This window comes from Stegostoma tigrinum, chromosome 18 (assembly GCF_030684315.1).
Source record: "Stegostoma tigrinum isolate sSteTig4 chromosome 18, sSteTig4.hap1, whole genome shotgun sequence".
In the NCBI taxonomy this organism is placed as follows: domain Eukaryota; kingdom Metazoa; phylum Chordata; class Chondrichthyes; order Orectolobiformes; family Stegostomatidae; genus Stegostoma; species Stegostoma tigrinum.
The window spans coordinates 9,792,115-9,918,184 of NC_081371.1; the positions used below are offsets into that span (position 1 = coordinate 9,792,115).

At 40.6% G+C, this 126,070-nt stretch overlaps 1 protein-coding gene across 2 annotated transcripts; it reads right to left on the reverse strand.

The window, feature by feature from the left end:
* Positions 1 to 52,672: 52,672 nt before the first annotated feature.
* Positions 52,673 to 120,049, reverse strand: gxylt1b (glucoside xylosyltransferase 1b). Of its 2 annotated transcripts, XM_048549626.2 has the most exons (8): positions 119,780 to 120,049; positions 96,727 to 96,819; positions 83,402 to 83,597; positions 82,816 to 82,947; positions 77,288 to 77,539; positions 68,426 to 68,549; positions 67,014 to 67,186; positions 52,673 to 55,377 (listed from the first exon to the last, which is right to left on the reverse strand). In XM_048549626.2, the coding sequence occupies exons 1-8, from the start codon at positions 119,950 to 119,952 to the stop codon at positions 55,219 to 55,221; spliced, it is 1,302 nt and encodes a 433-aa protein (XP_048405583.1). In that variant the 5' UTR covers positions 119,953 to 120,049; the 3' UTR covers positions 52,673 to 55,218. The 2 variants fall into 2 exon arrangements, with proteins under 2 accessions (XP_048405583.1, XP_048405584.1); XM_048549627.2 differs by lacking the exon at positions 96,727 to 96,819.
* Between the last annotated feature and the right edge of the window lie 6,021 nt (positions 120,050 to 126,070).

Here is a 126,070-nt window from a genome sequence, read left to right on the forward strand (position 1 = left end):
TTCCTGACAATAGGTTCTATCATAGTTCTCAAACTTTGATGCTATCTTTCACATGTTATGTGCAATAAATTGTTTATTCAAAGTCTACACATTATTTCTCTTGATTTATGTGTCTGTAATAGCTTTCATAAGTCCCATTGATATTTTTCGGAAAGATATATGTCTTTAATGTTTTAAGGCCCTCCACATTGTCCAATCTGATTTCTGAAGGGCTGATTTTAGAATTTTCAATTTCTGATTCATTTTCAACTTCCTCACTCCTTTTCCTTTTCTTCCTCCTCTCTTTCCATTTCTCTCTATGATGCTGCACTAAATGCCTTTCTTCTTCAATTGTTTAGAAAACCTCAATCCTAACCTTTCCTTGAGACGCCTAATTCAAACAGCAAACAAAACTCACTTCTACTTTAACTTTAGTGTAAACACACAATCCCTAAGCTACATTTCTAGCAGTCTCACGTTGTCTGGCACGCACCACATTGACTGATTTTCCATTTGGTGGCAGCACTGTTTCTTCCCTCTGTTCCTTTTCAACACAGTGAACTGTCAACCTGCAACCCTACTTCAAAATTGTAAACCCACATTCCGAAGCATATAAGCAAAACAAGTCTCTGCACACTTTCATACAGAAGCTCCAAACTTCAAAACTACAGAACTGAAACCTCAAAAATAGTGTGCTATGTCGTCTCAACACACAAACTGTAACTTAACCAAAAGTTATGCATTGTGCTTAACACCAGTAACACTATGCAACTTTTCAGACTATTCAAAATATACGTAAATAAAATGCCCCCAAACCTATTCTGTTTCGTTGAAATGTCATTAGGCACTTGAAGGACTCAGGCTAACAAATCATCAACAATTTCAAACGTCCAAGGTTCCCTCAGAAATCTATGTGGATTTCAAGGGGGCGGGCTCAGTCCCAATACTTTCTGATTTAAATGTAAGCAGGTCATCATTGGTCCATGGTTGAAGTTATGTAATAGGACGGGGAGACATATGAATTGAGTATGTTCAGCACAAAGCTGAGCAGAATGCTTTGATCTGTTTTGGAGTTTTCACCTGCAGCATTTTGTCCCATCTTCTTTTGCTTCTGTTATTAGTGAAGCTTTGTTTACAAATACATTTAGAAATAATCAGGAATGGGGAGCTGCCAAACGCTGTAACACAGAAGAATGCTTTTTCATTTTTTGTGTCAGCTTCATCTGCATAGATGAGGATTGGCAAAGGCAATGGGCTGCAGCCTCATCAGTTGATTGACTGATTTAATGATGAATATAGGACAAACTTTTTCATTACAATTTGTTCAATTCTGAAGGATTTCCAACGACACGACAATAACAGTTGCAGCGGTCTTACGTCCTGTTGATACTTCTTCGTAAAAGCAACTATTATGTCCACGTAGAAACTTCTATAGCCGGAGAAATACTGCTTTTGTCAAGAATTGATCAGTATAAAACAAACCATCACGCTCTCTGATGAAGGGTCTAGGCCCGAAACGTCAGCTTTTGTGCTCCTGAGATGCTGCTTGGCCTGCTGTGTTCATCCAGCTTCACACTTTGTTACTTTGTTCAAATTAAGTTATTTCAGGTTTGAGCTATATTTAACTCCAAATTCTACAGCTGAGCGACCTAAGCACATTAGTTTCATGAGTGTCTCTAAATTGATAGGTATAGTTATTCCATTTCAATAATATAGGATTTTCCAAGAATAAGAAATGTTTGGAGGGATGTGGGTCTAGCACAGGCAGGTGGGAATAGTTTAATTTGGGATTATGGTTGGCATGGACGAGTTGGACCGAAGGGTCTGTTTCCTTGCTGTATGATTCTATAATGGAATGTTTCTGGTTAAATCCTAATACTAAGTAAATACAGATTTCCATAATGGACTTGGGCCTTCTGTAATCAGAAGCCCCATAGAATATTACACTGTAGAAAATAATCTCTCAATCACAATGTCACTTATGTCTTCCTCCACGTGAGCTTTCAAGTCTAATATTTCTATCTTCCACACGCTTGTGGTACGCTGATTAGCAATTGCTACTCTTCCACCAGAAGTATTTGAAAATGATTTACATTTAATTGTGTTTTAAAAATGATTTCATGGGTTATGGATGTTACTGGCAAGGCCAACATTTGTTGCCAATCCCCAGTTACCCCTGAATTAAGTAGATTACTAGGTCATTTCAGAGGGCAGTTAAGGACCAACCACATGGATGTGGATTCAACGAGAATGACAACGGCATTTTTCCTTCCCATTTGTAAAACAGATGCATTTTTAGGGCATTTGGTGATAGCTTCATGGTCGCCATCACTGAGACTCCCCTTGAACCAATTGCCCCAGAGAATTGAGCCTGAGACTCAGGCCTGTGAAATAACCACTCCACCATCAGGCGACTGTCTGTGTGGTGTTTGCACATTCTCCCTATGTCTGTGTGGGGTGCTCCGGTTTCCACCTACTGCCCAAAGACGTGCAGGCTAGGTGGATAGGCCATGCTAAATTGCCTGTAATGTGTGGATTAGGTGGGTTATAGGTGGATCCATCTGGGTGGGATGCCCTGAGGGTCAGTGTGGACTTGTTGGGCCGAAGGGTCTGTTTTCACACTGTAGGGATTCTATTAAAAAAAAATCACTTGCCTGAGATACATTGGGCCCACAACATCAAAGTTGCAGATGAGACGATAGTTTGCTACGCCATCCTAATTTTATTCAACAACTTATTTTATACATGGACCCCCACCGCCTCCCCCCACCCTCTCAACAACTGTTTCCCATCAAAATTTGGCCATGATCACTACTTCCCGGGTGTCTTCATGTCAGGTGATTAATTTGTCGTACTTTGTTACCCAGAAGCAAAATGAGGGCAGAATTGACGTCAGCTTCCTGGTCCACTGTTACGTCACAGATAAAATTCCACCCCATGCGGTTGATTTTCAGTTTAAATGAAATCAGTTGCTCTATCTGGGAAACAGGATTATTCTGCCATACATCGTAATAACATTGGTATATTCCTGATATGGCTTGTCAATACCTCTGTAGTACGTCTGAGAATGATAAACTAGAACAACAGAATTGTTCCAGCGCACTATCTGACCATATTAAACTAGGAATTAACAAACTTCACAGATTTTTCCTGTTACCCCTAGCTCTAAATAAAACCTTAAAATGCAGCACAGTTTCCTCAAAAGCATACTCAGAAGTGTGCAATAGCTTTGGTTAGCTATAACAAATATGTTTCATAAGCCCAAATATACATAGAAATGGCAATACATCCCAAATGTAACATCTTACTCTGGAACTCATCGTATCATTCAACATGGCTTCAATTCTGACAATTGAAAAACTTCAATATCCTTTGTCCAATTCAAGGTTCACATTTTATATATTAAAACAACAACTGAAAACATTCAGGAAACAGCCTACTCCAGGCATTTTCAGAATCCACTGTTCAATTTTATACTGTTGTAATATATTTTAAGACCAATATTATTCTCTACACTTTATTATATCTTCTGGAGTTTCCTTCTTTCAATCTGTGTTCAAGATATCATTGTCAACAACAGCAAACTGTAGGTAACCAGATGGAAAAATTAGAAAATATCAAACCTCCAAGGATTAAGTGAAAAAAAGGCACAGTACCAAGCCTTCCAAAGTAATGGGGACTGATGGATATCGCCATCTTGTGTTCAACCAGAACATAACATGTCTGAAAGAACAATTATGATGCATGAATAACCAGTAAATGACAGATCATATGGAAAAATGACCACTCTGTCCATGAGATTGACCCATGACCCTTCTGTCACTTGAACATTGACTTCAACAACCTTAGAGTATTTTTAAAATTCCTGAATGGAATATAGGCACTGTAGCTGGGATGAACATTTATTACCCATACCTAGTTGCACTTGAGAAGGTGGTCATACGCTTCCTTCTTGAAATGCTGCTATTCATTTGTAGGCCCTTAGGTACAGAATTCTAGGATTTTGACCCAACAACATGGGAGCAACAACACTATACTTCCAAATCAGAATGTGAGTGGCTTGAAGGGGAGTATGCAGATGGTGGTCTTCCCATGTATCTGCTGTCCTTGTCTTTCTCAGTTGAATTGGTTGTGGGTTTGGAAGGTACTGTCTAAGGCACTTTGGTGATTTTCTGCAGTTCACCTTGTACACACTTGGAGCTATACTCATCTGGGCTTGTATTCCATCAAATTCCTGACAAGTAACTCACAGGGATGGACAGGCTTTGGAGAATGAGGAGATGAGTTACTCGTTGCAGATTGCTTAGCCTCTGACCTGGTCTTGTAGCCACAGTATTTATTTGACTAGGTTGATTCAGTTCCTGCTCATTGGTAACCCCTGAATGTTGAGAGTGAAGGATTCAGTGATGGCAATGCGATTGAAAGTCAAGGGATATGAATACTGTCCTCCATTTTTCATTCACCCTGATTCCTTCCTTGGAAGAGTTCGCTGTCGGGGATCTGCCCTATTTTCTGCTATTTATATGTACATTGATACCTGTTCTATATCTTTTGAATATAATAAGAGCTCCATTTTTCTTTTACTCTCAGTGCCTTCAAATCTGCTCCACTTACTCCTCTTTGTCCTTTGTAAACAGCATCAACAAAATATCATTTTTCAGCTTTCTTTAGTTCCCAAGAAAAGTTACGTTCGACTTGAATCGTGAACTCTTTCTCGCTGTCTGCAGGTGTCAGGGGAGTTTCTCTAACTATTCCTGTAATTTACATCCAATCTCCAGCACCCACAGTACTGTTTTTAATAAGCCATTATTCTTGCTCTGGCATGAGATTCGCATTCAACCTCTGCGTTGCTAATGCAAAACTCCAAAGAGTTGCTGGAGCCAGAAAATTTCCTGAATGGAGGCTTTGAATTCAATTCCAATCGCTACACTACAGGAAGGATGTGGAAGCTGTGGAGAGGTGGCAGAAGAGGTTTACCAGGATGCTAAAATAATAAAATGTGAGGCTGGATGATTTTACCAGGATGCTGCCTGGATTAGAGGGTATGAGCTATAAGACGAGGATAGAAAAACTCGGGCTGTTTTCTCTGGAGCAGCAGAGGTTAAAGGGAGACTTAGTTATAGTCTAACAGGTATATTTGAAAACACAAGCTCTCAGAGCCTCTCTCCTTCTTCAGGTTAGTTGGAGAAGTAGTATCAGACACAGGATTTATGAGTTAAAGATCAAAGGATCACATCACTGATAGGACATATTAAACAAACCTGAGATGCTGTTAAATCTTTAATCAGTTAAGTTTTGATTGTTTAATATGTATAAGCCCCCAAATTCCTTTTAAGCCACTGTCCTGAAAGAACTAAAGGTTTTATCATTATAAAGAAGAGGTGACATTTTAGCTCAGACAATACATGTTAGGTGTGAGGTCTTGTTTAGAATCTGTTTGCGTTTTGGTTTGGAATCAGATTGGTTTTGCTTCTGCTTTAGGAATATATAAAACACCACATTGACTGGCTGTCCATAAATTGCATGCTTTTTGAACAACATGGAATACATCTGCAAATACAAATTCACTCCATAGATTCTTGTGTGTGTGTGTGTGTGTGTGTGTGTGTGTGTGTGTGTGTGTGTGTGTATGTTGGGGGAGCGGTGCAAAGAGAGTGTGCTTGTGTGAGAGAGAGTGTGTGCATGTGAGGGAGAGACAGACTGTATATGTGAGAGTGTATAGAGCGATGGGGACACCTGTAGTGTAACATGAATCCAAGATCCCCATTGAGGCCGTCCTCATGGGTACTGAACTTGGCTATCAGCCTCTGCTCGGTGACTCTGTTGTTGTGTATCCCAAAGTCTACCTTGGAGGACGTTTTCCCAAAGATCCAAGACTGAATGGCTTTTACCGTTGAAGTGATCCCCCACTGGAAAGCAACATCCCTGTCTGGCAATTGCTATGCGGTGATCATTCATCTGTTGTCATAGTGTCTACATGGTTTTGCCAATATATCATGCCTCGGGGCATCCTTGCCTGCAGCATCTAAGATAGACAACATTGGGAGAGTTACATGAGCATCTGCCATGCACACAGTAGTTAGTCTTCCCATGTGTGATGGGAGTGTCCATGACAATGATCTGACATGTCTTACAGAGGTTACCATTGCAGGGTTGTGTTCTGTTGTGGCCGATGTTGTCCTGAAGGCTGGGTAGCTTGCTGCGAACAATGGTCTGATTAAGGTTTGGTGATTGTTTGAAGGCAAGAAGTGGAGGCGGGGGAAGATCTTGGTGAAGATGTTCATCGTCATCAATAATGTGTTGAAGGCTGCAACGAACATGGTGTAGTTTCTCCGGTCCCGAGAAATACGGGACACGAAGGGTACCCGATCCGACATGTCACGTGTCTATCTTTTGAGGACGTCATTACAGTTTCTCACTGTGGCACATCATTCCAAGATATCAGCAGCGAGCCCAATGAGACAACCAACGAAGCGGATCAGTCAACAGAGAGATCCATGGGGAAGCGGGCAAAGAAGGAGCCATTGCCCATTGACAGGTTTACTCAAGCCATCACAGAATGCATGAATGCCAGATTCATCAGCAGCACTCATGAGGTAGTGTAAAACAACATCAAGGTGCGACACAACACCATTCGTGCTCTCAAGAGCTATCGCAACATTGTCATCAAACCAGCAGGCAAAGGTGGAGCTATCGTCATACAGAATAGAACGGACTACTGCAAGGAAGCATACCAATAGCTGAACATGCAGGAACGCTACAGATAACTACTGGCCAAACTGACCAGAGAGCACACTCGTCAGCTGAATAGACTGGTCAAGACTTTTGATCCAGTCCTTCAGAGTACCCTGTGCACTCTCATCCCACGTACCTCCCGTGTAGCAGACTTCAACTGCCTTCCAAAGATATTCAAAGTCAGCTCACGTGGATGTCCCATCGTCTCAGGCAATGGGACCCTGTGTGAGAATCTCTCTGAATATGTCGAGGCATCTTGAAATCCATTGTACAGGGAAACCCCCCACCCCATCTTCCGTCATGACACTACAGATTTCTTACAGAACCTCAGCATCCATGGGTCAGCTGAACCAGGAACATTCCTCGTCACAATGGGCGTTTCGATGGGGGGGTTTGCTTGTGTTTTCAAATAAACCTGTTGGACTATAATCTGGTGTTGTGTGGTTTCTGACCTTGTCCATCCCAGTCCAACACCAGCACCTCCACATCAAGGGGAGACTTGACAGATGTCTATAAAGTTAAGAGATGAATAGATAGGGTTGATGATCAGAATCTTTTGAAATCTCTAATACTAGAGGGGCTTGCATTTAGGGTGGGAGGGAGAAAGTTCAAAGGAGATGTGAGGAGCAAGTTATATACACAGAGAGTGGTAGGAGTCCGGAATGCCCTGCCAGGGATATTGGTGGAGGTAGACATGATAGGGACTTTTATAAAAGTGTGTGTATATGCAAAGAATGGAGGGATATGGACCAAGGGCAGGCAGAAGGGATTAGTTTCATTTTACATGTTGCGCCAAAGGGCCCATTCCTGTGCTGTGCTATTCTATGTTCTATGAGTACAAGTATGGATTACTGGAAACTACAAATCAGTAGCTGCTGCCTTGAATCAAGTGCATGTGATTAATTTTCTCAGCCATGCATGATAATACAGAAATACCTGATTGAATGTTGGAAGGTATATCAACATATAAGGATACTGCAAGCTGGTGATATTATTCAACAGACTGAATGAAAACTGTTTTGAATAGATAGGAATGCCGTTTTAAGTTTTCAATGACTCTGCTCTTTTTCATACATGTAACGTCTCAATGCAACGTCCAAAACTGATGGAAGTGAACTTGGTAAACCAAATCCTAACAGCGGTTTGGTTTGGTTTGCTCTGATCCTTACTGTTCACATGTTCACATACTCATGATGCCAGCCCTAACTGAATGATCAGTTCATGCAACATTAACACTACAGCCTTGAAATTGTGCAATCCATAATCCCAGCAGGCTCGTTGAAATAATTAATCCATACATTGATTGTTAACATTGTTTGCCTAAAGGATCCATACAAGCTGAAATCTGATATAAATGGCTTTAACAGTAATTAAATAAGGGAGTCCCATGTCCTTATCACAATACATTACAATTCCCAGTCTGTAAAGTGCCAGTGTCTCATTTTAATGGTGGTTTCTTAGCAGCTCACAGATTCACAGATAATACCACAAACGTATATCAGACAGGATTTCTATCAGCTGTACTGTATATTGCTGAAAAGAAAGACGTGTAGGCAGAGCCATTTATCTTGCAGCCGTCAGGACAAATGTAAGAATGCTATATTTTGAATTATTACAATTTGTATAGGAGACATACGGGAGAAACAGGTTGCGACTGATTTACAAGCTGACTGTGGTCATTTGCATTGTCATGAAGAAAGCAATAGGAAACTATAGGCTTCCACGTACTAATGTAATTCAACAATAGCAGTAGACTTGAAACATGTGCCTTTTGTTAATAGAGAATGGATTTCCTGTGTACAAATATTCCTTGTTTCCAGAAAGTGCAAAGGAGGAACCTTATGAGCCTGAATAATTATCATAATCTTGATTGTTAGTGTGGCTATCATCACACTCAGGATTATTCAGCAAGTACTGTCCAATCACAGAATCACATCTAACAGTAGACTTACCTCACTTACACTTGAGGAGGATTATACATCATTACATAGGGACCTGTTCTCCTGCTGGAGTCCCAAACAGCTGATCTCTCATCAGACAGAGACACTGGTGGTGAGTTGAACTGAACGTCACCAAGCCTCAGGCAACAGCAAAGGCTAAGGAAGAGAGACATTCATAGTGACATCATCTGGTGCAGGAGTCGAACACAGCCTATAGGCATCACTCTGTATTGCAAACCAGCCATCCAGCTAACTGAGCTAATCAACCACCTAGCCCATTCATGCTGAACAAGAGGAATGTGTGCACCGTTTTCCGAATTACCTGAGAACTCATAGCTCCTCATTGTTTTCTCTATGCCAGACCTTACCAGACAGAGTCGACTTTCCAACCAAACAGCATTCTTCCCTCCTTTAGTAAAAATAGCCATGACCATTTGGAATTTTGCATTCTTGTGTTCATCCCGACAGGTGGAAGATGTAAAGTTTCAGCAACGTGTGTCTCTTTTCAGTAATATTCTGTATGAACAAGTGACTGGAATCTGTATTGTGACAATTTGCAACTCTGAAAGAACGGTACAACTACCAAATAAATAAAACAATGCTCCCTGCTCAATAGTTTTTGAAATATAATTTTATGGATACAACCAATGCTGGTAAAGCAAATGTCGATTGCACATCTCTAGTGAAGCTGTGGAAATAATCTATTTTCCTGAATCACTGGCATTGGTTTTGTGTGATTGAATGATTTACTAGGCCCATTCAAAAGTCAACTAAATCCCACAGGCACATTTTGTGAGAATGTAAGCGTTTGTGTCTTTTCACAGGTGCGTATGGGATGTCTACTGATGGCCTCGGTGCTGGAGCTTGGTTGTGCAGGGACCCTGGCTTCACCTGAACCTATTTAGCAAGGACGACACTCACTGTGGGGCTCAAGCTTGCCATTTGACAGATGAGGTTTGTCACAGGGAGCTTATCCTGCCTACAGAAACCCCAGTCCCCTTCACATCCCAACTTGGAAATATATATCTCAGCTGGGCCATTAGCCTGCCATTTATTGACTGGCAACTATTTTGGGAGAGCGAGGCAGTGGTTCAGGAAGGACACTTACCATGAATCACTGCCACCCTCAGACAGCACGATGTCTCAGTGGTTAACACTGCTGCCTCACAGCGCTGTGGACCCAGGTTCGATTCCATCCTTGGGTGACTGTCTGTATGGAGTTTGCACTTTCTCCCTGAGTTTGCATGGGTTTCCTCTGGGCGCTCTTGTTTCCTCCCACAGTCCAAAGATGCACAAGCTAGGTGGATTAGCCATGCTGAATTCCCCATAGTGTCCAGGGGTGCGTAAGCTAGTTGAATTAGCCATGGTAAATACTTGGTTATAGGAAAAGATAGGGGGCTGAGTCTGGCTGGGATGCTTTTTGAAGGGTCAGTGCAGATTCAGTGGGTCAAATGGCCTGTTTCTGCCTGTAGGGATGATATGGATCAATTAAGGATGGGCAATAGATATCAGTCTCAACAGAGTTGCACACTTTAAAATAAATTCAACAGGATCCTGTTTGCAGCAGCCAGAATTAATATTTGTTTAATGCATTAAGATGGTGTCAGTTTTTTTAAAAAATGTGCGCAGTTTTCAGATCTATTCACTTTCAGCTAATTGGATTCCCCCATTACCAGAACTCACTGTGTCACTTTGCTGGAAGATGACAGAATTGCACACGTTATACATCAGTAATACACGTTACACTATATAACTCTACTGCATGCCACATCCTTTGACAAGCTGTGTCTTGGGTTGATGCAGGTTCACATCGTTATAAAACAGCTCATCTATGTAATGAACCATTATGGACTTCAAATATGCTCGCTAAATACAGCTTATAAATAGTACTTCAACAAGTGGAATTTGAGAAACACACAACTCAATTTTAAGTAGCGTCACACATGGAGCTACTCTCATAACTAAACAGAAATGGAACATCTTGTGTTTTGTTTTGATTAGGATAAAATGCATACTTTCTGCAATTTGACAAGACAGATATCTAATGGTACCATCACATCCTGATCTTGGCTGAGCCGGCTGGTTTTCAGCCTGGGTGCTGTAATTTGTCTTTGATAGCTCTGGGCTTGGAAAAGAAAACCTGAGGGGTTACTGCCCCTGAGCACAAAGCAGTGGCTCTTTTGGGAAGTGCTGGAGTGGAAGCTGGATAAGGCTGAAAAAATTCACTTCTATAGATTCACATGTAAGCAGTACCCGAGCAGCTTAAACATCAGAACGTAACTGTCTCCTGAGAACCTGTATCCAAGCTTAAACAGACAGAAGATCACTAGTGAGAAAATATAGTATATTTATTTGAAGTTTGACTGAAATCACAAATATCCGACAATAATGCTAATTATACACAACTGTAGCAATATTTCCATTTCAAACATGTTATGTGCCTATAATGTGAATCTCATCAAAGCTACAAAATACTGAAAAGCCTGGATAGAGTGGACGTGGAGATGCTTCCAGAAGTAGGAGAGACTAGAATCCAAGGGATGGGAGTGAAGGAATGGCCCTTTAGATCTGAGATGAGGAGGAATTTCTTCTGCCAGAGTGTGGTGAATCCGTGGAACTCATTACTGCAGAAGGCTGGAAAGGTCAGGTCACTGAGTATCTTTAAGACAAGCGGTAGATAGGTACTTGATTAGTCATGGAATCAAAGGTTATGGGGAGAAGGCAGAAGAATGAAGTTAGAAACACTTCATCACAGCAGAACAGACTGAATGGCCTAATTCTGCTCATATATCTTTAGCATTATGGTTTATAATTTCTGTTCCTAATTGTGTTGGAATGTGATACGAATTTTATTGCAGAACCATTTTCAGAAATTTAAGTGAAGAATTCTGGTAATTAATTCTGGTTGTGAAGATTTTAACTCACTGATAAATTATTTATGATTCATCTTAAACTCTGTAGCTCTTACTGTAATCATGTAACTACAAGGATATTCTAGAAGATTGGCACATCAATGATACAGATCCAATTTTCTTTTTCTGAAGAAGGGTCCAGACCCAAAACATCAGCTTTTCTGCTCCTCTGATGTTGACTAGCCTGCTGTGTTCACCCAGCTCCACACCTTGTTATCTCAGACTCCAGCATTGACAGTTCCTACTATCTCCAATTCAGAATGCTGTGTAATTTGGGGGAACTTGGAGGCCATTCTCTCTTATCCCTGTTGCCGACAGAAGTTGTAGGACCTGTGAGATCCAACAAGGTAAGTTTGGTGAGAATCTGTTAGAATCCTGTAGATCATAAATGCAATAACTAACAGACACTAATGTTGGAAGGGAACAGCCAAGCAGATTGCCCTGATCTACACTATGTTAAGTTTCCCAGATGTTACCATGCCTGTAATCATTCAAACGAGGAGTGAGCATTCATTTCAATCCTAATTTGTATCTTACAGATAAATGCTTCTTTTTCATTTGTTCATGTATGTTAATACAAAAGCCTTCTCCTTTAAGAAGCTGGTGGTAATGGAAACACCTTGAACTGCTGCTGACTGTGTCGTGTAGGTGTACCCACAATAATTAAAGCAATAGATTTCCGGGATTTTGACCCAGCAACAGTGGCAAAACAGTTTCAAATCAGGACAGTGTGTGTCTTGGAGGGAAGCTTGTAAGTAGTGATGTTGACATATCTCTGCTGCCCTATTCACCTGGACTAGATAATAGGTGTCACAGATTCCTGATATAGATTTCAAAGACATGGATCATATTGATATAATAAAGAATGTCTGTGTGCATTTTATCCAACCTTCAATGTTTAATGAGAACAGAAAATGAATCACCCAACCTCATTTGTTCAGGTGTTCCAAATGCAAATTAACTCATGGGAACAGTTAGGCACCAGAGGCTAAGATAATGGTAACTCTTTTAGCAAGATAAAATGAAAAAAGTCCTTACTTTAGTTTTCAGGATCTACCCTCAGTTTCAATCATTGACCAGTTCTTCATTTTGTTATTTTTTAACAATCATGGACAAACTTTGCCTCAGTTCAGTTAGAAAACGACGTTTTGTTTTTGCTAAAATTTGTGCAATTTGAAATCCCAGTTACTTAGTAAGATAATACAGCCAGAGTATGACATGGTTTTAACATAAACATAAAAAAAGTTACAATTCAAAAGTTAACAAAGTAAACAGTCAATGCTGATAGCCAATCTTAAACTCTAATATCCATAATTAACATGAGGTAAACGAGAATCGACTGAAATTATGGTTCGACACACCACAAACTGCACATTTAATGCCAGGCAAGGACCCCAAAGACAGGACCCAAGTCATTTTAGTAACCTACTCAAAAATTAGTAGGTCACAATATTCTTTAAAACTTGAACTTCCTCCTGAGTAAGTTCATTTTAAAACCAAGAAAGCAAGAAATGTCAATCCTTAGTTACTAGATAAGCATCAGTGAAATCCTGGTGCACAAATCTAATACTGTGTAAATTTAAGCGTTACAAATATTCCGAAGCACAGATATAATGGCATAACTATCGAAAGCAATTTACAGTGGAATTTAATTTCTTCTTGTTTCCAATGAATAATCCCATATGCCTGGCCTGAATCCAAAGCAATTTATATTGTTACTCCAATTGATTTTGGATACATGGAACATAGCCCAAGAAAAATAAATGTTAAAGCGTATGCGTTTTTTTAAAATCCTTTCGAAGGGAAGCATTAATTTGAGACATTTCGTTCCCAGTTGTGGAATATCAAATGTTTTGCCCCATTACTGAAGTATGAAGGTCACTTCGAATCACACCCTTCATTGCATTACATGAACAATGATGCCTTCATGTCAAACATACCCTCTGATGACATATTACTCATGTTAAACAAGAAACATTTAAAACTGCAATTTTACAAGTAAGTAAATGCCAAGGGACTCAAGACAATTTCCTTTTAGGTGTAGCACAGTGGTGCAAATTTATGGCTTCAGCATGGTAAGTTAGAAGTACTTAAATTTGGACAGATGTAAAGCTTAAAATGTGAAATCAGAAATGGTCACTTGATTAGAGTCAGCAGAAATGTCCACATGCAAAAACTGTGCTACAGAGGCATATAAGGTATCAGAGTTTATGTGTCCAATCAATAGGAAATTCAGACATATTACATTCAAATTGGCAAGGATGATGACTTGGGGTCAGTGTGTGAAGGCTGATTCCCAGCATCAGAGAACTGAATGACAGGAGAAGTGTCGGTAGATTTGAGCTATTTCAACACAGCAAGGGGATTATGAGGAGCTGTGGTAGAATTGATTAAAAAGGCAAAAGCATAGGCAAAAGTAAGTCTGGAACACCACAACATTGCTCCAAGCTAATCCATTAAAACAAGGCAAAGAGGCCCAGAGATCGAAGAAGTAAGATGTGAATTAAGAATTATCGTAAAAAATGTTCTTGCAAGCAACTGGCACACTAATGCCCTTTAGGGAAGGAAACTGCCATCCTTACCTGGTTTGGCCTACATGTGACTCCAGACCCACAGCAATGAGGTTGGCTCTTAACCACCCTTTAGGCAATTAGGAATGGGCAATTAATGCTGGCCTAACTAGCCATGCCCTCATGCTGTGAATTAATTTTTAAAAAGTCACCTTGAGATTGGATACCTGGATTTGATAATGTAACTAAAATCTTGCAAATACTGAAAATACTGTGAGAGGAGCTGCTGGGTCTTTTTGGCTGAATGACCATAAAGATACAGAATGATCTTCCTCATTCACTTATGATCTTGTGCATGCGTTAAGTTAAAGATTTCAGCACAGCACAACAGAGCTATTTCCAAATTTTGAAGTCTATGTGGTCATTTATAATTAGGCTTTGTTTCTTGCCAACAGGATTCCACAGATAGCAGACACCCACGACTAAACAACAACACTTAATTATCAGTATGATTTTTGAGAAGCAATGGTGTTAAAATACTCACTGATGCAATAGGATATTGTATTTGTGAAAACAAGCGAGTTTATAAATCCGCATTAGTGCTTTAATTGATCATTTACATAATAAAGATGTGAGAGAAGCTCTCAAGCAGTAAACACCAACAAATTTCTGCCATTCCAGCAAATTCTTCAATGTTACAGATCAGACAAGTTTTCACGCTTGCTAACCTTTGTTTTCTTCAGGCACTGATTCTGAAAGCAAGTCATACATTCTAATGATTGCCAAAGTTTGTGCCTTTCTTTCCAGCCTTCACTGAGAGTGTAACGAGTGTACGAAATGGAAGCAGAAGCAAGCCACCTGGCGCAATGAGCTGGCTCTGCCATTCAATAAGATCATGGCTGATCTGATCGTGGACTCAGCTTCATTTAACCTGCCTGTTCACCATAACCCTTAATTCCTTTACCGTTCAAAAATTGATCTTAGCCTTAAAAATAATTCATTGAGGAAGCCTCAACTGCTTCGCTGGGTGGGGAGTTACAAATTCACAACCCTTTGGGTGAAGAAGTTCCTCCTCAACTCAGTCCTAAATCTGCTCCCCCTTATTTTAAGGTTTTACCCTCTAGTTTGTGTTTCACTAGCCAGTGGAAACAACCTCTCTTCTTCTATCTTATGTATATCCTTTATAATATTATATCTTGCTATAAGACTCCCCCCCCTCACTCTTCTAAATTCCAATGGGCAGTTGTAGGTGATATTCTTGTAATTTTCTTGGAGAAAGATATGCTTGCCTGGTTTAATTGCCTTCCTACTTTTGGACTTATTTCCTTTTTTTAAGCCAAAGTTTCAATGGGGTCATCAGCTGCGCATCTAGATAGTAACTAGCTTTGTGAATTCTTGAAAGGTCTCATATTAACTGTTGTCAGTATATCAGGAAGGCAGAAAGTGAATGAACTAGATCCCAATGGCTTGGCTGTTTATTTGGATGATCTTGGTCCACGTTTTCTATTGACCTGGAAATCAAGTGAATTAGGAAATTTTAAAAGTTTGAACTATTGTAACAACTTCAGGACTATTTGCGGCCTGATTTTCATCATGCTATCACAGTGAATTGTGATGGTTCACTGAAGCTACTCAGATGCATCATTTTTAATGATCAAATTCTAAAGGATTTCTAAAGGACTGGATCTGTAGCAGGTACTGAGAGAACCAGATAGAGGGATAAACATAAGTGACTTCATCCTCACCAATCTGCCTGCCATTGATGTATATGTCCAAAACAGTATCAGTAAGAGTGATTACTGCACAGTCCTTTTGAAGACTAAGTCCCATCTTCACATTACTTTGTTTGGCACACTCACTATACTAAATAGGAAATATCGAAAAGATCTAGCAACTCAAGAATGGGCATCCCTGCGGCGCTGAGAGGCATGAGCAGCCACAGAATGAAAGATAATCTGCAACCTCATGGCCCAATATACTCCATACTCTACCATTACCATCAAGCCAGGGGTTTAACACTGGTTCAATGGAAAATGCAGGACGGCATGCCAGGCACAGCACAAGGCATACTTAAAAATGAGTTTTCAACTGGGTGAAGCTACAAAACATGATTACTTGCATGCTAAACTGCATAAGCAGCAAGTAATAGATATAGCTAAGCAATCCCACAACCAACGGATTATATCTAAAATCTGCAGCCCAGCCACATCCAGTCGTGAATGATTGTAGACAAGTAAAAAACTCCCTGGAGGTCGACGCTCCACTTATCCCCATCAATAGTGGGGAACGTAGAACATCAGTGCAAAAGTTTGGCTGACAGAAATATTGGCTCTGACAACATTCCAGCAATAATGCTGAAAATTTGGGCTCCAGAACTTGCTACAACCTTCGCTAATTTGTTCCATGTAGCTTCAACACTGTCACCTAGCTGATAATGTGAAAAATTATCTGCAATGTGCACAAAAAGCAGGACAAATTCAATTCAGCCAGTTGTCACCCCGTCAATTTATCCTCGATCATCAGTAAAGTGATGAAAATTATCTTCGACTGTGCTAGAAATCAAGTCACAAAATCCACAGAGATGCTCCGGGATGTTGCACTGCAGCACAGAAATGCCAAAACGTGTTTGACTGCATTGATGATAAGGTGGACTGTACTGCATTCATTCCAAGAGAGCACATAGGACAACAAAAGGTTGCAGATCTTTTCCAGAGCTAAATTCCTGACATTTCAAAGTGAGGTTCTGGCTTTCTGGCATTGCTGAATCGCACCAGAATGAGAAGGTTGAAGATTGTCTATATTATCAGCTGCATTTTGGAAAAGATGGGGAACATCATAAAGATGGGTACCATAGTCCCGAGCATGAATCGGGAGGCCACAGATACCTTATCCAAATGTTGGCTCTTTAGACACAGGATAGAGCAACAGGCTTTTTTACATTTAATCATTGCAGAACCAGATAAGTAAATCATAAATATAAAGATAAGCAATGGAAATGAGGGGGTGCACAGAGCAACTCTTCAGGCTTCTGTCAGAACAATAAGAGGATTTTCCTAAACCATGGCACATGCTGGGGGGTTCAACTTTGTGGAAAGTGAACTTTAGAATAGACAATTGGAGTTGGTATTTTACAAGCAATGCCCACAAGAATCAATTCATTAGTTCATTTTTCATTGCCATGTCAAATGCAATGACATGGTTTTTGAGAGCTTGAGCTTGTTGGATGGAATAATGGAGCTGGTTATAACTTCAACACCTATCAAAGTTTTCCAAAAAGATCTCATGGTAAAAAAAAAGTCACAACACCAACATTCTGTTAAAAGAGGCCAAATAAGAAAGATGTTATAGCCATTCCATGACACCTGCAAGCATTAGGTGTGGCTACCAGTATTGGCCTGATAGTCTGAGGCAAACAAATGAGAACATAGGACTGTATAGCACAGGAACAGGCCCTTTGGCCCACAACGTTGTGCTGAATATGACACCAATTTAAACTAATCTCTTCTGCCTACCCTTAATCTATTCCTTCCAAGTTCACGTTCTTATCTAAGTGTCCCTTAAATGCCTCTATTTTATCTACGATAATAAAATGTGAGGCTGGATGAACACAGCAGGCCCAGCAGCATCTCAGGAGCACAAATGCTGACGTTTCGGGCCTGGACCCTTCATCAGAGAGGGGGATGGGGTGAGGGTTCTGGAATAAATAGGGAGAGAGGGGGAGGCGGACCGAAGATGGAGAAAAAGAAGATAGGTGGAGAGGAGAGTATAGGTGGGGAGGTAGGGAGGGAATAGGTCAGTCCAGGGGAGACAGACAGGTCAAGGAGGTGGAGGTGCGGCTTGGGGTGGGAGGAAGGGATGGGTGAGAGGAAGAACAGGTTAGGGAGACAGAGACAGGTTGGACTGGTTTTGAGATGCAGTGGGTGGAGGGGAAGAGCTGGGCTGGTTGTGTGGTGCAGTGGGGGGAGGGGACAAACTGGGCTGGTTTTGGGATGCGGTGGGGGAAGGGGAGATTTTGAAGCTGGTGAAGTCCACATTGATACCATTGGGCTGCAGCGTTCCCAAGCGGAATATGAGCAGCCCAATGGTATCAATGTGGACTTCACCAGCTTGAAAATCTCCCCTTCCCCCACCGCATCCCAAAACCAGCCCAGTTCGTCCCCTCCCCCCACTGCACCACACAACCAGCTCAGCTCTTCCCATCCACCTACTGCATCCCAAAACCAGTCCAACCTGTCTCTGTCTCCCTAACCTGTTCTTCCTCCCACCCATCCCTTCCTCCCACCCCAAGCCGCACCTCCATCTCCTACCTACCAACCCCATCCCACCTCCTTGACCTGTCCGTCTTCCCTGGACTGACCTATCCCCTCCCTACCTCCCTATCTATACTGTCCTCTCCACCTATCTTCTTTTTCTCCATCTTCGGTCTGCCTCCCCCTCTCTCCCTATTTATTCCAGAACCCTCACCCCATCCCCCTCTCTGATGAAGGGTCTAGGCCCGAAACATCAGCTTTTGTGCTCCTGAGATGCTGCTGGGCCTGCTGTGTTCATCCAGCCTCACATTTCATTATCTTGGATTCTCCAGCATCTGCAGTTCCGATTATGACTCTATTATATCTACCACTGACAGCATATTCCAGACTCTTACCATTTTCTGGGCAATAAACTTGCCCCTCTCATTTTAAATGCATGACCCCTAGTTTTAGATATTTCAACCTTAGGAAAATCATTCTGACTGTCAGCCTTACTGATACATCTCACAATGTTATAGACTTCTATCAAGTCTCCCCTCGGCCTCCACTATTCCAGAGAAAACAACATGAGTTTTTCTAGCCTCTCCCTATATCTCATACCCTCTGATCCAGGCAACATCCTGGTAAAACTCTTCTGCACCATCTCTAAAGCCTCTACATCCTTCCTGCAATGTGGCAACCAGAATTGTACACAATACTCTAAATGTGGCTTAGCCAACATTTTGTAAAGCTGCAACATAACATCCTAGCTCTTATATTCAATCCCCTGACCAATAAAGGTAAGGATGCCATACAATGTCTTTTCTACCCTGTCTACTTTTGTGGCCACTTTGTGTGAGAAGTGCTGTGTTTTGCATCCACTGCAAAGTTGTCCTGAAACCCAAGGTCTTCATGAGTTATGCAATATAAAAGCGCACAGGTTCAGCTATGCAAAGGTCTACAAGAGGATGCAACCAAACAGAAAGCCTATGCAGCTTGGTGCAAGCAACAACTGGGCATGTACTAGAGACCTGCGTAATTGCACACACATAGATAAGGTTAGCAGCAAGAAAGATCACAGCAAAGATTCAACTTGGAAGAACCCAAAGCTGAAGGCAGATGGGCTTTCCACCCCGTTGAATGTGACGTATTGTGTGGACCGAGTCAAAAAGATCGAAGCTTCCACCACAACTAACACAATGTGCCCTGAAAAAGATTATCAAAACCACACCCAAAACCAAGCTGACTCCACCCAGGCCAGCAGCTCCCAGCAAGACAGGAGCAGGTCACAGGTTGACTCCCCTAGCCTGGACTCAAAAGGTAGGCTGAGACTCTAGGTCAATACTAAACCCTGAAGGAGGAGGAGTTGCACAGCATGGCGATCTCCTGAAATGGTGGCCTTGTCCCTGTGTGGAGGTATTTTTGGTCTTCAGCTTCCCAGCCAGCAGTCTCATCCAGGTGAGGTAGTCTCAGCTTGGTATGGCAATCTTCTTTGGTGGAAGCTTCCAACCAGTATTCCAGCAGCCCCGCATGGTGGCCTCGTCTCAAAATGGTGGTCTTGTCCCAGCTGTGTCTTCAGGCTAGCCTATCATTCCTTAATTGGCATCTCCTGAGCCCAGGAGCCATTAACTGAACTGTGATGAACTATATCTTAATTCTATTACTTTTTCACTTATTGTATCTGACTTCTATCATTGACATGGGTGCCACGGTAGGGCGACTTACCAAACTTTTTGCTGCATTTTTAATACAAAAGTACACATGATAATAAGTTTCTATTCCATTCTATTCTAAATTGAAGCTAGAGCAAACAAACTACCAGAAAGAATCCTGATGGTCCCTAGACCTTTGCAAGTCAATGAAACAATTAATGAGAATAAATTTAACTGCATAGGGGTGGGCCACACATTCCTTGCATTGATATAATGTTGATGAAATGAAAGTGCGGCAACATCGTATGGAAGTATTTTACTTGTAGATTCAGATGGACCAGCAAAAGCTGGAGTACTGACACCTATGTAGCTCAAAACCAAGTGCATTCTTGAGATCAGCTAGATACCAATCATAGCAGAAGAGGCCAAGAATAATCACATTGACCCAGTCCAGAGCTTACAACAAATATACCCAGATAAGAAACTTCATAAGCTGTTATGAAGACAAGGCTACAGGATGACAGAGGATTGAATCCTAAAAATTGAACAGTATAAGTCATCCATGCACTTTGTGGATGCCATAGATCGTTCGTATTGCCACTGGACTAACAATCCAGCATATCAGGTGAATAATGTTGGGAGATTAGTTCAAATTCCACCATGGAAAATGATGAAATTTGAATTGAATAAAAAACTGGTCCAATGGTGTCCATATTAATTCTTGTAAAATCCCAACTGTTTAACGAATGAGCACAGCAGACCAAGCAGCATCAGAGGAGCAGGAAACCTGACGTTTCGAGTCTGGATCCTTCTTCAGAAACCTTGAAGAAGGTTCCAGACCAGAAACGCCAGCCTTCCTGCTCCTCTGATGCTGCTTGTCCTGCTGTGTTCATCCAGCTCTACACCGTGTTACCTCAGATTCTCCAGCGTCGACAGTTCCTACTGTCTCTGTTTACTGAATGTCCTTGAGGGAAGGTAATATGCTGCCCTTACCTGGTTTAGCCCACAGCAATGTGCTTGACTTTTAATTGCCCTCTGAGCCATTACGGAAAATAAACTCTGACTTTGCCAGCCATGCCTCAATGTAAAAACAGATAACGAGAGTTTCGATAGATAACTGAAAAGGAAAAGAGCAACCAAAGTTAGTGTAATAGAGGAACTAATATTAGATAAGAAAGAAATGGAGAGTGTAATGAATTTTGTTTCTTATCTTCACTATTGAGGATACAAGTACATTCTAATGTTAACATTGTAAATCAGGAGGTTGAAGGAAGAGTGGAACTTGGTGAAACCATAATCACTAGGGAAGTGGTGCTGAGCAAAAGTGATTGGCTGACTAGTCTCCAGATCTTAATGTATTTCATCCTGGGATGTTAAAAGAGGTGACCAGTGAGGAAATAGATACTTTGGTGTTAATTTCCACAAAAGTCATTAAATTGTGGAAAGATTCTATCAGAATGGAAACAGTCAATATAATCCGTCTATTCAAGAAGGGGTGGAGGCAGAAAACAAATAAAGCTATAAGCCATGGGGAAGGTGTTAGAATTGGTCAGTGAGAAGAATACAGCTGGGAAATTGGAAAATCTTAAAACAATTGGGAAAAGGCAACATTGTGTCATTAAAGGAAATTATCATGTTTACCTAATGTATGGAATCCACTGCATACTTGGTGCTGCATGCTTAAGTGCACTTGGTGTAATTGTAATTTTGTCTTGCGTTGGAAAAACAATGCTATGTGCTCCAGTGCAGTGGATCAAATTTTAAAAATGCTATTTTAAAAATACCTTAACATAAAGTCATGATCTTAGTCATTGCCTGTGCAACCAATCCTACAATACCACAATTAAAATACTTCACTACTTTGTGCAAAACTGTGTTTCTGGTATTGTTATCAAATTAAACCAGAAAATAAACGAAGCCATAATATGATGAAATGGGTTCAAACTAATCTCAAGTGCTGTTTACCTTTTGAAATATTCTCCAATCTTTCTGTTTTGCATCTCAAATTAATATTACTATTCAAAGCACATGATCTGAAAATGTTAAGTTAATCAAAGTGTTAAGCTAATCAAAAACTATACTCGATGATTTATCTCACTGGTATTTTCTGATCAATGTCAATATGTCAACTGTATTTGCAGCATCTGTGGAAATAATCACATGTCCTTTGACAAACTGTACAGTGAGTGCAGGATCAATTCTCCGATGTCTCTCCAACAGCAAAGCAAAATTAAGACAACCAGGTGCGTAATGTTGATAAGCAGAATCCCTGTAGCTGACTAATAAACTGACAAGTGTCAATCATTGAGTTCAAAACCTGGCCAAAATGGCTTTCCTTTTCCACAGTTTGTGTTAAGAGTCAGGGGTGTGATTTATGGAACTCAACCATGTGAGTCGAATCGATGACAGGCAATTTTAATCTCAAATATGTCCGAATTAATTTTATTTCTATTTATTACATCAATATACAGTCTTACCGTACTAGCCTGATATTCATTTTTAGCAAATATAAAATGTAAGAGAAATGGTGGGGTTGCAACACTGAGCTGACATTTTTAGAGTCAAGTGTTTAACTTCTTAAATTAATAGGCCACTCCTCGCACATAGCCTGGTCACTATGTGTGTAACCATGGTCAATTCAGGCCCTAAGCTCTAAAATTCCTTCCCCAAACCGCTCCCTTCTCTTTCAAGACTCACTTTACATTTTAAGGTTGCTGTTTACCTCCTTTGCTATTTTCTGCCCAATTTAGCTCTTGAGAAGTGGCCTGTACTTCTACAGACAGGACAGGCATTATATAAATGCAAGCTATTGTTAAACACTAACAATACGATAAATTATAGCATCCCTTCCTGTTGTCTATTACAACTGACGTAAAAGTTTAGATGGTAATAGATTTGGTAAAGCTTAGTTAGCTTAGGTTAAAAATATCTAAACAGCAAACCAACAAGCCAGAGCACAATAGCAAGATGGTTTTATTACTGCTCTGCAGGATGTGATCTTTTGAAAGCAAATAGACATTTTTAAAAATATCACAACAGTTTCCTTCTGTGTTGTTGCTTTTCTACTAGATACCGATTCCCAACAAGGACAGCATGATTCATAAAATCCAATACAATGCAAAAGTGCAAAATTTACACGGAATCATTCAATAAGTTCACGTACAATGAGAAAAGGCAAACTACCTTCAAGGGCAATTTTGATTAAGGGAATCCTAAAATTTAAACCTAGTGCTGCGGGATTAAATATATCAGCTCTGATATTCAGCTTCCTAGTGCCTAGTTGTTCGTGTTACAAGTTCCATTTTGCTTCCCAACTGTAGTATGTGGTTTGTGCACATACTCCAGTAGTTAGCTGCACCATGGACCATTCTGACCAGCGCACACCAGGAGTGTCCAAATGAAGTATAGAGAATGGACAGCCTGTGATACCAAAAAGCATGGAACAGTGATTTCTTTTCCTTTATTCACTCACAGGATAAGGGTGCCACTAGCTAGGCAGCATTTGTTGCCTGTCTCTAATTGCCCAGATGACAGTTAAGAGCCAACCACATTGCTGTGTGTCTGGAATCACATATAGACCATACCAGGTAAGGATGGCAGATTCCTTCCCTAGAGGACATTAGTGAACCAGGTGAGTTTTTCTGACTATCGACAATCGACAATGGATTCATGGTCATCATTAGATTCTTAATTCCAGGTATTTATTGAATTCAAATTCCATAATCTGCTGTGGTGGAATTCAAACCTGGGTCCCCGGAACATTATCTGGGTCTCTAGATTAACAGTCCAGCAATAATACCACTAGGTCATTGCCTCCCCTATTGACACTAGTATTATTAATGTTGAATTCAGTGGTGTATTTGCCTGTCCTATAAACACAGCTGGACACACAGTCAACTGCATGACCACCAAAGGTGCTATTGAAAGACATCATCAACTACTTTCAGAAGTAATAGTTTGCATCCTTCTTAGCCAGCAGCATGATAGACAGAGTGAGCAGAGGTCACACAGAATGAAAGAAGCTCGTGGAAGAGTAAGGAGGAGGGCTCAGCAGGAGGCCATATCTACCCACAATGTTCAGGGGTCAGTTCTTCTAACTGAACCTTGAAGAGGAATATGTATAGACATCTTTGTTTCACTGAGGGTCACTATCATCTCAATCTGTCATGGGCTGCAACCTCAGAGATTAAATCTAATGAAATGCATGAGAACTGTATCAATAAGGGCTATGACGGTGACTATGGCCATGAGCGCTTTGCACCCGGTTCATTCCAGGCTGAAGCAGCAGATGATGTTTGCAACAATTCCAAGTTTTACATTCATTAAAGCCTAAAGGAATTCGATGAAGCTCTGTATTATAAAAGGGCTGAATACATTTCATTCTTTCTCATCTGAGGGAAACATGGCTGTGTCAATATGTGAGGAATGGCTGGTTTCCCAGAATGGTGTAGAGTGCCATGGATTGCATGCATGTAGCTATGTTGGTGTTACACACCAACTCTGAGCTGCTCACAATCCAATAGGATTCAACTCCTTCCCTCAACATTTAGCTGCCTTCTGATCATGTACAGTTTACCTTGTAAGCCAACACACAGTATCCTGGCAGGAATCATAATGCTTTAGTCTGCAACAGTTTACATTGTGAGTCACCATGATAAATTAGAGGCTCGTTACTGGGGACAAAGGCCATTCATGACATTTATGCCTCTGGTGTACACACATGGCGAGTGTACCGATAACAAGTGTTAAGTGTAATAACAAGTGTCAAGTGAAATGTGACACAGCAAAGCACCTGGGAGCTTAAATCATGCATCCATTGCCTGCACCAATCTGTAGGGACGCTGTGGTATTTGGCAGAAAGCTTGTCAAGATTTGTGGTGACACAGTGCAGTCTCAACATCATGTGGAAGCAGCCTTCACTATAGCTATACATTGACCAGTTGAGAAGCAAGGCTAAGGGCAAGATGACAAGGAACCACCACAACCCTTTTTGGCCAGCTTTCCATGATCAAGACACTTGATTATAACACAGCGCATCATTGAGTTCTCTTAGGCTACAGTGAATACAAAAGCAGGAAATGTTGCAAACATCATTTGCTTCAGCCTGGAATGGGCTGGTTGCAAAATATTCACGGCTATGGTCATCCTCAGAGCCTTGTTTCCATTCACCAGCAACACGGATCCTACCTTCCCTTTGGTATTGACCATCTATTTGGCCTGGAGGGCCTCCTAGAAATAGATGCCATCTCTCTCCTGCATCCAATAAGCATTGGAACATCATTGATGATTTTTTAAAATTCATTAACAGGGAGGGTATCATCGGCTATCCAGCATTTATTGCCCACCCCTAATTGCCCAGAGGGCAGTTGAGAGTCAACCACATTGCTGTGAGTCTGGAGTCACATATAGGCCAGACCGGGTAAGGATGGCAGTTTCCCTCCCTAAAGGGCATTAGTGAACCAGATTTTTCCAGGTTTTTCCGACAATTGCCAATGGATCATGGTCATCATTCCTTTGGCTTCATTCCAGATATTTTATTAAATTCAAATCCTACCATCTGCTGTGGTGGGATTTGAACCTGGGTCCCCAGAACATTAGAGATAACAAGGTATAGAGTTGGATGAACACAGCAGGCCAAGCAGCATCAGAGGAGCAGGAAAGCTGACGTGTCGAGTCGGGATCCTTCTTCAGAAACCCTTCTGAAGAAGGATCCAGCTGGAACAAACAGACCCTAGCTAGACCAAAAAGAGTTGTTACCTCTGGTTTGTAGCTAGAACAAACAGAGTTGTTCTCTCTGGTTTGTTACCCGTGCCACATGCTAGCAAGGTGAGGAATAGGGAGAGAGAGCAGTCGAACACGTGATTACAGGGTTGGTGCAGGAGGGAGGGACTCAGATACCTGGATAATTGGGACTCATTCTGAGGTAGGTGGGACCTCTACAAACAGGATGGTCTGCACCTGAACCAGAGGGGTACCAATATCCTGGGGGGAAATTTGCTAATGCTCTTCGGGAGGGTTTAAACTAATTCGGCAGGGGGGTGGGAACCTGAATTGTAGCTCCAGTGTACAAGAGGTTGAGAGTAGTGAGGTCATGAAAAATGTTTCAGGGTCACAGGAGTGTGCCAACAGGCAGGAAGGTGGTTTGACATGTGTCTACTTCAACACCAGGAGCATCTGGAATAAGGTGGGTGAACTTACAGCATGGGTTGGTACCTGGGACTTCAATGTTGTGGCCATTTCAGAGACATGGATAATGCAGGAACAGGAATGGTTGTTGCAGGTTCCAGAGATTAGATGTTTCAGTAAGATCAGGGAAGGTGGTAAAAGAGGGGGATGTGTGGCATTGTTAGTCAAGGACAGTATTACGGTGGCAGAAAGGATGTTTGATGAGGACTTGTCTACTGAGGTAGTATGGGCTGAGGTTAGAAACAGGAGAGGAGAGGTCACCCAGTTAGGAGTTTTCTTTAGGCCTCCGAAAAGTTCCAGAGATATAGAGGAAAGGATAGCAAGGATGATTCTGGATAGGAGTGAAGGTAACAGGATAGTTGTTACGGGGCACTTTTATCTTTCCAAATATTGACTGGAAATGCTAGCGTTTGAGTACTTTAGATGGGTCAGTTTCTGTCCAATGTGTGCGGGAGGGTGTCCTGACACAGTATGTAGACAGGCCAACGAGGGGTGAAGCCACATTGGACGGTGTAATGAATCAGGCCAGGTGTTAGATTTGGAGATAGGTGAACACTTTGGTGATAGTGACCCTAATTTGGTTATGTTTACTTTAGCAATGGAAAGGGGTAGGTATATACCGCAGGGCAAGAGTTATAGCAGGGGGAAAGGAAATTATGAGGTGATTAGACAAGACTTAGGAGGCATCGGATGGGGAAGGGAACTGCAGGGACTGGACACAATTGAAATGTGGAGCTTGTTCAAGAAACACTGACTGTGTGCCTTTGATAAGTATGTACCTGTCAGGTAGGGAGGAAGTGGTCGAGTGAGGGAACCATAGTTTACTAAAGAAGTTGAATCTCTTGTCAAGAGGAAAAAGGAGACTTATGTAAAGATGAGGCATGAAGGCTCAGTTAAGGTGCTTGAGAGTTACAAGTTAGCCAGGAAGGACCTAAAGAGAGAGCTAGGAAGAGCCTGGAGGGGACGTAAAAAGTCTTTGGCAGGTAGGATCAAGGAAAACCCTAAACCTTTCTATAGATATGTCAGGAATAAAAGAATGACTAGAGTAAGATTAGGGCCAGTCAAGGGCAGTAGTGGGAAGTTGTGCATGGAGTCAGAAGAGATAGGAGAGGTGCTAAATGAATATTTTTCATTATTATTCACACAGGAAAAAGACAATGTTGTCGAGGAGAATACTGAGATACAGGCTATTAGACTAGACGGGATTGAGGTTCATAAGGAGGAGGTGTTAGCAATTTTGGAAAATGTGAAAATAAGTAAGTCCCCTGGGCCGGAAGGGATCTATCCTAGGATTATCTGGGAAGCTAGGGAGGAGATGGCAGAGCCTTTGGCTTTGATCTTTACATTGTCATTATCTACAGGAATAGTGCCAGAAGACTGGACGATGGCAAATGTTGTCCCCTTGTTCAAGAAGGGGAGTAGAGACAACCCTGGTAATTATAGACCAGTAAGCCTTACTTCGGTTATGGGTAAAGTGTTGGAAAGGATTATAAGAGATAGGATTTATCATAATCTAGAAAGGAATAATTTGATTAAGGATAGTCAACACAGTTTTGTGAAGGATAGGTCATGCTTCACAAACCTTATTGAGTTCTTTGACAAGGTGACCAAACAGGTAGATGAGGGTAAAGCAGTTGATGTGGTGTATATGGATTTCAGTAAAGCATTTGATAAGGTTCCCCACGGTAGGCTAATGCAGAAAATTCAGAAGCATGGGATTGAGGGTGGTTTAGAGGTTTGAATCAGAAATTGGCTAGCTGTAAGAAGGCAGAGGGTGGTGGTTGATAGAAAATGTTCATCCTGGAGTTCAGTTACTAGTGGTGTACCGCAGGGATCTGTTTTGGGGCATTTGCTGTTTGTCATTTTTATAAATGACCTGGATGAGGGCGTAGAATGGTGGGTTAGTAAATTTGCGGATGACACTAAAGTGGGTGGAGTTGTAGATAGTGCAGAAGAATGTTGCAGGTTACAGAGGAACATGGATAAGCTGCAGAGCTGGGCTGAGAGGTGGTAAATGGAGTTTAATGCAGAAAAGTGTGAGGTAATTCACTTTGGAAGGAGTAACTGGAATACAGAGAACTGGGTTAATGGTAAGATTCTCAGTAATGTGGACGAGCAAAGGGATCTCGGTGTCCATGTGCATAGATTCCTGAAAGTTGCCACCCAGGTTGATAGGGTTGTTGAGAAGGCATACGGTGTGTTAGGTTTTACTGGTAGAGGGATTGAGTTTTGGAGCCATGAGGTCATTTTGCAGCTGTACAAAACTCTGGTACGGCCACAGTTCTGGTCGCCACATTATAGGAAAGATGTGGAAGCATTAGAAAGGGTGCAGAAGAAATTTACCAGGATGTTGCCTGGTATGGAGGGAAGGTCTTATGAGGAAAGGCTGGGGGACCTGAGGCTGTTTTCGTTAGAGAGAAGAGGTTAAGAGATGACTTAATATAGACATACAAGATGATCAGAGGATTAGAAAGAGTGGACAGTGAGAGCTTTTTTCCTCAGATGGTGATGGCTAGCATGGGGGAACATAGGTTTAAATTGAGGGGTGATAGATATAAGACAGATCTCAGAGGTAGGTTCTTTACTCAGAGAGTAGTAAGGGCATGGAATGCCCTGCTTGCAACGGTAGTAGACTTGACAACTTTAAGGGCATTTAAATGGTCGTTGGATAAACATATGGATGATAATGGAATAGTGTAGGTTGGATAGGTTTCAGATTGGTTTCACAGGTCAGCACAACATCGAGGGCCGATGAACCTGTACTGCGCTGTAATGTTCTATACTCTATGTTCCACTGATGCTGCTCGGCCTGCTCTGTTAATCCAGCTCTACACCTTGTTATCTCAGATTCTCCAGCATCGGCAGTCCCCACTACCCCAGAACATTATCTGGGACACTGGATTAACAGTCCAGCAATGCTACCACTAGGCCATCACTTCCCCTACTCAATCTGTCATTGTCATGTCAATACTATGGCATGAGAGGTATATTTCGTCCTTGGTTTTATGAAGAAATGTCAGAGGTCCCAATCAGTCTGTTTCAAAGCCCGTAAGTAAACAGTTGGTGAGTTCTTGGAATGTTTTTTTAAGTTGGAACAATTTAGGCAGCCTGAATGGGTGGGGTCAAGCTTCCACAGTTTTAGTTTTTCAGTAGCAGTTGCTGCTGGGGCCTTGAAGCTGGATGTGGAAGTTATTTTTCCTCTCTCTGTGTTGCAGATAAAAGCTGGGGATTCTCTTCCTGCTACTAGAATTGTATCGAGAATGCAACACCTGTTACTTGCCTTCAAAATAAAAAAATTCTGGTCTATGCAATCTTCTTAATATACTTTGAGGGGGTTCAGTCTGGTCCATAAAACCGTGACATAGCTTTTCGACAGCAGGATATTTGTACCTGATGAGGCAATTCTTATGTCAGCTCCTATAACATAAGAAATAGACATGGGCAACATTGTGCTGAAAGATTCATTAGACATTTATTATGCCTTGTGCTATATATGTATTTTATAGACACAGGCACTTCAGGATGTGGGCTAATACGGCTATCAATCATAAACAACAGCATGCTTTCGTTAACACAACAGGTTTCAAGAGACCCTAGTGATGATGGAGTCTGAGAGCTGCAAATGCTCAGGTCACATGCTATGCTATGGTGATGATATCGTGAGCACATCTCTTAAAGGTGTACTGACCGTGCGACACAACGCAACAGTCGAAGCTACCACTTATCATGATGTGCTACGTTTATCTTGCCCACATTAAAATCACTTTTAGAAAGACTTCTTACACCTGTGCTAATCAAAATACAGTTCTCCTTTAAGCAATGCAGGCTAGCTTGACTGCATGCTAGACTGTCACAATTCCATAACCCCAGTTGAGGTGCACAGCCACCTAACATTGTGCTAAGTGCTGGATGCAAGCAACATTATTTAAATTGAAAGGCTGTTCGAAATTTTCATCAGAAGCAGTGGGAAAAGGTTAATTGTATATCATGATCCTTGTGTCCTTTTCAGGTTTCTTTTTTAAAAAACTGTGCTGCTATTGTTATTTAAGGAGCAAGCCACATCTAAAACAGCGCCAGATAAATAAGTGATAACCTTTTATGAAGAACAAAGCACAATCCTTTTACTGTTTTATTTGGTCATAAAATAAAGAGTTCACTGAGAGCAAAACAGGCACTCAGACCGATCTTGACCTTGCAGAAACACATTGATTGCTTTGTCTTACTTAATGAAACAAACCTCCCTGAAGGATCTATTGAAAGTAAATGCTCAGCCTTTGAAATGTTGCTTGGGCACTCTGGCTGTATCAGACATTTATAGGATATTCCTAATGTGCTTGAAATTCATAAATTTAATGAGCTTCCTGTTCAGTTTCCTAGCAGTTTACAAATTCTTTTATAGATCTTGCTCACTGTAAATACACCCACAATTTCTATTTTGCATTGAAAGAGAGAGAGTTGCATTTATATCAGCTCAGTTCATTTCCTCAATAGTCTCAAAGTACGTCCAACAATGAAATAGTTTGAAGGGTAGTCACTGTAGAATATAGAAAACTTGACTGCCAATTTCAACAAAACAAAAAGTTCACAAATCAGAAATGTGTCAATTATCAGATATTCTGTTTTACTGATAAATATTATGCCTGTTCTTCGATAATGTCAAAGTTTTTTTAACCCAATTAAGAGAGTAGATGAGGCCACAGATTAACACCTCAACTTGGGAAAAGGTACCTTAGATAATACAGCATTGCCTAGCTCTACACTGATTAATTGGCCTAATGGTTCAAGTCTTGCTGGAACGTAAGTCTTTGAGCCCACTCAAAAGCAAGAGAGTTGTGGTTCAAGTCTCACATGGACTAAAGTCTTTGAGCCCACTAGAGTTGTCATTTTAGCCAGGACTCACACACATGAGCATTTTTGCATACTCCTAAAACATTTGCCAAGGCAACAAATGCAAAACACTACTGATGCTCAATCTGAAATAGAAACAGAAAATGCTAGAAATATTCAGTCTGGCAGCATCTGTGAGGAGAGAAACAGTTAATGTTTCATATCAATAACTTGTCTCAGGAGCCCAAATGTGTTATTTTCACAAAAATGTGGACAAATATAATTCGGCTAATTAAGGTCTCATCAGTCTATTCTCAATCAGAAAAGACTTCCTTGGGGCAACACTTTAATGGGTGGCATAGTGGCTCAGTGGTTAGCACTGCTGCCTCACAGTGCCAGGGACCCAGGCTCGATTCAACCCTCGGGCTGTGTGGAGTTTGTACCTTCTCCCCATGTCTATTTGGTTTCCTCCCACAGCCAAAAGATGTGTAGGTTAGGTGGATTGGCCATGCTATAGTGCCCAGGGATATTTAGTTTAGGTGTGTTGGACATGGGAAATGCAAGGTTAGCAGAATGGGCCTGCGTGGGATGCCCTTCAGAGGGGTGGTGTGGACCTGTTGGGCCAAAGGGCCTGTTTCCACACTGTAGGGATTCTATGATTCCACTCAGACGTGGTGCATGTAGGAAGGTTGATCAACTCATTTGTGAGTGATACAAAAGCTGCTGTGATGGTAAATAATGAGGAAGGCAGCCTCCAATTACAGAAGGATCCAGACAGGCTGGTCGTTGTGTAGCAGCACAAGTAACATAAAATTATTAAAAGCATAAACCCATTCTGAGTCCCCTGCCCCCAGAAGAAGGGAATGCCTATAAACAAACCCCAAACCCATCGTGCGCTAAAACTGTGGTTCACCCGGCCATTTCATTCAGGACTACCAAGAACCTAAGATTCCAACCTGGCAATAGGAAGTTTGGTAAAAGGAGCCAACAGTCAGGGTACCATCCTGACAGCAATATCTGGTGTGAAAACAGGCTATGGCTTATACATTGAGGATGACAACCCCATAATGGAAATAGCTATAAAGCTTCCCAGCCACCTGAGTGCACAGGCTGCCATGAGGTAGCAGATCAGGAACAGCTCCCACCATTGATAAATATCCATTTGCACATGGGATGACAACCCACTCCTCTACACTACATTCAGCATATGGGCACATTTATTCCTTTCTTTTAAAAGGAGGGGGGCCAGGAATGGGTGATAATTGGACAACTTGACAATTTTCTAATGTCATGTAGAACACTGTCGGATGTTAGACCAAAATATTTAGAGACGTTACTCTTGTTCTTTTTATTTCGGAAGTGAAATGGCTACTCCAAGGCACTGATGTGGCCCTTCCAGACATTTATTCTTTATCAAGTATTATAACAACAAATGCAAAAATGTAGTGCGGGCACAAGGGAAAACCGATGTACCTAATACCTGTGGTACAACCCACCAGGTGCCTCAGTGAGTGTAGATGGAACCCTCTTGGGTCCATCCTGCGAAATCAGTCATATTCAGATGTAACAATCAGCTCATGGGTGTACAGGAAACACAATGGGCGATCCATGCTGTGTTATTTGAGTGTAGGAATTTCAGGCAACTGGTGGGGTTTCCCCAACAACAGGTACACGGTAGTGGGATACCAAGCACATACCCCCGACAAGGGGTCAGAGTTCAGACAGCGGTACCTCAGGGAACTGCAGCAGAGAGAATTCCTCAAGCATGAAATTAAAAACAGGTTTAAGACCAGGAACGAAGGCTCCTCCCCAGGTTTTCCCACACAAACCAGATAATCGCAATGGGCTTGTCAATAAACCCACAGGTAAAATCTCGTTTGATAACATTCTCCATGAACTAATGCCAATCGTTTCAGGAATACAATTATTGGAGTGGTGCCTTTCCCCATTAAAACAATTATATTATAACCTGACCTGCAGAATAATGGGGTGATGGAGAGGGAAATATGAGGGAAAACCCTGCCCAGCAGTTAATAGATGAAAGAGAAGGGAACTCCTTAATCATCTAGCCACAATGTAAGGAGCAGGAATGTCAATGGTCAATACCCTTGATTTGGCTAATTTGAACAATAAACTCAGGATCTTGACCCAGCAAGTCAAATGAGTCCTGGAAGGACTGAATACAGACAGTCAATGGGAAACCACAGGACAACCAGTGGAGAATCAGGCTAGCCATCACTTATTGACCATACTCGATGGTCACACCAAGACAATTAACCAGATCATGCAGATCAAAATCAGGGAAGGTGGTTAGCAGGAAAACTGCACCCTGTGCAGTATCTACTGTAAGTGGATGATTAAACAGCTAAGGGAGGACCACAGGCAGGCTAGGCAAGGGGAAGTGCTGTCCTGGATTAGTGCTGAACAGCTTGAGCATGTGTTCCAGCAGAAAACCCACCCTAGCATCTTGAGCTGTCAGTGCGGTAGCTCATCAAGGGGACAGGTTCAAGGACACTTCTGGCAAGATGCTGCACTTGGTCCTCGGGATTCCGGTTATCTCTCGCGACAGAGTTGGGTTGAGGACCTTTGAAATCAAAAATATTGGAATTCCAGAAGACAGTATTTGGATGGGTTAACATGACATCCTCCCATATGCTTCACAGAGACAGGAGACACATACTGGTACCACTGTCAGCAAATGTGAACACAGACCATACCATTGTTTGCCCCAACCTTGTATATCCTAACAAACACACTTTCTGTGGTTTTGAAACAAACTGATTTTAAACTGCACTCTGCAAACTAGAAACCCGAGGACTGGCATCACATGGGTCTCACATCGTAGGGAGGGAGAATAGTTTAACAACCACACACAATAGCTATCAATGTGGGGGTTCCACTTGTAACATCATACACATCACTTTTTGTTTCAAACCTCACATTCCTGCGCACATAGGCTTAATAGAATTAATTTAGTACACTTCAGCGATCAGTGACAATCATCAGTATTACTGATGAACTGAGAGATTCTCTCTGGAAGTTCTTTGAGAAGTATGACACAGAGATAAAACTCCCTCTGAAGAACCTGGATGAGGCCTGAACACAATTACAACACACAACAAACTTGCACTTGCAAGGTAAAGACTACAGGATGAAATAGATGAAATCAAACCTACTAATTGGTGAGACAACTCCTGAAACTGGGGCACAAATATTCAAACCATCCCTGGATCTCTCTCCACTCCAATCTGGCTGTTGTCGTGATTGCATTTATTCTAGCATATGTCACTGTCATAACTATTAGTTGGAAAAAACAGATGTCCAAGGGCTTGACAAAATCACGATGGGTGATGTGTATGCCCAGGTTGGTGGACTGTAGGACACAGGAAACTCTCAGGTTATTTTTTATGTTTTGTGTATATATGTGTAACTAATGCATTATTTCCCGTAGTGTTACTCTTTTTTAGATGCTAGATTATGTGTACCATAGAGTGACTTTTCTTATGTATACTATGCTATGGTAATGTGCTACAGTATTGCAACAACTTAATGCTGTATATAACCATGTAAATTTAATGTGGTTGCAATATGTCACACTTTGCCATTTTAGCCTGCATGCCCATTTAAGTACCTGATCTCATATCCATAACGGCTTTTGCTATGAGTCACTTTTACAGCAAATCTACCTCATAAGCACATTGAACTCATGACAGGCCCACCTCAGCTTTGTACCAATATAATGAACAATACTTGCTAATACTCTTCTTGTTCAAGAGGAGGACTGCTCAGATAACATAATATCATTAAAAGCCAGAAATACCAGCACAGCAATTGAAATAAACAGGGCACAGAGAGTGTCCAAAAAGGAAGATATGTTGGGACCACGTCAGCCAAAATACACTGACACAGAGACAATTCTGCCTGGAGGCAGGTCCTTGCAAGAGGCAAGCCCACACAATTGAAAACCAGAGAAGCACCTGAACACCTCAGCAGAGATAATAAGAACTGCCGATAAGGCCTGGTGAATATGATGAAAATCCTTTACTCTCCTCTCCCCATGTGTTTTACCTTCACTATCCTGATGTGGTTAGATCATTTCTTTCTCTTGACATCTGCTGCGGAGGCAGAGATAACACAGTGCAGAGCTGGAAGAATAGCAGGCCAGGCAGCATGAGAGGACAGGAAAGTTGACGCTTCTTTAGATTAGCAACTATGAAAGGGACAGTTCAACATTTCCTGACAAACAAAACAACACCAGATGCATGGGGCAGATGTACATCAGTAAAATAAAACACCAGGTGTATTTTCTGGGCCAAAGTACAGACTTCCAGTGCCCAATGCCAACACAAAGTTGTTGACTGTGCCATCGAGAGCAATCAACAACATTTCAAGGTGATAAATCCAATTGATTTGATGCCTCTGATTAAGTCATTGGAAAATTCGAGAAAATAGCCAGGAAAGTTATAAGAACTCCAGCCCTGGCAGGAGTCAGGGAAACTTTCACTTTCCAGCCAACATAGAGACATGTCCAGACATTGCACAGAGCACAGCAGCTCGGCCTTTGAACTGACAAAGACTGAAATCATGCAGAATTTTCAACATTAGGCTGATTATGCACAGCGCATAAACCAGGCCATGAATGGGACTACATCAAATGCACAATGGGTTGGTAAGAAGATAAATAGGAGAGAAAGCACTCAAGGGTTGGGTGATAACAACTCTTTCAAGCCTGGCCTGGTGAATATGATGAAAATCCCTTACTCTCCTCTCCCCATGTGTTTTACCTTCACTATCCTGATGTGGTTAGATCATTTCTTTCTCTTGACATCTGCTGAAAGGGATATGGGAAAATGAAGATATGCTGATCAGTAAAAATATAGGACATGTGAATTCCCCCAAATACCTAAATGCAAGTGTAAGAACAAAACTAGATGAGCAGCACTGAAGATAAGTGCAAATCAACTAATGGAAAGATTAAGTGAAGCAGCTCATTATCGTTCAGTACAGCTCACCCATTTTCTCCTACTCTTTGGTCTTATTATTACTTATTCAGCTTATCTTCTGTGCAGGGCCACTATCCATAATCTCCTTATTTATAGAACATAAAACATAGAACAGTACAGCACAGTACAGCCCTTCGGCCCATGATGTTGCACCAAAGTTTTACCCTAAACCTAGGGCCTATCTAACATCCACCTCTACCTTATACTATCATATGCCTATCTAATGGCCACTTAAATGCCCCTAATGAGGCCGAATCCACTACCCTCACCAGCAATGCATTCCACACCCCTACCACTCTCTGAGTAAAGAACCTACCTCTGAGGTCTCCCCTGTATCTACCTCCACTCACTTTAAATCTATGCCCCCTCGTAATAGCTACCTCCACCCTAGGAAAAAGTCTTTGGCTGTCTACTCTGTCTATACCTCTGATCATTTTGCACATCTCTATCAAGTCACCTCTCGTCCTTCGTCATTCTAAAGAGAAAAGCCCCAGCTCGCTCAACCTTTCCTCATAAGACCTTCCATCCATTCCAGGCAACATCCTGGTAAATCTCCTCTGCACCTTTTCCGATGCTTCCACGTCTTTCCTATAATGAGGCGATCAGAACTGGACACAATACTCCAGATGTGGCCGAACCAAACTTTTGTATAGCTGGAGCATAACTTGACGGCTCTTGAACTCAATCCCTCTATTAATGAAAGCTAACACACCATACTCCTTCTTAACAACTCTACCTACATCGGTGGCAGTTTTCAGGGAACTGTGGACGTGAACCCGAAGATCCCTCTGCTCCTCCACACTGCCAAGAATCTTTCCGTTAACCCTGTATTCTGCTTTCAAGATTGTCCTTCCAGAATGAATCACCTCACACTTTTCAGGCTTAAACTCCATCTGCCACTTTTCAACCCATCTCCACACCCTATCAATATCCCTTTGTAACCTAGAACAGCCCTCCGCACTGTCCACAGCTCGACCCACCTTCGTATTGTCATATATCCATATATGCCTTAGCCTTTATCTACCCGTTTCATACTTCTATCTCTCTCCCTTTGGCCTGCACCTCCACCTATCCACCCACCTATCTCTTTCACACTTTCCCAACTTCAGCTTCAGCATAAATACCATCTTTTTCCTGTCTGCAAATTGTTCTGGACTTGAAATGTTAACTCTGCTTTCTTTCCACCCGCTGAGTTTCTCCAACAATTTCTGTTTTTGTCTGAGATCACTAGAGTCCACAGATCATTGTCTTATTAAAGGAGAAGCAGGGATTAGTTGCAAAGGAATTGGCCAAATTAATGCACATTTCAAGGTGTTAATTAAATACATTGCTTTAAATTAAATGTACTAATAGAACATTTGAATAGATGCCCAGAGCACTGTACACAATATAGCACAATGCAGAAAGGCCTGGGACTTTGAGAGACCTTAGATGGTAGCCAAATATGTGACAAAACAGATAGGAAAACTGTTTGAACCATAAGTCATGAAAGAAAACATATAGACAAAATTGATGAGATTAGTTTTTGTAGATACTCAATGGGCAAAAACAGTCTGTTTCTTTCTGCCACAGAGACAAATGATAAAGCAACATACATTTATTAAATAAGTCATAGAGACGGATAAAGCAGCAACCATATAATGACAAAAACTGTGTTGAGTTTACAACTATAAGCTGAGACAAAGAATGTGAAGAAATTATATTGCCCTGCAAGTATAGTTTTCTTTCAATCTGTTCAACTGAATATCCTTTTCCAAGGTTAATTTAAACATTGTAAAAATTTGAAGTAGCATAGTCATGTTATAACTAACTTTGATAGTCTGTGATACACAGGCTGAGGTTGTCATGAAAGACTCTCCTTCTCAACCTCAGCCCTCACCCAAGGTGTGGTGATCCTCAGATTAAAGCACTACCAATCATCTCTGTCTATTGAGTAAGATGCCCTATGGTTTATGATACAGTTTTCATTACTATAATGTAATTCATAAGTGTAAAAAGGTTTCATTGTATTTTTGTTTATTCATGGGACATGGGCATCATTGGCTGGCCAGCATTCATTTCCTCTCCGTAGTAGTCCTTGAGAAAGTGATGTTGAGCTGCTTTTGTGAACCACTGCAGTCCATATTATTGTATGTTGACCCACAATGCTCTTAGGAAGGGAATTCCAGATTTTGACCCAGTAACAATGAAAGAACGGCAATATATTTCCAAGTCAGGGTGGTTAGTGGCTTGGAGGGGAACTTTAAGTTCGCGGTGTTCCTGAATCTGCTGCCCGCATCCTAATTCCTCATGAGCCCACATTTTATCAACAAAGTCCTACAATTCTGAATTAGAATGCTAAGCACTGTGTTGTTTCTGCTATAATAAAGCTGTAAACGCATTCTATTGAGATAGCTTGAAACTGTTGGAAAGGGCATTTCATTGTAGGATGTAGTCTATAGGTGGTAAAGATTACCATGTTGCTTCAACAATCTGAAATTTCTTTTAGTTGAGGTTTTATGTTGGCAATAAATTTACTTATTTTTAACCTGCCTGAAGTAAAGTCGGTTGAGCCATTAACATGTACAACTCTAAAATTAAAGGATCTCACGCACTAATATTCTTAATATGCTTCATGTAGAATTTCTTGCCCATATTTAGTTGTAAAATTCCAGCTCTTAAACCAGACTCAGAAGGGCTTAATGTTGAATTCAACAAAGGTTTCAGATTAAGTGGCAGTCCACTTCCTGATTTGCTTGCCTTAGTATTTTGAGACTCAGTTTCTGCATGCTACAATATGATGGGAATTGTGGAATCCCAGTTAGGAACCTTATAAATGCAAAGTGAGCTTTCTTTTCAAATCATGTTTAGTATTAATGAGCACATCATTCAGAAACATTAGTGTGAGTCGGTTCCCAACAACACCATATATAAAAGTTGACAGGCTGTTTCCAATGGCATGTAGAAATTACAACTTATTTTTCACTGTGTCATTATTAACGCTGAAGTTGTTTTAACCCAAGTAAATAAACGTGAAGCTAGTTGTCAACATAATGAAGTTGGAAAGTTTCACCTTTTATTCTAAACAAAGTAAGCAGCGTGAGAGTTTTTAATCCCCAGGGTGAGACCAAGTCCCTGATTAGGCCATTTTTCATTCCAATCCATTTCTCCAGCTGGCTTCAGGTCATGCACATTTTCCAATCATTAATCCAGAGTTGGATCCATTGACAGTTTACAAAGTACAGTTACCAAATTGGCCCCAAGAGGTGCACCTCGCTTGTGCTAGGAAGTCATGAGTATACAAATTTGTCAAGTTTACATTAATTTTAAAATGAACCTGATGGTTGTAGACATGGTGCCTGCTCCATCCTCTGACTGACAATATAAAAGGAACACTGTCCAAGTTGACTGTGCAATGGCTGTAGTCTGGCAACTGGTTTGTCACCACTTTCTAATACTGCAAAATAGGCATTTGCACTGCATCAAGTATCACACAAGAATATTTGCTTTGTTCACTAAATCAAAGTAAGCAACTGAAACTCAAGCAAGATTTTCAGGAAGCTCTTACTAATTTTTATCTGTTCCTGCGCACAAACAGCCCACCTTCATTAAATTTATGAAAACTTGTAAAACAAAACAAAATGCTACAATTGCATGAAGTGAAAGGGAGCACTGCAGCCACATTAACATGGTTGACTCTTAATTGCCCTCTGAAGAGCTCTGGCAAGCCATTCACTTGAATCAAATTGCTGGAAAATTAATCTAACACCATCTCAAGGGAACTTGGTACGAACAATAAATGCTGGCCTTACAAGCAATGTTTGATTTCGGAGAATGAATAATAAAAAGGCTAGGCTAAAGGGCCATTATATTCCATAGCAGTTTCCATAACATTTGGCCCTGGGCCTCTCTGAAACCTCATCTTGATTCAACCCAGGTTATTGTCAGGCAGTTTTTTTTTAACTTCTAAACCAATTTTCCGAAACATATGCAAATTTCATTCTTTTCTATGCGAAGCGCTTCGTGGGCCTGTTTTGAAGAGGTTTTGTACAAACTACAGACTTGACAATCAAGCATCAAAAACAAAATGTTGCTACAGATGCGTTCAGATTTCCAGTGATACCAAACCAGGATGAAGGTACGAATCTTGTATTTTCACAATATGTCCATGACATCACTTACAAAACAGAAGCAAGACTAAAATGCAGGTTGGACATAAAGTATTTGACTGCTTGAACAAATCGCAGCTATGCTGATTTGGGATCTGCATTGTAAAAGGATACAGTGACCTCCATTACACAGTTTAACCACCAGTTGTAAATTTATTTGACGCATCATCCATAAACAGCCAGACAATATATGAACTGGGAGGTAACAGGTTTTGTTCAAATTTATCACTGACTGTAAAACAAGATCAATTATTCAAAACAGGCTTATGGCCACTGAACTACTCTGAAAATCTTACCGTTAGGTGATATTAATATTTAACATGCGGTTAAAAATGTTCCATTCACAACATCACATCCTTTACTTTTTGTGGAAAAACTATTACCAGTTACAATAAAACTATATAAGTAATAGTGCAAATGTAAAATAGTTAAAATTTACAGTTTTGAAATCAAGTGGACGCTGCTTGTCTAAAACAATTGACAGTGATATTTTTGTATACTACTGCAACTTAAAATAGATGGCAAAAACTTTAAGTTTCAGTGAGAGTATTGTGAAATTTTTAAAAAATTCTGATTGGATCAAGATTAATTTCAAATTACTAAAGTTTGTCCAAATTTTGCTGTTAGTGACTACCTTTATTGTGTACGATATAATGTCTTAAGACAACAGTGTATATTGTCTGCATTCATGCTGGATATTATGAATCTGAATTGGAAATGTTATAAAGAGGCACAATAAATGAAGATTTAGTTGTAGCTAGTTCGACTTAGTGTAGACATGTTTATAACAGATAATTGCATCTATTGACAGCATCCTGAAATTCAAAAATCAGTTCCTGTTGAGTTAGCAGTCTTAAATGGAGTTTGAAGTTATTGTGTGGCTAACAATTGCTTCAGATTTCTCTTAAACCTATTCAATGTAAAGTGCCCTTTTGGCCTTTCATTGAGTGTTACTTTAAGTATTGGTTTGACCTGTCTTACATGCTGTTGTAAAATAAAGAGCCTTTAAGATGCAGTCAGGATTTAGTTTTGTATACCTTTGTTTTTCACCAACATTTTACATGCTTCTGTACAGCACTAGCTACTTAACATACCAGCTGTTGTCAGATTCAATACTCTTTCCACTCACTGAGACAGGCACATATGTGCTCTGAGGTTCTATAATGATAAGATCATAAGACCATAAGACGTAGGAGTGGAAGCAAGGCCATTCGGCCCATCAAGTCCGCTCCGCCATTTAAATCATGGCTGATGGGCATTTCAACTCCACTTCCCTGCACAATCCCCGTAGCCCTTGATTCCTTTTGAGATCAAGAATTTGTCAATCTCTGCCTTGAAGGCATCCAAAGTCCTGGCCTCCAGTGCACTCTGCGGCAATGAATTCCACAAGCCCACCACTCTCTGGCTGAAGAAATGTCGTCTCATTTCAGTTTTAAATTTACCCCCTCTAATTTTAAGGCTGTGCCCACAGGTCCTAGTCTCCCTGCCTAACGGAGACAACTTCCTAGCGTCCACCCCTTCTAAACCATACATTATCTTGTAAGTTTCTATTAGATCTCCCCTCAACCTTCTAAACTCGAATGAGTACAATCTCAGGATCCTTAGCCGTTCATCATACATTAAACCTACCATTCCAGGGATCATCCTTGTGAATCTCTGCTGGACATGCTCCAGGGCTAGTATGTCCTTCCTGAGGTGTGGGGCCCAAAATTGGACACAGTATTATAAATGGGGCCTACGTAGAGCTTTATAAAGCCTCAGAAGCACATCGCTGCTTTTATATTCCAACCCTTTTGAGATAAACGACATTACATTCGCTTTCTTAATTCCGGACTCTACCTGCAAGTTAACCTTTAGGGTATCCTGGACCAACACTCCCAGATCCCTTTGCACTTCTGATTTGCGAATTTTCTCACTGTTTAAAAAATAGTCCATGCCTGTATTCTCCTTTCCAAAGTGCAAAACCTCACATTTACTCACATTGAATTTCATCAGCCATTTCCTGGACCACTCTCCTAAACTGTCTAAATCTTTCTGCAGCTTCCCCACCTCCTCAGTACTACCTGCCTGTCCACTTATTTTCGATTCATCGGCAAACTTCACCAGAATGTCCCCAGTCCCTTCATCCAGATCATTAATATACAAGGTGAACAGCTGTGGCCCCAACACTGAACCCTGCGGGACACCACTCGTCACCGATTGCCATTCCAAAAAAGAGCCTTTTATCCCAACTCTCTGCCTTCTGTCGGACAGCCAATCCTCAATCCAAGCCAGTAGCTCACCTCGAACACCATAGGCCCTCACCTTGCTCAGCAGCCTCCCGTGAGGCACTGTATCAAAGGCCTTTTGGAAGTCTAGACAGATAACATCTACTGGGTTTCCCTGGTCTAACATACTTGTTACCTCTTCAAAGAATTCTGACAGGTTTGTCAGGCACAACCTCCCCTTACTAAATCCATGCTGACTTATTCTAATCTGACCCTGCACTTCCAGGAATTTAGAAATCTCATCCTTGACAATGGATTCTAGAATTTTACCAACTACCGAGGTTAAGCTAATCAGCCTATAATTTTCCATCTTTTGCCTTGATCCTTTCTTAAACAAGGGAGTTACAACTGCAATTTTCCAATCGTCTGGGACTTTCCCTGACTCCAGTGACTTTTGAAAGATCATGACCAAAGCCTCCGCTATTTCCGCAGCCACCTCCCTCAGAACTCTAGGATGTAGCCCATCGGGGCCAGGAGATTTATCAATTTTTAGACCCTTTAGCTTTTCTAGCGCTTTCTCTTTTGTAATGCCTACCGTACTCAACTCTGCCCCCTGGCTCTCCCTAATTGTTGGCATACTACTCATGTCTTCCACTGTGAAGACTGATGCAAAGTACTTATTAAGTTCTTCAGCTATTTCCTTATCTCCCATCACTAGCCTTCCAGCATCAATTTGGAGTGGCCCAATATCTACTTTTGCCTCTCGTTTGTTTCTAAAGTATTGAAAGAAGCTTTTACTATCATTTCTAATATTACTAGCTAGCCTACCTTCATATTTGATCCTCTCCTTCCTTATTGGTCTCTTTGTTATCCTCTGTCTGTTTTTGTAGCCTTCCCAATCTTCTGATTTCCCAGTGCTCTTGGCCACTTTATAGGCTGTCTCTTTTTCTTTGATCTTTAGTTTTCACTGTGGCGACAGTTATTTCGATTTTAGAACTAACAGAAATGGCTGTTTAATGGTTAGTGGTGGTGCATTATTTAAAGTGAAACAGTATTCAAGGGATTACAAGACATAACAAAGACCTTGTGGCTCGTATTCAAAGATCCCAAGAGAAATGAAAGAAAAAGAAATCAGACGCGCTGGTGATAATCTTGAAAATTTTGGAAGGAAACTTGTGCCAGGGCTCTGGATAGTGGCAAACATGAGCCAGTTCTTCAGAAACGCAGGGGGACAGAGGTGAATTAGCTGGATGAGTGGATAAAGCAAAATGTAACATTAGGAAAAGAAATTTATTTGATAAGAGAAAAAACCTTAAGTAGAGAAAGAAGTGGTGTCTTGGTGTGAATTCAAAACTTGTTAAGGATGATGATTCAAGTAAAGACATACTTAGTTTTCTAGAGGCATATAACGTGGAAGTAGGGCGTTATTCTAGAGATCTTAGTTTGCCTCCAAATTGTGTGCTGACCACCATACGCTGTGGAAAAAGTTAGTGTAGACTGAATTAATATTACCAAGTTTGATGAACTACAGTTACAAACCAAACAGTAGTTCAGTCTCAGCCAAGAGTGTTAAATTTGAATTAGAGAAATTATGAAAATATGAGGCAGAAGTTGGCTGAAGTGGAGTGAGAAAACACATAAAAAAGCAAGACTGTATATGGGCAATGGCTAGTCTTTAAAGAACTATTATATGGCTTACAGCAACTATCTATTTCTTCAGTGAGAAAACTCAGTACAAACCATCAGTCAACTATTACTGACAAAGGAAATTAAGGATTCTATAAAAGAAAAGGCTCGAAGTTGCCAGAAATTGTAAATGTGAGGACTGGAAAGTATTTAAAAATAATCTATTAATTGAATGGAGGTGCACGATTTAGCAAAATAAAACCTCAAAACAAATGGACTGTGAAAGCTTGTATTGCGATGTTAAATAGAAACCTTTGGTTAAGATGAACATGGCCCCATTACAGCAGACAAATGAGAATTTACAATGGGAAATAGAGAAAAGGCACAGAAGCCACACAATTATGTGTGTCTGTTTTTATTTTGCAAAATATTAAAAAGTCTGCTAGAATCAGAGATCCAATTGGTTAAGAGAATGAGGAGCTTGTGACAATACCATGGCTTTGAGAGGTGTATTTTGACCTGATATAACAAGGTGTAGAGCTGGAATAACACAGCAGGCCAAGCAGCATCAGAGGAGCAGGAAAGCTGACGTTTCAAGCTGAGACACTTCTTTGTTTGAAGAGATGTTTTAAGACAGAGCTGCAAAGCTTTCCTTTCAAGCCAATAAACAGCTTGAGGCACCTTGTGGCTTTTTTTAAAAAATTGGAACAATAGAATTAGCATAAATGGGTGGAGCCAGGCTCGCATTGAACGAGGGTTTTAGTGTAGTTTTCAGTGGTTGTTGGGGTTTTGAAGTTGGCTGTGGAAACTGCCTGTCTCTCTTTCCCTGCTACAGCTAAAAGCTCCAGATTCTCTCTCTGCCATGATTCTCTCTTGGTGTTCATTTCTCCTGGACTGGAGAAATACCTCATATGAAACAATCTCTTTTACTGAATTTGTTTTGCCAAGGTTGTGCTTATGTTACTATTTTGGAACAATTGCTGTTTAGTAGTTCAATAATTAGATTAGATTCCCTACAGTGTGGAAACAGGCCCTTTGGCCCGACAAGTCCACACTGCCCCTTGAAGCATCCCACCCATTTGCTCTGTTAAGTTTTCCTTTTCTCCCAGTTTGTTATTGACCAGACCAAACCCCCTTTAAACATATCAAACCCTAGACTCTAAGTTTCATCTTATTTGAAGGAAAGTGCAAGGTGCTGTGTTCCAGATGTAATTTGATTGGTTACACCACTCAGTTTTAAGCAAAACACACTAAGTTTCCCTACAGTTAAAATATGAACACAAGAAAGAGGAATTGGTGTAAATTTAATACAATTTGAAAATGTAACAGAATAATATGTTATTAACTACTTAGCAGTAATTGTTCCAATATAGTAACACCCCACAAACACACCATTGGCAAAGGCCAATTCAGTAAAATAGATTGTCTCACATGCAGTGTTCCTCCAGTCTGGGAAGAATAAACACCAAAGGAAAATTATGGCAGACAAAGAACTTTTAGCTGTAGCAGGGAGGGAGAGACAGCTTCCACAACTAACTTCAAAATGCCAGCAACTAATGAAAGCCAAGTTAAAATCCTGGGCCTGTAGGAACCTGACTCCACCCATTCATGCTCTTTCTATCATTCCAACTTTTTAAAAAAACCTAAGGCCTCACAAGCTGTTTACTTTCTTGGCTTTGAAAGGATAGCTCTGTACCTCTGTCTTAAAACATTTCTTCAACAAACATGCCTCTTAAAGCCATAGCACCATCACAAGTTGAAGAAAATTAATACATGTAAGAAGTTTGTGCTGCAGACATTAACAGGGCAGCTACACAGATGACTGATGCATTAATCACTTTCAAGTATCCTGAAGAGTATGGAATGATCGCTGCAGTTTGGAAACTAGCAAACATCACTCCTTTATTTAAGGAGGGCGGGAGAGAAAAAAAACTAAGAACCTCGAGACCTCTTAGACTTACATTAGTTTAAGGAAACATTACAGGTTTTATTTTAAATGTGCTGAATAGACACTTGGACAATAATGATCTGTTTGTATATAGTCAGCATGGATTTGTGAATGGGAAATAATGTTAGGACGAATATAGAAGATTTTTTGAGGATATATTACTAACAAAATTCATAAAAGGGGTCAATGGATGCAGTATATTTTGATTTTCATCAGATTTATTTTTATTTAGATTTCCCATAGAAGGCAATGTCTGCTCACAGATTAAGGATTGGCTATCCAACAGTCCAACTGTAATATTTACACACTTGCAGATGATTAAAGCTAAGCTGGAACGTATGTCACGAGGAGAACATAAAGCAGCTTCAGGAGAATTTGGAGAGGACAGAACATGGCAGGTGAAATATAATATGGAAATATTAAGTAATCCGCTTTGATAAGAAGAACATATGTGCCTGGTATTTCTTAAATGGCAAGAAATTCGAAAGTTTAGAGAAAACTAAAGGACCTCCTAGGTATTTTTGTCTATAAATTACTGAAGGCTAACAATGTAAGTTCAACAAGCTATTAGAAAGGCTAATGACATATTAGCCTTCAGCACAAGAGGATTTGTGAGTAGAGGTAGACCAGTTTTGTTTTCAAATTGTGTAGAAACTTGGTCACACTACATCTAGGATACTATGTGGAGTTTTGGTCTCCATATCTCAGGAAGGATATTATTGCCAGAGAGAGACTAACCAAGGTTCACCAACTTTGATTGTGTTCAAAATATAGGTTGATGGATTTCTTGTTGCCAATAGCATAAAGGGCTATGGGGATGGTGTGGATAAAAGGCATTGAAGAGTTGAATAGCCATGATTGTATTAAAAGGAGGAGCAGAGTTGACAGGCTAAATGGCCTACTCTTATTTCTGTGTTCCCACGTTAAACATGGAAATATGTAATAGGATAGTTTTCTTTGGGACTTCTCTTCATACCTTCTAGTCATGACAGGACAATTAGTGCGTCATCTTTAAGGGGGCAGTGGAAAAATTCTCTATACTGCTATTAGCTATCACTTAAAATTTGCAAGACTTCAAATAATAAGCATTTTGGAAAGTAAGTATTTGCCTCAAAGGATTATTAAAGATTACAGGGAACGAATAGTTGAATTAAGTTCTAACATTCTGGGCATAAAAACTGTCAGAGTTCCAACCAACTCATACTGTCCCATTAAAGTTGGTGGCACAAGCTTCATACTAAATTGCAGTTAGTAACACTGACACTGTTTAGACAATGGTGTGTTCCTGCCTTATTTCCTTCTCTTAGCCCATCTCAACTTTTACAGTGTTATCTATGAAGTGAAAGACGTAGTCTGCATGATACAAACTTTGCTCTTTCCATCCCATCTTCCTTTGTCCTCACAAACCTTCTGCTTTGAGCTACCAAGAACTGCCTAGTCAGTCAGTGGCTTCTCACAAGAAGGGCAACAGCTGCTAGAAACCAGAGGATGGAACATTTGACATTCACAGGCTCAAGCTCATTTTAGATGGTAATAGAATTGCACATATACGGTGAGTCATCAAGCATAAATTGCCTGCAGCGAGAAAAGAGGGATGATTAGCTTATTGCTGATTCCCTGAGAGTCACACACAACCTGTTAAAGAGGCCTAAGATGAAGACGTCAATGGAACAGCCTAGAGGAGAATGCTGATCAGCATGCATGTGTTGTACATTGACAAGATGATCAAACAGACTCCTACCACTACCAAGAAGCAGGAGAGATATCCGCTCTAACACAGTACAGGATATCATGCTGAGTTTACAGCATATCTTTGGAGGTGAAGTGGTGGTCAAATCTATATCAGTAGATCGAACAGGGCTACAACATTTGCAGCTGCTGTCTTCTGGACAAAGGATGCTTCCACAGAGGCTGTTGTCATTTTTCACATCATTCAAATATCATAACTGTGTAAATATCACCAAGGGTCAATATGCAGGGACATCAGACAAGTACGGTCCTATCCAGTTGGAGGAAGATGGTGTGGTCATCTGTGCGTCAAAGGCTATAGCTGGGTTAACCAATATAGGAAGGACATTTTCATAAACTGCTGACTTTGCCAAAATAAATCTATTTCAAAACTGTGGCTCATACAAAAGCTAGTACAATGGTTGAACCTCCAATCTCAACTTCCCCAAACATGAAGCTCTGGAAAAGATCAGCATAAATTTGAGAAACGATAGCAGAACAGTTTTGAGAAGGATGATATGGCAGATTTGAAAGGAAAGCACTGTACCTCAGGAGAGAACCATCAACAATATCAGATAACATAGAACTCTGAAAGAAAAATAATGTGGGCTGTATGTTCGTGCAGGTAAAGTCAAGGACAGTTCAGCAGGTCCAAGAGCATTTAGATGAGAAACCAGAGAAAGCTGAAATTTAGGGCTAGGGCAGAAGATGTTGTAGGTTGCCAAAGAGCCTGAGATGAGCTTCTAAGTAAAATCTTTAAGGCTGCCTCTCTTCACCATTCCATATACCTCAAAATCAACTTTCTCACCAAGTTTTTGGTATATTTTGTATGAAAAGGGTGAAGGTCACATCATGCATATTAGGTGATTGAGCAGTAAATACAGTATTCTATGTTTTAAAAAAACAGCAAGAAGCAATAAGTCTTGTATACTTTGCACTTAGTACAGGGGACCAATTCTTCCCCTTTCACACCTTAATTTACGCCCATTTAACATATTTTTCTTCTCCATTTGGGTGGCACAGTGGTTAGCACTGCTACCTCACAGCATTAGAGACTCAAGTTCAATTCCAGCCTTGGGCAACTGTCTGTGTGGAGTATGCACATTCTCCCTGTGTCAATGTAGATTTCCTCCATGTGCTCCATTTTTTCCCCCACAGTCCAAAGATGGGCAGGTGAGATAGATTGGCTATGCTAAATTGCCCATAGTTTCCAGGGATGTGGAGGTTAGGGGGTTAGCTACAGGAAATGTAGGGTTACAAAAATGGGGCAAGTCTGGATGGGATGCTTTTCAGGGGGTCCACGTGAACTCAAAAGGCTGAATGGCATGTTTCCACACTCGAGGGATTCTGTTCTACGAAAGATAATCTGCATTAACTATCCCCTCGTCATTTTCACTGGGCATCTGGCTCTGTCAAAAATATTTAAAAGAAAATCATTTTCAAACACCTTCCATTTCTCAAGAGTCATACCAGACTCAAACATCAATTTGGTGTCTCTCTTCATAAATGCTGCCAGACCTGCTGAGTTTCTTCAGCATTGTGCCTGTCATAGAATAATGGATAGTGTCCTCTATGCTAGTATGAGGCTGTAGTTGGCTGTGATAGATTGGGGGCTATAACTTAAAAGGATTACAGTGGAAAGGCAATGGCAAATGTTCAAAGAGCATGACAACTGTCTGCTCCTTTCTGTGCAAAAGCAAAACAGGAAGGGTGGCCAAACCATGGTTTATAAGGGAAATTAGTGATAATATTAAATCCAAGGAAGAATCATGCAAGTAGCCCAGAAAAGAAAAAGCTCAACAGACCTGAAAGTGGATGGTGGTGCAGTGTTGTTTCTCTGACTGCAGTCCTGCGATCAGCAGAGTTCTGTTGGAATCAGTGATGGGTCCACTGTTTTTTGTTATTTATACAAACTATTTGGATACAAATATAGGGAGCATGATTATTAAGTTTGCAGATGACACCAACATTGGTAGCATAGTATACAGTGAGGAAGGTTATCCAAGATTACAAATGGATCTTGATCAATTGGATCAATGGGCCAAGGAGTGGCAGATGGAGTTTAATTTGGATAAATGCGAGATTTTGCATTTTCATATGGCAAACTGGGTCCTGCGTAGGGTTGTAGAACATAGAGACCTATTTAATTGCAATTTGCATCACTGGTAAAGAGTACTAAAGGAGACATTTGATACACTTCCCTTAATTGCTCAGATCATCGAGTATCAGAGTTGAGATAGTATGTTGTGGTTGTACAGGACGTTAGAGAGGCCACTTTTGGCAGGATTTGGGTCAAATGAAGGCAAATGTGGTTAGTTTGGTTTGGAAACCTTGGTCGGCGTGGATGAGTTTGACCGCAAGGTCTGTTTCTGTGCTGTGTAACTCAACAACTCACAAAGTGCTTCCCAAAACGTCAGGTGAATTTTGTTCCTGGTTTCTGGGCAGGGCCGCAACGTATCAGGAAGGCTGCTTAAAATGCAGATAGGTTTTTCAGGTAATCATTATTCTCACAACACAAAGGAAAAGACTTAAGACAATGGCTGCCAGACATCTTTCAGTTAGATAATCATAACTGCATATTGACGACCACCCTAGCTCTAAACTATTTTATGGACAATGGGATGCACCAAAGCTTGCCATCACATAAATAAGAGTAGCTGGCAGGTGGCTGAGCTCTTAATAGTCAACAAGGGAAGCCACAAGTCAGCCTGGCAATCAAGAGGACAAAGGGGTTCATCCCTTTGTCAAAGAGAGCATATCACTGCCTGACCATCCAATTAACTTGGAGGTTGAGTGCAGGAAAGAGAGAGAATACAAGATGCTGATTTGTCTTCATCAAATAAGAACTGTAAGAACTTTCCCATAATTTCACCTGAACATCCAGAAACATTAACCTTCTATTCGCTCAAAGAACCACAAGAAAACACCCATTCAGGTCTGCAATGTTTACATCTTAAAGGGTTCAAAATTGGACACATTGCCTACAACTTGTAATTCTGAAAATAATGTAACTTTCCTTTGTCTCGAAAATTCATCTTTATTTGTATCTATGTTCCACTTCAGGGTGTTGCATGAAATATCACCTTCTGTTTTAAGCTTCTGAAAAACTGCTTTGGCTTTATTATTTAAAGTCACAACATTTGAACAAGTCGTCACTCTCTTTATGAGGTGCTACACCTCCATTCAAGGAACCAAAAAAAAACCCCTCACATCAGACAGAGCTTCACTTGCACATCCACCAATGTGGTCTACTGCATCCGCTGCTCCCGATATGAACAGACTAAGCAGAGGCTCAGAGACCGCTTTGTAGAGTGCCTGTGCGTGACAAATGACAACTCTTTCTGGTCGCAAAGCATTTAATCTCCCCCTCCCACTCCCTAGACAGCATGCCCATCCTGAGCCTCCTCCAGTGTCACAAAGATGCCACCGGAAACTGGAGGAGCAGCACCTCATTCTGCCTTGGGAGCCTACAACCCAAATAGTTACATGTGGACTTTACCAGTTTCAAAACCAACCCTGTCTCCTTGACTGGACCCAACCTGTCCATCTTCTCTCCCACCTATCCGCTCCTCATGCCTCACTGACCAATCCCTACCACTGCCCATCTGCACTCACCTATCACTATCTCACCTACCTTCCCAGCCCCACCCCTCCTCTCTATCTATTTCAGAGCTCGCTTCCCTATTTCTGAGGAACAGTGCCGACCCAAAATGTCAACTTTCCTGCTCCTTTGCTGCCTGGCCTGCTGTGCTCTTCCAAGTCCAAACTTATCTCTTTAAAACATATCTTGTTGCAGAAAACAAAAATCCATGGAAAAGGGGATAAGCTCTCCCATCATCTCTCACCCTGCCCACAAGTCTCATTTTGTATCATAATTGTTTTTCCTGCGAAGCATGAAAGATTTTACAATGCTTAGTGCCAATTAAATGCAAAGTATTGTTATATCAGAGAGCTTGTAGATCCCAGTGCCACTTTAGTAACATATGCACAATCTAGAATGATTCCTTAGAATGTGTCACATTCAGAGGTGTGTTGATTAAATGAGAAGTTAAACCCAGGCCCTTCTCGCTTCTCAAATGGATGCAAAACATCCCAAATAATTTGAAAGATGAAGAGTTCCCATGTCATGCCTAAAGTTGAAGGTTTTCCCCTAAACATGTTATCAATTAGAGCAGCTAGAATTTGATTATATCCCCTGTTCTTGATTTGTTTAGCTGAGGAAGGAGTTATTACCATAATAATGTCTTTTACTATTTAAACAGTTGTATATGATCAACTCTCAAATGCAAGTCAAATGATCATACTTATTAAAATAACTGTACATTTGTCCCATTACTATTGGTTCAAGGTATTCAAGCACTTCTGTCAAGCATGCTGGCTGGCTGCTATAATGTTGACAACTTCTCATCTTCATCTATGATACTCAGCTTCTTCTCTGAAAACGTTGGGGAGGGTCACATAATTTCCATCTTTAGTTAAAGTTTAACTAACCATTTTCCATGTTAGCTGTCTACTGTGCTGTCTTTTTCTAGAGTTTCACTTAAAATATTCATCTACTAATCAGTCTAACTTACGGTCACTGTTACAACACTTTTGTACAGATCTAATACTGCAAAATTCTGAAAGTTTTGCCACACATTGCAGTATTAAAATGTAAGCAATATTTTGGAGATGATCAACAACAGGATTCTTCCAGGAATTACTAGTGCTGCTCATAGTTATTTTCACACTGCTGGTCAGATTCCAGGAAAGCAGTGCTCAATATCAAAGGAACATGTTAGTGCCTGCATCTAATCTTTGAAGGACTGAGTCTAAAGTGTCCCCTCTTGGGGGACAGATCTTTGGGTTCTAGATCCCAAAAGATGCAACTCTCAACTCTTTCATATTGCTATGTGCTGGTGGTGGAAAGAGTGACAGTACACCATTGAAGACAAAAAAAATGGGTGTGATGTACACTGCGTTGTGATCTGTTATTTCATCCGTCAATCAGGCAAAATAGCAACATATGAACACAACTTATTCTCAGGGCAATAACAGTTCACTTTAGATTTCATATTCAACTTTATTTGAATAAAAAAAGCACATAAAATTGCTTATAAATGTTTAACATTACAATTGTTTACACATATATAATCTATTATTAAAAAGAATCTAGATGTAAAAATCTGTTTACAAATAGCTTGCCCTAATTTGTAAAACCATGTTACACCAGAGATTTCAACCTGAAAGCAGTAAAATTATAAACACTAACGGAATAGTGGTTACATTCTTAATTTACCACCAAATATGAGACAAATATCCAAGTATTAAGAAAGAAACTGAAAAGCATTTATTCAACTTATTTTGTTTTCAAGAAGTGCATTTAACAGCTTATGTTCAACTCCTGTGATTAACAAGGCACTTCAAATAATTCAAACGCTCACCAAAGTTGCTTTCGACATACTGCCAGTTCAGACAATATTAGCACAAGATTTCTTTACTCTGGTAAAGTTTAGCACATTTCCAGTTAGCAACATACGGGAAGACTACAGTATTAGCAATGAAGACAAACAAGTATTTTTCAATACAAAAATACACAGAGGTTAGCTGAATTCCAGAGTAAGAAGCCAGATGTAAACAATATTCTGTTCTGTTGCAACTCAACTCAGCTAATTCAAATGAAGTTGAATTCAGAGTTAGAGTCCTATAATTGTTGCAATTTCCAAGCCTGCAGTTCTAACATTGGTAATATCTACTTGGGCAATAAACACTACAATACAGTGACAAAAAGCATGTTTCCAATAAGTATATACACATTCAGTTTAGGGGAAGGTAAAAGGGAAGAAATAATCAATACGATTAATGGGCTATTCTCTGTAAAGAGATCATGGCAAGATTCAAAATAGCACAGTATTCAACAAATCCACGTGTTTTCACATTATCACTCATGTTATGCCTACAATAGTAAAAATGAATAACTTCTGGAATTCCCACTGAAATTAAGTAAATTGCTCATGCCGAACTGTTGCCCCCTTACCTACGAAGTCACTGCATTTCAACAGCAGTACATGAATCTGATATTACTAAGTGAGGCAAACAATATAAATCCTAAGTACTTATTCACAATTCTAAACTACTTTTATTCCAACTTTATGCTACTAGTCAGAATATTTAGTTTACAAAAACTGAGAATTCCCAGAAAGATTTCAAACAGTATTGGGCTGGTGGCAAGACTGGTTCCTGCTAAACTCTTTCATGTCCGTTAATTAACTGTCAAGTGGCTAGTTAGGAGGTGCATTCAAGGTGGTTTCTTTTCCTACCATATCAGCTACAAAATTTCGCTCAACTGATTTGCACTAAATTAGATAGGAAGTTCTTTACTGAGTTTTGCATCTTTACATTTCATGTGCAAGTTCATCTATGTAAACTGTGCAAACTTAGATTCAATGCATAAAGTAATTTGATTCTAGCTATGCAAATCTGAAAAAGGGTTAATGAAAGAATAAATGATGTGAAGGTGCTGGTGTTGGACTGGGGTGGACAAGGTCAGAAATCACACAACACCAGATTATAATCCAACATGTTTATTTGAAAATACAAGCTTTTGGAGCTTTGCTCCTTGTTGAAGTGTTAGTGAGAAAGGTAGTAGTGACACTGAATTTATAAGTAAAAGATCAAAGGGTCTCACCACTGATGAGGATGTATTAAACCAACCTAAGATGCTATTAAATCTTTCATCAGTTATAAGTTTTTAAATTGATTAACATGTATTTTAATCCCCAAATTCCTTTCAAGTCACTGTCCTGGGAGAGGACGAAAAGTTTTATCAGAGTAAAGAAGAGGTGACATTTTAGGTCAGACAATGCATGTTCGGTGTGAGGCCTTGTCTAGAATCTGTTTGTGTTTTGGTTTGGAGTCAGACTGGTTTTATTTCTGAAGTAGGGATTTATAAAATGCCACATTGACTGACGGTCCATAAGTTATGCTTTTTGAACGAAATATAAATGTATCTGCAAATGGTATGTTGACTAATATATATTTACAGTTAGAAATACTGCAATTGAAGTTAACTTGCTCAGCTTCTACCAATCGTCAGACAAGCAATCTATTCAGAACACTAATTTTGCACTTTATTAAGTTGCCAAAATGTGACCTTAACAGATCCTTACACTGGAGGCAAAAAGTACCCAATGCAGTGCACTCTTCAAGACCTGATTGTCATAAACATATAAAACACTTCGGCCTTTACTTTGCAATACATAAGAGATTAATTGCCATAACTTCATAATGAAAAGCACATCATGCAGATTGTCGACAATTCTAGTAAATCTTCACATGATGGAATAACATCCTTTTCTCTGTAAACAATGTCTTCCACTAAATAAATTCTTCAATTTAGGTTAATTAGTGCTCAAGTATGAGACGAAGATTACATTCATAAGTCATTCTTGAGGTTTCAATATAGACAGTACTTGTTGTGAACTCTTTCACTTATCTCATTTCAATATTTTAAGACCGTTCAGTCATTTATTTAGGTCTTGCGAAAACTCAGGTCCCTGCCGTAAATGAAACACTGGGAGAAAATAAAGCCTTTAGTCATTTACCAAAATCACGTTCTTGAAATTTTGTCTTGTATAGTTCTTAGACTTTTCAGCAGCTGCCGTGTAAAGACCTGGTAGATCCTTCCACAATATGTATTTGTAGTTTTCTGCAATTCTTTTTCAAGTGGATGTAGGAGTGAACGGATGGGATCATTCCCAAAAGGATACTGCAGATGGAAAGACAAAAGATGAATGAATTCCTCACATTGAAAGTTTAAAAAAAAAACAGACATTACAATTGGCTTGAAAATTGAAGCCTAATTCTGCTTTCAAATACCAGCTTTGAACATTGAATGCTAGACTGAATGCCACCTTTCAGTATCTCAGATTTAGAGGAATTAAGACACAGGAACCGAAGGAGAACCTTTAAATCATCATGTGCAGTTTATTATCTCCCAACAACTTCCAGTTCATGATCTTGTATATTATTTCATAAAATGTGGCAATGAGCTGGTACAAAGTACTGGTCTGGACCCCATATCTTTCTTTCTACAAGTTGATTTGTTGTACAAAGTGATAAAAGATCTTTGTAAAGCTGACATACACCACAATCAACTACATTAACTTCATCAACCCACTTTTTAACCTCATCAGAAAACAACAAAGCTTTTCAAGCACTTTGGTTTTAACAAAAAAGTGTACCAGCTCCATTAAATAATCCATTGCTGTTTTTCTAGGTGGTAGAGGTTGTGGGCTTGGAAAAGTGCTGTTGAAGGAGCACAGGTGAGTTAAAGCAGTGCATCCTACAGATAACAGACACTACTGCCACTGATTATAAAAAAAGCTGCTGCTGATCTCAGTACAGAAACTGGGTGTAAAGGGAAACACGTCAGAAAAACAACAAAGAGAGGGGGCTTCTAGGTATTCAGACCTGGCACTGAGGTTAACTCCATGAGACTGCCAGGAGGTGAGAGGCCATTTCTCCACAGGATCCAAGATAAGGTTCTCAACAAGCACCTTCAGAAAAGCACAGGAAACTATGGTCACTAATTCCAGTGTGCAAGAGGTTAAATGACCTCTACTAGTGGTCAATGTCAGTAAATGCCTCTCCAGGTGCCATCTCCCACTCATCGTCTTCATACGCTTCTGAATGCACCACACATCCATCACAAATCAGTCTTTAGTCCCAAGCGGAGGCTTGGGGACCGTTTTGCAGAACACCTCCGCTCGGTTCGCAATAAACAACTGCACCTCCCAGTCGCAAACCATTTCCACTCCCCCTCCCATTCTTTAGATGACATGTCCATCGTGGGCCTCCTGCAGTGCCACAATGATGCCACCCGAAGGTTGCAGGAACAGCAACTCATATTCCGCCTGGGAACCCTGCAGCCCAATGGTATCAATGTGGACTTCACCAGCTTCAAAATCTCCCCTTCCCCCACCGCATCCCAAAACCAGCCCAGTTCGTCCCCTCCCCCCACTGCACCACACAACCAGCCCAGCTCTTCCCCTCCACCCACTGCATCCCAAAACCAGTCCAACCAGTCTCTGCCTCCCTAACCTGTTCTTCCTCTCACCCATCCCTTCCTCCCACCCCAAGCCGCACCTCCATCTCCTACCTACTAACCTCATCCCACCTCCTTGACCTGTCAGTCTTCCCTGGACTGACCTATCCTCTCCCTACCTATACTCTCCTCCCCACCTATCTTCTTTTCTCTCCATCTTCGGTCCGCCTCCCCCTCTCTCCCTATTTATTCCAGAACCCTCACCCCATCCCCCTCCCTGAAGAAGGGTCTAGGCCCGAAATGTCAGCTTTTGTGCTCCTGAAATGCTGCTGGGCCTGCTGTGTTCATCGAGCCTCACATTTTATTATCAGTCAGGATTCAGCCTTTACAATAAGATGCTTCCCCATACCCACTGATGCCAGTCTCAATGCTTCCACTATCTTCTATTACATAGTTGTGGCAAGTAGATCACCCAAACCTCAAGTGCTTTAATATGCTTCTCTCTGCTGATCAAATAAAGGAGCAGAGGAAAATGAGAAGGGAAACACATCTGCCTGAACTCTTACACTTGCTGTCAGAAGCCACTGAGACCCTTTAGATAGTGGTATGTTCCTGTCTTATTTCCTTCTCACATCCCATCTCAACCTCTATCCAGTTATCTGTGAAGTGAAAACTGCAGTTTGCATGGCCATAAACCTTGGTGTTTCCATCTCAACCAAAATTTGCACCCACAAACATTTCGTTCTGAAATACTAAAGTCAGTCAACGGTTGCAAGATCCTCAATCCTTCACAGTCACTGGATAAATATCTTGGAACTCCCTTCATAAGAAAACTGTGGGTATTCCTACAACCTGAGGATTGTACAAGTTGAAGAAGGGAGCTCACCATCCTCTCCAGTGCAATGAGGAATGGAAAATAATTGCTGACCTTGCTAGAGATAAATAAATCTCATGGGCAACATAAAAACATCACGACTGGAGTTGCTAGATGAATGACACCCATGAAATCATACTCCAGCAACAGGGATTCACGTTCAGACTTTTGGGAGTGGGTTGCACATTAAAATATTGATAAAGCTTAAAGTTTAGATTAAAACAGATTAAGGGATTCAAGGCTGTTCCACCCAACTTATTGATACAGCTTTGTTTTGCATTTATGGGTAATGGCATATCAGAATATGTTGGAGGTTCATGCCCGAGACAAATTAGAAATTACAAACATGCCTTCAGGCTGATGAATTCAATTTGGATAAATGCGAGGTATTACATTTTGGTAAAGTGAATAAAGGCAGGACTTGTACATTTAAGGGTAGATCCTAGATAGTGTTGTCAAACAGACAGACCTTGGGGTTCTCACACAATTCTTTTAAAGTTGCATCCCAGGGAGCTCGGGTGTTTAAGAAGGCATTTAGCACAATTGCCTTCATTGCTAAAACTACTGAAAATAGGAGTCAGGTCATCATCTTGAAGGTGTACAAAATGTTGGTGATGCCACTTCTGCAGTCCTATATATAGTTCTAGCTGCACTACTATAGGGAGAATACTATTAAGCTGCTGAGGGCTTAGAAAAGATTTACCAGAATGTCACTGGGACTGGAGGATTTGTGTTATAAATGAGAAGATAGATAGGCTGGGACTCTTTTCACTGGAGTGTAGGAGGTTGAGGGGTGACCTTATTGAAGTTTATAAAATCACAAGGGGCATAGATAAGGTGAACAGCAAAGGAGTTTTCCCTAGGGTGGGCGAGTTTAAAACAATGGGCATATTTTTAAGGTGAGAGGAGAAAGATTTAAAAGAAACCTACCACAGCAACTTTTTCACAACATTGGTGATTCATGTGGGCATTGAGCTGCCAGAGAAAGTGGAACATGCAGATACAGTTAGAACATTTAAAAGACATTTGGTCAGGTCTACGAATAGGAAAGATTTAGAGGGCTATGGGCTAAATGCAGGCAAGTGGGATCAGTTTAGTTGGGAAACTTGATTGCCTTGAATGAGTCGGACCAAAGGGTCTGTTTCCATGCTGTATGACAATGACATCATTTCAATAAGTTATGAGTGAACAAAGTGGAATAATTTTTTGGGCTTCACTGCCAATTTTGAATTTTTAAACAAGATCAAATTGTACTTCTAAAGGTAAAATTCTGGTTTATCTTCACTTTGTCAAATATGATCTCAATAACTTGAACAATAGAAACATAACTGATTAGTTGAATGAACCAATTTCCTCCAAGTTTATAATAGTTGTATCAGACATTTCTTTGTAATGAGTAAACAATGGCCTTCAAATTAGATCATACGAGCATTAGCTTACAAGTGGAATACATACAAAGTTGCTTTTTGAAAACAAAGTCTATTTATTTTGAACAGGTAAGTGTACCCCTTAAAATAGTTCACAAAAAAATTCTGAAGCAAAATCTCCACAAATATTTGAACAGCATTTGAACTAATAGATGAAGCAAAATTTCTCTAGCTTCATACTATTTCCATTACACTTCAAATATATAAATTATTTAGAGTGTATTTCTGTACTATATGCAAAGTATTAAGAAAGAAGGTAAGACTAGCATTTTACAAAACAAATGGAAAAATTAGATTCAAGCCAAATGCAGCTCCTCAATTAACCCTACCACAACAAACCTAGAGTTTATGCTCTCAATTCAAATTATTCCTTGGACAATATCAACTAGTTTTTTTTGCCACAAACTTTAGAATCTTAAGAGGGACACACTCTACATGTAGAATACAGTAGAATAATATATTGTGCTTTAGATGGTGCAATATTCCTGTCTCTCTAAAGCAGCATGAATGAAGATAACCATTAGTGATTTGTATTTTATAAGTTATATTTTGTTAATATATACCCTAAAATTCACTCTGGACTCTCCAGATTATGTGAGAATTTATTTAATCTTGTAGTGTGAAAACCACCAGAGTCTTTTCAAAAGAATATTTAGAAGCTCTTTAAGAATAAGGGCTTTTATGTTTTATGTTTCTTAAGTATCGACCTTAATATTCACATTCACAGAATACAAAACAAGACCATCAAGGAAATTGCACTGAGTGATAAAAGCACTTGGCATATACTGATTTTATTATACTCACAGGACAAAGCCTGCAATCGAAGTTTTATAGGAATACACTTCTGCTGTGATCAATACCGTCTCAACTCTTGAGCGGAACATACTTTAATTTCTGGATGGAAGTCTAGCTTTTTAATATTGATTTTGCAAATAATAATTTTTAAACTGAGCTTTAGGCATTCCCCCACTCAAAAATCCAAAAGACACTAAGTATCCATGTGGAAAAAATGCAAGCAATTTCACACATTCAATAATAAACGTTTACTCAGCATCATCAAAACAAATTATCAGGAGGGATGTGCATGCTCATGTGTGGAAAGCTGAAACATTTGACATTTTTATGCTGCATAACAAGTTTTTGAACCTACAGTTGCAATTAAAAGGAGTGCTTAGCATGATCCTTAATGCCAGTCATACAGATATCACCGGTGGCTACACAGAGTACTTCAAACCCTTCCTTCAGGCACTATGAGGCACTGTGACCAGCAAGAGAAACTACAGTAGGATTAGGGTATACAACCCCTAAAGCCAGCTCCATCAACTGATTAAATCTTCCAGATTAAGTCTACTTTGCTGCCCAAGGACTTTTAGTACCAGAAAATCTGACTAAAATATACTCAACGACTGAGCACTAACAACACAATGCAGTATAGATTTTTCAGGCTTCACAATCCTCTGAAGAAACTTTTTGTCATCTCAGTTTTAAGTGGTGACCCCTTTATCAAGAGGCTATTAGCTGAATTTTACCAGCTCCTAATGCAGTCCCACAAAGGGGAGTATTTCCCAGCAGCAGCTTAGGTAACATAATATCAGTCACAATTCTGAGGTGAGCAGCTGATTTATGTAAACCAAATTCCCTATTATTGGTAATTTCTCAGGGTTTTTGTTACTTAGAGAATGGTCGTGTCACATACTGTCACATGGGAAGGCCATCAGCTTCATGGGAGAGACCTCCCTGTATCAGCCCATGGAGTGAAAATCTGAGCTGGAGGCTATAATTCCTAATGAGGACAGCTGAGGAAGCAAAGTTGGTCACACAGCGTCAATAGGAATTTACAGCAGCTTTCTTTTCGATCTGAGGAGCCTGTATGCTTGCCTACAGATCAATATTTTATTTGTTACTGCTTTTTGATCAGCAATCCCCACTTCTTCCAGTGGAACAGAGAATGCTTCAGGGTTACTGGATCTTTGATGACTCTGGTATCATCAGGAGCCTGCTCGCCACCTAGACAGAGTCACAAGTAAAATCGTCAATGTGTTCTGTATTGACAATTGCGCATTTGGGTATTAAATTGGTCCTAACATTGCTGTCCCAAATCCATGGTTAACGGTAGGTTATGAATCTTAGACTGTCTAACCAGGGGAGATAACCTCTCAGCCCTGTCAAGCCCTCTAAGAACTTTATACATTATAATAGAATTACTTTTCATCCCAGCAATGAAACCATGCATGTCCCTTGCGTCTTATTAAGTGTATCCTTCCTTAGGCTAAGAAGCCAAACATGTGCAAATTGTATTAACTCACCAAAGGTCGGCACATTTTCAACATGGGCTCTATCAATGCTATGGAGACCTGGCACCATTTTGCAAGGACATATTGTGCCCTGGGTGCAGGAAGCTTACTCTGAGCACTAAACTGGTGTCCGACAACCCAAATTGGTCGTTGTGGTGTCAGGATATTTAATCAGGAACACACAGGTGCGACAACTAACTTGTAAGCTACATTACAAACAGCAAGCAGTCAACTACAAAATAAACCTAGTGTTTGTTTTGCAGAAAAATGCCACTTAAGTTGCAGATAATAATTAATTAATAATAATAATAATGATGAAGAATAAAATCGCAAATTGTCTGCAAGTACTGTGGAGTGCAAGTCGAAGTATTAGGGATCGTTCCTTGATTTTTGAGGGAGCGTGAACATAAAACAACAGAAGAATAGTTGACAAGATCTTCAGAAGGTTGGTACAGCTAGGTTGCTGTCAAGAAAGCAAGATCTGGATGACATCCTCGCCAAAATAACAGAACAATCAGGTGCCAAATCAAACATCCTAACTCAAAATTGGATGCAGCTCATTTGTATCTGGATGACTTACTGCATTGTTGCCTACTTTATACTGATCTCCATGTAAGCGGCATTGCCAAGTCATTGGGCTACATCTATAGCCGCTGCTCTTTTTCTAGCTTCCTCTCTCTGATTAGTTAATAGGAAATTAGGAATGGAAAACTGATGTGGGAAAAGCAAGTATCCTGTGGTCACACACTGGCAGTCGATTCATCTGCATGTGTTTTAGGATTTTAGAAGGGGAGTAAGGCAGGAACCATAATCAATATTCTTGGTGACACTGGACGCCACAAGTTCTGTCACAGTCAGTACAAAGATGCAGAGAGTATTTCTCTTTATTGGGCTCAGAAGAAGCAAGCATTCTCATCATCTGCCAGTTCTTTACTGTTTTCTCCTGTTGTGTGCCATCTTGCCCTACAAGAGAGATGTCAGGCTGTCAGTGATTGTGGAATGCTGTGGTTGAGTAATGTGCAAGGTGTAGTAGAATAGATGTGGAGGTGGAGAGGTGGGTAGATGGCAGCATTAAGGATCTGAGCAAGAGGTAGACTGACTATCTGAATGTTATATTTTAGTAATTGGACTGTGGTGTATTAAACAGTACGTAAGATTAGTGCTGTGGGCGGATGTCATCATGGGAAGATAACTCCAGTGACGTGCTGTCATATGCTCAAAAGGTTATGAGATAGCTTTTGACTTTTCTGACAAGCTGTTAGGTCCAGGTTCTCAAGAATTGATCTTCCCAGCCAGCTGAAGATCTTCTTTAGCCTGTCTCCTCTTGTCTACCTTCATCATTAATTTGTTTAGTACAACAGCGATCACCTGGAAATATCTCTACTCTGGAACTCCATTTACAGATTTCGTATTGCAGCAACATAACTCTGTCCTTGTAGAGGGATAATCTGCTTTCAAGATTACTGGTTTGGCTGCATCATATGCTAGAGATTATTAGAGTTTTTTTATGAAGTACGTTCAGAAACCAATACACTTTGGAACAGCTTCTAATTTCTTCATACAGTGCTTGTTACTCCATTCAAAATATCGTCTGTTCTCCAAACTGACTTTTATTTATAATTACCTCGACACTTGTAAAACACAGATGAAATGTAATTATACGCTTTCAAGTTATTTTTTAATCATCACATGTTCAAGTTTATGCCACATCTCTGAAGCAAGTGGAGCATGAACCAACCTGAAATATGATCAGTGTTCCAAAAGACCCTTTCAAAGATTTTTTTTGAAAAAAGTAAAAGGAGATGTTCTAGATATTTTTAATCAAAAAACTATACAGACACGCTATGACGCATCTGGAAAGGTGGGACTTTAACCTGAATCTCCTGGTTCACAGGTAGCGACACTATCACTACACAAGAAATATACATTTTAATACAATTAAATAACTAATCCCCACGCCTGTATGCACAGTTATCGTTAACTCGTAGGTACTTAGTTTTTTTTATTAACAGAATTAAATATTAACATCAAGTATGGTGAACCCAGAGTAACGCAGCAGCTAGGAAGGATGTCCAGCCTCATGTTGCAATAATGGCAATAATATGGGAGCACCAAACCTGTGCTACCCATCTTCAACAATCCAAGTGCAAGCAAGACGCCAATTACAACTCCCACACTAAAACAAGGGTCAAATTTGGAGCTCTCTATTTCATGCTTTAACCCTCTTGTAATAAAGGTGAACAAAATATTTACATTCCTAACTAACTAATGGGTTGCTCCACCTGATGTTAACAAAGTGATTTGTGTACAAGGACACACAAAATTCCTGTATATTCCAATATGTGCTCATATTTTTAGAAAACATTCTTCCTGCCAAAGTGGATAATTTTGACACTTATCTGCACTTTGCTCCATTTACCACTTTAACAATTCTATAACAGCTGACTAATAGCACTCTTCTGTCTTGAAAATGACCGTGCTTTTATCCACTTAAGAATTGGTTAACAATCTACACAAATATATCACCTGCTAATCCACAACCACTAATCTTGTGTTTCCTTCTTTTTCACAGGGAAAGAGACGGTTGCTCTGAAATCAATCTAATACATATCATGAATATATAGCAGTATTGTTTAGATTTGAAAAGTAAGCTAACACAATAGCGATGTATTTATTGAGGCACTTTTTAAAAGTTATACAAATCCATTACTCTGGTTGGATGTCAGAGTTGGAACAGTAATGAGCCAACATCTTATGTGCACAAGAATTTAGTTTGAATTTTCAAAATGGTTGCCCAACGTCACTGTGTCACAAATGGGCATATATGCTACAGCCTTAAACCACAACTAAATTAGAAACTACATTTGATTTCTGGAATTGCAAGACATAACATTTAAAGCCTGGAACTGCAGACTGAAGTTGTTTCAAAATGTGATATGGGATGCTTCTGGAAGCGAAAATACATTTATAACAACCCTAACCTGTCCTTCCACCTATCCCCTCCTCACACCTCAAGTCCCACCCCCATCTCCTACCTACTAACTTCATCCCACTCCCTCGATCTGTCCATCCTCCCTGGACTGACCTATCTCCTCCCCACCTACAGTCACCTTTATTGGCTCCATCCCCACCTCGTTGACCGGTCTGTCTCCTCTATCCTTCTTCTATCCAGCTCCGCCTCCCCCTCTCCCATTTCTGAAGGAAGGTCTAGGCCCGAAACGTCAGCTTTCTCACTCCTATGTTGTTGCTTGGCCTGCTGTGTTCATCCAGCTCTACACCTTGCTATCTGAAGATTGCAGGAACAGCAACTCATATTCCGTTTGAGAACCCTGCAGCCTAATGGTATCAATGTGGACTTCACAAGCTTCAAAATCTCCCCTCCGGGCAATGCATCCCAAAACCAGCCCAGCTTGTCCCCACCCCCTCAACCTGTCCTTCCACCTATCCACTCCTCCCACCTTATCTCCTACCTGCTAACCTCATCTCACCCCCTTGACCTGTCCGTCCTCCTTGAACTGACCTATATCCTCCCTACCTACACTCACTTTTATTGACTCCATCCCCACCTCTTTGACCGGTCTGTCTCCTCTCCACCTATTTTCTCCTCTTTCCATCTTCTATCCACCTCCGCCTTGCCCCTCTCTCCCTATTTATTTCAGAACCTCCTTCCCCTCCCCCATTTCTGAAGACGGGTCTAGGCCCTAAACGTCAGCTTTCCCGCTCCTATGATGCTGCTTGGCCTGCTGTGTTCATCCAACTCTACACCTTGCTATCTCAGATTCTCCAACATCTGCAGTTCCTATCATCTCTGGGAACTCAAAAGTATTTTGTTACAAAAAACAGTATGCAAATAAAATTAAGCAAGTGCAGCCCCAAGAAACATGTCCTCTTATTAGAACAAATCTATTGAAGAATAATTTTTATATATTTTTGAAAGTGATGGCCTTTCTTGGTTTCGGCTAATTATAATTGTGGGAATTGTGGGAATTGTGGAGTGAGCATGCGTGGTGAAAATAAATGAAAATTAATTTTGGCTACAAATTAATTAAAAGGCGACGACAATTTGGCATGAGTGCCATGTGGTTATCTTCCATATTTGGAGATGTAGAAAGATTACTGTACAGGATAAGGATTCTTAGCCCATCACAGCCATGTGAGCTCTCTGCAAGATCAGTTCAGCCAGTCCCACTCCACCACCTGTCCCTGTGGAGCAAAATTTCTCTTCAGACATTTATCTACATCCCTTTGGTAAGCTGAACTTAGTTTCTTGTCATTCACCCTACGTCAACGTTGTCAGATTCTCAGACCTTCCTGAATTATAAATTTTAAAACAGACAGAGTGAAGGAAAGAAATTATGAAAAGCCAATTTCAAAGCAGCTAACTTTGGCAGTAAAAACTATCATGCACTGAAGTATCAACATGTGCCACCATGAAGGAGCTCCGAGAATCTGAGTAACATTACCATGGGAAACCAATGCAGTGAAGATCCACCAGATAACAAATGATAAAGGATTTGCAGAATTACTGCACAGCTGGTTACTACTGTGTGTCCTGGACCAATACTCCCCAAACTGCTTCCAACTGTGATGCCATTTTCAAGTCTTGATCATTTGGGCAGGTGGGGTAGGAGGACTTTACACAGCAGGGACCTATCACAGCAGGAATATAGCAGTTACAAGTTAACTGGAGCAGTAATTATTGTCTCAGATCCCAGGATCCCAAAATTTAGCTTGCATCCCAAAGTGGAATCCTGGCCTACTTTGGGAAGCCCTGCCCTAAATGAATACCAAAATTAGGAGTTTAGGGTCATGTAACCATTCAGGCAAGCATTGAGTACGTCAAGGGGTAGTAAAGGTGGTAAACCTATTTATTTTTATCTCCATCATATTCATTGATTAGAAAAAGCTGCCATTATATGTCCTCTCTGTAGTCTAGTTTGATTAGCAAGAAGCTAACCCTGAGGTTAACCATTTTCAAACAAACCAATAATCTGGTGAAGTATCAGTTGTTGAATAACTGCAGCACTCAAAAGGCAGATTCCACGACCTTGTGGAAAAGTTTGGTTTTCTTCCTACAACCTAGATATGGAAGCAATCATACTACCTGAAGAGTTATTTTAAAAAATATTTTTATTCCTCACAGAAACCAACGGGGAGAAATGTTCATGGCAATAAAAAGAAAGCAGAACATGGCTTCATTTAAAATTGAAACATGTTAACATGCATTAGCATAAAAGAGAAACACTGATGATTTGCATCTTGTAACTTATGGCAGCAAGCACCTTATGATCCATCAAGGGCATTGTGCATACAAAAAACTTACTACTGCAGCACATGTGACTAGGATGGAGGGTGGCCCAAATACTCAAGAGCTCATTAACTGTCAGAGTGCTGTTCTTAATTGATGCAACTTTGCTGTAGCATCAAGAAAAAAAAACCCACTCCTACGCAGAATGGCCTAATTACAAGAGCTGTTAACTATTGACTTTTAGTGAAAAATAAGTACTGCTCCCTCATATTTCAAGATAGGAAACTATTGCTTGAAAATTCCTGTCTTAAAACGCACGCAACAGTAGCCAACACCCAAGAACAGAAAAGTAACTTCAGACCCAGGGGCAGCTTGTTACATAGATGTCAAGAAAATACTTTTCTCAACAGTAATAGATTGTTTCTCTTTATGGTACATTAATGAATCATTTCTCATGAAGGGAATAAAGACTTTGAATTATTTTGCAGCTATATTTCTGGGACTGTAGTACTTACACTTTTTATTGCTTCATACACAGCCCTGAAAGCTGGCTGCTTTCCATCATGGTAGACGCCACGATTTCCGTGAAGAACAAATATTCCTTCATCCTCTGCTGCTTTGCAGTTGCTGCCATACATACAGTGGTCAGGTCGATAATTCCACTGACATGGAAAAATAAACAGGCTTTCTGTAATCGAGAAAAAGTATTAAATATATAACAAGGTTCAGTATTAATCATAATTTCCTAAACTAGACTTTAAATTCAACATAAATGGAGCTTTAAAAGCTTCGAAACCTTAAACAAAATTCCATGACAATTTCTCAGTCAAGAAGTCTATTTCTTAAACAAGAAACCTTCTCTGTTCTCTATAAAGCTACTCTCACTGGGAGAGATTTCAGATGTTAACTAACCACATAGAATAATGTCAGTGTACATCAAGGATGATATGTAACTTTGAGACCAGTAGTGTTGCCACATACCGCTTCCTTTCCCCATCATGCTGGCAGAAGTCCTGAATGTGGGAGGCGTAAAGACACTTGCTGCAATACATTTTTGTAGGTGGCGCACGTTGCAGACAAATACTGGAATTAACGCTTACATTGGGGCAGGTAGTATTTGCTAATAAATTGGACTTTGTTCCGGATATTGTCAAGCTTCTTGATGATTATTGGAGCTACAATTATCCAGGCACTTAAACATATTTAATCACGTTCTTGCCTTGTAGATGATGGAAATGCATTGAAAAGTCAGATGATGAGATGTTTGTTGCAAAATAGTCAACTTCTGATTTGGTGTTGTAGCCACAACATTCTTGCAGCCTAACATGTTTAAAACACATTTCCATGCAAATCATCCCAGATATTGATATTAATCAATGATGATAATGCTATTGAATGTCAAGGGTAAGCAGTTTGATCTTGTGTCGAAGATGATTGTTGCTTGCCAGCAACATTGACTTGCCATTTATCAACCCACGGAAGTAATTAACTCCATCGAAGAAAAGCAATGAATACACAGAACAGCAGAGGATGCAGGGGTTCAGAATGGATTATTGCAACATACATGCAGGAACAGTTAGACCTCTAACAAGTGGGATTTAAAAATGAAAAAAGAAAGACATAAGGAACTTTTAAATAATTATGACTCAAGGTAGGTGAGGAGCAGGGGAGAAGAGAGAAGTGAGAAGAGGGCAACGTTATCACACTGGAGGCCAAAAAGAGTGAAGTGCAACAGTGTCACATAAAAAGACAGGATGACATGCATATGGAGAAGCAATGCCAAGTGCGCAGAGATGAGGTGGGGGAATGCCACCAAGCCGAGAGGGATGAAGTGAGGCAGCCAGTGTAAACAAAGAAACAAAAAAGAAGAAAAAGTGTTAAATAAAATGGCAAGAAAGCAAGTGAAAAAGAAGCAATAAAATTGTACCTGGGTTCTGATGGAAAATAATATTGAGTAAATCTTGGTCTCCCCAAGTAATGTTGAGCTTGTATTTCTTGAAGAGAGGCAAAAGTAAATCTTCCCATTTCAGTCGGGCATTTGTCATATCATTCTATAGGATACAAAAATTGTGAACATGAAATTCACTTCAGTAATTTGATGGATGAGCAATTGACAGATCAATTAATATTTTTAATGAGCAACAGTAATGAAAGCTGATTTTTTAAAAATAAAATGGCCAGGCTCTTAACAACAATTCATCACACTCAAAATATCCAAATCCAAACAGGACTTGACTGTTACCAATTTGCCAAATGAAAACTTACTTGCAACTACCTATTAGTTTGGGCTGAAGAATAATTGCAGGCTTCAAGTACCAGATCTCACTACATTTCATCATGAATTGGTTGAAACACATTCCATAATCAAGTAGAGAGTACACCAGACACAAAAACGGCAACACAGGAAGTCTTCATTTAGCACTGTTAGGTTTTAATGTCAGTTCATTTATTGGAACTGAAACTTCAGATTTTGATTGCGTTGAAGATGATTGTTGCTTGCCGGCAACATTGACTTGCCATTTATCAGCCCACGGAAGTAAATAACTCCATTGAAAAAAAGCAATAAATACACAGAACAGCAGAGGATGCAGGGATTCAAAATGGATTATTGCATCATACATGCAAAAAGTTAGACATCTAACAAGTGGGACTTAAAATGAAAAAAGACATAAGAAACTTTTAAATAATTATCACTCAAGGTAGGTGAGGAGCAGGGGAAGAGAAGTGAGAAGAGGGCAACGATATCACATCGGAGGCCAGGGCAGATTAGTTTTCACACTGATTGCTGTGCTTGACCTGAATGACACTTTCTTGGCACAACCACCCCCAATGCTAAGTCACTGTCCGAGGTGCACAGCAGGGAGCTCCTTCTCAGCTGCTCAGAGATTACACAGTCGTTCTGCTGCTCCCAAAGCCTCCTGGCTGAATGGCAATGAACAGTAAGACCTCACAGCCAGCCAAGAGCAGCCACCTCACTGAGCAATAGTGAGTTTTCCCAAAATAATGCCACCAGGCAGTGGCCATAACATGGCCAGGAGCAGGTGAAAGCCTCAGCGTGCAGCCCAGAGAAAGATAAGCAAATGCACTTGGACACAGACCCTAGAAAGCAGCACCCCTGGTTTCACTCTTCGAGAATCCACTACAGGAGGTACAAAGTTAAACCTAATATAAAACAAAATTTGTTTTAGTTCTTTCATTTATCAATATAGGAATTTAACCAAAATACTGCATTATATCTGTACTCTTGTCAGTTGTAATGATTTAATCATTGTTTTTCTGCTGAGGAACACCCTGCAAGACCCAACTTCAGCGTTAACATTGATGGGTAGAGAAATCAATGCTTCACTGAAGGTCATTTCACTTAAAAGTTGATTTTTTAGGAATACAAGACAACTTGAAGTGATAACATCCTGTCTAATTCTGTTAAAATGATTCAGAATGTCTGTTCAGCATTACGCAATGTGCACAATCAAAGAAAATCACATGTTGAGAGAAAACAACCATACGGAGAGACTAAAGAGACATACCGAGAGGAGAAAAATGAGGACTGGCATTAAATGTTGCAAAAAGGAGATGAGGTAACCATATTTATGAGGGAGATAGGATATTAGTCGTAGAAAAACAGGAACGCACATCAGACAAGAATAGCTTGCATGTGGGTATAAATAGAGGACAATAAGGGATCAACCACACTTCTGGGTGTGGTCTACAGGCCCCACTCCCCCTTCCAATCATGAGAAGTGAAAGAAGCAACTTGCTGATGAAAGAGAGAACATAGAAGTGAAAAACATACAGGAATCTCAAATATATTGATATAATTTGAGAAGAGATAGGCAAAGGAAAGAAAGAGAATGGAGTTTCTACATGTACTAAGTGCTTTATAAACTGATTAATGTACAAAGTGATTCATATTTATATAAACATGGAACTAATGAACACAATTTAAAGATACAGTTCAGTATAATGTTTAAACATTGCTATCCTGCTATATTGCTGTTCTGCTCTTGCTGCATCTGAGTGTCACATTCATGCTCAAGTGTTAGGGTCATAAAATGAGGTCACACTGAAAAATACTTTGATAAGTAATACATTGCTGAGACTCCATGAATGAGTAAGGAAACAACTGAAGAGTTATGACATAGCCATGCATTACTTGCAAGATTGTGTTTAATTATGCTATGACACTCTCGAAACACTTTCTGCACATGCGCAGCTGGATCAGGGCCAATGATGCCATTGACAGCAATAACCCAGGCAGCTGCCTGCATTAAATGAGTAAGTCGGTTTTACAATAGCGTATTTGGAAAGTATGCGGCTGCATCACTGCTGGGCTTTATGAATTTTGTTTTCCTCTGTGGTGATGTTAGGAACAGTATAAGCGGCTAGGTAGATTCCAGGGGGCAAATGTTAAAATAGTACACACTAAGCTGAAATAAGGAAGGCAAAGAAGAACTAAGAAATTAAGCCATCAATGAATGTAAAACAAAATAGTAAGATATTTTACAAGCACATCAATAAACAGGCTGGGTCTGATAAGAATAGGTCTATTAATGGACAGACTTAATACCATAGATAACACTAAAGAGTTGGCAGAATAGTTTTTCTCCAGTCTTTACTAAAGAACTAGAATTGATGGATAAGAGTTGAGAAATAGTTAAATGTATTTACAATAAAAACAAGTGAGCATATTGTGCACTTTGAACCTTTTATGACTTTTCAGGAGTCACAAAAAGCACTACACAAATGAAGTCTTTTCAAAAAAAATTATGCAGTAGTAACAGTTTATGTGGATTTACAACTTTTTTGATCAGCTGCACCAAAATAAACTGATTGATAAAAAGTCAGAGAATATGGTATCAGAAACAAACACTAGAAGGCACTGCCAGCTGGCTAACAGAATGACTATAGATCGTGAATATAAAATAATTATTCACATAGACAGAAAGTGGGACACATAAGGATCAATACTGGGACAACTGCTCACAATTCATAAAAACAATTTGGACTTTGAAATTAAAAACAGATTAGCCTAGAAATTCCAAAAGAAGAGATAGTGTTTCAGCAGTGCAGATTTGAATTTTGCATTCAGATTGTGTGGAAGTATCAATACAGCTGACTGTAAGAAAAGTGCCTGGTAATTTCAAATTTCTTTGGAGCAAAGAGCTGCTGTGACTGTCTGGAACTCTCCGAAGGGGTCCCCAACTCTGGGGATAGAGACGGAGATTTCCAGAAAAGCTCAACTGTTAATCAGGAAAAGTATGAGAGGCTTAGAATCTGAACCAACACTTGGGCAGCGTAAGAAACTGAACCCCCAATTCACAACCGAACCCCATCCAACTACACCAACCCCCTCAATACCTACAATTCCTGCTGGACCAATCGAACGCTTCTCAATCTTGTCCAACCACAAATCTTTCACCCAGCATCCCCCCTACCCATTTGTTACCCTGCTCTCCCAACCGATCATCCATCTGCCATCTTGCCCACCTCCCAATTATCTTCACTCAATAGTTTTTGAAGTGGCTACACAACATTTAAACCTCAACATACAGCACTTACTGCTGATGAGGAGAGGAGTGTGCGTCAATTCCGTGCCAAGTCTCTCCGTTGTTAGCTCCCAGCATTACTGGATTAGTTTCTGCAGTTTTGTAAAAGAACCACATTGGCTAGGAAAATCAATGACAAAGCAGATCAAAATATACCTTTTCATTCTAATCAGAACTGGAAGCAAGTTTTCCAGTTCAGTGGGCGACTATCCAAATTTGTGGATGATACCAGACTTGTAGGCAGGGAAGGGGGTGGTGGAGGGACACATTAATACACTTGCCAGATGGGTAAATAAATTACAAATGAGGTTCAACACAGATAAGTGTGAGGCTACACATTTAGATGCAACACTAGGGTGAGGGGATCACTTATTACTAGAAAGGTGATCATTTAGGTGGAGTACAAGAACAAACCAAAATTGGTGGTATGATAGACAGTGAAGGAGATCACCGAAGATTATAAAGCGATCTCGACCCATAGATCAATGGACTGAGGACTGGCAGATAGAATTTAATTTGAATAAATGAGAGGTATTGCATTTTGGCAAAACAAACAAGAACAGGACTTATTCAACTAAAAGCAGGGCTTTGGGTAGCGCTGTAGAACAGAGACCTAGGGATTCAAGTACACAATACTTTAAAGTTTGCATGACAGGTAGACAGGGTGGTTAAGAAAGTGTTTAGCACACTTGTCTTCATTGCTCAGATCTGGGAGTTTAGTGTTGGAATGTCACGTTGAGGTTATACGTAATGTTGGTGAGTGGTCTTCTAGAGTATTGTGTGCAGTACCTTTCGCTTAGTTATGGGAAGGATACTGTTAAGCTGGAGTGTGTTCAGGAAAGATTTACCAGGATGATGCTGGGAGTGGAGCGTCTGACTTACAAGGAGAGGCTGGATAGGCTGGGACATTTTTCACTGGAGTATAACAGGTTCAGGGTTAACTTCATAGAGGCTTAGAAAAGGTGGAATTCCCAACCTTAGGGAAAAGACAAGATTAGGGGTCATATTTTCAAAGGTCAGAGGAGAAGGATTTTAAAAATAAGGACATAAGGAGCAACTTTGGTTGGTGTGTGGAATGAATTTCCAGAGAAAGTGGTGGTTATGTGTACAGTTGCAGTATTTAGAAGACATTAGATAATTATACGAATAGGAAATGTTTGGAGGGAAATGGGCTAAGCGCAGGCAGGTGGATTAGTTTAGTTTAGTTTAACATTATGGTTGGCATGGACTGGTTGGACCAAAGGATCGGTTTCCATGCTGTAAGAGTCTATGGCTCTAAGTGGCCTCAGAGTACAGATGCATCAATCATTGAAAGCTGCACAAATTAGATTTGACATAGAACTGTTGGTGCCAAAAATGAAACCAAGCACTAACGTTTTATTACTAAAGAAATGGAAGTAGAGGAAAGTACTCTGTGCTAAACAGATGTAGAAGCTTTGTTCTACTCAAGAACAACATGCAGTTCTGGCTGATATATTGTGAAAAGTACATAGCGGCACCGGATAACATGCAGAGTAGATTTAAAAGACTGATAACATAGATCTGATGAATTTCTGTAAGAAAGAAATGAAAGTGTAGGTCACATTTCTCTTGGAGAAAATTGTGTATTTGAAAATTAATGTTTTGTGAAAAGAATGGATATTGGGAAAAATGTTTCCTCTTGCGGGCAAAAGAACAAGAAGCCATCCTTACAAGATAGACCCTACATAATCAAACAGGAGATTAGGTAGAAATTTCTTTACTCAAAGAATGTTAAGAACATGAAACTCACTTCCACTGGTTGATGCAGTTTAAGTGGATGTATGAGTTTGCTGAATGGAACAATGCCACCTGGGTTATCAAGTCTACGTGAACTCTCTGTCACACAACCCAGAAATTGAAGGGTATAGACAATTGCAATTATACAGTTAGAAAGGACAGCACAGTGGCTCAGCAAGTTAGCACTACTGCCTCACAGTATGAGCGACCCAGGTGCTACTCCACCCTTGGGCAACTGTCTGTGCGGAGGTTGCAGTCTCCTTGTGTCTACATGGGTTTCCACTGGACACGCTGGGTCCTTCCCAAATCCCGAACGGTCTGCAGGTTACGTGGATGCGTCATGCTGGCGTGGCTGCAGTGCCCATGGGGGGGGGGGGGGGGGGGGGGGTGTGTGTGTGTGTGTGTGTGTGTGTGTGTGTGTGTGTGTGTGTGTGTGTGTGTGTGTGTGTGTGTGTGTGTGTGTGTGTGTGTGTGTGTGTGTGTGTGTGTGTGTGTGTGTGTGTGTGTGCTTAGTAATGTGACATCTAAATTACAGGGAATAAGATTAAGGGGAACAGGTCTGGGCAGAATGCTCCGAGAGTCGCTACAGCCCGATAGCTGAACAGCCTGCTTCCACAATACTAGGATTTTATGATGACAGGAGGCTTGAGTGGTTAGTGTGGCAAAGTTGGGTAGCGTATTCGATGTTTGTAAAATAATGGTTTGTCGGGGGGGGGGGGGGGGGCAAGTGTGCATAGTCCCTTTAAAAGATGATGTACTTTTTTTCAAGGCTTGGAGATTGAAAAAAATTCTGCAGGCAGCAGATGCACAGAGGGCTCTTGAAATTGAAACACTGTATCAAAACATTATACTGTTAGCTGACATTTTACCAAGACAACAGGTATTTGAATTTAGCCAATTATTTAAACCAGGACCTAGATATCAAAACCCAATTAAATTTAAATCTGATTATTTTGACAACCTAGGACCAGTCCTGTTGTAAGGAATTGACAGGTCATCAAGTCTATAAAAGAAGAGGTTATTTAAAATTGGGGTGAGAACAAACTGCCACATGAACAGAAACTCACTAGCTATCACCGAAATCTCTCAGCTCTTCGAGTAAGCAGCAACATCTAAATAAAATGTACCATGGCACTCTTAGGCAAGACTCCCAGCACAAGAATTCAAAGGAAGGCATTCCTGACAAGAGGACAACGGAGAAAGCAAAGGACATTCGAGAAGACATATCCTGGCTGTAATTTTTTTAAAAAATGATTTTTTAAATTTACTTCATTTATATTAGTGGTACTTAAATCAATTGGAACAGCATACTATTAGAATTTTGCTTTATTTGAGAATAGTTAATAGTAAAGGGGGAATTGTTCAGTTTGTTAGTAGTTGTTAATTTGTTAGCTGCTACAGTCAGGTAAAAAAATTGTTAATTGTTGATTATAAAATGACTGTCAGAGTTCATTTCATTTCACCTCCCCTTTATAACAGATTAGGTGGTGACAGGAAGGTGAGACCACTTTTCACACTTCTTTTAGCAGATAGGGCAAAGCAAACTTTTTTGGGTGTTTCAGTTTTAATTGTCAGTGAGATGTCAACCTCTGTTTCATAACATTAGCATTTGCACTAGAAAATCAGGCCAAACAACCAGATTATACTAATCCACAATCCCTCCAGCCAGGGTAACTTTATTGAGCTCTCTATCTTCCACTGTCCTTTTTCTCCAAAAACGCCTTCACACTCTACCAGCAAACATTATCAGCGCACCTGTCTCTTGATTTTCATTCACCAACATAGAGCAGTTAAGGTTCAAAGCAACACCACTGAATAAAGCTCAAAAATGTACCATTTTTTTGGGGTGGGGAAAGGCAGGGTAAAATGTCACAACAGCACTTGGGCAGCCCCCTCGTACTCTCAGAAGTTGAAATGTTTTCCATCTGCTGGAGTTGAGAAAATGTACATGTAACATTTTAATGAAATAAAAAAGGTTCTAAGTATTTTTAGCCACTTGTCATTGCTTTTCATTGAACAAATGTGATCAAAACAGCTGACAGTCAAAGCCTACACATTGTCATACATTGATTCAGGTGGTGAGAATTAACTTGGTAAATGTAATTGTATGTATAAATCAAAGCATATAAAGTGCACTCAGACTAGCATCCAGGCTCTATCCTTCACTGCTTGCCTCTTTGGGCACAGAACTAAAGCAAACGTAGGTCAGTGAGCACAGGGATAACAGAAGAGTAGGACTTCATGCAAGACAGAAGTTTTCAAATGAGCTGAAGTTTACAAAGGGTGGATTATGGGAGATCAGCATGGGAAGAGTTACGAACGGACACAAGATCAGTCCAGGGGTAAACTCAATGCAGAAGCTCAAAACAGTGGCCAGTATGAGTGATTGAATTCTTGAACAGATGAAGATCTGCAAAGGATAAGTAGTTGGAAACTTGAAAGTGTTATTTTAAATAATTCAGCATCTGTGGAAATAAAACTAATATATCCAGGATAAAAATCCAATGAAAGCTGTAGTTAGTTTCACCATCTTAATAAGCAACCAATTTGTCTCCAAGTGTTTCAGTTGGAAAACAAAAATTTAAAACTATGCAATGTAACATATGAAGAATCATTTAAGGAGTTTAGCTCTGTGTTTGAAATTGCCCATCTTCCATAATGTTTTAGTGACGCCAAAGATTGTCTAATAGCACCACCAGCTGGTCAAAGTAACTACTACTATTCAATCCTCCAGAATACAAACTTCGGAAATCTTTGTAATTAAGTTATAAGTAGAAATTGTCGTCATTAACTAAAATATCTGCTACAACAGGATTCTTTAATTTTATCATTAAATTAGAGATTATTCTGCTCTAAACTATTAATATTAACTGGTGCTTGTTTAACAGGTCTGCTGTTTAATGACTGAAACCATTTCCACAGTTGCTTTCAACACTCGAATAAAGCGAGAAATAGCAGGGATGGTAATAACGTAGGTGCCCCATTTTGGGTCAGTTAAGAAATGTGAAAACATGGACAGGAACAGGACCATTGTCCTTGTAAGGTCAAATAAATCCCTCCTCCACCATCAACACTCTACCACATTCATTCACCTTTTTCATTTAAAAATACCCTTTAACAACACAACAGGCACTTGTTCCACAAAGCTTTACAATATTAGTTAGCAGCTTCAAAAGAAAGAATTAATATGAGTTCAGACTAAACACTCATAGTAAGATTAGAAATATATATTTCCAGTTACATTTGGTATGGCAATTGGATTGGCATTTTATTATTCTCTTATATAATTAAAGATTTATTAAATCTAAATTAAAAACCATTTTATTTAATAGTGGATTAATTAACAGTAATTAACTGAAGGAATTTTAAGTTAATGCACTTTCCATCTTTTCAGAGTGCATTACAAGAGATCAAACAAACCATGATGTACATATACTTTTACCACAGTTAAATACATGGGCAAAAAAATTCCAGACCACACTTACCTTAAAGTATTTTTTTCGAATACGGGTCATGTTCATCAACATAACGCCAGAATTGATTCCAGTCTTTCCGTAGAATGGATGTCTGGCAAAACGGTTGTACCAGCCAATTCGTGGCTCCTCATGTTCTGGTGCCATTCCAGCAATCTGGGTATGATTGAAATCCTCAAGAAATGCCCATATATCGTCCACAGGACGCAAAAAAAGAATGTCTGTGTCTACGTAGAGCAAAGAATCCACTTCCTTGAGGATCAACTAAAATGAAACAATAGGCATCAGGAAGAATACAAAGTACATACTGCTCAATTAGCTTAGTGCAGATGTGTGCTGAATACAGACTGCTCAAAATACCTCTGTTTGCTAATAGTTCCATTCAGCACAAATCACAGCCCTGATTCAGGGTTTTCTACCCTATAGAAAGCATTTTGAAGTTAAAGTGAATGTATAGCAATAACAGTCCCATGACAGATAAGCAATAATACAGAAAGCCAGTTTCCCTGGCATGTAGCTTGTTTTGGACCTCTTCATTCTGAAAGATTTTCATCCTCTGGCACTCATTGTTTGTCAGTGTGTCCACTAGATGGGGATGTCGGTTTATTAGTTTTGCTAAGAAACAAATCAAGGCTTAGCTCTGGTGCAATGTCACACCCTTTCAATTAATTGGCGTAAATCACCAAATTTTCCCAATTAGCATAATAAAAAATGCATTTTTTTAATGTCCCTCAGTCCTCCATTTGTTCCTTCAGTCCGCATTTGAAGTTGGTGGTTTCAGACAGCCACACAGCTATCTTTTTGTAGATATCTTCTACTGGAGATATTTTGTTTCTTTTAAATGCATAAAAATATTTGGCAGCATGTGCATCAATACCAGCACATTATTTCAGTGTTGTCTAAGCAACACAGTATGAGGCTAAGATTATCTTTTGTGAAAATATCCAACATTACATGTAGTTTTAACAAATTGACCAACATTTGGCACATTTTCACAAATCCTGAAGCTATCAGTTTTGGTTGGCACAATCAGAGGTTCCCTCACAGCAAAACATGCTAATGAGGGTTGACTCTCCATATATGAGTGATGTCACTCAATACAATGCAAGTGGTGTTGACTGGATTGGCCAGTCTTGCAAATACTGTTCAGTTGTCAGCAGATAGAACAGACATCACAGCTTTCAGCAACACTATTTGGAAAGTCTTTTATCACGTAAGTGTCACTGAGCAATGTCAACCAGTTGACTCAACCTATTACAATGGAATATCCTTTATTTCAGTGATTCATCAATTTGGCAATCTGTGCTGTCTTCTACCCAGAAGTTGATTAATGCTAAACTGACTCTTGAACATGACAGGTCAAGTCATTGATCTGTGTTTTACCTTACTAAGCTCACAGTGTTCAGCATTGGCTGATGCACAAGTGCTAGTGACAGAATCCTCTATTGGTCAAATTTGTGTTTGTTTTATTTAATTTCATTCTTGTTGTGAAGTTCTAAATTCTGCACAGCAGTCAAGTCCCAGACAAGTGGGTGAAGAATGCAAGTTAAATATGGGAAACATAATACTGACAAGTTCCATTGTGCAGACTTTTTCTGCCTTTATAATATTTGTTGTTTTTTGGAGTGGGGATGATGAGGAGAAAAGATGGGCAGAGGACGAGGTGGGTGCTGCACATGGTGAGAATCACATGTAGGCAGATGGAAAGCCTCAACAAGACTTCAGTAGTTGTCTTCACAATATAGACATCTACCAGGCTAACAACAATAGTTAAGGTTTCCTGGCTCTCAGAGATGTCTTTCTGTATGAGAGGACAATTTTTTAATTTCTACAAACACAAACTATGACAGATAATATTAGTAATGAGGGAAATAAGAAAACAACTGGCATTATTAAAACATATTTCACAGAATATGGGTTCTACTGTTCAGGCAGGTATAGGAGTTGTGGGTTTGGAAGGTGTTGTTGAAAAGAAATTGGCAAGTTGCTGCAATGCATCTTGTAGCGATGGCATAAACTGTTCCCATTGAGTACCAATGTTGAAACCATCACAGAAGCCAACCTTCCAACCCTGGACTCCATTTACATGGCTCACTGCCAGGGAAGGGCTACCAACATTATCAAAGACACCATTATCAAAGGCACCCCAGTAACGATCTCCCACAAGCTCTCCTGCCAGGCAGAAGATACAGATGCCTGAACACAGGCATCAGCTCGTTCAGAAGCAGCTCTTCCCAGGCCATTATTAGACAGATGAATGGACTCTCTAGCCTTAAATAAAGCGGATCTTGCTAATGTTGATCTAGTCTTGTGCAGGCCTTGTATAATGTAACCTGTGTGCCTCTTAGTCTTTTTGATCTGTACATCCTTGCTTACTATGATTTATTCATATTGCTCATAAACAAAGATTTTCACTGTACTTTGGTACACATGACAATATATCAATCAATTGATCAAAGAGAATGAATGGTGAAGACAATGGATGGGGGTAGCTAATCAGGTGAGCTGTTTTGTCCTGGAATGTGTTCATCTTCGAGTGTTTTTGGAATTGCAACCATCTGGAGAGTCAGAGGTATTTCAATTACACTCCTGATTTTGCCTTGTAGCCAGTGGACAGGCTTTGACAAATCAGGAGGAAATTAATTATTGCAGAATTCTCAGTCTCTGACATACTCTCACAGGCACAGTATTGAGATGGTTAGTCCACTCAGGTTTTGGCCAATGATAGCTTCAGAATGCTCACAGAACTGCATAAAACGTTCACTGTCGAAAATGTGCCACTGCACTTACTAAGAAAGAATACCAAGGATGATTAAAATAATATTTGATTTGAAGAAAGAGAATTTTAATAGGAAGCTTGTGGTGTTTACAGAACTGGTTCAGGGCAGCAGGATCAAAACACTTGAGGCTTAACTGTTGATGGTGGAATGGAGGGAGGTGGTTGCATAGGTGTAACAAATGAGGGTAGGAATTTGCTAGTAATTGAGCCCCAGTACTCCAAGTTGTAACAAAAGTATCAATCTATTATTTAATCATCAAAATAACCTCCAAGAATAAGTTTGTTCATAAAAGAGATAAAAGCCCTAAGGAACCAAACAATTCTTAAAATCTTGAACAAACACATAAAATGCTAACCACATCAATGCAACTCTGCAAGTTTTTTTTAAGAAAGCATAGGAAAAGTGTGATATGAACAAAAAAAGTTTTAAAAAAGGGAGACACCTCACAATCCAGTCACTTAGTGTTGTTGAGACTGCAATGCAGTCGCAGTTGTAGAATTGATGACGTCTTCAAAATCATATTTCAGTTCAGATAAGTTCCATTACAAGTAACAGTTCAGCTCTCAAGACTTTAAGAGGAAGTTAAAGATAAAGATGCAGATTACGAGGATATTCTCAGGTTTCCAGTAGAAACCTTACTGACACAGATCTGCGGAGCAGGGTAATTTTCCTTTTTATAGGCTGAAACAGACAGACCAAAGGGATGACATGACGAGGTGTACCCTGAAAAACAGCAACTTTAGTTCAGAGATTGGTAATTGGATAGCCTCCACAAAAGGTCCTCTCTCTTCCAAACAATATCTGTGAATCACTTGAAAGACAATTCCTAGAAATCATACATCCCCTCAAAATCCTTTCAATCCAGAATATACATAAACAGTTAACTTTCCAGTTTAATATCACCCTTGGGTATAATAGTATATTCCAAACACCATTACCATGATTTAACAGGTAGAGTTGCTTGAGATTAAGGCAGTAATTAAGAAGGTGGTAAGGAATTTGACTTTTTTAAAACTGTTATTGCCACTTGATTGTAATTATTATAATACTGGACTGCAGAATACTTGAGTAAAAACAAGCCAAAAACTATATTTCTCTAATAACCATTGTGTTCTGAAGGGATCATATTTTAATATTTTGAGGATTCAGGTTTGAAGAATTGCAACAAAAGGAATTATTTTAAGTTCTGTGGAAATACCTTGAATATTTTTAAAATGGTTGACTGATGGCCACTTTGTCATTAGAACTATTTTTAATAAAGGATTTCTTGGAAACCAGATGATTTAATCTAATTCCTGAGGATCACTTCTTGGAAAACCCATGAATGACTTAATGACTGGAAGAGGGCTAGTTTTGCTTAGAAACTGTGCAGCTTTCAGTTGGGTAAAAACGTGCTAAGTAATGGCTACCCAGCTCATCTGTCAGTCCTCTTCGAGAGTCACTCGATTTCTCCTAAGCAAGCTGCATCTGCCAAGGCTCAGGCACTTGTCTAGTGCGAAATCTCTATGCGTCATGATGCCATATTGACAGCTCTCTGAACATTTCAGACTTTATCCCTTTTTTCCCCTTCAATAACTAATTATTGACCAAAAGTCCTTTATCCTTATATAAAATTAAGTCTCTGTTGAAAGAAAAATAAGTTTTTTTAAAATTTGCACTACTGCTGTGTGCCTACATTATAAAATGTCAAGTAGCTTTGTATCTGTGTTGATGGAAGATACAAGTTATTCAATGGCATTTATTACCAGGAGGAGGAGCAGGAAGGAGACAGAAATAACAAGGCGGCGGGGGAGGAGAGAGAGACAGGCAGAAACAAAGAGAGAATCAGGCAGAGAGAGAAAAAAATTTGAAGGAGCTTCAAACTTTTCTTTAAATATTGGCACCCTCTTTCAGTGTGGGAATGGAAAGGTATCAGAGATATTCATGCAACCCAAAATAATGTACTCTTTGTAAAAATACACAAGGAGAGATGGTTTGATACGTAATTTGCAGTTAAGCTGTCATTTCAAATTTAGTACTGTGCGCTGATATCAGTACTGATGTTGAATGAAAACAATGAATAATGTCAACAAAACGTAACTTCAGCAATAATAGGATTAGTGTTAAAGCAAGAGGTTTGTCAGCAAGAAGTTGTTTTGGCAAGGAGTGTGAACAGATAACTATTTTTCTGAAGTCAATCATAACCAACATTTAACAGAGTACTTCACCATGTTCGTAAATGAATTGCTGACCAAAGCCACCCTACCTTTAATACTACAATTATTGAATTCAGAATCAGGAACCAGTTGGAATTATATTTATACACAACCTATAGTGAAACAGGTTCCTGTAGTCTTGGTTATTTGAATGGGAAGCCAAACTGCATGTGATACCTAAACAAATAGCCTAGCTTCAAGAGTTTAAAAATAAAGATGTCTTTTTAGCATTTTGAAAAATTGCCTTAACATATGCATAATTATTTCTGACTGGCCAATTTCAGGAAAAAAGTTCCCCATTGACATAGCTTTTTAAACAAATAAACACTGTAGTCTCAAGTTATTTTTAAAAATCAACCTGGTCAAACATATTATGTATGCTGCTCCTTCAGGGCAGGTGCAACTTAAAAGTCAGACCTTCTGATCTAGAAGTAGGGACATTACTGCTGTATCACAAAGCATTTTTGAAGGTTTCTTTCTGATCAATTTGTTTGCAGAGCAGCTGTAACACAGTGAAATGGCATAACTATAACAAATATCAATATAAGAGAAAAATAAATCTTACAGGTAGAAAGAGTCGCTGGGAAGCACAAGGCTTGAACAACTTCTTCCATAACCCTGCAGTTTCATCAGGAAATGTTATTGGGTAGATACTGTGTCTAAACTGCTGATGAAAAGCTTTCTTCCAGATTTCCAGCTGTGGGCCAAAAACAGAGACATTACTGACAGGACATTCCATCAAAATTCAATGGCAGAAAAATACTACTTCAAAATAAAACAAAACAATCATTGGATAATTCAAAGAATTTTCCTCAAACAATTGGTTTTGCAATTGAAATCTCCAAGTTGCATTGAAGTAGGTTTTATTCAATTGCGGGTAAGCAAATAACTAAGTGGTGTTACAATAGGGTCACTGTCATCTTCTAATTAACTAAACAGTAGCAGGTGCCAAACAGGAGACCATCTTCAATAGAAAAGATAGTTAACCAGGCAAAATGGGGACAGAGAGAAAAACGGTGCAGTAATGGTATTAAATACAAACATTTTAAAAACTTTCTTTAAAACAATCTAATTCAATATAGGCAGAGGCGTATTTCTTTGTAAAACTCGTTTAAATAAAATAAGTGTGAACTATCAATACAGGTACATACCATATTATTGAACTTCTTATGAAGCTCATCCTCTGCAAAAATGTGAAAATGAAGTGGTTTCTGACTAAATAAAATGGCAGACTTCAGCATTGTTAAAGTTTCTTCCAATCTCTGTCCACAAGTTACCACGGCGAGATGCATCCTCCGTGAAGGTTCTTTCGATGAGCTTGCAGGGCTCAGAGTTTTTGCTTCATGTCTGCCAAATTAAAATTGTGTTATAGATCACAAACCTCCATGCTGCAAATAAAAAAATCACGACACCTGCATATCTTTTCAAAAGTGACGCTTTGCAGAAAAGTATTACAAGTGTTCAGGATATTTAGAGTGTCATAGAGCACTGAAACAGACCCTTTGGTCCAACTTGTTTCCCAAACTAAGCTAGTCCCACTTGCCTGTGTTTGGTCCATATCCTTCTAAATCTTTCCTATCCATGTACCTAAAACTTTATTAAAAAAAGGTTGTTACTGAACCTGCATCTACCACTTCCTCTAGCATTTTGTTCCACATGCAGCCTCCCTGTGTGAAAAAGTTGCTCCTTGGGTCCCTTTGAAAGTTTTCTCCTCTCACCTTAAAAATATGCTACCCAGTTTTGAACTCCCATATCCTGGGGAAAAGACCTTTGCTATTCACCTTATCTGCACACCTCATGATTTTATAAACCTCTAAAGATCACCCCTCAACCTCATATGCTCCAGTTAAAGAAGTCCCAGCCTATCCATATAACTCAAACACTATTCCCAGTGAAATCCTGGTAAATCTTTTGTGAACCCTCTCCAATTTAATAATATCCTTTCTAACAGCAGGGTAACTCGACCTGTAGACCGTACCCCAAAAAGTGGCCTCAGCAACATCCTGTACAACCTCAGCATTACACCACCAACTCCTTTACTCAATGGTCTGAGCAATGAAAGCAAGTCCAGTTACTAAGTCACCGAAGAAATACAAATGTCACATGTCTCAGTAGTGACATCCTCATGCATGTGAGCAATAAATCAAATGCTGCTCGCACACAATGAATAGTAGTAAATAAATTAGTTTGGCTGTGGCATGCAAATCTTTGGCCTGTTTCATCTGTATTTCCATAAAAGATTAAAATAGAGCTGAGCTGTGAACCTGGGACAATCATAGATGTTTTCCAACAGGTCAATGGGTCAGCAAACTATCCATTAAATCTCGACAATGCTAATTATGAAATGTTACGATTGGACCAGAGGTGGGATTCATCGATTTGTTACAATTCTAAACAAACCTGTTTCCAGGTGATGGGGTGGGGGAGAGGGAGACGAAGTGGTTGCGCTTCTAAATTCAACCACTCCCTTAGTTAGTAGCAACAAGGTTATTTTAAAAAGCATCACTTCCTCATGATACCTTTTCCGAGCACTTGAATTTTAAAAGGAAGCCAAATTAACCAGACTCAAGTTCAAGGAAGAGAGAGTTTATAAGCTATTAAACACAAAAAAGTACTGGGACATCCACAAAGGGAATGTAAATAGGGTTAAAAGAACAGCAATTGAAAAATACAAATCAAATAAAATCAGTCAGTCTGTCTCTGGGCTCCCAAAAGGGAAATTTTGGGAGTTGACCACTAAATTAGACTGAAAGTACCAATGCTGAAGTTGGAAGACAAGCAATTGACTCTGAAGTTTATTGACTGGCTTTTGAATCACTTCCTTTTCAAACATTGGAGTGGAGCCTTTCTTCATCTTCTTAAACAGTGACCTTCACAGCATACTAATCCAGTCTAGCACATCAGCCCCCTACAAATAGACCATAGATTGGAGTTGGTTTGGGAAAAGTAAAAAAAAACTTGCAACTGGGACAATTCACAGGAGATTAAACATAGAAACGAGGAACTGAAGCAGGCCATTGGGCTCTTCGAGTCTGCTCTGCCATTTAATATCATCATGGCTGATCTGCTACCTCAGTGAGATTATGTCATTTTCTCCCTGTACCCCTGGTGCCTTTAAAATCTAAAACTTTAAAAAATTATCTTTCTTCAATACTGACTTAGCCTCCGAGCCTCCTGTTGTAGCAAATTCCACAGATTCACTACAGTTTGAATGAAAACAAGCTTATCTCAGTCCTAAATAGTCTACCCTGTAACTTAAATCTGTGTTTCCTGGTTTTGACTTTCCAAACATGGGGGAAAAAAATCCTCCCAGCATCTGGTTTGTCTAGCCCTGTTGGAATTTTCCATAGTTCAATCAGATCCATTCTCACCTAGAAAACTCAAACTCTAGTGAATATAAGCCTAGGCAAACCAATCTTCTCATAGGACAATCCTGACATCCCGAGTAATAGTCCTGTGAGCCTCCACTGCATTTCCTGTAGGGCAAGTATAAGCTTTCTTGGGAGGGATGCCAAAACTGCGCAAAATACTCTAGATGTGATGTCACCACATCCCTGCACTACTGCAATAAGAAATCCCTACTTCTGAATGCCAGTCCTCTTTCGATGAAACCAATACACTATTTGCCTTTCCAACTGCTTGCTGCATCTGCCTGTTAATTTTCATTGAACTAGAGTGAAAGGACATCTAGACTAATATAATCAATAACATTAAGAACTATGGATGCTGAAGATCTGAAACAAACAAAAACAAATTGCTAGAACAACTCAGCAGGTCACAGCATCTATGAAGAAAACAGTTAAACATTTTGAGTCCAGTGACCCTTCTTCAGAACATCTGGACTCCTTTGTACGTCCACAGTTCCCTAAATAACACAATTTAAATAATACTCTTCCTTTCTGCTTTTCATACCAAAGACATAACTTCACATTTAGTCATGCTGTATGAGAGCCCACTCATTCAACTTGTCTAAATCATCTTGAAGCCTCCTTTATATTCTCCTTACAACCCCGTACAGTTTTATGTATCAGTCAGCAAACTTGGAAATGTTGCATTTGGTTTCCTTATCCAGATCATTTATGTATATCATGACTAGCTGGGTCCCAACAGTATTCCATTAGTCATTGCCAACCACTTGGCAAAAGACATTTATTCCCACTCTGTTTCTTGACTAAAATAATAAGGTGTAGAGCTAGATGAACACAGCAGGCCAAGCAACAGAGGAGCAGGAAGGCTGACGTTTCAGGCCTAGATCCTTCTGTCAACCAATTCTCAACCTATGCCAACATATTATCTTATCCCATGTGCTTTAAATGTGCCTCCTAATCTCTGAAGGGACCTTACCAGAAGCCTTCCAAAAAATCCAAATATATCAGATCCACTAGTCCCCCCCTTACCTACTTCACCAGTTATATCCTCAAAAATCAACTGTGGATTTGTCCAGCATGATTTGTCATTTATAAACCAATGCTGGCTTTGTCCAGTAAATTAATGTGATAATATCTGAAAAACATCTTCTATAAATAGACTCTAGCATTTTCCCCACTTGGGCTAAATGGCCTGTAATTCTCTTTCATCCTTTTAAATAGTGGAGTGGATTTGCCATCCTCTACTCTGTAGAAACTACTCCTGGCTCTATAGAATTTTGGAAGGTTGCCACCAATGCATCCAAGGTTTTCAAAGCCAAGTCCTCCACTCTGGGATATAGATTATCACTCCTTATGATTTGCCAGCCTTTAACCACATTAATTTCCTAGCACTATTTTCTTAGTAAGATGGCCTTCCTTCAATTCATCCCTTTCACTAGACCCTTTGTTCCATAACACTGGACAGATTTCTTGCACCCTCTTTTTTGAAGGCAGAACCAAGGTGTCTGTTCAATGCTTCTGTCATTTCTTTGTTCCCCATTATAATTTTCTCAGCTTTCTGGCTGTAAGGAAATTACATTCATCTTCAAAAAATATGTGAAGAGAAAAAAAACTAAAGTTTTACAGACAGTTTTTGTGTTACCTAGAATTTTGCACTTATACTTTATTTTCCGCCTCTTGTTAAAAATGCAATATGCTTTTCTGAATTCTAAAATGCTGCCATTCCTCAAGCTTTTTCCTAGGGCAGGGAAATCCAGACTAGAGGGCATAGGTTTAAGGCGCGAGGTAAAACATTTAGAAAGGACACAAGGGGTACCTTATTCATGGAGAGGGTGGTGCACGTATGGAACGATCTGTCAGAGGAAATGAAGGAGGCAAGTACAATTATAGCATTTAAGAGGTAATTGAACAAGAAGTGAATAGGACGGGTTTAGAGGCATATAGGCCAAATGCTGGCAAATGGAACAAGGTCTGATTGGGACGTCTTGTTGGCATGAACAAGTTGGACTAAAGGGTCTATTTCTGTGTTGTATGACTAAATCTGGTAAACACATTTCTGATTTTGGGCAACTGAAATTGATGATATCAAAAAGTATGTTAATGTTAACTGGTGGAAATATACATAAAATAGGTAACAGACATATAGTCTGAATCACTGACACCACAGTTTATGGACTCTACTAAAGTAGATCAGCCATATGGAATCACAACAAAAACAGTTTTAATCATTGCCTGGATCTCCTGATTAGGATTGGAAACTTTATTTCTGAGCCTGAACAGGCAAAACATATACACATATTTACCTTCTTCAGATGTTTCAAAGTGAACTTCTATTGGAGAATGTTTTAGATCTGATTCAGTGCAGCAAATGCCAAAGAAAGCAAACAGAGAATCCATGTTCCTTTCTGTGACACTAGCAGTTATATCCCCAGTGTCCTTCTCACAGATATCAATTTAGTGATATCTTGGAACCAACAATCCAGAGACCGAGACAGTTGGGAATGACTAAATTTTTGTCAATTGGATTATACGAGGATTATACGAATATGAATCAATTGTATTTAGGATCTAAAATCCTGCAGATGCTGGAAACCTGAAACAAACACAGAATGCGAGAAAAACTCATCAGATCAGCAGCATCTGTGGAGAGATAAACAGAGTTAATATTGAAACTGGTATGGCTTTTTTGTCAGAACTCTGAACAGAACTCTGAACAGACATGCTCAGTCTCTCCAGGATTTTGTACCTGTTTTGTATTTACGATTTGGTTACTTTACAAACACAAAGTGAAAGCAAGAAATACTCTCCAATTGTTGTGCATTCGCACGTTTCAATGCAAGTTATTCACTATTTTTGACAAAACTGAAATTCTTCGGCACTAACAATGTTTATAACTGAGGTCTTACACACATTTGAGAGAAATGACATCCTTTTAAAAAGGTATCATTTGAAACACGTTAATACTACAACAAATGGCACTACATGCCTAAAATAGAAAAAGATGAACTCAACTCATGGTAAACAACTAGCTGACATTAAAGACAGTAAGCTATGATTTAAATCCTGCACAGTTAAATTTTTGATTAAAAGAAGCTAGATGCTTCAACAGCCATAAATTAGCAAAGGCAAAAATGTAGAATACAGTGTTTCAAGGATTTTGAACTCGGAACCAACATCTGCTCGAAAGCTCCGAGACTAAAGAGGTAATCCTCAAATCTCTTTACCTTTATCATAAATGATTAAGAGTTAGGTGCCACTTCTCTAGGCTGGAAGCGAACTTCTTTTTTGTAAGTAAAGGGGAAATAACTTCAGGTGTATTAACTTGAATTAACAGACAGATAAATTGATCAAAGACTTAATGCGAGATGCACTGGAAGACCATTCAGAGAGAGAAGACTAGATCATGAACACCCAGCATGGTTTCTGGAAAAGGTAGTCCATTACAAAACAAAGACTGTCAGTTCACTTTTGTGCTTTTTTTAAAAAAAAAATTGTGAATGAGAAAGAACAGTTTTGAAACCCAAGAATTTATAAGAATGGCTGCTTCTTTTGAAAATAAGGAATCTGACACACAAACAAAAAAAAACTGTGGGTCCCATAATTGGTTTTAAATCCACAAACCAATGACAAGGTCTTCTGTCTACCAGAGTGATTGGCTGTTAATTAACCAAAAAACTTGGGCTGTTAGCAAGGCAGAGAGCAGTTCATCAGACCAGCAGAAATGCAGCAGCCAAAAACCTTCTCACACTCAGTCCTCCGTAGTAAATCACTTTAAACCGGAAGAAAATATTTCCTACAGTAGACAATGTAAGTGGTAACTTTGAATTGGATAAATATCGGAGACCTTTCATAAGGAGACACAGCTACTCAGTGGCTCTGCTGTTGTGGATTGAACTTTGGCTACAGAGAGACAATTGACAGCAAAAGGATTTTATTTAGTTATCTTTGGTGTCCTGAAGGAATAATTCAAGCTTACAAATTACAAATGGAAGTACATCCTCTTGAGCCAGTCCACCATTTGATAAAATCATGGTTGACTGGAGTGTGACTTCAAAATAACCTTTGACTGTCTTGTCAATCATAAACCTAATTAAGCCTCAAAAATATTCAACGATCCCTGTCTCCACTCTTTGAAAGAAAAGTTCAGTCGAGTGACCAAAAGGAAGAAAAATTCTCATTTTAGTCTTTATGGAGGTGAAGCCCCTCATCTTTAAACTTTGTTTCACAGACTTTCCTCACATCATCCTTACACCATCTACTCTATTAAGTGCCCTCAAGATTGGACATACTTCATGAAGATCACCTCACATTATTCTAAACAGCAATGAATACAGGCCTAATCTAGCCAACGTTTCCTTGTAAGATTATTCCCTCCACCCCGGACAATCAAGAGGACCTTCTCTGGACTTTTTCTGATGCCATTAAATCGGTTCCTGAAGCACAGCCAAAATGGTACACAATACTCCAGCTGTGGTGTCACCAAAACTCTCTACAACTAAAGCAAATCTTTCCTTTTGCATTCCTTCCTGCTTCCAATAAATGCTGTTTCCTTTCTCAATCACTTACTGCGTTTGTGATTCATGGTCCAAAACCTAATCCATACAACCTAGCAATCTTTCTTTGTTTAAATAAGATAGTGCTTTCCTGTTCTTCTAAAATGGATGTGTTCACATTTTCCCATGTCAGACTATTTTATTTCGCATCAAGAAACTGCATTAAGAACAAATCTAACAACCATATATAGCCAATTTCTTCATCCAGCTTAATTGTATAGTTGTTTTTTTAAAAGAATTGCCAAGAGTCTAGCACAAATCCTTGGGGCACTTCATTACTCAAAACTTGGCGTTAGTCAATCAATCCTCTATCAATAATAATTTATCACCCCACTGAAATCATAAGCTTGTTTTGTGCAATAATCACTGATAGCTAAAAAAGCATTTAATACAGTGCACAAGGTGCACTGCAACCAATCTGCTTCTCTGTGATATTGCACCTCAATATTTATCTCCAAGCCTACGTTCTGAACCTAGTGACTGGTGATTAACCCCATGGTGCTGTTGCTGCTTCAGGATGTACTGTGAGAATGAGTGACAAGGCTTTTGTTATTTTTATTAAAGTAACTGTAGGCAGTGATGGGGAATGATTCAGGTTTCCAACATGATATGCAATCGAACAATCAAGAAAGACATTGTACAGAATTGGGAAATGAACAGAAAGAGGGGAGTATAAAATACAACAACTGAAAAGGAGCTTGATTAGAACACACCTGTAGTACGGTGTGCGCTTTTGTTCTCCTTATCTCAGTAAAGATGTCATTGCCAGAGAGGGGGTGTCAACAAACATTCGCCAGACTTGTTTTTAGATGACAAGACTGACCTATGAATAGGGGCTTGGAAAACTGGGCCTATAACATCCAGAATTTTAAAGAATGACATGGGATTTCACTGATATCTAAAGCATACTTGAAGGAATAGGCAGGTAGATGCAGGTCAGAGGTTTCCTCTGCTTGGGGATTGTAGAACCAAGGGGCGGCATTTAGGGCCTGAGGGAAAATTCTATTTTACTCAGAGGGCAACGAATCTTTGGAACTGCCGACCCAAGAGCGCTATGGAAGGTCAGTCTCCACGTAGATTTAAAGTCGAGGTCAACAAATATTTGATTATCATTGTCATAAAGGGTTATGGGAATAGTGTGAGTCGAAGGCATTAAATGTTTTCAATCAGCAATGACTGCATTAAATGGCAGAGCATGCTCGATGGCTGAAAAGCCTACTCTGGTTGCTATGAATGGCATAAGGGTTCAAGTACCATAAAACTTGAATTCACTTAAAAAAATATGGAATTAAAAGCCTAATGGCAACCATGTAATCATTGTTGACTGTGACAAACCAGGTATGTTTTTACTAAAGTCATTTAGGAAAAAGAATCTGGCATTCTTGCCACACAACAATTCATATTTGAACGTATGCCCAATGAGTAAGCATGACTGACTTTCTTTTAATTCCCTGCTTTAGACAGAAATGGTCAAATCAGTATTTTTTTTAAAACAATAAAATTTAACCAAGCGCATAAATCTCAAACAGATGGATAATTGTTGGCCACGATACTGAAAGAAGTTCCTTACTGCTGCTGAAAAGCTCTGTTGCAGAATCTGAAGAACCAGCCAAGGCCTTTACTTCAGTTCAAAGGAGAAACCTACCCCTCAAACGATATGCGTCTCCGAACAACTTTTCGTCAAAAAAAATACTGTATTCACTTCTCAAACGTGACTATCACATCACTTTCTCTATCGATAACACTATTTCTGCTCTTGCACTTCTCAGTGAAAAGCATCTAGAAATTACTAAAATTGGATTAATCTGTTTGTAGTGATTGTAACAAGGTCAGCCACATGGACCTCAAAGTACGAGTCACCTGATTGAACCAGATTCTTAGCCCCATAGCCCCAATCAGGGAGCCATAGCTGGCAGATAAAAACAGGAGCGTCAGACATCCTGTTTACTCCGAGTGCTGGCACTTAGGAGCTGCAGTGTCAAGGACTCTCGACATGCAAGTACGTGGTGACTTGGTGATGGGATACTGGTCCCTGGGGAGTTATTTGAGTGGCGATGAGTGAAAAGCACACTCCTGATGAAATTTGCTTGTAACAGCCATCTTTAAGTTAGGATAAGCATTTCTGGCATCATGCCATTATGTTATAAGCTTGACTCCTTCAATCCTGCTAAGACCGGGCCCAGTATGTAGAAAGAATGTGTAATTTTTTTTGCTTACAGGCAATGACATCAGGGCAGATGAAAAACAACAAGGCACCACATACAAAAACCTTTGAAGAGTTGACGGATTTAGTTAAGGAATATTACGACACCAAGTGTCCTCTAATCCTGAAATATTATTTGTTTTTACTCAGAATTCAAGAACCAGGGAAATCTGTGTCAGGATTTTTGACCAGGTTAAGATGACTGGCAATGGAATGTGACTTTGGTTTAACCCTTAATGAGATGCTAACAGCCTTTTCGGTATGTGGGATTAATTATGTAACTATGCAAAAGCTTCCACTAACTGAAGCCCAACTGGCCTCAAATAGGCACTACAACTAGTTTTGTCACTGGAAAATATGGCAAGTGAAGCATACAAGTTGCAGCGTATTCTGATGGAAGTAGACACCTTTGCCAGCCCGACTGAGCTTGGGCAATACTACTCGAGTGAAGGCAATTGCAAAGCCTCCATCAGGGCAAATCCCAAACAGAGGGTCTCTAGGTCAGCCCACAGCAAACTCCAAAACAAAGCTAATACTCATCAAAAATGGTTAAAATTTTCATTTGGATCCAGGCTGGCAAGCCACTGTTGCTGCTGCCAATATGCAGACTGGACAGAGCAAAAAAGCCCCACAAGATCTAAATTTTTGAGTAAGGGACTGACAAGCTAGTATCCAGGACACTGCACATCCTGGCAAGTCCACCAATACTCTTATGGATATAAATTTGTAATAACAACTGATCACAAGTCCTGCTAGGTTAACTTAAAAAGAGGAGAGCTGGTGACACTCAGTTTCAAGCTGAATTCAGCGGTGGGCTACAATCTGGAACACCACCCGAGGTGCTGCGGATGGATTGAGCCGCCTTCCGCTGGCAGATACACGACCGGTGCTCCTGCCACTGGAACAGTCCGTTGTGGCTTTAAATTCTCTCTATTCCCTTCCAGTCACAGCTGACAATATGATCAGGCTTTGGATGCAGAAAGATCCACTACCGGCAAAACTGCAACAGTTGATCGCGACGGGGGAAACCAAACAGCCATCAGAACCAGAACTGAAACCTTTTTGGACTGGAGAAACCAGATCACAGTACAGGAGAACATATTATTATGGCAAACAAGAGTGATAAAACGTCGCCACCGGATACTGGCTGAACTCCACTGGGGTCATCCAGGGGAATCCAAAATGAAGATGTTGACGATAAGTTATGTCTGGCAGCACCCAGCATGCCAACAAGGATAAAAATTACCACCACCAGCTCACCCACATTCATGGCGAAGACCAGGTAAACCCTGGGCTGGATTACGTGTCAGCTATGCAGGTCCTTTCATGGGCTCAATGTTTGTAGTTATTGCAGACACCCACTGAAAGTGGCTGAATGAATGAACTCTGTCTGCACATCAAACACAGACAACAGTAGAAAAACACCACACATCTTTTGCTGTACACAATGCCTGGAAGCATTGGTCACATGACAGGCCACTGCTTCCCAGCAGGGAATTAAAGCAATTCCTAAAGTTGAATGGTATTTGACATACAAGGACAGCTTCCATCATCCAAGAGTCTGGCAGAAATAGCAGTCTAAACTTTGAAGGCAGGCTTAAAGGAACAACCTATAGCTTCAACTGATAGGAACTGGGACAGTTTGCAATTTGACTATAGGACCACCCCTAATCCTAATACAGGGATCGCCCCAGCAGAGATGCTAATGGAGAGCAGACACTATTCCAGGTTAAATCTAATCTTTCCAGAGCTTGTGGTGGTGGTGGGGGCGGGCGGGTCAGACCCCAATGCTGGACAGAAAAATCAGCTGAGCAAGACAGACAGTTTATTCCAGGGGATGAAGTTTGGTGTAGAAACTGTTGGAATGCACAGGTAAGAAACATGATGGATACAAAGGTCAGGTCCAGTGATATATAAAGTTTGGGTAGACGCAATTGTCCTGGATAAGCATGTGAACCACGTGAAAGCTGCAAACTCTCAAACGCTGTGGGAGCAAAACAGGCCCGGCTCCTTGACAGCCTTTCCAACTTTCCTGGAAACTGAGATCTCCCTCTCTGTCAAGCAAAGCTACCTCAGAATCTGAGACAGACATACCAGATGTTGCCAGCACGATGCTTTTGCTGCCTGAAGCAGAGTTGGAACAACCTGACCTGCTGCTAAAAGATCCAGGAGCAGCTACAATTAAAATAAAGCCTATGCCCGAGGATTCACAGTGGGAGGGATGTAGAGGTTGTAATGAGGTCAGCCAAGTGGACTTCACAAAATGAGAGGAATTAATGACAGATAAGAACAGGAGTATCAGACATCCTGTTCATCCAGAGCTGCCATTGAGGGAGCTAGATCAGTCTCAAAAATCTTCATGTGTAAATAAAGGATGACTTAGTGATGGGATACCAGCCTCTGTGGATTTATTTCAAAATTTTTGATGGATGATTTCTTTTTCCTTGCTATCCTGAGGCACGCTGAAACGTGGTTGAGTTCAATAATCTCAACACTAGGAATCACAATCAGTGTATGTCCTGGCTCCCAAACTGTGAGTCACAACCTTTAAGGGGATCATGAACTCAACCTCCTCAGAAGCTGCAGTGCATATGCTCCATGGTCTTGTCCTTGCTATTCTCAGGCCTCAACATTAGAATTGAAGAGTCTCTTCCAGGGCGAGGAGTCCAAGCACATTTCAAGTGCAAGGCTGTGATTTTTCTCTTTCCACAATACACTTTCTCCTATTACTCTTTTCCAGAGGATACAATCTTGGCACTGGCAGCCTGGATCCTGGGGTATTTTTCTTCCTTTCAAAAGTTACATGCAGGTGACTAACTAATTAGAGTTAATGGGGCTTAAGGCTTAATGAGCATCTGGTGCGCAGAGTTAGAAAAGCAGATTAACAAATCAATTGATGCTATAAAATTTAACAGGGGCCTGAAGGGGGTATCAGGTCTTACATTGGCGAAAATGTGGGTGGTTATGACAGGATGCTGGGTAGGACTGGACTAACCTTCCAAATTATTACATGATCCATTCTGAAAGGAGACTGCATCAACTACACAGTTCTACTCCAAGCAAGTTAAAAAATATTAATTCTAAATAGTAAATACCCAGTTAACACAAAAGGACCATGAAACTGATCAGAGATAATAGGAACTGCGAATGCTGGAGAATCCGAGATAACAAGGTGTAAAGTTGTATGAACACAGCAGGCCAAGCAGCATCTTAGGAGCAAGAAAGCTGCCGTTTCGGGGTCTAGGCCGGAAACGTCAGCTTTCCTGCTCGGCCTGCTGTGTTCATGAAACTGGTCAATCTGCCACATACTGTCTGAGGCTACCAGAACTGTTCCATCAGCCTGAGGAGTGACCTGTATGGGCTGAGGTGGTGGATATAGAACAGAAGACATGAACACAGCACTTGTGTATGCTTCACTGACATAGGTGTCACTGGGGAATATGGAGAGCTTGGCTGATATCTGTGCAGGTGCATAAAATAACAAATTATTTTAAAAGCAAATAGTCATTAGCACATATTAACATGCTGTTTTATTTGCTCGGTTTTTTTTTGTTGGCTTCTGGAGCCATGTTCACGGCAAGCACTGGTCTCAGGTCATCCCCTGCTGGCTCTGCTACTCAACTGACAAATTCATTAACTCATTTGAAGGGCCTTACCCAGTGATCATTTAATGGTCTCACAGGACAATCAATTAACAGTTAGATATAGTAAGCGGCTAAAATAGCTCAGGAGTATGACAGCCAAACAAAATCCCTCATTCACTTAGAATTTACTGATCAGGCTATGTTAAGGCTCACACCAAGGATATTGTGGTCTTTTGGAGCTCAAAACTCCAAAATAGTCATACAAGCATACAAGTTCATAGTGAGATAAAACCGCCGTTTGCAGCTTGATCACAAGATGGGGCTTACACCAGCATTTTGTTCCCTGTCTTACAATTATACCCATGTTCCATTTAGCATGCAATTCTTAACCAAATTCATTTTCATGCTCTGCACAGGTACAGTGAGCAAAAGGCTTTGAATTTAAATTTGCTGCAATAAAATGCTATAGAGGTAGTATAGCTGCAATTATGTTGCCCAACACCCTTAAGCATTTGAAATATGCTATATTTTACCTACAGTACAAAGGTCAATAAAACCTAAATTTCAGTAATAGTGCCTCACCACATACCAGATTCATTTGCCTGTATGTGAATGAGGATGCACAGTCATGTGTCTTAGAAATATGAGCAACTATTTGTTTTATTTTCTAGATTCAGATATTTTTCTCCACAACACTATAAACACTAATCCTATGAAAACCAGCGTGTATATTACACTATTCCATATACAAATTACAAGGAAGCCTACCTAAACGCAGATTCCCAAAAGCAGTTCACTGCACAAACACCAGTGGGCAGCATCCAATATGGATTCCAGAAAGAAACAGACACATCCTCACACCTAATTGGATAAAAAGAAAGCAGGCCATGTGTGAAAACAGCTTCTCTTTTTATACAGTAATGTGCAAAAAATAAAATTTCAAAACATAAAGGAAAAATTAAAAGCCTGACCAAATTCATTGTATGCTAAGAAAAGTGATTTAAAATAATTCTGTACAAAACCAAATTTTAAAGCTGATAATTTTTGAAGTTAAAATAAATGGCATGAAATGTTGGAGAATTTCAAACAAAGTCAAAAAGGGTCTCTTATTTTTATTGATTTCTTTGCTGAATATCTGGAATTTATGCCTTTTGTAAAGCATTTGAAAAGTTTACAATTCTTATTTTATTTCTAAAAAGGTATTTAGTTACAAGCTTATCAGGTTCTTTGAACCATCTCCTGAGAGGAGCATACATCTTTAAAAAGTGCATTCCCAAGATAATTAACAAATTCAAATCACAAAAGAGCTGTGACTGAGAACATAGCATGCTAGAGCTTTGGGATATTGGGTTATGAGCAGCTTTTATGCATCATGTCTTACCAAAGGATATTTAATAGGAATTTGTTTAAAAATTGATATACGAAAAGGGATTGGGATAACTGACCACACAGGCACACCATTTTATTGGGTGTAGGCAAGGCTTTGGACACGTAGAAGAATGAAGAGGTGGAAATTAAAAGCCTCAGATCTTCTGACTTGAATAGGGAAAATCTGACGTTGTTAATGGAGGGGAGATCAAGAATTACAGAAGATAGGATTGTGCTTGGCTCTAAAGCTTTTAGACCTAGGAGCGTAAAGTCTAGCCTCATTCATGCAATCCCTGTAACTATAATGGAGGCAAGAAAACTGAAACAACTAATGACTGAAAATAATCTGGCTGCCAAATAGATTTTCATACAGAGATGTTGCCGCTGCAATTCCTTGGTCCAACAATTATTTTTAAAGAACCGCAAAGATTTAAAAGTTCCATGTTTTAACAAATATATCCCCAAAACCTAAAGCCAATCTTAATAGGAAAAGACAGCTCAACAACAGGAAATACTCCAGGATATAATTTCCTCCTTTTCTGCATTTGGAACAGGAAAATTGGTTGCAGCCATAACTTATAAACCAGTTCTTACTCCTTTCTGGTGAAACCACAAAACTACAGACAGGATTTTTTTTAAATCAACGAAGTAAACCTCCGCAGAAGTCACATCATTGCATCCCAATGTTTCACAGTTTCTTTGCATAACTCTGCCTAAGCGTGGATGGTTTTACGTTTTAATCACTGCAAGCAACGCTACTGACAGTTCAGATTTGCTCCCAATAACCAACTAACATTCACATAAAAATTCTCATGAAGAAACATTTTATGACCCATGTACAATTACAGCTTATTATAATTAAGAAAGCATGCTACAAGACCACTTAGGATGTTGACCATGTTCTCTTGTCTACTCTGAAATGGTTGTAAGTGACTACTTTCTGATGAAACTGTCAAACTATGTTCTGCTCATTTCTTGATTGGGTAGAACTTGAACCCTGACCTCCTGGTTAAGATGTGGGGATACCACCCCTGTACCACAACAGTCCCAAAATGCTGAAAAACTGTTCTTCTAATCCCTCGTCACCTTTAATAATTCATGCACATATACACGCAGATCCCTCAACTCCTGTACCTCTTTAAGATACGTGACTTTTATACTGTTATTCCTGTCAAATGAAATCATATTGAACTTCATCTATCACCTGTCAACCCATACCTCTCACTTTTCTATGAAGATACTGGAGAAATTCAGATACTCAAGTTCACAATACTTCCAACACTGCTATTCACACATTTTGAAAATTTTCCCTGTTGACCAAGGTCTGTGACATTAATATAAAAATCAAGAGGAGAAGGGGCCACATTATCAACTCCACCGGAATTGCAATATTAACCCTTCTACACTCTGTAGAATATCCATTAACAAACACACATGACTGCCATTCAAACATGCCTAGATCCATATTGCTAATATTAATAATTAATTATCTAGATGAGACAACTAAATATAATAGCTCCAGGCTTGCAGATGACACAAAGTTGGATGATAGGGTGCGCTGTTGAGGAGGATGCAGAAATGTTTCATTGTGCTTTGAACAAGTTGGCAAAGCAGGCAAGTGCATAACAGATGAAGTATAATGTTGGTAAATGTGAAGTTACCACTTTGCTGCGGTTGTGGACTTGCTCACCAAGTCAGAGTGTGTGCGCTTATGCGGACATCGTGTGACCCAGCCAGATAACATTGTCAGTGTGCCTCCAGTGAAGCGTAGGTGTTATGTCCTGCTTGTTTTTTTATGCGCCTTGGTTGGCATCACTTCTGGTTGTTTTGCAGTGATTTGGATAACGGGTTCAGTTCAATGCGTATTGATGGAGGTCCAGTTGGAAAATCATGTCTGTTTGTCTTGTGCTATTGTGGATGTGCTGTCCCAGTTAAATTCATGTTCTTCTTTGTCCATCTGTAATGAGATCAGTGAGAATTGGCTTTGTCTCTTTGGTAGCTAGTTCGTGTTCATGTATCCTTTTTGTCAGTTTTCTTCCAGCTTGGGCTATGCAATGTTTCTCTCAGTGCTTGCATCGTATGTTGTATATTACATTAGTTGGATCAATTGGGGTATGGGATCCTTCATGATTGTCAGTAGCTGTTGGTTTGTGGGCTACCCTGATACCTAGGGATCTGTGTAGTCTTGTGGGCATCACTGATATGTCTCTGATGTACGGTTGGGTGACTAGTGTGTCTGGCTGTGTTGTGCTTTCTTGTTGTGGCCTATCGTGGAGGTACAGCAGATTGTGCTTTTTGGGTATCCATTCCTTTTAATAACTGTATAAGATGCTTCTGTTCTGCTTTGCGCAATTTGGGTTGCTGCAGTGTTTTGTGGCTCATTTAAATAATATCCTGATGCAGCTCTGTTTATGGGTGTTAGGGTGGTTGCTGATGCAGTTAATTATTTGGTCTGTACGTGTGGTCTTTCTGTATATACTCATCTGGAGTTCTCCATTGTTCTTACATTCCACCATTATGTCTAGGAAGGGTTGTCACTTACTGTTCTCTTCTTCTTTTCTGAATTTTATTCCAGTGAGAATGTTGCTTATGCGTTGGTGAGTTTCTTCTAGCCTTGTGCATTTGATAATAACGAAGGTGTCCTCTACATAGCAGACCAGAGTTTGGATCGTACTGTGAGGAGCGCTGTACGTTCTAACCTCTGCATTACCGCTTTTGCAATCAGTCCTGATATTGAGGGTCCCATTAATATTCCATGGATTTGTTTCAATATACAGTTGTTGAAGGTGAAATAGGCTGTGAGGTAAAGATTCAGCAATTTCAGGGTGCTGTCCTTGTTGATGCTGTTGGTGTTGTGGGGTGTCTGCCTTCCTGTTTTGTCCAGTGTGGCAGCTGTGTCTTTGGCTAGGTAGATGTTTATGGATATAAGTAAATAGTGCTGTTATGTCATAGGATATCATTATCTGGTCCTCCTGTATTCTGGTGTCCTTGATGACATTGAGGAATTCTTGGGAGGAATGGATGGAGTGGGTAGTGTTGTCTTCTAAATATTTCAGTTTCCGTTGTAGTGCTTCAGCTAGTCTATATGTTGGCATGCCTGGTAGCAAGTACGGGGACTGAATTATAACTACAGAGATGCCAAAAACACACTGACTTCCTGGCTGCACTGGAATCGACACTAGTGTGCAATGGTCTCACAGAAGAAATACAACAGACCATCGTCCCAACATTTAGCAAATAAGTGGAACACATTTCACACAGAAGAGAAGCAAGCCCTGGAAAGACTTAGGAAAAACAGAAATATCAATCTTACCAGTACACAAAGGACATATGACAGTAATCCTTAATAGAGCCCAATACACAGAGAAAGCTAACGTACTACTAACAGATACCAACAGCTACCAACATATGATGATAGACCCACCACCACAGTTACAGAATCAGAATACAACAAATATTAGCAAGACAGACTACCAAAAAAAAAGAAGCCAGAGGGATCTAACATACTTCACTTCTACAGACTCTCTAAAGGTACACAAGTCAGGGGTCTCCCTCAGGCCCACTGTCTCACTATCAGGCATGCCAACATATACACTAGCCAAAGAGCTACAACAAAAACAGGCAGTTAGTAGACAACACTACCCACTCCATTCACTCCTCCCCATCAAGGACATCAGAATAGAAGAGGACGCGATAATGATACCTTTATCAGCATCCACAAACATTGACCTGGCCAAAGAGACCCATTTCACTTTCAATGACTATATTCAAACAAATCAACGTAAAAGCGGTAATGCAAAGCTTAGAACAGACAGCGCTCCTCTCTCAGTCTGCTATGTAGTTGAAACCTTGGTGATCAGCAAATGCACAAGATGAGAAGAAACCCACTGACACAAAAGCAACTTCCTCACTGGAATAAAACTCAAAAAAAGGAGAACGATGACCGGCTACTCTTCCTAGACATAATGGTAGAACACAAGAACAATGGAGAACTCCAGACTAGTGTATACAGCCCACACATACAGACCAGACATTTAATTGCACCAAACACCCAAAAGCAGAGCTACATCAGGACATTATTTAAAACGAGCCACAACACGCTGCAGCAACCTAGAAATGCACAAATCAGAACAGAAGCACTTTATACAAAGGAATGGATACCCAAAAAGCTCAATCTACCATTACCTCTGTGACAGACCGCAAGAAAACACAATACAGCCAGACACACTAGTCACCCTACCATACATCAGAGACATATCAGTGATGAGCACAAGACTACTCAGACCCCAAGGTATCAGGGTTGACCACAAACCTACAACCACCCTGCAACAGCTACTGATGAACATAAAAGGATCCCACACACGGCAATAAAATTAAATGTAATATATGAAATACCATGCAAGCACTGTGAGAAACATTGCTTTTGTTCTTGTTGTTGTTGGGATATGCAAAGTTGCTGGAAAAGCTCAACAGGTCTGGCAGCATCTGTGGAGGAGAAAACAGAATTAACGTTTTGGGCGAAGGGTCACCAGTCCTGAAATGTTAACTCTGTGCTCTCCTCCACAGATGCTGCCAGACCTGCTGAGCTTTTCTAGCAACTTTGTTTTTGTTTCCGATTTACAGCATCCGCAGTTCTTTTGGTTCTTAGTTATATTGTACAGCCCAAACTGAGAGAAAACTGACAATAACGCTACATGAGCACCAACTAGCCACTAAGAAACACAACCAATTCTCACTAGTCTCAATACATAACAGACAAAAAAGGACACGAATTTGACTGGGACAACACACCCACAACAGCACAAGCCAAACAGAGACATGCTAGGGAATTCCTGGAGCCCTGATATTCCAACTGGAACTCTATCAACAAACACATTGACTGGACCCGATATACAAACCATTGAAAAACAGAAGTGGAGGTAATGCCAACCTGCCCAGCAAACTGATGCTTATAAATGACAAGTGGGACAGAACACCAATGCTTTATCAACGGCGCAACGATGATGTTACCTCGCTGGGTGACGAAACGTCTGCAAATATACACACACACACACAGGCTCAGTGAGCAAGTCTACAACCTCACCCACAACCTGAGTTACAAATCTTCTCAAAAGCTTTCGAAATCAGGTGTCTTTATATACCAGTTGTTGATATGAAGTATGCAGTTCAGCAAGTGGTGCAGAAGGCAAACGGTATGCTGGTCTTCATAGCAAGAGGATTCAAGTACAGGAGCAGGGATATCTTACTGAAATTGTACAGGACCCTGGTAAGGCCACAGCTGGAACACCGTGTGCAGTTTTGGTCTCCTTATCAGAGGAAGGATGTCCTTGCTTCAGAGGAAGTGCAGCAAAAGGTTTACCAGATTGATTCCTGGGTTGGCAGGACTGACATGAGGATAGATTTAGTTGGTTAGCATTGTGTTCCATGGGAGTTCAGAAGACTGAGAGGAGACCTCAAAAATATATAAAATTCAAACAGGACTAGATGAGATAAATGCAGGAAGGATGGTGCCAATGACTGGAGCATCCAAAACCACGGGGTGACTAGCGAAGGATACAGGGTAGACCATTTAATACTGAGATGAGGAGAAATTTCTTCACCCAAAAAGAATGGTGAGCCTGTGGAATTCTGTGCCACAGAGAGAGGTCGAGATCGAAATATTAAATGTTTTAAATGTAATGCTTAGGAATATAGGGATCAGATGTATGGGAGAAAGTGGAAAGACTGTACTGAGCTGGATGATCAGCCATGATCATACTGGACTGCAGAACAGGCTTGAAGGGTCAAATAGCCTACTTCTCCTATTTTCAAGGTTTTCTCATTCCTTTTAGTCAACAAGCTCTATTTTCGTTAAGAAGGCTGTTGAGCGGCACTGTATCAAACGCCTCTTAGAACGCCATGTACATCATACCAACAGCATTATATTCAACCTGTCTGTTAACTCAAGCAAATAAGTTAAACTTTTCTAAATGGTGAGAAAATTCACAAAGGGATCTGGGAGTGTTGGTCCAGGATTCTCTAAAGGTTAACTTGCAGATAGAATCCGTAATTAAGAAAGCGAATGTAATGGTGTTGTTTATCTCAAGAGGGTTGGAATATAAAAGCAGCGATGTGCTTCTGAGGCTTTATAAAGCTCTAGTTAGGCCCCATTTAGAATACTGTGTTCAATTTTGGGCCCCACACCTCAGGAAGGACATACTAGCCCTGGAGCATGTCCGATGGAGATTCACACGGATGATCCCTGGAATGGTAGGTTTAATGTATGATGAACGGCTAAGGATCCTGGGATTGTACTCATTCGAGTTTAGAAGGTTGAGGGGAGATCTAATAGAAACCTACAAGATGGGTTAGAAGGGGTGGATGCTAGGAAGTTGTTTCCGTTAGGCGGGGAGACTAGGACCTGTGGGCACAGCCTTAAAATTAGAGGGGGTAAATTTAAAACTGAAATGAGATGACATTTCTTCAGCCAGAGTGGTGGGCTTGTGGAATTCATTGCCAAAGAGTGCAGTGTAGGCTGGGACGTTGGATGCCTTCAAGGCAGAGATCGACAAATTCTTGATCTCAGAAGGAATCAAGGGCTATGGGGAGAGTGCAGGGAAGTGGAGTTGAAATGCCCATCAGCCATGTTTTAAACGGCAGAGTGGACTTGATGGGCCAAATGGCCTTACTTCCACTCCTATGTCTTATGGTCTTATGATTCTCCCCCAGCAAATCCATGGCGGCTTTCTTCAGTTAACCTGCATTTCTCCATGTGGCTTCCAATTTCGTCCCAATTATTCTTTCTAAAAGTTTCCCAAAGTTTAAATGATTGTAGTTACTGAACTTCACCTGTCAAGTGCATGCCAATTCAACCAATGTGCCTATGAGCTTTTAAATTTCTACACTATCCTCCCTATACTTTCTAATACTTAGAGTTTTCACATTGTCTGCAATCCTTGAAATCAAGATCTAGATCATTCATTATACAATGAAAAAAAACAGGGGTCCCAATACTGACTTCAAGGAATAGGTAATACAGACCTCCATGCATACCCTCACCCCATCTGAGAAACACTCATAAATAGCAACACTTTGTTTCCCATCACCCAGCCAATTTCGCACCAATGTAGTGAATGTTTATTTTGTTACATAATCTATAACAAACCAATCATTTGAATCATTCAAATGAACTTTTGAATTCCACATACACTACATCACATTACCTTCATCAACCCTTGGTTATTGATTCAAAAAAGTGCAGCACATTAGTTAAACATGATTTTTCTTCAATAAATCCATGCTGGTTAACTAACATGCACTTATACATCTATTAAAATTTGTCCCAAGTTATCATTTCTAGCAGTTTCCCCAAAGTTAAAGTGACCAACCTTACATCCATTTTAGCTTCAAGGTGCAATGTTTGTAGTTTTGCAGTTCCCTGACACCTCCACCATCCCAAGTCGAAACAAGACTGAAAAACTGTAGCCAGTTATTTAAAATTCACTTTCAGCTCCCTCAATATCTTTGGATGCATCATAGAATCTATAACATAGAACAGTAGAGCACAGTACAGGCCCTTCGGCCCACGATGTTGTGCTGAACTTTTACCCTAATAGTAAGGTCTATTTCACCTCCAACCCTACATTATACTCTCATCCATATGCTTATCTAATAGCTGCTTAAATGCCCCTAGTGAGGCCGACTCCATTACCCTCTCTGCATTCCATGCCCTGACCACTCTGAGTAAAGAACCTACCTCTGATGTCTCCCCTATCTCTACCTCCACTCACTCGGTGACAAGACACTGGCTTCTGTGCAGTAATAACATATAGCTTGAACCTCACTGAAGTGGCACTTAAAAATAACCTACAGTTCTGCAAATTCAGGCTAACTGATCTAGAATCCCCTTTTTTCCCCCCCTCTCACCTTCCTTTACAAATACTGGCATTACAGGATTTTCAGGGTTCGGCGATTTATCAGTCTTAATTTCTCCAACACCAATTCCCTACTAATTCTGGTTTAATTCAGTTCCTCCCCTTCACTAGGCCATCTAACCCAAAATATTTGGGATGTTATCGGTGTGCTCTTTTGGAGGCAGAACCAGTAATATGCACTTAATTGGTCCATCATCTCTATGACTCCCCCATTATAACTTCTCTTGTTTCTGACTGTAAGGAGCCTCCATTTGTCTTCACTAATCTTAAGCTTTGCCAACTTTAATTGTAGATAGCCTATCCAGTACCTTCCTACCATCAACCTTCCTAGGATCTGAATTACATCCTCTTTCACCATGGCCTGGTAGCATCTCCTTCCTTAGGAAAGGCCAATTCCAAAAAAAAAAGTTTAATACCTTAGCTTCGCGTCTGTGCGGAAATCCTTTTTTTGATCCGTACTCAGCCTCCTTTGACCACTTCTATGTACTATTTACACAATTCTCCAAAGCTTCAGCCTCTTTTCATATTCCCTCATTATCATAAATTGCCCTTCATACTACAACTTCAGTCTACATTTGGGTAACTATGTTCCTCCATTACAACGCCCGTATTTCTGTGCCTCCAATTTGTTTTCCTACATCAATTCCACCAATTAGTGTCCAAAGATATTGCATGTATTTTATTCCTTAGCTCAAGTCAAAGAGATTATATCCTGGAGTGTACTGCGGCATCAGCTTTTCCTCTTTGTTTAGATGTTAACATAGACACATTTGATGATCAAAAATATTTGTCTCAACATTAAATTTGGATGTTATTCTATTCTAAAATCCAGCTGAGATGTTAAGAGTGGTTTACAATCCATCTAATGCTTTGATTGCTTTTGATATTTGACTTCAAAACACTGCTTTCTTACATAGCAACTTAAAACCATAGATGTAACATCTGCCAGCAATATTCATGCTTTTCCTACCTGAGAATTACTGGAAGTCAAATTCAGAATGCCATTCCTGAAACAAATCTTATTTTCCACTTAAAACCAATCACATGCTTCTTAAATCACCAGACACAAGACAGAGTGTGAATTTAACTTATTCAAAATCAACTCAAAAAGGAAAAATAATGGATATGTCAGATTTTGTGTTCTGCCCACTCCCGCATCACCCTGCCCTGCACAAAGATGATACCTTAAAATATAAAAGTTTCTAACTCATCGTATGCATCTACTTCCAAAAGGACAAGTACAACAGTAATGAAATTTAGGAAATTAAACAAACAGATCATTTTACGTTAACTGTAGAACCACGGTGCATGTACTAGAATTTGAAAAATTAATAACATATACAGAACTCATAGTACTGTAGGTGGCTTAACAAAGAGCATTTTTTTCTTTAATCTTTTTTCCATACAGATCTATCACAAGTAAAAATATCACACTATTTCACTTTACTGGCATCTTGTAGCATAAATTCCAGTAGCCACATTTCAAACATCACACAGAACCATAAAGTTCCATGGTGTATTATAACAACCTTACTCATGACCCATGTCATATGTCTTCCTGGATGCCACACGCTGAGTTAAACATTTAGTAACTGAGGGGCTGGCATGAAAGAAACTAAAGGCCATAGACCACAGAATCCCTACAGTGCGGAAACAGGCCCTCTGGCCCAATAAGTCCACACCAACCTTCAGAGCATCCCACCCAGACCCAGAGCCATCCCCCTAAAACCCACCTAATCTACACATCCCAAAACATTACAGGCAATTTAGCATGAGCAATCCACCTAGCCTGCACAGCTGTGCATTGTGGGAGGAAACCCACATAGACAAGGGGAGAATGTGCAAACTCCAAACAGACAGTCGCCCAAAGGTGGAATTGTATCTAGGTCCACTGCACTGTGAGGTACAAGTGCTAAACACTGAGGCACTGTGCCACCTCCTTTCAAGTTTGTCCATGTACCATGGAGAAATTTGAACCCACGATCCCAGAACACTAGACTGGGGTTCCAAATTACTAATCTAATATCACTATGCCATTATAACCCCTCCATAGGATCAGAGAATTCCCAGTGTGGAGACAGGTCATTCAGCCCAACAAGTCCACATTTACCACTGACCCTGTGAAGAGCATCCCACCCAGGGCCATCCCCACATATTCCCTTGTCTTGATCCCAGTGTTGGACTGGACACAATCTTCTCACTAGAAAATACCCCTAACCCATCACCCTCTGCCTCCTGCCACTTACCTTTGCTTTCAGTCTACCCTGGGGAAGTTCAGAAATCCCTCAACAATCCTCATCTTTTCCCATTTAAGTCTACAATTAAAACACAGAGGGGAAAAAATCACATTGCTCCATACTGTGTACAGTTTTGGTCCACGTGTTAGAAATGAATATATTGGTAAGTAGAAGGTGTCAGGGGTTGCAGTTCAAAAGAGCTTCACGAGGCTGGCTCCTGAGATGAAGTAATTGCCATCAAGGACACCCGAACACGTTAGATCTTTGCCAGCAGAGTTTAGAAGAATGAGTTTGATAGGGTAGATATTGAGAATATGTTTTCACTCACATGGGAATCTCTCACTCAGGGTCATCATTACAGAATAAGGGGGCACTCATTTAAAAACTGAAATGCAAGTGAATTTCTAGAATTCTCTACTTCAGAGAGTTGCTGAGGCGAGATCATAAAAAGTACTTCAAGAGGAGGTAGATTTTTCAAATATGAAGGAGTTGAGGACGATGAGCACGTGGGACTAAACAGAAGTGGAAACCTGGGACAGAAAGGCCATGATGTTGCTGAATGGTGGGGAAGGTTTAAAGGGTTGAATGACTGACCCTAGCCCCTATTTCTTTTGTTCTTACATTTTGGAGCATAGAGTAAGTGAAACAGCTGCGTCACAGGAGGGAGCCAGAAGCTGGAATAAAAATATTCATACCAGAGAAGCAAAGTGATTGGCCTGAAATAACTCCCAGATACACCGCAACCAAGTACACTGGAAAAACATCACGATATACCACAACCGGAAAAGCACACAGGTACAACACACCCTGAAAAACACCCAGATACACTGCACCCAGAAGAACAGGCGGATGCACAACACCCAGAAAACAGCTGATAATATCTAGATACACACAGCCGGAAAAACATCCAGATACATGGCACTCGGACACACTCCACCTTGAAAAACACTGAAATGTTGTGATCTGGAATGCAAAGTGGATTCAACAGTAACTTGCAAAGGGGTAGATTGGATAAATTATTTTATTCTTTCATAGGATTGAGTATTGCTTCATTTGTTCTTGTTCCATTGAAATGACTTTGCTCAGGTCATTTTGGATGGCAATTAAGTGTTAAGTACATCCTTCTGCAGCCACATGTAGGCCTGACGATGCAAGTATCATAGAATCCCTATGGTGTGGCAACAGGCCCTTCGGCCCAAAAGAATCCACACCAAACCTCAGGAGCATCCCACACAGACCAATCCCCCTATAACCCACCTAATCTTTACCTCCCTGAACGCCATGGGCAATTGAGCACGGTCAATCCACTTAACCTGCATATCTTTGGACTGTGGGAGGAAACCAGAGCACCCAGAGGAAACCCACGCAGACACGGGAGAATGTGCAAACTCCACACAGTCGCCTGTGGCTGGAATCGAACCCATGGCGCTGTGAGGCAGCAGTGCTAACCACTGAGCCACCATGAAATTTCCTTCTCTGAAGATCGTGAGCAAATAAGATGGGTTTCCATCGTGATCAGCAATTGTTTCAATGTCACCGCATCTGAATTACCTTTCAATTCCAGATTTAGAACATAATAGCTAGGAGTAGGAGTAGGCCATTCAGCCCCTCAAGCTTGCTCCAACATTCAGTAGAGTCACGGCTGATCTCACCTCAGCTTCAACATCACTTTCCTGTCTGTTCTCCATAACCTATTACTGTTTGAATAAATTTGAGGAGATAGACAGATTTTTAATGTCCCATTGTCCTCCTCACTCTGCAGTAGTGAATTCCACAGACTCATGACCGTTTGAACGGAGTAATTTCTTGTCAAATCTGCTATCCCTTATCCTAAAACAATGACCTTTCATTGTAGATTGTCCACATGAAGAAACATTCTTCATACATCTACTTAGCCAATGTCCTTAGCATCTTATACACCACCATTCAATCTCCTCTCAGTTTTCTAAACTCTAGAAAATAAAGCCCTAAACTGCCCAATCTCTCTTCTCAAAACAAACCCCTCACCTCTGAAACTAATCTAGTGAATGTTCCCAATTTATTGATTTAAATTCAAATTACACCAGCTGCCATGGTGGGATTTGAATCCATATACCCAGAAAATTAGCTTAGGTTTCAGATTACCATTTCAATGATATTAACACAATGTCTCATCTCGTCCTGGAAGGGAAACATTTGATGGGCTATGAAGAAGAGCAGGTTGTGTGAAACTAACTGTTGGTTACTGCCCACAAAAATACCACATTAATGGTTATTCTGTTCACTGGCAAATGCTTCAAAACACTGGGCATAATTATCATTAGTAACAGTCTACCCAAACATGATTGAGGAACCTGCCTTAGATAGGTAGCTTTCTTTTAACTCCTTCTAGTCTCGACAATCTGTATATTTAGACATTCAATATAAAAGCCCACCCAAGCCATTGAGAATATGTAGAGACCCCCAGTGTGGTATGATTGTGACATACAGAACAGTCACAGCACACGCTTTACAGCAATGACGAGACTCTCAGCAATCACCTTTAGCCTCACCAGTTAGGCCTTTTGCCTTCAATAACTTAGCTGTCACTCAAAAAGGGAGTCATTTATTTTGCTGTCTCCAAATCACCCTCTGAAAAGAATTTTCAGCAAGGCATTCAAACTGGAGGCAATGTTTACTGCTTCTTTTTGTTAAGACAGGATTCCACAATTCTATTCTGTTTTGCAGAATGTAGATTTAATGATCTTATTACAATTAAGCAATCGGAAAAGACAATGTAAAACAATGACTCAAAGGATGCGTTTTAATTTTTTTAAATTTTCAACAGACAATTGCCTGCATGAGAAGCATTTAATTATCATGTACAAGAGACTGGATAAAAGTCCCTTTGAATTTCATTAGAGTCAAATGTTTTGTCTTTCTCAACATTGGTGCACCCTAAATTTTTGGATTGAATTGTCTGCAAGTCACACACTTGCATGGACAAGGCGTTCACATAAAATGAGTCAGTGGTGTAACTACTGATGCAATCGTTACAGTGAGATCTCAGAGGGCAATAGCCTGTGATACAGATTGGTTTAAAAGCAGCACTTTTGTTAGACTCAAGTAGTATAATCACAAGCCTTCAAAATTTATATTATTATTTGGGAACTTGTATTCTAAAGTACAGGGAAAGGAACTCTTCAGGTTTGGTTTGGTGAAGGTGGCTTTTTTTTTAAAAAAGTACAAAATATTAGTGTTAGAAATCACTCATTTAGCCTGTGTCGGTCTGTCTCTGGGAGAGATGTGGTGAATGTATGGAAAGAATACGCTTAAAACCTTGCCAGTTGAGTCAGTGTTTTAGTAAAGATGGGGATGATACTTCACTTGAGTATCTGTAAAGGATATTGCTGGGAAAGGGGTCTAATTTTATTTTGTGCCAAAATAGGTCACATGGTTCATCAAGCTAGACTTCATTGAGGTCTGATTTGTTCAGTATTGCCATCAGGTTACGTTAATTTTAAAAAAAGTTAGAAACATATTACGCTGACTATAACCAATTGACTGGTATAGTAAAACACAAAGGGACAACTAACACGTTCAAGTCAACACCAGAGGGAACAAAAATAACTTGAGGCTCTGATCTTGGGCAGTCCAGATCTGTTTAAGATCACCACTCAACAGTCAACCCCACATTCAATGGTCAACCCCATCCCATGTAATATATGTAATAGGACTAATGGTTGACAATACTAGCATGGCAAACAGTTGATGAATCAGCAGAAACTTTTGTGGTGGTGTTAAAAGCATTTGACATATGCTTTATTCCAAAGAAAAATGGCCCATTAGAAAGGGCAACGTTTAACTAGGGAAGTCAAACTGCATAATCTGCCAGCACTTCTATAAATGATGAAAACAAAATACTGCAATGTTGGGAAATGTTTTAAAACAAGATGACAAATAACCTGATTATGCAAGAATTTATAAGATTGGAGACTATTTTTTTAAAAATCCAATCAAACAGACTTCCTGGGAAAAATTAAGGATCCCAACAGAGGTTCTTGTCACTGACGTTTAAGGTAAAATGTTTCATAGCAACACTTGAGTGCAATACTACAGCAAAACTTTGTTTTAGTGGATCATTTGAAATGGGGCAAGAATTCAAATTCAGCAAGCGAATCTCAGAATCCTTACAATGCAAAAAGAGCCATTTGGCCCACTGAGAACACATAGATCCTCCAACGGCACCACACTCACACCCAACCTTATCCCACCCTATCCCCATAACCCTGCCTTTAACATGGCTCATCCACCTAACCTGCACATCTTTGGGATATGGGGTGAAACAAGAACACCTAGCAGAAACTGGATCCCTGGCACTGAGAGGCAACAGTGCTATCCACTGTGCCACCATGCTACATAATATTAAAATTACAAGAACAAGAGGGGTAACATCTGGAAGGGCAAATACATTACTACATTTTTTGGTCGTGAGCATATCTTTAAGGTGAGATAAGAGAGGTTTAATAGAACATGAGAGGCAATTCTTGTTTTATACAAAGGGCAAAATTAGCTTCCTGAGGAAGTGGTGGATGTAGAGAACTGTTAAGACTCCATGCATTACACAACAAGCAATCACCTTCAGCAGAACAAGGTGAGATTAGTTGGCTCTTCTGTCCGAAGATGAAGCCACACTGCAAAGCGTCACACTTGATTCAGAGATGGAACAATTGAATTATAGTGACCACTGGCAAGTCAAAACATACTGTCAAGGTGGCTAACGTGACCATCTTCCAGGCAATAGAATATTAAGGAAATATTACAAGCAATAGAAACACTTAACAAAAAAGTGGTTGACTTTTAAGTTTATTAGGAAATCAGTGATTCTGAGATCTAGGAAAGACAAAGTTCTCCAAGAATCCACAAAGGTCACCTAGGCAACAAAAATGCTGAGCATGAACGCAGCAAATAGTATGCTGACAATATGATCTCATCAGCCAATATTTTATTGCAGAATTCCACACTTGTGCTGTACACAAATCAAGCTTTCTCTGGAGTGAAAAAGTTTGAACGGTGACCTTAAAAGAAGTTCACAAAATAATGAGGGCTGTAAATAGAGTGAATCATTGATGTATTTTCCCTAGAATGGGGGCTTTCAAAACGAGGGAGCATATTTTTAAAGTGAGATAATAGAGGATTAATAAGACATGAGGGGCAATTTTTGTTTCACAGAGGGCAGAATTAACTTCCTGAGGAAGTTGTGGATGTGTATACAATTACAATATTTAAAAGACATTTGGATAAACATACGAACAGGAAAGATTTTGAAGGATATGGGTCAGGCTCAGGCAGGTGGGACTAGTTTAATTTAGGATTATGTTCAGCATGAACCAATTAGACCAAAGGATCTGGTTCCATGCTGTATGACTGAATCCAAATATCAGCGTCAACCTTTCTAGCTTGACCTGGACTTATTCAACCTCAAAGGAAAATCTACCTCACCATCAGCGGTTATTATTCTTGTCAATTCATGATTAGTAGAGCATTTTACACAGATGATGTTGAGATAAAAGCATTATATATATTCAACAGAATCAAGAAATATCAGAAAATAGTCCACAAGCTGCTCATGAAAGCTTAAATTATTTTCAGAAGAATACACCATTTAAAACCAAGCAACTAGCTCATCACACCACTACCAAACTAATCGTGATCAAGGTTTTTGAGAAGATTTGTAGCTCAGCTTGTTGACTTGCTCACTGAGCTGGTAAGTTTGTTCGCAAACATTTCGTTACCATGCTAGCTAACATCATCAGTGCACCTCCAGTGAAGTGCTGGTGTTCTGTCCCGCGTGTAATCTGTGTGACTGAGTTTGTTGGGGTGGGGAGTGTCACTTCCGAATTTGTTTCTTATAGTCGGTCCAAAGAGTCCAGTTCTACATGTTTGCTAATGGAGTTCTGGTTTGAGTGACAGGTCTCCAGGAATTTTCAAGCGTGTGTCTTTGCTTGACTTGTCTTTCTATTGAAATACACATGGACCAAGGGTGATACCAATTTGACTGGGACAGCTTGGGAAGAATTGATTCATAAGCTAAGGAAGGTTGGGGGGCGCACTACATAATGATCAATTACAAGCTTCCTTCTCAGTGTTCCACCTCATTACCTTGATATTTCATTTGTCATGGTTCATACTTGAGGACTCCCAGGTGGCCCAGTGGTTAGCACTGTTGACTCTGCGCCAGGGACCCAGATTCAATTCCTTGGCTGGAATACTTCATCTGGGAATCCTTAAATTGACTCATGACAAATGAAATTTCAAGGTAACGAAGTGAAACATGGACAAGGAAGCTTGTAATTAATTATTATGTAGCACACCCCCAATGTTCCTTCTCAGCTTATGAATCAATTCTTCCCATGTTGAACACCACTTGCAAGAGTGTGGCAAGGGCACAGAATGCATGTTTAGTGGTGACTGCATAATCTATCAATATCTATCATCAAGAGTAGCTTCATAACATCACTACAAACAGAATTAGAGAAGTTGTAGACAACGTAGCTGTTATACCAGATCCACGGCAAGTGGTGATGGAACCAAAAACAGGGAAAGTCTACTTGATCTTGTCACCATCAATCCATGCCATAGATATATCTATCCACGACAATCTCAGTTTGACAGCTTTTTGGGTTGATGAAATTCTGTCTTCATTTTGCAATACTCTCCATTATGTTATTTAGCACTACTACAAACGTTAAGTAGGACAAAACTAAGATACTTCTAACTACTCAAAACTGGGGCATCCATGAAACACCATGGGCCATGAGCAGCAGCATAATTATACTCAGCCACAATCTGTAAAACCACAGCCCAACACAGAGTAACAGAGTACAGTGAAAGTACATGAAAACATTTCCACCTCTACATTTTCCTGCAAGCTAACTCACCACTCTGACGTGAAACTATATCGCTGTTTCTTCAGTTTCATTGGGTCAAAATCCTAGAATCCATTCCCTTACGAGATTGTGGATCTACATTCGACATGTATATTGTAGTGCATCAAGGAGGCATCACACTTTTTCAAGGGCAACCATAACTGGGCAATCAGTTGGCATAACCAGCAACTCCCACATTCTGTGATTGAAATGTTTTTTTAAATCCCTTACTCTTTCATTACAATCAAGCCTGGAGATCATGGCTGGAATGTCACCAGGTATACCTAAAAAATTGTGTCAACCTGGTCAAACTGCAATTTAGGACTATTTACATTACAAAGAACACAAGCAGCATGCAATAGACAGGACTAAGCGACCCCACAGCCAATAGATCAAATCCAGACTCTGCAGGCCTACAACTTCCAGTTGTGAATGGTATGGGCAATCAAACAACTAACATGAGGTATAGGCTGCACAAATATCCCCATATTTATCTTCAACAATGCAGGAGCACGGCACATCACAGCAAAAGGCAAAGCTAAAGTACTTGCCTCCATCTTCAGCCACAAGTGCAGAATGGATAATCTATTTCCTCCTTAGTCCTCCCAACATCAGGGATGGTCAGTTCAGTCCATGTGATATCAAATGGCTGAAGGGCCTGGGTGTCACAAAAGTCGTGGGTCCCAATAGTCCAGCAGTTGTATTCAGGACTTGTTCTCCAGAACTAACTGTACATCCCTATCCTAGCTATCCTCTAATACACTAGTATCCTCCCAGCAATGTGGAAATCTGTGCATAGGAAGCAGAACGAATCTAACTAGGCCAATTACTGTCCCATCAGTCTACTCTCCACAGTGACTGAAGAGGTTGGCACCTGAGCGATCAAGCAGCACTTGCAAAGGACTAAGTCACTCACTGACAGTCAGTTTGTGTTCCATCAGGGGCACAGAGTTTCTGACCTCATTACAGCCTCGTCGAAACACAGGACAAAAGAGCTGAACTCCAGAAGTGAGGAAAGTGGCAGTTCATGAAATCAAGGTAGCACTTGATGGAATATGGTGTCAAGAAAACCTGGAAAAACTGAAGTCAATGGGAGTCAGGGCAAAGTCTCTGCTGGTTAGAGTCTTACCTAGCATAAAGGAAGGTGGTTGTGGCTGTTGAAGGTCAATCATCTCAGCTCCAGGATATCATTGCAAGAGTTGCTCATGGTAGTGTTCTGCTTCTGCTGCTTCATCAATGGTTTTCATCAAGTCAGATATAAGGATGTTTGCTGGTGACTGCATAATTTTCAGCATGACTTCTCGGATTTCAAATACTGAAGCAGGCCATGTCCATATGCAGCAAGGCCTGGACAGCATCTAGATTTGGGCTAACAAGTTGCAAGTAACATTTGTACTAGATAAGTGCCAAGCAATGACAATCTCCAAAGATAAGTTATCCGTAGCCCTTTGATATTAAGTGGCATTACCATCACCAAATTCCCATGATCAACAGGGACAATGGATCAAACAGCTGTCCATATTGCATCAGTCTATTAATATTGGACAAAATACTGCAACAACTTCAATTTTAAAAGTTGATGTCATCCAATTTGGGTAACAAGAATCAATGATTTTCAAGTCCACAAAAGTAAATACCAAAACCTTTCCCTAATCATAGACCCGAGACATGAACTCTACATCTTCAGATGCTGCCAAGCCTGTGAATTGCTTGCATTTTCTGTTTATATTACAAAGTAGCTGTACTTTATTTCCTCCACTTAATGATCGAATCCCACAGTGAGTGACAAACCGATCACTTTGCAAGGCTATAATTCCTCCATGCTATTCTAAAGTTACTGTGTTTGCCACAAAATACTTCCATAGGCCTCAAACACTTCAACACTGCTGCAAATAATTATTGAAATACGAATCTCTGGAGTTAGTATTAGGAAGTGGTACAAGACGTAATCTAGGTTGGGAACACTAACTTGTTTCACTACATTTTGGAGTCACTGATGCAATCATCTCATATCTGTCATAACATGCAAGCCAACCAAGTGAATTTTATCCACCTCTGGGAAAATATAGCATTCCAAATTTCAAACCTCAAGGTTCAATCTTTGCTACTATGGCCAATAGATTAATGGCCATTGTATTTTATTCCTTCCAAGCTCAAAATGATCAGCCATCACTTGGCGCTTCTGTACAATAATCTAGGATGCTTTATATTAATTAAAATATGCCACATAAATACTAGTGATTTTGCTCTGTTGAAATCATGATTAAGCATTGCAAACTTCAGATTCTATATTTCCGCAGGACTTCAAAACGGATAAACACCATATCTATTAAATTGTTCTTTTCTCCTGTGATCTTACTAACTTCTATGCTACCTTGAATCACTGGCCTCTCTCGCTGTCTCTGATGGGAGGAAAAAATAACAACTGCATTTCTATACATGCCACCAAAATGGGAGCAAAAGGAGATGAGAAAAAAAATTAAAGAAAGGTGAGAGCTCGGAATCAGGGCAGGGGAAAAAGTTAGCCAGCCTATCTCAATCTCAAAGCAATCCATACGTTCCTCTCACACTGTTAGGAAGACGGGTGAAAGAGTAAAGAAGAAGAATTTAGTAAGAAAGTTTAGGTAGAAAAGCAACCAGGGGTTATTTTCGCATTCTGGGATGATCTTAATGTTATAAATATCTGTTTTCTAGTTATTCTTCCACGGCAATGAATAAGGCATTAGATGACAAAGTGTGGAGCTGGATGAACGCAGCAGGCCAAGCAGCATCTCAGGAGCACAAAAGCTGACGTTTCGGGCCTAGACCCTTCATCCAAGATGAAGGGTCTAGGCCCGAAACGTCAGCTTTTGTGCTCCTGAGATGCTGCTTGGCCTGTTGCGTTCATCCAGCTCCACACTTTGTTATCTTGGATTCTCCAGCATCTGCAGTTCCCATTATCACAGGGCATTAGATGACACAAATTTTCCTGTACAAAACAAACTGGTACATCACCATATGCACAATATTCTATCATGTCATCATTCGTAGTGGCCTTCACTATGCCTGTAATTGTACAGGCTGTATCCATTACACTCTTATTCTATGTTCCATCACAAGGCTAGGGATGGGCAATAAATGGTAGACCAGCAAGTAGCACGCACATCCCTAGGACAAATTTAAGTGCCACGTGCCTCTCAAAATGAAACTAAACTCTATTATTATGCACTGTCAAAACACTCTACTAGCATTTTGATACTAAATTCATAATTCTGCTTTTTTACTGACAATTGAATTTTCTAAAACATCTTTCACAACCTCAAAAGCAATGAATGATTTTGAAGCATAAACATTGTTGCAATGAGGCAAATGCAATGGCCAAATTTCCCTAGGAGAAGGTTCTAGCAAGACACTTAATGACCAGATAATCAGTTTTAGGAAGATTGTTATTGGCCAGAACATCAAGAAAACACCCTTCCTTCTTGTACACAATATGGTATGTGACCTTTGACTCTCAGGAATACCAGCACTCAAAGCTTACATTTACTTCTTGTCCAAATGTTGGCATCTGAGAGTACAGCACTCCAGGTATAGTCAAAAAGTGCATATTCAAATCTCACATAAATTCAGCCACATTACTCAAACCTATGCTATACTCTGCTATTTCAAAAGCTGGTCGGGCATGGGGAGTTCAAATTTATCCACCCCGTACCCTTGAGACAGTGTAAATTGCAAATATATCCATTGCATCATCAGGTGTGGGGTAAGAAGGGAATATGCATATATATCCCCTACACCATAGGCTGGGGCAGGAAGGTGAACACGCACGTACATCCACTGCACACTCTGGGCTAATGCATGGTTACCCACTGTGCACTCATGGGGAAGAGGGGGAGCTTGCAAATTTATGCCCTGTGCACCCGGCAGGGGGTAATGTGCACATCTACATCTACTCCCTGCCCACTCCAGGGTGGGGAAACTTGTACATTTATTGCCTGCGCACTAAGGGGGCGGGTGAACATGCACGTTTACCCTCCCCGCACAATCCGGGAAGCGAGCACAACTACCTCCCAGCACACTGCAAGGTGGTGGGTGGGGACTTGCACATTAAACCACACACCTTCCCCTCACAAACAATGGTGGAAGGGAATGGAGACAGAGATGATGGGAACTGCAGATGCTGGAGAATCCAACATAATAAAGTGTGAAGCTGGATGAACACAGCAGGTCAAGCAGCATCTTAGGAGGACAAAAGCTGACGTTTCAGTCTAGGCCCGAAACGTCAACTTTTGTGCTCCTAAGATGCTGCTTGGCCTGCTCTGTTCATCCAGCTTCACACTTTGTTATCATGCAAGGGAATGGAAATGTCTACCCCAACGCACACTCCTCGGGGGCAGGGGGGGAACTTGCACCTTTACCCCCCTGCACACACTGTCGGGTGGGGGGGTTGAGCGAACGTGCACAGTTAGTGCCTGCACTCTCAGGAGGAAAGAACCTGCACAGTTAATCCCTGCACACTCTTGAACAGGAGATCAGAAGATGCATGTTTGCGCCCTAACCCGCACACACCGGGGAGAGGAGAACTAGCATGCTTACCCCCTGCATACTCGGCGGGGGGGTAGGAAACTGCACACTTATCACCTGCACACTGTTGGTGGGTGGGGGGAACTTGCTCATTTACCCCCAGCGCACTCTGGGGGTTGTGTGGACTTGCACGTTTATCCCCTCTGCACACTCCAGGTTGTTTGGTGGGGGGGGGGGTAGGAGTTCCTTGCAGCTTTACCTGACGCACACACCGGGACGGGCATCTTGCAGGCTTACCCCCTGCACACTCGGGGGAGAGGCATCTTGCAAGTTTACCCCCTGCACACTCGGGGGGGGGGGGGGGGCATCTTGCAGGTTTACCCCCTGCATACTCGGGGGTGGGGGGGAAGGGGCATCTTGCAGGTTTACCCCCCTGCACACTCGGGGGAGGGGGAAGGGGCATCTTGCAGGTTTACCCCCTGCACACTTGGGGGAGGGGCATCTTGCAGGTTTACCCCCTGCACACTCGGGGGAGGGGGAAGGGGCATCTTGCAGGTTTACCCCCTGCACACTCGGGGGAGGGGGAAGGGGCATCTTGCAGGTTTACCCCCTGCACACTCGGGGGAGGGGCATCTTGCAGGCTTACCCCCTACACACCCAGGGGGAAGGTTGGAGATTTGTTGGTTTACCCACGCACCCTCGGGGGGATTGCACATATACTCCCTGCAATTTCGGGCTGGTGTGCAAATTTAATATTTTTTAAAAACTCTGGGCAGTAAAGCACGTTGACCCCTGCACCCACAAGTGCCTTTACCCGCCGGGCCTGCAGGAGACGCTCCTACCATCTTACTGATGCTGCCATCGCAGCAGTGCCAGGGCTCCCGCTGACTAGCGAGGCCTCCGTTTCTTTTACCTGCTGGGCGTCAGGCTCCTGGCCCGTGCGCGCTCTCGAGCTGGGCCTTTGCCATCCGCAGCGGCGACGTCTCGAACTCCGTCTTCGGCACTGGCAATCTCGTTGAAGACATAGAAGATGAAGAAGAAGGCCAGAGCCGAACACAGTAGCGCCGCCCTCCAATAGCGCCGCATCGCCGCCCTCAGGCCTCGGCTGGAGGAGCGCGCGCTGCCGCTGGCGGTTATTTAAATTTCATGCCCCCGCCCCCTTCGAAAGTCTCGTGTCTTTACGATTTACAACACTTATGAATGGGTTAAGCGGAGGTTCCGCCCTACCTATTCCCCATTGGGTACTCGCGGCCCGTCAATCATACAACGCAACCGGAACATACAATCGCAGCCGCGGGCCGTTTCACACACGCCCCAGCCCACGGGGAAAGGTCAAAGGCAAGTGTCGTCCTCACATACCACCTCACCGTCGTCCGACCCCACCATCAACGACATTTTTCCCTCCACCCCTATTTGTCTGCCTTTCGGAAAGACCACTCTCTTCGTGACTCCCTTCCCCTCCAACCCCACCACACCTGGCACTTTCCCCCTGCCACCGCAGGAAATGCTACACTTGTCCCCACACCTCCTCCCTCACCCCCACCCCAGGCCCCAGGATGACTTTCCACATTAAGCAGATGTCGACCTGCACATCTGCCAATGTGGTATACTGCATCCACTGTACCCGGTGTGGCTTCCTCTACATTGGGGAAACCAAGCGGAGGCTTGGGGACCGCTTTGCAGAACACCTCCGCTCACTTCGCAACAAACAACTACACCTCCCAGTCGCCAACCATTTCCACTCCCCCTCCCATTCTCTTGATGACATGTCCATCATGGGCCTCCTACAGTGCCACAATGATGGCACCCGAAGGTTGCAGGAACAGCAACTCATATTCCGCTTGGGAACCCTGCAGCCCAATGGTATCAATGTGGATTTCACAAGCTTCAAAATCTCCCCTCCCCCCACTGCCTCCCAAACCGAGCCCAACTCATCCCCATCTCCCTAACCTGTTCTTCCTCTCACCTGTCCCCTCCTCCCACATCAAGGTGCAGGTCCATTTCCTACCTTCTAACCTCAGCCCGCCTCCTTGACCTGTCAGTCCTCCCCAGACTGACCTATCCCTTCCCTACATCCCCACCTACACTCACCTCTACCGGCTCCATACCCACTCCTTTAACTTGTCTGTCTCCTCTCCACCTACCCTCTTCTCTATCCATCTTCGATCCACCTCCCCCTCTTTCCCTATTTATTTCAGAACCCTCTCCCCATTCCCCTTTTCTGATGAAGGGTCTAGGGTCAGCTTTTGTGCTCCTTGGCCTGATGTGTTCATACACCTCCACACTTTGGTATCCCAAGTGTCATTAATATTGGACAAAAACTGAAAAGAACTACAGATGGTGTGAGTCAGAAACAAAAACAGAAGTTGCTGGAAAAGCACAGCAGGTCTGAAAGCATCTGTGATGAAAAGAAAAATCAGCATTGACGTTTCGGATCTGGTAACCCAAATAGAACATAGAACATTACAGCACAGTACAGGCCCTTCGGCCCACAATGTTGTGCTGACCCGTCATACCAATCTCAAGCCCGTCTAACCTACACTATTCCATGTACGTCCATATGCTTGTCCAATGACGACTTAAATGTACCTAAAGTTGGCGAATCTACTACCGTTGCAGGCAAAGCGTTCCATTCCCTTATTACTCTCTGAGTAAAGACACTACCTCTGACATCTGTCCTATGTCTTTCACCCCTCAATTTAAAGCTATGCCCCCTCGTGCTCGCCGTCACCATCCTAGCAAAAAGGCTCTCCCTATCCACCCTATCTAACCCTCTGATTATCTCATATGTTTCAATTAAGTCACCTCTCAACCTTCTTCTCTCTAATGAAAACAGCCTCAAGTTCCTCAGCCTTTCCTCGTAAGACCTTCCCTCCATACCAGGCAACATCCTAGTAAATCTCCTCCGCACCCTTTCCAAAGCTTCCACATCCTTCTTATAATGCGGTGACCAGAACCGTACACAATACTCCAAGTGCAGCCGTACCAGAGTTTTGTACAGCTTCATCATAACCTCTTGGTTCCAGAACTCGATCCCTCTATGAATAAAAGCTAAAACACTGTATGCCTTCTTAACAGCCCTGTCAACCTGGGTGGCAACTTTCAAGGATCTGTGTACATGGACACCGAGATCTCTCTGCTCATCTACACTGCCAAGAATCTTACCATTAGCCCTGTACTTTGCCTTCCGGTTACTCCTACCAAAGTGCATCACCTCACACTTGTCTGCATTAAACTCCATTTGCCACCTCTCAGCCCAGTTCTGCAACTTATCTATGTCTCTCTGCGACCTACAGCATCCTTCATCACTATCCACAACTCCACCGATCTTAGTGTCATCTGCAAATTTACTAACCCATCCTTCTACGCCCTCATCCAGGTCATTTATAAAAATGACAAACAGCAGCGGACCCAACACCGACCCTTGCGGTACACCACTAGTAACTGGTCTCCAGGATGAACATTTCCCATCAACTACCACCCTCTGTCTTCTTTCAGCAAGCCAATTTCCGATCCAAACTGCTATATCTCCCACAATTCCATTCCTCCACATTTTGTACAATAGCCTATTGTGGGGAACCTTATCGAATGCCTTGCTGAAATCCATATACACCACATCAACCGGTTTACTCTCATCTACCTGATTGGTCACCTTCTCAAAGAACTCAATAAGGTTTGTGAGGCACAACCTTCCCTTCACAAAACCGTGCTGACTATCCCTAATCAATTTCTTCTTTTCTAGATGATTATAAATCCTATCCCTTATAACCTTTTCCAACACTTTACCAACAACTGAGGTAAGGCTCACTGGTCTATAATTACCAGGGTTGTCTCTACTCCCCTTCTTGAACAGGGGAACCACATTTGCTATTCCTGTAGACAATGACGATTTAAAGATCAATGCCAAAGGCTCGGCAATCTCCTCCCTGGCTTCCCAGAGGATCCGAGGATAAATCCCATCCGGCCCAGGGGACTTATCTATCTTCACCCTCTGTAGGATTTCTAATACCTCTTCCTTGTGAACCTCAATCCCACCTAGTCTAGTAGCCTGTATCTCACTATTCTCCTCAACAACATTGTCGTTTTCTGGAGTGAATACTGTTGAAAAATATTCATTTAGCGCTTCCCCTAACTGTTGTTATTGTTGTAGTTAATGTTTAGGTTGTCCCATTATGATATGGTACTTGTTTGCTGGATAAATCGAAGAAAAATGTCCAGCCAGGAATTCTGGATTTATTGACTGATCGAAGTGTGTGATTCAGAAGTAGGCCATTTAACCCCTTTGAATCAAAATTAGAAATTGCTGGAAAAGGCTAGTAGGTCTGGCAGCATCTGTGCAGAGAAATCAGAATTAATGTTTTGGGTTGAGTTACCCTTCCCCAGAGCTGCCCATTGAATCCTTGCAAAGTGATCCACTCAACTCCTTTTAGCTCTGTATGTGTGTTTGTTTCCATTCAATCCCCGTCTCAAATTACTGGTTTCAATCTCACAGTCATTGTGGACATCCAGTTCCAGGTCATGAAGATTCACTACATCAAAAGGTTCTAGCTCAGAATCTTAAATTTATATGCCCTTCGTATAATACCATCAAATAATGAAAGGGTTGTTCTTTGCCTATCTCATCTCAGCCTGACATAATCTTTTCAAACATAGAACATTACAGCGCAGTACAGGCCCTCGATGTTGCGCCGATCTGCAAAACCAATCAAACCTATCCAACCTACAGCATTCCATTATCATCCATATGTTTATCCAATAATCATTTAAATGCCCTTAAAGCTGTCAAGTCTACTACTGTTGCAGGCAGGGCATTCCACGCCCTTACTACTCTCTGAGTAAAGAATCTACTCTGACATCGATCCTATATCTATCAGCACTCAATTTAAAACAATGTTCCCTCATGCTAGCCATCACCATCTGAGGAAAAAGGCTCTCACAGTCCACCTTGTCTAATCCTCTGATGATCTTGTAATGATCACCAACATATCTGTGCTTCTAAATTATACGAATGCAGCTGTCTTGACTGGGTTATCTGAAACAGTCGTCTTCGACATCCAGTCTGGTGTCAAGCAAAGCTGTGTGATACCTCCACAATATTCATAATCCGTCTGATGGTGGCCATTTATCTTGCCAAAGTTCAACTGCTGCCACGTATCAGTATTAGATGCTACGTAGATGAAATACTTTCTTGGTCACCTCCAAAACTGTGGGTTAGATAGGGTGGATAGGGAGAGCCTTTTTCCTAGGATGGTGATGGCGAGCACGAGGGGGCATAGCTTTAAATTGAGGGGTGAAAGATATAGGAAATAGAGGTAGTTTCTTTACTCAGAGAGTAGTAAGGGAATGGAACACTTTGCCTGCAACGGTTGTAGATTCGCCAACTTTAGGTACATTTAAGTCGTCATTGGATGAGCATATGGACGTACATGGAATAGTGTAGGTTAAATGGGCTTCAGATCGGTATGACAGGTCGGCACAACATAGAGGGCCGAAGGGCCTGTACTGTGCTGTAATGTTCTATGTTCTATATGAACATCATGGATACGCGGAATATAGTTTGCAGATGACTGCTGTAGACAATCGTACAGTTTGAGACATTAGGTGTAATTACAATCTTAATTAGATGTAGGTGCTTACTGTCCAATATGGGACAGATATGTTCCATTAATTCAGAAATCAGTTGCACATTTCCAAATCTGTTGAACAGCCCAAGTAGGAGCAAGCGTTACAATTTCCTCTTTGTCACATTCATTTTTTATGAAAGGCTAAATTAGAACTTTTACATTGACAACAAAGAAATTCACATAATTCTCTGAGCAGGGCAGGGAATGGCCTCGTGGTATTATTGCTGGAATATTAATCCAGAAACTCAACTAATGTCCTGTGTTGAAATTCTGCCACGGCAGGTGGTGGAATTTGAATTCAATATTTTTTTAAAAATCTGGAATTAAGAATCTAGTGAAATCATGGTTACTTTTTGGAAAAATCCATCTGGCTCACTCATGCCCTCAGGGAAGAAAATCTGACATCCTTACTGGGTCTGATCTATGTGTGAATCTAGAACTATAGCAATGTGGCTGACTCACAGCTGCCCTCTGAAATGGCCTATCAGCCACCAATTTGTATCAATCACTCAGAAGTCTCAACAAAGAAATAAAACTGGACGGTCCACCTGGCATTGACCTGTGCACCACAAAAGACAATGGCAGAAACAGCCCTGTCAACCCTGCAAAGACCTCCTTACTAACATCTGAGGCTAGTGCCAAAATGCTGAGACCTGTCTCGCAGACTGGTCAAGCAACAGCTAACTCATGAAATCATACCTGACAGACAATGAATGAGACACCATCAACAGCATTCCTAGATATGTCCTCGCTCACCAGCAAGACAGACCTAGTAGAGGTGGAGGCACGGTGGTATACAGTTAGGAGCGAGTTCCTTGGGAGTCCTCAACACTGACAGTGGACCCCACAAAATCTCACGGTTTCAGGTTAAACATGGACAAGGAAACCTTCTGCTGATGAATTCTTGTCTTCTGATGAATCAGGACTCCAACATGTTGAACAACATTTGGAGGAAGCACTAAAGGTGACAAGGGCACAAAAGGTGCTCTGGGTGAGTGTAGGAAAGATTTTCCCGACGAGGGAGAAAGAATCAGGAGGCAGGCAGGGTTAAGGCAAGTGGAAGATGTTTATTCAAGCAGAAACTGGTTTAAGCAGGGAAAGGGGCCAAAGGATCTTCTCTGAATCAGGCTTTGGAAGATAGATCAATGACACATCTTATGTTTTTAAAATCTCCCAACCCCAGCCTCATCCCATGTCCAACCCTCCATCTCATCATCACCTCCCTAAACCGACACCATCTGTCCACCTTCTCTCCCACCTACCCGCCCCACCCATCCCACTGACCAATACCCACCACCCCCTACCTTCATTCATCTATCACTGTACCACCTACCTACCCCAGCCCACCAGTCCTCCCTCTATTTATTTCCTAGCTCCCTTCCCCCTCCCCATTTCACAAGAAATACAGCATTTTTATACATTTTGTGTTACAATAATTAAACACAACGTATTCACTCTCCTCCATAATCCAAACATCCAATCCCGTGGGATACCTAGTCAATGTTGGGCACTTGTGTGGACAGCCCCAGGTTCCCATTGCTCTTATGGTGTTAGCTAGACATTGTAATCTCTAGGCCTTG

Bases quoted from the DNA above. Each gene is read 5' to 3' on its own strand.
- gxylt1b (XM_048549626.2), bottom strand. From the start codon at position 119,952: ATGCGGCGCTATTGGAGGGCGGCGCTACTGTGTTCGGCTCTGGCCTTC. The intron at 68,550-77,287 runs GTAAGTGTGGTC...TGTATCCTATAG, and splicing joins TTCGAAAAAAATACTTTAAG to AATGATATGACAAATGCCCG. The intron at 67,187-68,425 runs GTACAATTTTAT...TCTCGATTACAG, and splicing joins TATTTTCCATCAGAACCCAG to AAAGCCTGTTTATTTTTCCA.